Source organism: Canis lupus, chromosome 17 (assembly GCF_003254725.2).
Source record: "Canis lupus dingo isolate Sandy chromosome 17, ASM325472v2, whole genome shotgun sequence".
In the NCBI taxonomy this organism is placed as follows: domain Eukaryota; kingdom Metazoa; phylum Chordata; class Mammalia; order Carnivora; family Canidae; genus Canis; species Canis lupus.
This window is the reverse complement of record NC_064259.1, coordinates 63896266-64040444: the sequence shown is the minus strand read 5'-3', so window position 1 is coordinate 64040444 and position 144179 is coordinate 63896266. Positions and strand designations below refer to the sequence as shown.

At 42.8% G+C, this 144179-nt stretch overlaps 2 protein-coding genes, 1 long non-coding RNA gene and 2 pseudogenes across 14 annotated transcripts; 2 read left to right on the top strand and 3 right to left on the bottom strand.

Annotated features, from left to right (window-relative positions):
* Positions 1–24491: 24491 nt before the first annotated feature.
* LOC112663884 (uncharacterized) lies at positions 24492–33832 on the bottom strand. Of its 7 annotated transcripts, none has more exons than XR_007403257.1 (10): positions 32198–33832; positions 31445–31610; positions 29247–29539; positions 28249–28462; positions 27788–27891; positions 26465–26629; positions 26060–26138; positions 25414–25446; positions 24918–25039; positions 24492–24721 (listed from the first exon to the last, which is right to left on the bottom strand). It is a non-coding gene; the product is annotated as an uncharacterized LOC112663884 (long non-coding RNA). The 7 variants fall into 7 exon arrangements; XR_007403259.1 differs by having other exon boundaries at positions 33090–33832; XR_007403256.1 differs by having other exon boundaries at positions 31445–33194; positions 33673–33832.
* Positions 33833–76428: 42596 nt separating this feature from the next.
* Positions 76429–81642, top strand: LOC112663885 (protein pitchfork-like). Of its 2 annotated transcripts, XM_025452878.3 has the most exons (6): positions 76429–76553; positions 76787–76929; positions 77543–77641; positions 78600–78727; positions 80321–80438; positions 81428–81642. In XM_025452878.3, exons 1-6 carry the CDS (start codon positions 76535–76537, stop codon positions 81494–81496), a joined length of 576 nt encoding a protein of 191 aa, XP_025308663.1. In that variant the 5' UTR covers positions 76429–76534; the 3' UTR covers positions 81497–81642. The 2 variants fall into 2 exon arrangements, with proteins under 2 accessions (XP_025308663.1, XP_025308664.1); XM_025452879.3 differs by lacking the exon at positions 77543–77641.
* Positions 81643–86476: 4834 nt separating this feature from the next.
* LOC112663887 (pepsin B-like) lies at positions 86477–97394 on the bottom strand (annotated as a pseudogene).
* Positions 97341–127576, bottom strand: OVGP1 (oviductal glycoprotein 1). 5 transcript variants are annotated; one of them, XR_003139429.3, is made up of 17 exons: positions 127556–127576; positions 125988–126103; positions 122339–122428; positions 120097–120167; positions 119916–119970; positions 119369–119440; positions 110998–111027; positions 110377–110581; positions 109324–109380; positions 108925–109090; positions 108344–108468; positions 106577–106685; positions 106301–106486; positions 104645–104761; positions 102756–102772; positions 101220–101355; positions 100109–100122 (listed from the first exon to the last, which is right to left on the bottom strand). XR_003139429.3 is itself a non-coding variant. In XM_025452881.3 (16 exons), exons 3-16 carry the CDS (start codon positions 122409–122411, stop codon positions 99737–99739), a joined length of 1788 nt encoding a protein of 595 aa, XP_025308666.1. In that variant the 5' UTR covers positions 122412–122428; positions 125988–126103; positions 127556–127576; the 3' UTR covers positions 99382–99736. The 5 variants fall into 5 exon arrangements, 2 of the variants coding, with proteins under 2 accessions (XP_048951965.1, XP_025308666.1); XM_025452881.3 differs by lacking the exon at positions 102756–102772 and having other exon boundaries at positions 99382–100122; XR_004806193.2 differs by lacking the exons at positions 100109–100122; positions 102756–102772 and adding an exon at positions 103160–103275 and having other exon boundaries at positions 101221–101355.
* A 724-nt stretch (positions 127577–128300) lies between these two features.
* On the top strand, positions 128301–142287 carry LOC112664944 (ATP synthase F(0) complex subunit B1, mitochondrial-like; annotated as a pseudogene).
* The last annotated feature ends 1892 nt before the right edge of the window (positions 142288–144179 follow it).

Genomic DNA, 144179 nt, shown 5'->3' with positions numbered 1-144179 from the left:
TTATATTCCCCAAATGAATGAGACCATATAATGTGTGTCCTTCTACGATTGACTTATTTCACTCAGCATAAGACCCTCCAGTTCCATCCTTTCGAAGCAAATGGTGGGTATTTGTTGTTTCTAATGGCTGAGGAATATTCCATTGTATACATAAACCACATCTTCTTTATCCATTCATCTTTCGATGGACACGAAGCTCCTTCCACAGTTTGACTATTGTGGACATTGCTGCTAGAAACATCGGGGGGCAGGTGTCCTGGTGTATGACTGCATCTGTATCTTTGGGGTAAATCCCCAGCAGTGCAATTTTTGGGCCATAGGGCAGATCTATTTATAACTCTTTGAGGAACCTCTGCACAATTTTCCAGAGTGGCTGAACCAGTTCACATTCCCACTAACAGTGCAAGAGGGTTCCCCTTTCTTCACATCCTCTCCAACATTTGTTGCTTCCTTTCTTCTGTTTGCTTTTTACTGACATTCAGAAAACGTAAAAGTTCAGACTCATAACTTTGTTGCATTTCTAAGTCCTTTCAACAACAAAAGGAAATCGTGTATTATGACTAGAAGTTTAAGTGAGTCCTAAACTATTGGAAGAAAATTCTAAAATATACATTGATGTTCTACAAGGAAAAGATTGAGTTTAAACAAAAGAGCCAGAGCTCATTCTTCCAGAAGGTTTGTTAAGTTGAATACCAGAGCCCTTTTACAAGTATATTAGAAAAATAAGTAGTCCCACTGTATCAGTCAATTCATGTATAAATGAGAAGAGACTTACCTTTAGTGAAACTAACTCTAAAGTAGTTGAATGCCAAGCTGATTGTTAAGTTGGTTATTATTAAAACAGGAGAACAATCCCACACACTTAGAAATGAGGTCCCAGATTGGAAGAACTGTTAAATGTAGCTGCTCATAATAAGTTAAATAATTCCTCCACAATTTGAGAAGATATATATCAACATGGCAGTCTTATATGTAATTTATGGTGTTTAGGAAATTATCTAATGGACTTCATGATTCCATAGAGCTTATTTTTGAGAGATGCTAGTGAATACGGAGGGAGAAAAATAAATGCTCAAAAAAGTCCTATTGCCATCTTATACATTTGGGGAAACTGTAAGACAATTTTCAATACGTCTATATATAGTAATAACTAACACCATAAAATAGCACCCGTTTAGATAGAATTGATGGTAGACGTGGCAGTACTACATCCTTTTCTACAATGTTTGAGCCTATGTAGTACTTAAGACCTTTCCTCCAGGCATCAACATAAAATATTGAATACTAGAAAGCATGAAAATAATTTTGTCTTTGGAAGTAGTTTACGTGAAGTTTTCCTGCATGTCCCATTGGAGATTTGTGAGGAGCCTGCTTCTCCCTCTGCCTGTGTCTCTGCCTCTCTCTCCCTCTCTGTCTCTCATGATTAAATAGATAGATAGATAGATAGATAGATAGATAGACAAATCTTTTAAAGAACTAAGTAAAATAATCATCATTATTTTATGATTTATAAAATGCAGTAAAAGTTAAATCATCCTGAGAGGCAGGAAGCCTCTCATTTGGCCATCTTTTTAACATGTTATACTTATTTTCCTCCCTTGTTTAAGGACTTTTTTTTTGTACGTATGTCATGACTTTTTTTGTTAGCTATACTTTTGAGGAAGAACCTCTTCAATTTAGAGGTGCTGTATCTTTCTCTAGCCATTAATTCATTGTCTTCTAGAAATACACATTTGCTTCAATGTATCCCTTAGAGTGCAACAATCCTGAACTCCTATGGGATTTTTCACCAATGACCGATGAAAGTTGTTTTTTCAACTTCCCTGTTTTATTGAAGCAGGTCTGAAGACCAGGAAGAAAGCTGACTAGTGATCTGAATTGCAAAATGTTGAGAACTAACCAGTGAATTTTCATGGTGCCTAATGACTCTTAAGCGCAAAGGAAGTTTATTAATTATTTGAAGTAAAGACAACGCAGTCATTTGTCGGAGATCCTTAGCTAGAAAGTTTTGATATTCTTTGAAGAAAATTAATACAACAAAACCTTAGAAAGTTTTAGAAGAAGTTACAAAAACATCAAAACCTGAGCTGCACAAAAGAAAAGTCATGTATCTGATGGTCACAAACGTAAGGGAAGCAAGTAAGTGCAGGAAAGCTGGGAGCTTCTCAATTGGTTGTGGCCATAGAGAGTTTGGACAAGACAACAGGATGCCACTTTTATTTTGTAGGGAAGTGTCATTTGTGACCATTATTTGTAAATGGGTTTTCCATTGGTTTTAACGTCCACAGTGTTTGCCACTTTTCTGGTCTAACTGAACTAAGACATCCCTCACTCCTGTTACCACTAGTCCATGTTTTCAGTGCTGTTGGTTGGCTTTGGAAATGTGACCTTTGTGGATAAAACAGGGAAGTTTCTCTGGCATAGAGTGGAAAACAAGGAGCTCACACAAGGCTCTGCACAGTTGGTGTGTGTGCATGCATGCATGAGATACTTTCATAACAGGATCTGTTATGAAATATTTTTACATATATATTTATATATACAAAATATACTGTATCTTACAATGAAGTGAGCTGTGGAAAAGACAATGTTATTAAGAAAATCCGAAGGAAGAGGGGCGCCTGGGTCCTAGAATCATTGGGCTCTGGTGATGCAATTGGTTAAGTGTCTGACTCTTGGATTTGGCTCAGGTCATGATCTCATGATCTTTGGATCAAGCCCTGCATCAGGCTTCATGCTCAGCAGTGAGTCTACTTGGAATTCCCTCCCTCTGTCCCCTACTCATGTGTACACACTCTCTCTCATTCTCCCTCTCTTAAATAAGTAACTAAATCTTCAAAAAAGGAAAATCACAAGAGTAAAGATATATATGGTACTGTACTGTATAAAGAAGTGGACCCATGCAATTCCAACACCTGTTGTTCAAGAAATAACTGTATTCTTTTTTTTTTGGAACAACTGTATTCTTATCTTTACATCTCCCACTTATTAAGCCACGATCCTTAGAAAGCCATCAGCAGTTGTCCCTAAGACTAATGACCTCTTTTTTTCCTCTCTCCTACTCCTAGTCTGCATAGCAGGAATGCTGCCCCTGGCTACTGTATTAGTGGGGAAAGATCTCTGAGGGCAATTTAGAAGACCCGGTATCTGTTTCCATGATTGCCCTTTTGAAACTGGGTCACCTTTCCTCACTCCATGGAGCCTTTGTTCTTTTATGTATGCTTGAATAGTAGATGGTCATCAAAGATTCTCACACAGTATAATCTAGTTGAAAAATTGTGTTTGCAACTCTGTATGAAGAGGTAAAACATGGATGTGCAGTCACATATGACTTTGGATTCCTGGAGTGGCCCTTGCTGTAGGCTTTGTTTTGCTAGAGCTCGTGTTCATCTCTAAGTGTCTGCTGTATTGAGGACTGTGGGGAGTAAATGAGACCATATGTGGAAATTTCCGAGAGTGTCTACCTGGGAGGAAGTACATATGATCCCGGGTGGGGCCGTGGGACTGGTTTGGTGGTGGGGGTCTTGACAGCAGTCAGACTTGGTGCATTGAGGTTTCCTCTGCAGCAACGAGCAAAGCAGAACAACAGAGGTGCCACGGTCCCCAGTAGCCCCACTGTCCTATGTCTTCAGCATATCCCTAAATGTTACTGGGCACCTACTTGGACAGTAATCATCCCAAATAGGTGGTCCTGAGCAAGCAGCTGTAGGGGTGCTCTGCAATCTTAGCATGATTAGCCTGTTTTCCTGGGGTCATGAGTGCTATTTTCCAAAGAGAATACAAAAGTGGAACCTGCTGTTTGTACCCATAAGCCGTGACATATTGAAATTGCTTTGTATGACATTGAGTTCCCTTTAGTGCCTTTCACGTAAGCTAACTGTCAAAACCTATTTTATTTTTACTGCTCTTGGCCTATTTCTTTAATGAATAAGTAATTTTTTGTCCCTAAAGAGGCTTATCGTGAAAGAGGGAAAGCTTTTGGGCATCAACTCTTATGTTAAAATTAATGGAAAAAAGAGAACCACATTCATGAAAGTATCTTGAAACTATAGAATATACAGTGAGAAATAATTTACAGAGAGACGAAACTAGTGGCTTAATTAGGTTTAGATACATGAAATTGCTGACTTTGTTTTTCCTATAAAAACCAGTTTTATTTAGTTCAAGGTAGTATTTTCCATAGATACCCTGATTCGTGCTTTATTTAATTTTGAATACCTGTTGATGGTAGTACTCAGCTACACTCGTGGCTGTTTTGTTTAAGGTAACGTCAGATGTCGAAAATAATCATCTTTTTGGTGGACCCTTTTATTTTACAAAGAGTGATGCTGTATTTATTTATTTGTTTGTTTGTTTATTTATGTATTTATTTATTTATTTTCATCCTGAGTTGTAGAATGTAGCTTATGGTGTTTATTCTCGTAGATTTTTCGTTTTCTTTTTCTTTTTTTTTTTTTCTCACAGATTTTTCTACTGAAGCAACCGAGAAGCTACATCTCTGCTGTCCTAATGTCTTGTCTGGTAGCCCCTTTTCTGTCTTGTAAGTGTTATCTATATTTTGTACAAAAACTCATGTGGTTACCTTATGCATAGTATGTCTTCACCATAGTTCATGGCTGAATTTAGAATACTTAGAGACATCGAGGTCAGTTAGGATCTTTCTTTTAATTATTCAGAAAATGGATGATGAAATCATTAAGTAAGGGAAGAAGGATGGATGGGTAGAGGAGGAGAGACCCAGGGGATGTGGAGCTGAGACTTTCTCACTGTTGCCATGAGTGTGACGTGGCATGGTGAGGGTTGACTTTAGATTTGTGATTTGGACGCGTCATTAGAAAGTGGTGTTTTATTAACCAAGATAGAGAACACAGAAGAAAGAGGAAGTTACAGGGATTACGGATTGCAGTGTGGGATAGAAGATGAGGCTTTCAGTGTTTGTGCTGGATTTACAATGACCGCCGTGTATTCAGATTGAAGATACATAGCAGGCAGCTGAAAACCAGAGTTGCAAACTTGAAAGATGGGTTTGTCTGTTTGTATGTCATTTTTACGTGGTGTGGATTCACCATATAGAGGAACGATATTAAAATATGAGAACAGCATTTTTTTTCTCTTTGATACTCATTTTGAAGGAACATGAATGTGTTTGGTCAGGGTTTAAGCTGTCATAGGAGGTGTGTGTGTGTGTGTGTGTGTGTGTGTGTGTACAAGGCATACCCATTCTTGTTGATCGTTTTGGTTACTCATTAGTTAAATGCAAGATCATATGATACTCTGATGTTTTCATATTTATAATATAGGACATTCTCTCTGAGGTTTTAAATTACTAAATCAGATGAGGACCCTTGGAAGTTTATTGGAAGTATATAATATTCCCTTTTAGGATAGGTAGTGATAAAATCCTAATGAGTTGTCACTGTTTTAAGATCTGTGAAGTTCCCTAATTGGTATTCATACAGGTATTATTAATGGAAATAACCTCTTGCACTCTAAAATGTTGTGAAAGAAATATTACTACACTCCTTCTGCCTTTATCTGGAACATTCTGCCTTTTTAGATATTTGTATATTATGTCTATTGCCCCTAAAAGCATAGATATATTATGATTTATTACCTCTTCCTGCTTGTAAGATACATTTTTTTTTCATATTTTAACATTTTTGAAATTGTGATTTGTTTAGAGTCACTTGGGACATTAATTTGAGTTTTTTCACCTTTGGAAAAGATGTTAGTAAATCAATTATGTATCTCAAAATCAATACTCAGAATCAGAATCAAGTAAATACTACACACTAAATTATCATAATGCACTACCCCAGGCATTTACTATTGTCATGGGGCACTTTGATCAGTTGATTCCAATTTTGGCTCCTTAGTTATTTTGTAGTACTGAGTTTAGTGTTCAACCCCTGGGTAGAAACACTGATTTTTCTGATCTTCAGGCAATAGATTAACACTGAGAATTTTTTGATGAACTCATGATTCCTCCAACAATCTCTGTCTATCTGTCATCTACTTAGGGAAGTGATCCCCCAATTGTTATGTGCTGACTTCCCTTCTGAAGCTGGGAATGTCTGTTCATCTTTGTATTTCCAGAGCAAACCTCGTGAGGTGGCACATGCTACACGTGAGCATGGAAGTGGGCTGATGGCTTGACTCACAAATTTGACCTGACCTATGGTCCAGTACCTGCTTTTCTTTTTGAGAGTCCAAGATCCTATGGACTCACTGAACTTCCACCTCTGTAGTGGACAGTGCTGGAAGGGATATCCAGAAAAATTCACTTGCTTTTGTTTATTATGTTTTTAAGATTGTTGAATTAAGACACTAATTAGAGAATATTTGGAAATTAAAGAAAATCTTTAAAATTCTAGCATAATCTTACTGCACAGCAGTTGTCATTGTGAATTTTTAATTGTATATGTATTTATTAGATAATCTTGTCTACATTTACATATGACATGTAATTGAAGTCCTTTTTTCCTAATTATTCTAAAATGTTTCTTTAGTTTTCTTTAACTAAAACACCACATATTGATATATTCTTTCTTATAGAATTCTAATTTCAGTTGTCTTTTTTTTTTTTTTTTGGTCTGAATAATAGGTTTATTTATATTTATATTTTTTTATTTTTTTGATTTTTTTAAAGATTTATTTATTTAATTATTTATTCACAATAGACATAGAGAGAGAGAGGCAGAGACACAGGCAGAAGGAGAAGCAGACTCCATGCCAGGAGCCCGATGCAGGACTCGATCCTGGGACTCCAGGATCACGCCCTGGGCCAAAAGCAGGCACCAAACCTCTGAGCCAACCAGGGATCCCCTTATTTTTTTATTATTAAAGATTTACTTATTTATTCATGAGAGATGAGAGAGGGAGAGAGAGAGAGGGTGCCAGAGGGAGATATCAGTGAGTGTACATTATTTTGATTACGTTGCACAAAATAAAACTACTATTTCTTTCATAGAAATACAGCAGTGGGAATTATTATGAGTATTTGTGGAAGTATTGAATTATGTCTCAGTGGATTTATGTGGGTGTGACTTTTCCTAATTTAAGAATGTACATTCAAGTTATTGCTGTCCTTTTTTAACTTCTTGACTGATTGAAAAATGTTGATTTTCTTACTACAGAGTGCCAAATAATAGGAGAATGAAGTTTTCTCTTTGGAGGGAATTCCAGTTTTACTTTGTTACCTACTCCTTTTAATCTAAAAATTGAAACAAAAGTTGTGTCCTGAATCCCCATTGTTGTAATCGGTGACTAGTTAGAGTATACTGTACTTGAGGCTATTAGTTCTACAAATGCCATCCTATAATTACATTATTATTATTATTATTATTATTATTATTATTATTATTATCTTAAGATTACGGCTTGGAAGTTTTAAGTGCTAGGTTTCTCCTTTTGAAAGCAGATGTGGACGTCATAAAGGACTGGCCAGATTTGTTTATTGAAGAGATACAGTTTTTTTTTCTTTAATTTCAGGTTTCAGATTCAAGTAGAATTTGAGGAAAAGTATAATATATAGAATTGATCTATTTATTCTTCTGGTGTTATTGGTGTTTCAATATAAATTATTGCTTGAATTGCTGTTACAGTCTTTCTGAGTTTCCTGGGAACATATCATCTGTTGTTCCTGCCTCCTGGCACTCGGTCATCTTCTGTGTGCTGTGGCAGGCTGCTGTTTATGGATGCCCAGCAGAGAAGTACTGAGGCTCAGGTCTCCCAAACATGGAGACCACTGTGGATTGGATAGCATGCCATCGTGTAGACTGTCCTCATCCACCCCACTGTATGCTCAGTACTGTCTCTGGAGTGGGAGGAAGTTATTTCTTCCAAAAGGTTCAAATGAATTTCTAGTTAATATCATTTAATATCACTTCAAATAAATTTGACTACTTGTAGGTATGTTGCTTATTGTTTGTGAATGTATTTAAATTTTGTGTAATGGAAACGTATTTGCTGTTCTTGTTTTTAGACTTTCATATTTTTTATAGGAGAGAAAATGAGAATATGGACAAAATGAGAACACCTGGAAGTTGATAGATTTAACATAGAAGTTTTTTTCTGCAGTAGAAACTCTTTAAAGATAAAGATTTATCGTTAAAGATAAAGATCAGGAAATATTGAAAACAACCCAAATGTCTATTTATTACTGCCATATGATCCCGTTTTTGAAAAAAAAAAAACCCAAATTAAGAAATCTAGTATTTATTGTATTATTTTATAATATTACAAAATATACTGTTACATTATAATGAGATAATGTAGTATTTATTAGATTATATAAAGGATATGTACATATGTTGTAAAACTATCAAACCAACTGAAGGAATGATGACATGATTCAGCATATATTTATCTTTCAGACAGTAGGCTGTGAGATGAGATTAGGGGAAAGCACACAGTTTAGTAGTATGCTCCATACTTGCCTTGCTTACTGAATGTTCTTTACTCATTTAAAATATTATATAAAGAAAACATTTTGTAAGATCTGGTTTAAAAAAGGCAGCACATGGATAGCCCGGGTGGCTCAGCATTTTAGCACCGCCTTTGCCCCAGGGCGTGATCCTGGAGATCTGGGATGGAGCTCACTTCTCCCTCTGTCTGTGACTCTGTGCCTCTCTGTGTGTGTCTCATGAATAAATAAAATCTTAAAAAAGGGCAGCACAATAATTGATTACTTTGTTGCCTCAGTGCTGTAACAGAATAGCAGGGAGGAGATTGGGTGGCTCATACACAGATATAGATTTTGGATGTCCATGGCCCAAGCACCTGCAGATTTGGTGTCTGGTGGAAGCCCACTTCCTGGTTCAGAGGCCGCTGCTTTCTTCTTGTGTCTCCCACATGGCAGCTCTGTGGGCTGGGTTATTTTTTTACAAGGGCGAAAATCCCATTCATGAGGACTAAACCCTCGTGACCTCATCACCTCCCAACCACCTCAGGTCCCAATATCATGAGGACTAGATTTTATCATGTGAATCTTTGGGGGGGGGGGGTCACAAGGATTCAGTCTGTAACATGTTTGGAGAATCATATATGGACCACCTAGGAGGTGAGTGAAAAACTCACCTAGGAATATATGACTAATTTTTTCTTTTAGGATATTTATAAGTTATTTTAATGGTGTTACAGAAAGCATCCAATTATATGGAAATTTTTCTGATGTAGAACAGGAACTGAAAATTGCAATTCCTCACTAGCCAGTAAAAACTTTATTGTTGATCTCACAGGATAATTGTCAGAATCAGATGTAATACAGGATATAGGAAAAATTGTAAGATTTAAATGCTGTTAAAATATAACATCATTCCTATTCTGGTATTCTTTCCAAACATAATTATTTGATATTAGGAGTCACAGAATTTCTGCTTTGTTTAAAACTGTGTTCTTGTTCTCGACTGTTTCTAATAATAGAACGCACACCCTTGTTTTTTATTCGTTACTTCCACACACTTTGGGTTCCTTTGGGAAAAAAAAACAAGCACTGCCGGTATTGAGGAGTATCGGTTATGAATAAGTAAGCATTTAGAGTAGACAGGTGTCAGTTTTGTCTGGATCAGGATACTAGTCTGTGGGTCTGTGTCACTTCAGATGACTACCATGCCACCTGGTTCAATCTCTTTGCTCAGGATCCTGCTTCATGGAAGGCTGGAGTTTTGCTAATTCTGTCCTTCTGTAAGCAGCATAGGTTTCCTGTTTGTGTTTATCAGTTGGTGTATCCCTGCAACTGACATATATGATATACTTCTTGCTCATAGGCCTTCCGAATGTTTTCATTCAGTTCGTGATAGACTTGATTCTTTTTTTTACTTCTTTTTGCATAGAGAGACCTAGTATTAGCCATTGAATACTCACCCACTGAAACAGAAACCACCACCATGATTTCATTAAAGGCACCAAGCATTGGGTCATTTACTGAAGGGAATTACATAGTATTCTCTATACAGAATCTCAGTTCACACTTTTAAGACTATTTGCCTGAGGAAAGAACAGTGTGTGAAATTGGGTAAATTATTTTTTTCACATTTACCTGATTGATAAGAGGTTAAGTGTCGTCAAGTACAACCACTAAGTACTCTTTTATTTTTAAAGTTAGGTTCCACAAACTATAAGTTCGGCATTTTATTAGACGGCTGAATAAAGGCATGTAGGCTTAATAGAATTAAAAACTGCCTTATATACCTGGCACATGTGTATATGCCATTGTACTCATAATCAGTTGCAAATGCACTTAAAGTATAAGCAGCTCTTCTCATGGGAATCTTTTGATTATCCTTATTTTAGAAAAATTACCTGGTTGATGTCAAAGTGAAATGATACAGAGATTCATTTCTGCCCATTTGTAAATTACTGACACATCTGTTTTGATTAATAACTTTAAAATATTTTATGTACTTAGGTAAGCTGTTCAAAAATGTTTCTAAGGAAGTTTTGTATGGGGAAACATCTGGCTTATTAACTTACATAGTAGAAAATCCACACCCTTGTTACTGTTTGGCAATACAGAATACATAACAAGCACTGAATTTAGTACTCATTTGGCCACACAAAGTTGAGAATAAAGTTCATACTTGGGAGTATTAGTTAAGTTCACGTTATCTTCCCTTTGAACCAAAATATGAATGTTTTGAATATTAACAATGACTGGAAATCTCATGGTGGGACTGAGAAAGATAGAATACATATCTGCTTTGAGGAGAAAGTAACGTAAAAGAAATAACTTCTATATTTAAATATACACATATATCTGTCGGTAGAATTTTAAGTAAGTTTAAGTGTAATTAGTGGCTGCTAACATTGCACAGTTTGTCAAGTTTGCCACATGGGATCCCATGGAAGAAGTATTACATATTCTGGTTTTACGGCATTAAAAATTAAATATTACTTGGTTATGTTTGAATATTTTCTTTTTTAAGATTTTATTTATTCATTAATGAGAGAGAGGCAAAGACACAGGCAGAGAGAGAGGCAGAGAGAGAGGCAGAGAGAGGGAAGCAGGCTCCATGCAGGGAGGCCAACGTGGGACTAAATCCCACGTCTCCAGGATCACACCCTGGGCCAAAGGCAGGCGCCAAACTACAGCCACCCAGGCATCCCTGTTTGAATATTTTCAAACAAATCACTAGTGTACATGGGAGTATGTTGAAATATTTAAATGCTGTGAAGTTTCTTTTTCAAGATTAAATTTTATTATCAGACATGAGCTAGTGTTTATAAATTATAGAGATGTTTTTCAGTAATTTTGACACAGTAAGTTTTGAGAGTTGGTCAGTTTTTTCATTGTTCCTAAATTTTAAAATTGTCTCAAAAGTTCTTCTATACAGAGTCAAAACTTTGATGATGATTTCGGTATATGTTTGGGCAGCAATTATAATAAAAGGATGTGAAGTCTTTTGATACTGAAGACATCATTATTTGAGTATATCCTTCTTACCATCAAAAATTATACAGGACAGATTCATTGTGAAACCAGCTGATGTATCATTGTTGCATTTTATTGATTAAAAACCATTAAACACAATTAAAGAATTTTCTGCTTAAAATAGTTTAAACTGATACAAAGAAGAGTTTGATTGCACTTCAATTTTTATCCCTTTTTACTTGAAAAGCAAAAGAAGAAAAATTGTCCCTGTGGCTTTCAATCTATAGAAAATGAAAAGAATTTTAGTTTTTTGGCAGCAATCATAAAAAGTACCTGAGGTTTCCTCTAATAATGTGTACCATTAGTATCTTCCTTATAGCTGTATCCTAGGGTCTTTACAATGCAGGGAGAGCACAGAGCAGAGGCCGGAATTGTCTCTGCTCCAGTGCTGGCTGCTGGATGGAGGGTTCAGGGCTTTGAAATTCATGTGTCACACCTCGGCCTGGATGGCCCAGGTGGCGGCTGGCTGGCTGGAGCCTTAGTCATCCAGTATAATCCTCGGGCCCTCGGTTCATCATTCTGTAGTCTTTTCCTCCCCGTGCAGTCTTCCCAGCACTGTCACCACACGACTTACACAGCAGCTGGGTGCTCCCAGAGCACCAAAATGAAAGATGCTAGGCCTCCTTTTGGCCTAAATCTAAAACTGGCACCACCATTCCTGTCACATCCTGTTGGTGGGACTACACAGAAGCATGCTTGCACCAGGAGGCAGGTTCAGTGGGAGCTGCTTGCATTAAATCTTCCAGAGGAAGAGGGCTGGGGGCTGAGGTGGGGAGACCTACGTTTTCTTTTACTAACTTTAAAACATTGACAATGGCTATGTGTTACCTTATCATTTGTTTGAGTTTTAGAAATTCATACATTGCATGGGCCTGCCTCCACACTTTTACCTTTGCTGTTCCTTGGCCTCAACGCCCTTCCCTTCCAACTGCAGCTGACACATGCCTGGAGAAACTTTCCCTGCGTGCCCAAGTCAAATGACTCCCTGTTTCCTCTACAACTTCCCACTGTTTGTGTATCTCTGATCTTATTCTTCCCCTACTGGAGTTAGTTAGGCAGTGGGAAGGACAGGGAAGGCTGGCACGAGCCAGGCTTGGCACCTTCCAGCCCCACAGCCACCTGTATCCAGGTCCCGGCCCTCCTCCCTGGGGCCAGGGTTCAGGTCCCCTCATTCCATGTGCAGATTGCCGCCCAGGAGGTGGTGGGCAGGGATGGGCGGCTTGCCAGGCAGACACTGGCACCCTGAAGGTTCAGGCTTCACAAGTGGCGGGGCCGGGTTTCAACTGGGATTTATACCTTGGATGCAAGGAGTTTGAACACTTGTAAAATAATCAAGGTGATCACTTCAACAAGAGAAAAAACAAGAACCATAGGATCCTCTCAATAGATGCAGGGAAAGCATTTGACAAAGTACAGCATCCATTCCTGATCAGTACTCTTCAGAGTTACGCACAGGGAACATTCCTCAATATCTGTAAAGCTATTTACGAAAAGCCCACAGCAAACATCGTTGTCAGTGGGGAAAATGGGAGAGCCTTTCCCCTAAGATCAGGAACACAACAGGGATATCCACTCTCACCACTGCTATTCAACACATTATCATAAGTCCTAGCCAAAAGACATTCAAATTGGCAAAGGAGTCAAACTCTCCCTTTTCGCAGATGACAAGATACTGTACTTTGAAAACCCAAAGACTCCACCCCAAGATTGCTAGAACTCATCCAGCAATTCAGCAATGTGGCAAGATACAGAAATCAATGCCCAGAAATCAGTGGCATTTCTCTACACTGACAATGAGTGAGAAGAAAGAGAAATTAAGGACTCAATCCCATTTACAGTTGGACCACAAACCAGAAGATACATAGGAATAAACCTAACCAAAGAGGTAAAGGATCTATACCCTAAAAACTACAGAACACTTCTGAAAGAAATTGAGGAAAAATCAAAGAGATGGAAAAACTTTCCATGCTCATGTATTGAATAAATATTATGAAAATGTCTATGCTACCCAGGGCCTTTTACAGGTTCAATGAAATCCCTATCAAAATACCATGGACTTTCTTCACAGAGATGGAATAAATAATCTTAGGTTTTGTGTGGAATCTGAAAAGACCCTGTATAGCCAGGGGAATATTGGGGAAAAAAAACTCCAGATCAGGGGGCATCACAATGTCAGATTTCAAGCTGTAGTACAAAGCTGTGATCATCAAGACAGTGTGGTACTGGCACAAAAACAGACACATAGATCAATGGAACAGAATAGAGACCCCAGAAATGGGCTCTCAACTCTATGGTAAACTAATATTCGACAAAGCAAGAAAGACTATCCACTTTAAAAAAGACACTCTCTTCATTAAATGGTGTTGGGACAAGTTGACAAACACGTACAAAAGACTGAAACTAGACTATTCTCTCACCCCAAACACAATGATAAACTCAAAATGGATGAAAGATCTAAATGTGAGACGAGAATCCATCAAAATCCTAGAGGAGACCACAGGCAACACCCTTTATCAACTTGGCCACAGCAACTTCTTGCAAGATACATCTATGAAGGCAAAGGAAATGAAAGCAAAAATGAACTCTTTTGGGACTTCATCAGGATAAAAGCTTCTGCACAGCCAAAGAAGCAGTCAACAAAACTAAAATACAACCTACAGAATGGGAGAAGGTATTTGCAAATGACATATCAGATAAAGGGCTAGTATCCAAGATCTAATAACATATCAAATTCAACACCCAAGGAAGAAACAATCCAATCATCAAATGGGCTGAAGACATAACAGACATTTCACCAAAGAAGACATATTTGTGGCCAGGAAGCACATGAGAAAATGCTCCGCATCACTGGCCATCAGGGAAATACAAATCAAAACCACAATGAGATACCACCTCACAATGGTGAGAATGGGGAAAATTAACAAAACGTGAAACAGTAAATGTTGCAGAGGGTGTGGAGAAAGGGGAACCCTCCTGCACTGTTGGTGGGAATGTTAACTGGTGCAGCCACTCTGGAAATCTGTGTGGAAGTTCCTCAGAGAGTTCAAAATAGATCTGCCCTATGACCCAGCAATTGCACTGCTGGGGATTTACCCAAAGATACAGATGCAGTCAAATGCCAGGACACGTGCACCCCAGTGTTTATTACAGCAATATCCACAATAGCCAAAATGTGGAAGGAGCCTCTGTGTCCTTCGCAAATGAATGGATAAAGATGATGCGGTCCATATATATAATGGAATATTACTCAGACATTAGAAGGACGAATACCCACCATTTTCTTCAACCTGGATGGAACTGGAGAGGATTATGCTGAGTGAAATAAGTCAATCGGCGAGGGACAAACATTATATGGTTTCCTTCATATGGGGATTATAATAATAGTGAAAGGATTATCGGGGGAGGAGGGGAAATGGGAAAAATAGAGACAAACCATGAGAATCCTAACTCTGGAAAATGAACAAAGGGTTGGGGAAAGGGAGGTGGACGGGGGGCATGGGGTGACTCGGTGGTGGGCACTGAGGGGTCACCTGTCGGGATAAGTACTGGCTGTTATACTGTGGGTTGTAAATCGAATTTCAATATACATGAGACGTCAAAGATTCAGGTTATCAAAATTTTGGAAGCTATTTTAAAGGTTTACCCATAAAACTTTTTTTTTTTTAATTTTACATATATGCCCTTAACAATGAAAAGAAAGGTATAGGAGACAGACAAAATTGACCATTTTAAGTAGTTTTTGTGCACAAACCACAGCAGGTACAATTTGCCTAATCAATTGAGGTAATAGCAAAACTGAATAGGCCCCTCCCTCGGGCCTGATTTTTTTCTTTTTTCTTTTTTTTTTTTTTTGAAGAATTTCAGAAGGGCAGGTATCCTTCAGTGTTTGGACAAAATTCCTGTGAGGCCATCTGGTCCTGGACGTTTGTTTGTTGGCAGTTATTTTTATTACTGACTCAATTTCCTTACTGGTATTCAGTCCATTGAACTTTTCACCTACTTCCTCCTTCAGTTTTTGTAGCTTCTAGACTTCTATGAATTTATCCACTGCGTGTAGGTTGTCCAATATGTTGGCCAATAGTTTTTCATGATATTCTGTTTCAATCATTTAATGTATGTATGGAATTGGTTGTAATTTCTCCTTTATCCTTTGTGATTCTGTTTGAGTGCTTCTCCCTTCTTCTTTCATGAGTTTGGCTACAAGATTATCATTCTGTTGATCTTCAAGGAACTAGATAGTGGTTTCATTAATCTGTTCTACTGGTTTTTACTTTTGTTTCTGTAACATATATTTCAGCTCTGATTTTTAGTACTTGTGGCCTTCTGCTGTTTTTTGGTTTTATTTACTGTTCTTTTGCCGAGTCCTTTAGCATAGGTTTATGTGATTTGAGATTTTTGTTTGAGGTAGGTCTGTATTGCTGTAACCTTCCCTCTTTAGGATCCATTTTGCTGTATCTCAAAGATGCTGGACAATGGTCTTGCCATTTTTATTTGTTTCCATGTAATTTTTTTCTGTCTTCTTGGAGTTCTCCTTCAATGCATTCATTGTTTACTAGCATGGTGTAAATCAGGTGTATGTGTTTTTTTTCCAATTTTTTTTTTCTCTCGGGATTGAGTTCTAGTTCCATAGCATTGTGCTCAGAAAAGATGCTTGGTATGATTTCAATGTTTTTGAATTTTTGAGACTTGTTTTGTGGCCTGATCTGTGACCTATGCTGAAGTTACCACGTGCACTTGAAAGGAATGAGTATTCTGCTGCTTGAACAAGTTTGAAACAGTGAATTAGTCCAAGTAATTGTTTCCTTTTTGATTTTCAGTTTGGGTCATCCCTCTATTAATATAAGAGGGGTGTTAAAGTCTCCTACTATTATTGTATTACTGTCAGTTAGTTCCTTAATGCCTAATTGCTTTATGTATTCAGGTGATCCTATGTTGTGTGTACATATATTTAAAACTGTTAAATCTTCTTGTGTGGTCTCCACTCTTGTTATATACTGTCTTTCTTTTTCTCTTACTAAGTGCTCCATTTTAAAGTGTGTTTTGTCAGGAATAAGTGTTCCTACTCCTGCCTTCTTCAGACAAACTTTTGAGTGATAAATATTTTTCTCCATCTTCTCACTATCATTCAGCAGGTGTCTGTAGATCTGAAATGAATCTCTAATAGCATATAAGTGAGACTTGTTTCCTTTTGTTGGTGTTGTTGCTGCTGTTGATTGAAAGAGTTTAGTTTGTTTTGTTGTATTTTTAGAGTTTTGTTTGTGAATCCACCCTGTCACCCTATGTCTTTTCATCAGAGTGTTTTGTCCATTTACATTCGTAGTAATTATTTTTTTATTGGAGTTCAATTTGCCAACATATAGTATAACACCCAGTGCTCATCCATCAAGTGCCCCCCTCAGTGCCCATCACCCATTCACCCCCACCCCATGCCCACTTCCCTTTCCACCAGCCTTTGTTTGTTTCCTAGACTTAGGGGTCTCTCATGTTCTGTCTCCCTCTCTGATCCTTCCCACTCATTTCTTCTCCTTTCCCCATATTCCCTTTCACTATTTTTATATTCCCCAAATGAATGAGACCATATAATGTTTGTCCTTCTCCGATTGGCTTATTTTACTCAGCATAATACCCTCCACTTCCATCCACGTCAAAGCAAATGGTGGGTATTTGTCGTTTCCAATGGCTGAGTAATATTCCATTGTATACATATACCACATCTTTATCCATTCATCTTTCGATGGACGCCAAGGCTCTTTCCACAGTTAGCCATTGTGGATATTGCTGCTATAAATATCAGGGTGGAGGTGTCCTGGCGTTTCATTGCATCTGTATCTTTGGGGTAAATCCCTAGCAGTGCAATTGCTGGGTTGTAGGGCAGATCTATTTTTACCTCTTTTAGGAACCTCCACACAGTTTTCCAGAGTGACTGCACCAGTTCACATACCCACCAAAACTGCAGGAGGGTTCCCCTTTTTCCACATCCTCTCCAACATTTGTGGTTTCCTGCTTTGTTAATTTTCCCCATTCTCACTGGTGTGAGGTGGTATCTCATTGTGGTTTTGATTTGTATTTCCCTGATGGCCAGTGATGCAGAGCATTTTCTCATGTGCATGTTGGCCATGTCTATGTCTTCCTCTGTGAGATTTCTGTTCATGTCTTTTGCCCATTTCATGATTGGATTGTTTGTTTCTTTGCTGTTGAGTTGAATAAGATATTTATGGATCTTGATACTAGCCCTTTATCTCATACGTCATTTGCAAATATATTCTCCCATTCTGTAAGTTGTCTTTGAGTTTTGTTGACGGTATCTTTTGCTTTGCAAATCTTCTTATCTTGATGAAGTCCCAATAGTTCATTTTTGCTTTTGATTCTCTTGCCTTCATGGATGAATCTTGGAAGAAGTTACTGTGGCCAAGTTCAAAAAGGGTGTTGTCTGTGTTCTCCTCTAGGATTTTTTTTTAATTTTTATTTATTTATGACAGTCACAGAGAGAGAGAGAGAGAGAGAGAGAGAGAGGCAGAGACACAAGCAGAGGGAGAAGCAGGCTCCATGCACTGGGAGCCCGATGTGGGATTCGATCCCGGGTTTCCAGGATCGCACCCTGGGCCAAAGGCAGGCGCCAAACCGCTGCGCCACCCAGGGATCCCCTCCTCTAGGATTTTGATGGAATCTTGTCTCAAATTAAGATCTTTCATCCATTTTGAGTTGATCTTTGCGTATAGTGAAAGAGAGTGGTCTAGTTTCATTCTTCTGCATGTGGATGTCCAATTTTCCCAGCACCATTTATTTAAGAGACTGTCTTTTTTCCAGTGGATAGTCTTTCCTCCTTTGTCGAACGTTAGTTGACCAGAAAGTTGAGAATCCACTCCTGGATTCTCTATTCTGTTCCATGTGTGTCTATGTGTCTGTTTTTGTGCCAGTACCACACTGTCTTGATGACCACAGCTTTGTAGTACAACCTGAAATCTGGCATTGTGATGCCCCCAGCTATGGTTTTCTTTTTGAATATTCCCCTGGCTATTCGGGGTCTTTTCTGATTCTACACAAATCTTAAAATAATTTGTTCCAACTCTCTGAAGAAAGTCCATGGTATTTTGATAGGGTTGCATTAAATGTGTAAATTACCCTGGGTAGCTTTGACATTTTCACAATATTAATTCTTCCAATCCATGAGCATGGAATATTTTTCCATTTCTTTGTGTTTTCCTCAATTTCTTTCAGAATTGTTCTGTAGTTTTTAGGTTATAGATCCTTTACCTCTTTGGTTAGGATTATTCCCAAGTGTCTTATGCTTTTGGGTGTAATGTAAATGGGATTGACTCCTTAATTTCTCTTTCTTCAGTCTCATTTTTAGTGTATAGAAATGCCCGACTTCTGCACATTGATTTTGTATGCTGCCACACTTCCAAATTGCTCTATGACTTCCAGCAATCTTGGGGTGGAGTCCTTTGGGTTTTCTATGTAGAGTATCATGTCATCTGTGAAGAGGGAGAGTTTGACTTCTTCTTTGCCAATTTGAATGCAATTTGTTTCTTTTTATTGCCTGATTGCTGAGGCTAGGACTTCTACTACTCTGTTGAATAGCAGTGGTGAGAGTGGACATCCTTGTCTTGTTTCTGTTCTTAGGGGAAAGGTTCCCAGTGTTTCCCCATTGAGAATGATATTTGCTGTGGGCTTCTTGTAGATGGCTTTTAAGATGTTGAGGAATGTTCCCTCTATCCCTACACTCTGAAGAGATTTGATCAGGAAGGGATGCTGTAGTATGTCAAATGCTTTCTCCCCCTGTATTGGGAGGATCATATGGTTCTTGTTTTTTCTCTTGCTAATATGATCAATCACATTGATTGCTCTTACGAGTGTTGAACCAACCTTTCATCTCAGGGATAAATTCCACTTGGTCATGGTGAATCATTTTCTTAATGTATTGTTGGGTCCTATTGGCTAGTATCTTGTTGAGAATTTTTGCTTCCATGTTCATCAGGGATATTGGTCTATAATTCTCCTTTTTGGTGGGGTCTTTATCTGGTTTTGGAATTAAGGTGATGCTGGCCTCATAGAACGAGTTTGGAAGTACTCCATCTCTTTCTATCTTTCCAAACAGCTTTACTGGAATAGGTATGGTATCTTCTTTAAACGTTTGATAGAATTCCCCAGGGAAGCCATCTGGCCCGGACTTTTGTGTCTTGGGAGGTTTTTGATGATTGCTCAATTTCCTCCCTGGTTATCGGCCTGTTCAGGTTTTCTCTTTCTTCCAGATCCAGTTTTGGTAGTTTGTGGTTTTCCAGATATGCGTCCATTTCTTCTAGATTGCCTAATTTATTGGCAAATAGCTGCTCATAATATGTTTTTAAAATCGTTTGTGTTTCCTTGGGTTTGGTAGTGGTCTCTTCTTTATCATTCATGATTTTATTAATTTGAGTCTTCTCTCTATTCTTTTTAATAAGGCTGGCTAATGGTTTATCTATCTTATTGATTCTTTCAAAGAACCAACTCCTGGTTTTGTTGATCTGTTCCACAGTTCTTCTGGTCCCTATTTCATTGAGTTCTGCTCGAGTCTTTATTAACTCTCTTCTTCTGCTCGGTGTAGGATCTATTTGCTGTTTTTTCTCTAGCTCCTTTAGATGCAAGGTTAGCTTTTGTATTTGAGTTCTTTCCAGTGTTTGGATGGCTGCTTGTAATGCGATGTATTTCCCCCTCAGGTGTGCTTTTGCTGTAACCCAAAGATTTTGAATGGTTGTATCTTCATTCTCATTAGTTTCCATGAATCTTTTTAATTCTTCCTTATGTTCCTGGTTGACCCTTTCAACTTTTAGCAGGATGGTCCTTAACCTCCACGTTTATGAAATCCTTCCAAACGTCTTGTGATTTAATTCTAATTTCAAAGTATTACGGTCTGAAAATATGCAGGGGACTATCCCAGTCTTTTCGTATCGGTTCAGACCTGATTTGTGACCCAGTATGTGGTCTATTCTGGAAAAGGTTCCATGTGCACTTGAGAAGAATGTGTATTCAGTTCTGTTTGGATGTAAAGTTCTGTAAATATCTGTGAAATCCATCTGGTTCAGTGTATCATTTAAATCTCTTGTTTCTTTGGAGATGTTGTGCTTAGAGATCTGTCTATTGTAGAAAGAGCTACGTTGAAGTCACCAAGTATAAGTGTATGATTATCTAAGTATGTCTTAACTTTGGTTATTAATTGATATAATTGGCAGCTCCTCCCACATTTGGGGCATAAATATTGATGATTGTTAGGTCGTCTTGTTGGATAGATACTTTAAGTATGATATAGTGTCCCTCTTTATCTCTCACTACAGTCTTGGGGATAAACTTTAGTTTATCTGATATAAGGATGGCTACCCCTGCTTTCTTTTAAGGACCATTTGAATGGTACATGGTCCTCCAGCCTTTTATTTTCAGGCTGTATGTGTCCTTATGTCTAAAATGAGTCTCTTGTAAACGGCAAATAGATGGGTCTTGCTTTTTCATCCAGTCTGAAACCTTGCACCTTTTGATGGTGTCATTAAGCCCATTCACATTAAGAGTTACTATTGAAGGATATGAATTTAGTGTCATCATAATACCTATTCAGTCACGGTTTTTGTGGATTGTTTTCTTGGACTTCCTCTTTCTATTACACAATCCCCTTAGTATTTCTTGCAGAGCTGGCTTGGTGGTCACATATTCTTTCAGTTTGTTGCCTATCTTGGAAGCTCTTTATCTCTCCTTCTTTTCTGAATGAGAGCCTTGCTGGATAAAGTATTCTTGGCTGCATATTCTTCTCGTTTAGGACCCTGAATATATCCTGCCAGCCCTTTCTGGCCTGCCAAGTCTCTGTGGAGAGGTCTTTTGTTAATCTAATATTTCTCCCCATAAAGGTTAGATATTTCTTGTCTCTTGCTGCTTTAAGGATCTTCTCTTTATCTTTGGAACTTGCAAGCTTCACTATTAAATGTCGAGGTGTTGAACGGTTTTTATTGATTTCAGGGGTGTATCTCTCTATTTCCTGGATCTGAATGCCCATTTCCCTTCCCAAGTTAGGAACGTTCTCAGCTATGATTTGTTCAAATACAGTTTCTGGACCTCTTTCCCTTTCAGCGCCCTTGGGAAACCCAATTAAACATAGATTTTTCCTCCTGAGGCTGTCATTTATTTCCCTTAATCTATTCTCCTGATCTTTTAATTGTTTTTCTCTTTTTTCCTCAGTTTCCCTCTTTGCCATCAACTTGTCTTCTATGTCACTCACTCATTCTACTACCTTGTTAACCCTCCTGAATAGGACCTCTAGTTTGGATTGCATCTCATTTAATTGATTTTTAATTTTTGTCTGATTAGTTCTAAATTCTGCAGTCATGAAGTCTCTTGAATCCTTTATGCTTTTTTGTAGAGCCACCAGTAGCTTTATAATTTTGCTTCTGAATTGGCTTTCTGACATTGAATTCTAATCCAAATTTTGTAACTCTGTGGGAGAGGACTGTTTCTGCTTCTTTCCTTTGAGGTGAGTTTTTCCTTCTAGTCATTTTGCTCCGTGCAGAGTGGCCCAAAACAAGTTGTATTGGGAAAAGGAGAAAAAAGATAGAAGAGAAAATAGAAAAAAAAAAAGAGAGAGAGAGAAAAGTGGGGGGAAGCAAACAGAAAACAAAAAACAAAGGGGAGTATCCTCTGATTCTATATACTGTAAATTCCTTGACTTCCCCTGGATCTTTCCGGTGCTGCTTGGTCAATAACTTGTTTTTTCCCTGTCCGTCTAGCTGGTCTTCTGAGGGAGCAGGCCTGCTTTGCTGATTCCCAGGTGTGTGCACCTGGGGGAGCTGCTCAGCCCCCTGCCTGGTGCATGGCTCAGCGGGAGTTGTTTATCCTGTGAGGCCCCAGGAGGAACAACAGTGGCGGCAGCCAGCTCTGGAGCCCTGGATTCAGCTCCCGAAGTAAGTATGGAGCTCTCAGTCCGCAGGGTCGTGGATGCTACTGGGGGCGGGGGCTGCCCAGTGTCAGGAACGTCCTGGCTATCCTGTGTCCCCCTGGCCTCTGCCTGTCCTGGGGGCAGCGCCAGATCCTGGGCTGTGTCCCCCAGCATCCTGGGCTCTGGGGCCTGCACCACTGGAATTGCCTCCCGGGGCTGCTCAGCCCCCTCCGCTTGGAGTGGCTGCCTGAGCTGCTGCCCAAGCTGCTCCCGGGCCCCACCTTACCTGAGCTGCAGCCCTTTAGGGAGCTTGGCTGGTGCGTGCTGCACTCTCCCTCTATTAGTGCCCCTGGGAGACTGAGGGTATCCCAGCCCCTCCTGGGATTCTGGTCCAACTCCCTGGGAGCGCCTTTCTGTCCGGGAAGATTGGTGAAGCTCCTGCTTCTCTGGGTCAGGGCTTTCCTGTCCTAGGGGCACTCGCTGAGTGGCCTCAGCCTGGCTCCTCATGGGGCCCGTCCCCCTTGGATGCTTTTTTATTTCTTTACTTTTTTTCTGTCTTCCTACCTTGATAGAAGCGTGAACTCTTCTCACTGTGGTGTTCCAGCTGTTTTCTCTTTATATCTCAGGCCGAATTCGTAGTTTTTCAGGATGATTTGAAAGTTATCTAGGTAATTTGGTGGGGACAGGTGACTTGGGGACCCTACTCTTCCCCCATCTTGCCCCCTCCCCCATTAATAGTAATTATTGATCAGAATACGTTTATTGCCATTTGATTACTCAGATCTTCAGCTTGGTGGCATTCACCTCATGGAACCCCCTGAATCCTCCTCTCTCATTCGTCATATTTCAAAGATCCTGACAGAAAAGGTTCATGTACCCCATGATATAACCGAAGTACAAGACCTAAGGGGTCAAGCTCAGTTAGCAATTTCAGACAAGACAGTGTAAGTGTGTACACTGAGACTGAGTGTGTAAACTGGTGAATGTCTGGGACCACAGACATCAGAACAACAAAGACCTAAAAGTCATCATGTCCAGCAAGGAGAGTGTGGTGGTTTCTCTGGCCAAAGCATTATTCTGGCAAGGGACAACCAGTGTCTGATCTATCAGGTCCCAGCCAGGGAAGAGTGGCTACTACGCCTCCGACCAAGAAGCTGGAGCCTTCAGGGAATTTCTGCCTTCAAGAGAGCTGCCTAAGAAACTACAGGAAGGAAGGCAGGAAATCCTAACTCAGAAGTCAGCACAGATGTTCATGGAACCTGGCCCAGGTGTGACCTTCAATGTACACAAATATCTTTCCCCCTCAAGAAAACCAAGAGGGAAAGGAATTCAGAGATCACTGACGAGGATCCCAGGAGGATTCCAGTGTTGGTCAGGGGTGAAGTTGGAACCCCTGGAGTGAGACTGAGGATGGAAAGTCCTGCCTGCCCTTATTTCATCCACTAATTATCCTCCACTGGACTCATGCCTTCCGTGTGCAGGATATAGTCTCTTTACATGTTTGTCCCCACTTTAGTGTTGATGCAATTCCAGAGGTGGAACTAGACAACTACACGTTCTGAATAATGGGAATGTCAAACCCTAAAACCCAAGCCAAAATAATCCACATCACAAAAAGTGGCAAGAAAAAGTACCTCCTTCCTTTAAAGTATACAAAGGGAGCCACTGTCCTGGGGCAGGAGGTAGTTCTGGCAAGTGGTACCCTTCAAGACCCCCAATTCAGTGGTTGTTGCCATTCTTATGGAAATACCTCCAACCTCTAAATCTCAGCAGTTATTAAGGGGGGTTTCTGCTGTTTGCCCAAGTTCCTTACACTGTCCTCTGAGAAAGGAGTGCTTGGGGATGCCCTTCAGTAGCTAGGGAGGAAGGCTGGATCTTCTACTTTTTCCCACATACAGGAGCTGATGACTCTGTAAGATTTCCTGTTTAAAATGAGCATAAGAGGGTCACCTGGGCGGCTCAGTGTTTGAGCGTCTGCCTTTGTCTCAGATCATGATCCTGGAGCCCTGTGTTTGAGTCCCATGACAGGCTCCCCACAGGGAGCCTTCCTCTCTCTGTGTCTCTCGTGAATAAATAAGGAATATCTAGGGGGAAAAATAGAAAATGAATATGAGACTCTTTAAGTCTTTTAGATTACTATAGGAAGCAAAAGAACCACACTACTCCTGGACTCTAAAGAGGCTTTAATATTATAATATTGAAATCTACCATTTACTATTTAAGATGATGAAATATTGGTCCTCCAAATAAGTGAAGAGATGGAAGGAATTGTTGAGCAGATGGGTCCCCTGCCCGCTGTTGCCCCTGGACACCAGCTCAGGCCTGAGGTTGACTGTGGCCAGTTCTTTCTGTTTGTGAGCTAGGTTTGGGGCACCAGCTAGCAGGACAGGATGTAGCTAAGGACAGAGTGACACATGTGAGTTGAGCAGGAGCTTCAATTCAGGAGCTTTTCCTGATATTTTCCAAGGAGCTGGAGCCTGGTGCCCCAGCAGCAAGGTTGGAGGCTGCCCCGGGAGCCAAATTAGAAGGATCCCTGGAGTGGCCACCTGAGGAGTCTACCCCTACCCTTACTCAGCTCCTGATGGGCCTCACCTCTCCTCTTCACTGAGCCACTTCCCAGACTGGAACCAGGCCCTAAATGGATGCTTGGGCTCTATGTTGTAATGATCTGCAGCCACCTGGAGCAGCATGATCTCGGTCATGAATCTCTATTCCTGGGCCAAAAGAGAAGGACAGGATGCATGAAGAGCCTGGGTGGAGAAGCTGCAAGGTCTTTGGAGGGCTGAGCACTGGGACAGGGGACCAGTGCTGGGTCTTTGACACATGGTGACCACCCCCTCCCCCCCGCCATCCTACAAATTTGTCCCAACTTGTTCTCAGAGGTGAGTGTAAACTGCTCCTGCTCTGGCAAGTTATCCTTGATGGCCATTCCTCTGTCCTCACTAACTGCATGGGACTTTTTCCTTATTATGAAACTATTCCCAAAAATGTGAGAATGAAGGGATGGAAGCAAGGAATGATCCTCCTGGGGACATCTCTGACAGCCACAGCCCTACCCTTTCCTACAGGAAGTCATAGAGAGCCTCACCTTATTCTTATTCTGGTGGTTGATCTTATTGCCCTGGAAAGCAGACAACCAAAGTCTGTCAGTGAGAGGACTCCGGTTATTACTGGCTGCTAATACCCACCCCTTCTCATGTTGCACTAAGGCCAGGCACACTAGGGGCCATGACTCCCCGGATGACAGGACTGCAATCTAGGCCAGGCTCTGGGAGCCAGGGAAAGGAAGACATGGGGTTGCTTTTCTGGCATCCTATAGCACAGGAAGGGGAAGCCAAAGCCTCAGGTGGGCAGGAGATGCTAGGCTCTTTAAGTGCCCACTCAAGTTGGAGATCCTGACTTTATTCTGCCCCCACAGGCAATCTCAAAGGGACAGGCTGAAGTCAACCCAGACTTAATCTCGTGATGCTTTGCATTCAGGCAGCAGATTTGATCTCAGGGCCAGTGAACTAAGTGCAGCCTCCCTTTACTCATCACAGACATGGGCAAGTAACTCTAGCTCACAGGGGCAGCAGGGAGGCTGTCACGAGGGGAAATTTTGCCAAGGACTGAAAGCTCAGGGCTCAGTTCAGGGGTTCTGTGCTCCCACACATCAGGATTCCAGCCCCTCTTTCCCGGCCCTCAGGCTCACGCTCCTCCAGGCACTGCCCCTCTTTCCTGGCCCTCAGGCTCACGCTCCTCCAGGCACTTCTCCATTGCAGCATCCAGCATGAGCAGGTCAGTGAGGAAGGTGCCAAGGAAGGGGACGACACCCTGTGTCAGGGGGTTGGGGGTGGAGTGAGTCCCTGCTCTCTCGTGTCCACAGGGATCCTCCCTGGGAAACATTTCAGCCTCCTGGCCCACCCCAGCTTCTACATGGTGCAGACAAGGACCCTTCCCTCACCCTCCAAGAACATCAGAGTCCTCCTAATCATGTCAAGGGCGTGCTTTAGAAAATCATTGTATATGTGGCCCTGGGCCCCTGCCCACCGACAAACACATTTGTATCCAGGTTTATAGACCCTCTTCCAGGTCACTTCGAAAGAAGGGTTTTAGAAGCTGTGGCAACAGGAGGCAGAGCTGGAGTTGGAAGGCCCCACCTGTCTTGATTTGGGGGGTTCCAGCTTTCAGCGAAGAGCCCCCCTCTCCTCTGGGTTCGAGGCCATGTATCTGGGGCACGCTCAGCTTCTTCTGCCGCTCCCTCTTCCATGCTCTCTGAACATTTATCCCCAGGGTTCCAAGTTTAGATGGCCATTCCTGCAGGGCTAAGGACAAGTTCCTTAAGATTATAATCACCTCAGGCCGCTTCTCCCCACCATCTTTGACTCAGACCCTGGACATCTGACCCAAGGCAGAGGGTAGCATCCTACGTTATCCTTAAGCCTGCCATGAGTGATTCTAGAACAATCTTAGCTCCAACTTTCACTCCCTGTGTGACTTTGAGCTTGCAGTCTGGCCTCCCTGAGCCTGGTTCCTCACTGGGAAAGATGAGAATTCCAGCTACCTCCCTTGGTCTCCTGAGGACCCAGTGTCTTATTCCTATCATCATTGTTGTGGCCCTCATCCCATCCAAACCCCTCACTGAGCAGAGGCATGTCCTCTGGGCTCTCAAGTTTGGTAGAGGCCCCCATCTGGACCAGCTGGTGACAGGGAGCTCGTGTGTCCAGCCTAGGGATTCTGGTTGAGCAGCAACTGCTTTTCCACCCCTTGTGGATTTTCACCCCAGGCTGCATCCACATTCATGCCAAAGGCTTCACTCCCTGAAGGTATGCTCCTGGCCAGTCCCTAATTCATTCACGAAGGATACTGTTGCTCCCACACCTATTCTCTTTCTATACCAACACCTTCCATGCTACCTTGATAAGCAGGTTCCTGCTCTGTGGATTGTTTTTGGTGCACATTTTTTTAAATGTTCAAATGTTATTCCTGAATAGAGAGAAAGAAGGCAGATGGGTGTTGGAATACTATGGTAGGGTTGAGTGCAAGTCCCTATGATCTGAGACCTCCAAGGAGTCAGACTGCTGGATCAGGGTTTTCTTTGGTTCCTCTGAGCACTCAGGTCATTGGAGGACACAGGAGGGAGCTCTCTTATGGGTCATCCAGTGCATCCAGTCCTGTATTAATTGAACAGCTCTCCTTTGGTCAGTTTTGGTTTCAATTGGGAAGAGACTCTAGTTGCTGTAATGTTCATATCCAAAAACTTTTAATTCAGCTCAGCCCAGTCTCCCCAAATGGGGACATTTGGAGGCATGGTGGCCTATTCCCCAGGAAGGATGAGAAAATAACTTGCCCCCTGCCCGCCCATGTCCTGTTTCATGGTTTGCTGCCTCCTAGGAAGTCCAGGGTGACTGAAGGGGCGAAAAGGACAGGCATATGGAACATTCCTCATCCTTCATGGTCCTTTTGGAGAGAGGACCCCTCACCTGGAAACTTTGGTCCATGTGTTCTTCAGGCGGTGAATTGAGGCACTCTGCAGAGCAGAAATGATAGCATGCGTGGAAGAGTAGTTACGCAAGATTTGACAGGCCTGGGGACGGAAGAGAATGAGCTGTCAGATGGATATCAGGAGCCCAGTTTGCTGGAGAGCTGCACTATTCTTCAGTGTCAGTCTCCTCTCCTGGATGAGACAGATGTCTAGGCACCTACAGAAGGGCACGTGGAAGACCCAGCGAGGAGCACTGCTGGGGAGAGGGGGCATTTTCCTTCACTCCAAGGAAAGAGTCATGTAGGAACTGAGCATCCCAACATTGGGCCATGCAAGGAAAGGTCAGCATGCCCCTGGAAAGAACAACTCAGACCAGACTTCAACCTTGAGAACTGATCAAGGGAAGAGCAGTTCCCGAAGCTCAGGAGAGCAAGTCAGCTGGGCCTCCTGTAGGCTTACCTTGGCCACCTTGATCCAGTGTTCCACCACCATGGCCTGTCCCGGGCAGTCATGCGTGGGTTGCCAAGGAAGGTGGTGATGACGCAGTTGGCCACGTCGTTGAACTGGGTGATGGTGGCACGGACTGTGCATGCCAGGTGCTCATTTCCAGGTCATTTCGCTTGGACCAAATGGAGCCCAGGCACTGTTGGGGCAGCACCTTCTTGAACAGATCCTAGAGAATAGGGGGACACTCGCTCACACAGCCATTTCACATGCAAGATTCATGTCCTATGTAGGAGTCCCATGTCAGAGCTGGGGCTCAGCAAGCATAGAAAGTGGCCTGAACTCAGTTAGAGTCCCTGGATTGCACTCCATTCCTCTTCCCTGAGGGAGCCCAGTACAGGATGAATGAGGAGCAGATACTGCTGGGTGGGGGGCGGGATGGGGGCGGAGGAAGGAAGGCATTTGTACCCTGATCATCCCCACTAACTTCAAGTTACAGGTGGCAGTTCAAGGGGGCTCCTCAGAGGGGCATCTTCACCTCCCAGTGTTCATGCATCTGGTCCTATTCCCCTTTCAGCAGCACATTCTCACAGAGAGAGGTACAACCACAGGTTTGTCTCCCTGCCCTGTACTTCACACATTAGATGCCTAATAAATGTAGGGTGCTCGGCCTCCAAGGCAGATGTGTGGGTGAGCTGTGGGCTTGGTCGCACACAGTGAGTTGCCCTCCCCCACCCAAGGACCAGGGCCTGCCCATTCGCCTATCAGTTCTGGCTCATTTAATTGACACAGGAACTCTGCATCAGTCCTTGCCAGGGTCTATCTCCAAAGTCTGCAGCTGGACAGTGAAAGCAAGGGTTTGAGGAACTGGACATGTTGATGTGGTTCGTAAGTGATGGAGCTGAGATTTGGACCCTGACCATACAAGCCCACATCAGGGAAGGGCTGATCTGGGGCAGATGACAGCAGAAAGAAAGCCTGCCCCGGCCCGTCCTGGGAGCCCAGCTGCTCACCACATCTGCAGATGTCAATTGCTCTGCCACCAGCTTGGGAGGGAAGTCCATGAGACCGGGCTCCTCCTCATGCCGCTGGTGCTCAGGGGTTATGCACCAGTGGCAGATCACCTCTCGGGCTGGAGGTGGCTCTGTCTCTATGTTTAAGGAAGGAGTTACAATTCCCAGGAAAGCTGGTGGTCAAACTGACTGCAGCTCATGACCTGGTACACATGCAGAAGAAGACATGAGCTCTTGTTCCAGATCTGGAACAGCTGATGGAGGAGATGCTGGAAGGAGCCGTGGATCTGGCACTGGGACAGGATAAAGAGAAATGTTTGTCCACAAGACTGACTTGCCCCATGCCCTTCCAAAAACAGGGCAGATTCCATGGCCAATAGAGAAACCCCCAGTCCCTGAGCTGCATCGCAGATAGTCTTCCCAGCTTGCAATCCCCCTTACTCTCTGACTCTGTGTCTGCCTCAGTAAGCTGCAGAAGTTCCCGTGGCATCACGGTAATGGGGGCATGGCAATTCAGGTCCCAGTCATGCAAATTTGCCTGCACCCAGGCCCCCTTTACTTTGAAACAGGCACAGTGCAGGGACTGCCAGGTGTCCTGCGGTTTCTGGTCAGGCCAGGTACCCAAGATGGGAGAGAGGGTGCTGGGGAGAGTCATATGTAGAGCAGCATCTGAGCATGGCCTTTCATGCCACATGGTACTTCGACAGCACCATTCTTTCTGTGTGGGTCCCAGAGAATGTCCCCAGCATGACTTCCAACCCCCCTGTCACTGTCCTTGCAGTGGACAATCCGGTTGTCCAGAAAACCTGTATGAGTCTGGTTTTTCTACTTAGCCTGTTTTCTCAATGGCCAAGGGCCTCGTCTACTCCATCCTTCACGCACAGCAGCATCAGGGCTTAGGTTTGTGGCAGATTGGTGAGTGGTCTGCTCACCAAAGCTCTGTTCTTGGCCCCAATTGTGGAGGTCAGAAGAGGTGGTATAGAGAGGTGCAGGAAGAACAAGATGGGACAGTTGAAGGGATGGATGTTTGAGGCACCGAATCAGCCCAGACTGTGCTCTGCTTCCCAGAGGGCTTGGGACCCTATCTACAGTTCCCTTTGACTCATTTCCCTCTTCACAGGAAGCCCCAAAAATGAAACCCTCCCAATGGAAATCAAGAGACCTATGAGATCCATGGCTCTGAGAGGCACTCCCCAGCCACAAACCCTTAGTCTCCCAACGTGCTCTGTGGATAAATTAAGGTTCTCCTTCTGGATCCAAAGATCAACCAAAGTTTTACTTGATCTTTCCCAAAAATGTTTAAGGATATTTATTAGAGCGAGCGAGTGAGCGAATAAGCATGGTGAGCAGGCTCCCCACTGAGCAGGGAGCCCAATGGAGGGCTCAAACACAGGATCCTGGGATAACGACCTGACCTGATGGCAGAGGCCTACCTGATTGAGCCACTCAGTGCCCTTACTTGATCTTATTGTCCATGATTATGGTCCAGATATGGGTGATCCATTCATTCCTTGAGGCAGCCATGAAGATGTCACATCTAAAAAACTATGGACCTGTGTGCCTACAACATGCAGAGTGATAGTCTGACACTCTGATTAGTCTTGGGACCGAGACACTACCTTCTTTATTCCTTCAATTATCTCAGTGAATAGAAATGTGTCTGCAATACTAGGTGCTTAATATGTATTATTGGATGAAGGAATCCCGACCAGCACTTTCCGTATACTGAGTGGAACTTGAGCTGCTCTGCCTTCCCCCAGTGACCTCTACTCTTATGAGGACAGAGTATCAGGACCTCTTACTTATGTGGACAGAGTATCAGGACCAGTTAGATGGAATCTCAGAAGTCCTTTACATACAGGAAAACTGCCTGCTTTGCATGTGCTTCTGTAAAACCAGAAGTGCCACAGGCCCATGAGGGTTGATGTGGAGACCTTCTTCGCTGTGGAGAGAAAACTGCTACACATGGAGATGCCCAGCAGCCCTTTCTACAGAGCCAGGCACCAGATAAGTCTATGCCATGTTTTCTCTCAGGATTTCCACAGTAGCCCGATGAGGTTCATCCTCTTACCACAGCACTTTTCAGAGGAGCAAAAGGAAATTCAGAGAGGTGCAGTGACATTCCCAAAACATACTGGTAGTAGAGGCGAGCCTCCTCCCTCCCCCCCCCCCGTGCTGCATATGGGGTGATCACTCACCTGGGGAATTGCTGGCCCAGGACCTGTTGGGCTGTGGTGAACACCTCGTAGATACAGGAAATGACTGGGTTGTTTGCGAGGCTTCTATCCTGGAAGGATGGTACCAAGGAATGTACAAAATTATCCATTCTCCCTTCTTTGAGCGTCAGCATGGTCCTGGCCTCACCTAGGAATAGGGTTGATTCCTTTTCACACCAGAGACACAAGGAGGAGCACTGTAGTCAGCTTCCAGACCAAGAACCACTGCGAAGATCAGGGTCTGCCTCGCAGACCAGAGATTCCCATCCCCTCGGGAAGTTTTACAAGATAAGGGACTTGAGTGCCCACACAGAAAAAGGTTTGAGGCTTCAAAGTATCATTGGTTTTAGGGAAGACATGGTAAACCATTAGTAACTTCAACACATTCTGTTAGCTGAGCAACAACAGCAGTCCTCTCAACTAATAGTTTTATGAAGACCAGTATGCCATTGAGTCTTCAGTTATGGCCTCACACAGAACACAGAGGGCTAGACCCTCAAATGCTGCTCAAGATCACATACATTGCAGCTGAGAAGAGACCAGAGCGTGAGCTGCATGGGGTTTCCCTTAAGCTGATGTGGCTTGGTCTGTTCCTGACATAGGGAAGAAGGGTCAGGGGAAAACTACCTTCTCCGGCAGGGCCCAAGGGCATCAGTTGTTTCTAGTCTGTGTTCTGGTATTTCCCTGTTCATCTCTGTGTCTTGAGTTTGACCATGGATGTGGACCTGTACTCACCGCAGACCTTCAATGGATGTAGTTGGTGGCCTGATGCCCCTGTGCTTGTCAGAGGAGATGGAGGAGTTGAACTCTTGGAGCAACTCATCCAAGATTTCCTGGGTGGATAATTACAAAAAGAGCCAGCTACTGTGCCAGGAGGCATCAGAGGCCTTCCCCCTAATCTGGGGTTCCAGGTTATGGCAGATCTAGCAACCAAAACAGTCTGTGGGGACACATAAGGTGTTCCTTGCAGCACTGCAGAAATAGCAAGAGAATGGCATACGGTCAAGTGCCAAGGGCCTCAAAAGTCTGAATCCCTGTGGCAGACGGCCTCATTTACGGGCTACTACAAAGATCTATAGGGATACAGCTCATGATCTGTTGGGCCTACAATGATTTGATGTGTTCTGAGAGATGACATGTTATAGAGAAACATATAGAATCTATAGAGAGAGACTATATAAACATTCTATATGAAAACATATGCAATAGCTTCATCACACCCTTCCTTTTGTGTTAAATCACCCTATTTAATGTGATGATTTGGAAGGGCTCGGAGAAGGTCTGCAGGGACAGCGGAGCTGGCTTCTACACCGGATAGCTGGGAGGAGTACATGAAATAATAAAAACAGAAGTAAAACGCAAAGATACTCATGGCTTTGTGAAAAAACAACACCCCCCCCCCCACCAACTCCTCAAAAACACGAAATCTATTCTACACCATTCCAATACAGGTGAAGAGTGTCTTCCCACATCATATGTAGCTGGAGGATAGGCGTGGAGGTTCAGATGTCTTTGCAGTTGGGCCTGTGGGACACTCATGTGGAAACACTATGAGAGGGCCCCAGTTTTCTCTCCATGTTTGTGGGGGGGGCCATATTTCTGTGGTGAGCCCTCTTCCCTTTCTCACCTCAGAACAGCACTGATCCTTGTTTGTCTGGTGCACCTAATTGTCTAGGGAGTGGGAATAGTTGAAGCCACAGACCATCTCCTCCAAGATCTCCTTGGTGCAGCTCTGCAAATACAGTGCCCCGTATATACAAGGCCAAGAGACATTAGGGTACTCCCCTCCCTCAACATCACCCCCAAGGGAACACCCCCATTAGAAATTGTGTTCTCCTGTTCAGGCCAGAGGGGCAGCTGTGGAGACATCTGGCAAGGAGGAAGCCAAGTGAAAGAGGCTCTTGGGCTCATGACTAACATTGGAAGTTGAGCTTGGTGTCCAGAACTCACCTTCTCATCTTGCCTGCTATGATCTGGGGTCTGAACACAAAAGATGTATCAGGCTTCCAACTCCTGGAAGCTGGTCTGTGCCCAGGAAGGGCATGTTCCTCTCCTCGGTCCCCTCTGCACACGCACTCACACATACACAGACCCAGACACACATAAACACACAGACACACACAGTGAGGTGTAAGAGGTGTGATGCTGCTCAGCTGAGATCACAGTGTGGTCTCCTCACCAGTGGGCTGCCCCAGGTTGCCTTGTGGTACCTGTTGATGTCTCCCGCCACATAGCCAGGAGCACTGGAGAAGAGGGCCGAAGTGAACGTAGACAGCGACATGAAAATCTTTCACTCTGGACTCAGAGCACCTGAAAGTAGGACAAGAGTAACAGAACATCTTGTTATCTTGACTGTCTCCAGTTAAGTGAGCTGGAAAGCAGGAAGTTCTAGAATGCAGGTTCCTGGTTACCAGAGTTCCAAATCAGTTGTGGGCCTGTCCTCAAGGAAGTGAAGTCACTTTTTCAAGATTTCAGGACCTGGGACCATTCCTTCAGTCAGACCTATCCAGAGCCCCTTCTTGGCAGATGCATGCTTACCCCATGTCATCTTAACTGTTCATGATGAGCCAAAAACTGCCATAAACACAACCCTCTGAACATGCAAGTAAGGTCTACCTTTGAGGACACGGAGCTGAATTCAGACCTTTATTTCTCTGTCTTCCCGGTGCTGTGTCCTACCTAACCCACTGGGTCTATAAAATAGTCCACAGTTTCCCAACCTGCCCTGTGGGGATCAGACTAGAATCTACTTCCTAGGCACATCACCAGGTATCTATAGATGATATTTATAATGCGTGTGAGCTGGTATCCTGTGTATCTGAGGCACAAATATAAGGATGAAAGATTGACCAGAAGGAGGTAATGAGCCATGGAGTACCACTTGATAGTGGCCGAGGTTCCAGCAATGTAATATCACAATAGCACATTCCCTCTGTCCTCATTTCAATGCGGGCACCACGATGGGATTGGAAATGCTCCAAGAGGCACACATTGTCAACTTCTGTAGTAAAACTGGCCAATTATTTCCTGTTATATTTAGAATGAGACCTGGTTGCCTCGTTTTGGCCTCAGCTCCAGCCTTTACAACGGCTCGCAGGATCCTGACCTGTGGTATAAGTATCCCTGTGTAACCCCGAGGTGCTTCGTGACTGGCTTCTGACCAATCTAGCACTGTCTATACTCAATAGGTCTTCTAAGCACAACATCTCCAAAGAAACAAGAGCTTTAAATGATACACTGGACCAGATGGATTTCACAGATATTTACAGAACTTTACGTCCAAATGCAACTGAATACACATTCTTCTCAAGTGCACATGGAATTTTCTCCAGAATAGACCAAATACTGGGTCACAAATCAGGTATGAACTGATACAAAAAGATTGGGATAGTCCCCTGCATATTTTCAGACTGTAATACTTTGAAATTAGAATTAAATCACAAGAAGACGTTTGGAAGGATTTCAAAAACGTGGAGGTTAAGGACCATCCTCCTAAAAGATGAGAGGGTCAACCAAAAACATAAGGAAGAATTAAAAGATTCATGGAAACTAATGAGAATGAAGATACAACCATTCAAAATCTTTGGGATACAGGAAAAGCACACCTGAGGGGAAAATACATCGCAATACAAGTATACCTCCAAAACTGGAAAGAACTCAAATACAAAAGCTAACCTTACACATAAAGGAGCTAGAGAAAAAACAGCAAATAGATCCTACACCCAGCAGAAGAAGAGGTAATAAACATTCGAGCAGAACTCAATGAAATCGAGACCAGAAGAACTGTGGAACAGATCAACAAAACCAGGAGTTGGTTCTTTGAAAGAATTAATAAGACAGATGGACCATTATCCAGCCTTATTAGAAAGAAGAGAGAGAAGACTCAAATTAATAAAATCACGAATGAGAGAGATCACTACCAACACCAATGAAATACAAACGATTTTACAAAACATATTATGAACAGCTATAAGCCAATAAATTAGGCAATCTAGAAGAAATGGATGCATATCTGGAAAACCACAAACTACCAAAACTGGAACTGGAAGAAATAGAAAACCTCCAAAGGGAAAAACCTCCCAAGACACAAAAGTCCAGGGCCAGATGGCTTCCCTGGGGAATTCTATCAAACGTTTAAAGAAAAAAAACATACCTATTCTACTAAAGCTGTTCAGAAAGACAGAAAGAGATGGAATACTTCCAAACTCGTTCAATGAGGCCAGCATCACCTTAATACAAAAACCAGACAAAGACCCCACCAAAAAGAATTATAGACCAATATCCCTGATGAACATGGATGCAAAAATTCTCAACAAGACACTAGCCAGTAGGATCCAACAATACATTAAGAAGATTATTCACCATGACCAAGTAGGATTTATCCCTAGGATGCAAGGCTGGTTCAAAACTCATTTAAAAATCAATGTGATTCATCATATCAGCAACAGAAAAACCAAGAACCATATGATCATGGTTCATTAGATGAAGAGAAAGCATTTGACAAAATACAGCATCCATTCCTGATCAAAACTCTTCAGAGTGTAGGCATAGACGGAACATTCCTCAACATCTTAAAAGCCATCTATGAAAATCCCACGGCTAATATAATTCTCAATGGGGAGGCACTGGGAGCCTTTCCCCTAAGATCAGGAACAAGACAGGGATCTCCACTCTCACCACTGCTATTCAACATAGTACTAGAAGTCCTAACCTCAGCAATCAGACAACAAAATAAATAAACAGCATTCAAATTGGCAAAGAAGAAATCAAACTCTCCCTCTTTCCGATGGATACTCTACATAGAAAACCCAAAAGACTCCACCCCAAGATTGCTAGAACTTATGCAGCAATTTGGCAGTGTGGGAGCATACAACATCAATGCCCAGAAGTCAGTAGCATTTCTATTAACTAACAATGAGACTGACGAAAGAGAAATTAAGGAGTCAATCTCATTTACAATGGCACCCAAAAACATATGATACCTAGGAATAAACCTAACCAAAGAGGTAAAGAATCTATACCCTAAAAACTACAGAACACTTCTAAAAGGAATTGAGAAAGACATAAAGAGATGGAAAAATGTTCCATGCTCATGGATTGGAAGAATTAATATTGTGAAAATGTCAATGCTACCCAGGGCAATTTACACATTTAATGCAATCCCTATCAAAATACCATGGACTTTCTTCAGAGAGTTGGAACAAATTATTTTAAGATTTGTGTGGAATCAGAAAAGACCCCGAATAGCCAGGGGAATATTCCAAAAGAAAACCATAGCTGGGGGCATCACAATGCCAGATTTCACGTTGTACTACAAAGCTGTGGTCATCAAGACAGTGTGGTACTGGCACAAGAACAGACACATAGATCAATGGAACAGAATAGAGAATCCAGAAGTGGACCCTGAACTTTATGGTCAACTAATATTTGGCAAAGGAGGCAAGACTATCCACTAGGAAAAAGTCTCTTCAATAAATGGTGCTGGGAAAATTGGACATCCACATGCAGAAGAATGAAACTAGACCACTCTCTTGCACTATACACAAAGATAAAATGGATGAAAGCTCTAAGTGTGAGACAAGATTCCATCAAATCCTAGAGGAGAACACAGGCAACATGGAACTCGGCCACAGTAACTTCTTGCAAGATACATCCACGAAGGCAAAAGAAACAAAAGCAAAAATGAACTATTGGGACTTCATCAAGATAAGAAACTTTTACACAGCAAAGGATACAGTCAACAAAACTAAAAGACAACCTACAGAATGGGAGAAGATATTTGCAAATGACGTATCAGATAAAGGGGTAGTCTCCAAGATCTATAAAGAACATATTAAACTCAATACCAAAGAAACAAACAATCCAACCATGAAATGGGCAAAAGACATGAACAGAAATCTCACAGAGAAAGACCTAGACATGGCCAACAGGCACATGAGAAATGCTCCGTATCACTTGCCGTCAGGGAAATACAAATCAAAACCGCAATGAGATACTACCTCACACCAGTGAGAATGGGGAACATTAACAAGGCACGATACCACAAATGTTGGAGAGGATGTGGAGAGAAGGGAACCCCCTTGCACTGTTGGTGGCAATGTGAACTGGTGCAGCCACTCTGGAAAACTGTGTGGAGGTTCCTCAAAGAGTTAAAAATAGATCTGCCCTCCGACCCAGCAGTTGCACTGCTGGGGATTTACCCCAGAGATACAGATGCAATGAAAAGCTGGGACACCTGCGCCCTGATGTTTCTAGCAGTAATGTCCACAATAAGCAAACTGTGGAAGGAGGCTTGGTGTCCATCGAAAGATGAATGGATAAAGAAGTTGTGGTCTCTGTTTACAATGGAATATTACTCAGCCATTAGAAACGACAAATACCCACCATTTGCTTCGATGTGGATGGAACTGGAGGGAATTTTGCTGAGTGAAATAAGTCAATCGGAGAAGGACACACATTATATGGTCTCATTCATTTGGAGGCTATAAAAAATAGTGAAATGGAATAAAGGGGAAAGGAGAAAAATGAGTGGGAAATATCATAAAGGGAGACAGAACATGAAAGACTCCCAACTCTGGGAAACGAACTAGGGGTGGTGGAAGGGGAAGAGGGCAGGGGTTGGGGGTGATTGGGCAATGGGCACTGAGGTGGGCACTTGACGAGATGAGCACTGGGTGTTATTCTATATGTTGGCAAAAATGAATACCAATAAATAAATTTATAAATGAAATTAATATTAACACTTTTCAAACTCCACTGATTTTTTAAAATATTTTTTTCTCATTAGGATTTTATTTTTAGAGCGCTTTTAGGTTCACAGAAACATTGAGACAAAGTACAGAGACTTCCCATATAACTGCTCCCACCACACATGGTCCCCTTCTTGATCAATATCCCTCACCAGATGGCACATTGCTTAAATTGAAGAGTCTACAGTGACACATCATTCCTAGTGAAGTCCACTACTAACCTTAAAGCTCACCTTTGGTTCTGTACACTCTATGGGTTTGGACAATGCATAACGACACATATGCATCATTAGAGTAGCATACAGAGTATTTTCATTACCCTAAACATCCTCTTTGCTCTGTCTGTTTATCCCACCACCCCACTTCCAGCAAGCACTGATCTTTTTGTTCTCTACAGAGTTTTGCCTTTTCCGGAATGTCATAGAGTTGGAAACATACAGTTAAACTGTTGTCTTTTCATCAGATTGGTTCTTTCAATTAGTAATACGGACGTAAAGTGCCTCCACGTCTTTTCATGGTCTGACAGCTCATTTCTCTTTATAGCAGGGTATAACATTCCATATTGTTGGAATAGACCACATTTCATCCATCCGCCTACTGATAGATACTCTGGCTCCTTTCAAGTCCTCCCTATTATGAATAAAGCTGTTATTAGTATCTGTATGCAGGTTTTTGTCTGGGTAGAAGTCTTCCAACTCATTTTGGTAAATACCAAAGAGGGCAACTGCTGGAATACATGGTAAAAAGTATGTTCAGTTTTGTAAGAATCTGCCAGACTTCTTCAAAGTGGCTGGACCACTTTACACTCCCATCAGCAATGAGAGAGTTTCTATTGCTTCACATCTCATCAGTCTTTGGTGTTCTCACTGTTCCTGATTTGAGTCATTCTTTTTTAGTTTTGGCTATTCTTATAGGTATGTAGTGTTACCATCAGTTTTGAAAATACTAGAAGGCCCTTGCCATTTTACACTATCAACTCAAACAGAGTTTCATTAGTCAAACTATAGGCAAGAATGCTATCCTGAATGCCCACTTTACCTATTAAGAAACCGAGAAAAATAATGCAAGTTGGACTTGCATGCAACTGGTTTCAGTTCTTTTCCATGTTGGAATTTCTTTAAAAACAAAAATGTACCAATATCTAATTCTAAAACTGAATATGAATGCAACTATTTCTCATAAAACAAAAACCTTTAGAATGCCTTAATTAAAAAAGGATCTGATCATGTAAAATTTAAAATATTAATCTCCACACTACACTTTGGGAAATGGGTGGCATTCAGATTCCCAATGCTTTTACTTCCTACCTTTGTGACCTTGAGTACATTACTTAACTGGTTTCAACCCTAGTTTCACACATATAAATAGGAACAATATTTAATAAAATGGCTACAAAGGTTAAATGGGAAGGTAGAGTCCCTGGCTTAGTGTCTCTCTTGCAGAAACATTCAATAATTCGTAGTCATTTTGAATATAATATACAAACTGAAAGCAATCACAAGAGAAGGTACAGTAATCATTAATTTAAATGCTATGAACAATTTTTAAGTAAGATAAGTAGAGCTAAATTACTCTCTAAAAAAGAGAAAAAAAAAGATCTGCTGATTAAATTAATACAGTAAGATGGAAGGAGAGAAACTAATCTATCTCCTTACAACATCTGGCATTTTGCTACGTAGTGATTCAATCCTGGTTTGTGAGAACCTGTTTCTAAAGCAAAGGTCCTCAGATGTCATGGGTTGGATAAATAGCTCTAGTGGAAGGCAGTATGTGAGTCGGAGGTGTTGAGGCAAATAACTGGACTTGTACATGTTTCCCTACTTTGGGCATTTTATATGCATCCTTCTCATTTATTCTTCTCAGCCATCAACCAAAATGAATGTATTATCCATATTTTAGCATTTAGGAAACTGAATCCACAGCTGTGTTTATTAACAGACTCAATGTTCATTTCACACCCTGTACCACTTCACATAAAATAGATGTTTAGTCAAAGAAAAAAATACTTTTGGCTGCACAGAGCACAACAGATCAGATGGTACCTTGGTGGGGAAGAATTTATACTGTACTTTGCAGAAGACACTGAATTTAAATATACAGATCTCACAGAAGAGTAAGCATAAAAATAGGCTGGAAAGGAGCAATATACAGTGATTAGCAGGCTACTTCCAGCATGTAAAAAGCACAGGAGCATGGAAGAAAGCTACCAACAGATGAGGAACTTCAATGACAACAACAAAATCCACCAGGTAAACAAAACATAGCTGAATGTACAACAAAGGAGAGGGTGGAGGGGGCAGCTTAGACTGTTATCCTAATGAACTGCTCAGTTTTACATTAATTATTACCAATAATTACTCAATCCCCAAAGTCCAGGTTCTAGATATGTGCACATAGGTACACTGAGATGGTCTTGCCTTTGAGTCTTCCAAATTTTCTCCAGTATTGCTAAGTTTTCCTTTTCAATTCCTTCATCCTCTGACTTTTTTCCACTAATGGGCTCTTCTTCCTTCATCTCATTAGTGATCCAAGTGGTCCATATCCTATAAGAAAAGTACTAGTTTGTTGAAGCTTCTGCCAAACATTAGATTATTCTGGATTTAACAGGAAACCGAAAAGAATGGAGAGGAGAAAAAAGCAAGCACTGATCTTTTTGTTCTCTACAGGGTTTTGCCTTTTCCGGAATGTCATAGAGTTGGAAACATACAGTTAAACTGTACGTTTATGTCACAATCAGGTTCCCTTCTTCTAGCTCACATTTTGTATAAGAGCTAGAATCTGAGTAAATCATATTTAATATTTTGTAAAGTTATAATTATTACCAAAAAGAAAAAGTCTCCTATTGAGAGGAACTTTTGAAACCTTTTAGCTCCTAACTCTGGGAAACGAACTAGGGGTGGTAGAAGGGGAGGAGGGTGGGGGGTGGGGGTGACGGGCACTGAGGGGAGCACTTGACGAGATGAGCACTGGGTGTTATTCTGTATGTTGGCAAATTGAACACCAATAAAAAATTTATTATTAAAAAAATGAAACCTTTTAGCAGTAGGTATCAAGAAGCTTATATATATCTTGTTTAGTAACTTGCCACTAGAAATCTATCTTAAGAAACTAAAGTGTTGGGATCCCTGGGTGGCGCAGTGGTTTAGCGCCTGCCTTTGGCCCAGGGCGCGATCCTGGAGACCCGGGATCGAATCCCACGTCAGGCTCCTGGTGCATGGAGCCTGCTTCTCCCTCTGCCTGTGTCTCTGCCTCTCTCTCTCTCTCACTGTGTGCTTATCATAAATAAATAAAAATAAAATAAAAAAAAAGAATCTAAAGTGTGAACACAGACTCAAGCATAAAGATGCCTATTTAAACTTTATAGCCCCAACACCCCCCCCAAAAAAAATGCATGTGGAAAAGTTTCAGAGCAGGGGTGAACTTGCGTGGCTCAGCTGTTTAAGCATCTCAGCTCTTGGTCTCAGCTCAGGTCATGATTATGGGGTTGTGAGATGGAGAACAGGGGCAGGCTCTCCACTCAGTAAGGAGATTCTTTCCCTCTCCCTTCCCCATCTGCCTCTTCCTCCCACTTGCTCTGGCTTTATCTTTCTAATAAATAAAATTTTAAAAAATTCAGAGCAGGACGCAATTCCACGGAATATTAGAAGACATTAAATTGCCAACATAAGGATAAATGTTTCTTCTATATCAATAATGAAATACAAGAGTGGTGAGGGTAGCAGGATGCCAGTCCCTGGCTCTGTTTGTGGGGGGGTGGCGAGGGTAGTGGATGAGCCTGGCCACTGTGGGTACCAGGTTATGTGCTCAGCTGGGTCCCACCTGCTGCTTCTGGCTGCACGTCTAGGCAGACCTGAGAACCCATCAGGGGAGGATCCCACCACAGCTCTGGGGTGATCTGGAGGACTGGGAACCCCTGGGTGACCACAGAAACTATACTAGTTACATCTGTGCTGTCCAACAGGGCAGACCCTTGACTCTTACAGATGCTGAGCACTTGGGATGCAACTTATCTAAACTCAGATGTGCTGTAAGAGTACAGTCCATTCTCAATTTGGTAGACTTAGAGAAAATATAAAGAGCTCCTTACTTTGTTTTATATCATGTTGAAATGATAATAATTTGAATATACTAGGTTAAATAAAATATATCAAATGGAAAAATAATGCAATGAAAAAAATACAAAACAATATACAGAGAGGCGGGGCAAGATGGCGGAAGAGTAGGGTACGCAAGTCACCAGTCCCCACCAAATTACCTAAATAACCTTCAAATCATCCTGAAAACCTACGAATTCGGCTTGAGATTTAAAGAGAGAACTAGCTGGATTGCTAACAGTGAGAAGAGTTCATGCTTCTATCAAGGTAGGAAGACGGGGGAAAAAAGATAAATAAACGGCATCCAAGGGGTAGGGGCCCCTCGAAGAGCCGGGCTAAGGCCGGAGCGAGTGTCCCCAGGACAGGAAACACCCCGTCCTGGTGAAGCAGGAGCTTCACCAAACTTGCCGGATGGAAAGGGGCTCACAGGGAGTTAGAGCAGGATCCCAGGAGGGGCGGGGATGCCCTCAGGCTCCCTTCGACACGAACAGAGCACCTGCGCCCCGGGGAGAGTGCACCACACCCCTGCGGCTGAGCTCCCTAAAGGCCTGCAGCATGTGCAGGGTCGGACCCGGACCCGGGAGCAGCACAGAGGCGGCTCAGGCGCAGGCTCCATGCGTAGGGAGCTACAAGGCCCCAGGAGCAGCTCAGCAGCAGCTCCGGCAGAGGATTCATGCGGAAGGGGCTGCGCAGCCGGGAGCACGATTCCAACAGCACAAGCCCGGGAGCACAGGGCGCCGGGGACACAGCCCAAGATCTGGCGCTCTCCCCGGGACAGGCAGAGACCAGGAGGGCACAGGACAGCAAGGATGCTCCAGCCTCCAGGCGGCCCGGAGCTGTGCAGATCAGCGGCCCGCCCCCCGAGCATCCAGGCCCCTGTAGACTGAGAGCCCCATAGTTACCGTGGGAGCTGAATCCAGGGCTCAACAGCTGGCCGATGTCACTGTTGTTACTTCTGGGGCCTCACAGGATAAACAACCCCCCACTGAGCCTCACAGTGGCCTCATCGGATAAAAAGCTTAAACATCTTTCCCTGAGCCCTGCACCAGGCAGGGGATTGAGCAGCTCCCCCAAGTGCTAACACCTGAAAATCAGGACAGCAGGCCCCTCCTCCAGGAGACCAGCTAGAGGGACAGCGTAAAAATGGATTATTGACCAAGGAGCACTGGAGAGTTCCAGGGGAAGTCGAGGGATTTACAGTGTACAGAAACAGAAGATACTCCCCCTTGTTTTTTGTTTCTTGATTTCTGTTTACTTTCCCCAACCTTTTCTTTTTCTTTTTTCTTTCTTCTCTTTTTTCCTCTTTTTTAATTTATTTTTTCTTTTTTTCTTTTTCTTTTCTTCTCTCTCTTCTCTCTTTTTCTCCTTTTCCCAATACAAATTGTTTTTGGCCACTCTGCACTGAGCAAAATGACTACAAGGAAAACCTCACCTCAAAAGAAAGAATCAGAAACAGACCTCTCTCCCACAGAGTTACAAACTTTGGATTACAATTCAATGTCAGAAAACCACTATTATAAAGCTACTGGTGGATGTAGAAAAAAGAATAAAGGACTCAAGAGATATCATGAGTGCAGAATTTAGATCTAATCAGGCAGAAATTAAAAATCAATTAAATGAGATGGAATCCAAACTAGAGGTCCTAACAACAAGGGTTAACGAGGTAGAAGAACGAGTGAATGACATAGAAGACAAGTTGATGGCAAAGAGGGAAACTGAGGAAAAAAGAGAAAAAGAATTAAAAGATCATGAGAATAGATTAAGGGAAATAAATGACAGCCTGAGGAAGAAAAATCTAAGATTAATTGGGGTTCTCAAGGGCACGAAAATAGACAGAGGGCCAGAATATGTATTTGAACAAATCATACCTGAAAGCTTTCCTAATCTGGGAAGGCAAACAGGCATTCAGATCCAGGAAATCGAGAGATTCCCCTCCCCTAAAATCAATAAAAACCACTCACACCTCGACATTTAATAGTGAAGCTTGCAAATTCCAAAGATAAAGAGAAGATCCTTAAAGCAGCAAGAGATAAGAAATGTCTAACTTTTATGGGTCTCTCTGTGTAGAGACCTGGCAGGCCAGAAAGGGCTGGATATATTCAGGGTCCTAAATGAGGAGAAAATGCAGTGAAGAATATTTTTCCAGCAACACTTTCATTTGGAATAGGAGAGATAAAGAGCTTCCAAGAAAGGCAGAAACTGAAAGAATATGTGACCACAAAACCAGCTCTGCAAGAAATTTTAAGGGGGACTCTTAAACTTCCTCTTGAAGAAGAAGTCCAATGGAACAATCCACAAAAACAGGGACTGAATAGGTATCATGAACCAGTAAACTCCTATATTTCAATAGTAACTCTGAACGTGAATGGGCTTAATGACCCCATCAAAAGGCGCAGGGTTTCAGACTGGATAAAAAAGCAGGACCCATCTATTTGCTGTCTACAAGAGACTCATTTTAGACAGAAGGACACCTACAGCATGAAAATAAAAGGTTGGAGAACCATTTACCATTCAAATGGTCCTCAAAAGAAAGCAGGAGTAGCCTTCCCTATATCAGATAAACTAAAATTTACCCCAAAGATGGTAGTGAGAGATGAAGAGGGACACTATATCATACTTAAAGGATCTATCCAAGAAGGGGACTTAATAATCCTCAATATATATTCCACGAATGTGGGAGCTGCAAAATATATCAATCACTTAATAACCAAAGTTAAGAAATACTTAGATAATAATACACTTATACTTGGTGACTTCAATCTAGCAGCTTTCTACACTCAATAGGTCTTCTAAGCACAACTATCCAAAGAAACAAGAGCTTTAAATGATACAGTGGACCAGATGGATTTCACAGATATCTGCAGAACTTTACATACAAACACAATTGAATACACATTATTATCAAGTCCACATGGAACTTTCTCCAGAATAGACCACATACTATGTCACAAATCAGGACTGAACCGATACGAAAAGATTGGGATCATCCACTGCATATTCTCAGACCATAATGCCTTGAAATTTGAACTAAATCACAAGAAGACGTTTGGAAGGATTTCAAAAACGTGGAGCAAAAGGACCAAACTGCTAAGAGATGAAAGGTGCAATCAGGAAATTAGACAAGAATTAAAAAGATTCATGGAAACTAATGAGAATGAAGATAGAACCATTCAAAATCTTTGGGATACAGCAAAAGCACACCTGAGGGGAAAATACATCACAATAAAAGCATCCCTCCAAAAACTGGAAAGAACTCAAATACAAAAGCCAACCTTACACCTAAAGGAGCTAGAGAAAAAACAGCAAATAGATTCTACACCCAGCAGAAGAAGAGAGTTAATAAAGATTCGAGCAGAACTCAATGAAATCGAGATGAGAAGAAATGTGGAACAGATCAACAAAACCAGGAGTTGGTCTTTGAACGAATTAATAAGACCATTAGCCAGCCGAATGAGAAAGAAGAGAGAGAAGACTCAATAAAACCATGAATGAGAAAGGAAAGATCACTAACAACACCAAGGAAATAAAAACAATTTTAAAAACATATTATGAACAACTATATGCCAATAAATTAGGCAATCTAGAAGAAATGGACGCATTCCTGGAAAGCCACAAAATACCAAAACTAGAACTGGAAGAAATAGAAAAACTGAACAGGCCGAACACCAGGGAGGAAATTGAAGCAGTCATCAAAAACCTCCCAAGACACAAGAGTCCAGGGCCAGATGGCTACCCTGGGGATTTCTATCAAACGTTTAAAGAAGAAACCATACCTATTCTACTAAATCTGTTTGGAAAGATAGAAAGAGATGGAGTACTGCCAAACTCGTTCTATGAGGCCAGCACTACCTTAATTCCAAAACCAGACAAAGACCCCACCAAAAAGGAGAATGATAGACCAATATCTCTGATGAACATGGAGGCAAAAATTCTCAACAAGATACTAGCCAATAGGATCCAACAATACATTAAGAAGATTATTCACCATGACCAAGTAGGATTTATCCCCGGGATGCAAGGATGGTTCAACACTCATAAAACAATCAATGTGATTCATCAGATCATGAAGAGCAAAAACAAGAATCATATGATCCTCTCAATAGATGCAGAGAAAGCATTTGACAAAATACAGCATCCATTCCTGATCAAAACTCTTCAGAGTGTAGGAATAGAGGGAACATTCTCATCATCTTAAAAGCCATCTAAGAAAAGCCCACAGCAAATATATTCTCATTTGAGAAACACTGGAAGCCTTTCCCCTAAGATAAGGAACAAGACAGCGATGTCCACTCTCACCACTGCTATTCAATATAGTACTAGAAGTCCTGGCCTCAGCAATCAGAAAACAAAAAGACATTAAAGGCATTCAAATTGGCAAAGAAGTCAAACTCTCCCTCTTCGCTGATGACATGACTCTCTACATAGAAAAACCAAAGGACACCACCCCAAGATTGTTAGAACTCATACAGCAATTTGGCAGTGTGGAAAGCACAAAATCAAACGCAGAAGTCAGTGGCATTTCTACACACTAACAATGAGACTGAAGAAAGGAATTAAGGAGTTAGTCCCATTTACAATGGCACCCAAAAGCATAAAGTGAAAAGGAATAAACCTAACCAAGGAGGGAAAGGATCGACACCCTAAAAACCACAGAACACTTCTGAAAGGAATTGAGGAAGACACAAAGAGGTGGAAAAATATTCCATGCTCGTGGATTGGAAGAACGAATATTGTGAACATGTCAATGTTACCCAGGGCAATTTACATGTTTCATGCAATCCCTATCAAAATGCCATGGACTTTCTTCAGAGAGTCGACACAAATTATTTTAAGATTTGTGTGGGATCAGAAAAGACCCCGAATAGCCAGGGGAATATTCCCAAAGAAAACCATAGCTGGGGGCATCGCAATGCCAGATTTCAGGTTGGACTACAAAGCTGTGGTCATCAAGACGGTGCGGTACTGGCACAAAAACAAACACATAGATCAATGGAACACAATAGAGAATCCAGGCGTGGACCCTCAACTTTGTGGTCAACTAATATTCGACAAAGCAGGAAAGACTGCCCGCTGGAAGAAAGACAGTCTCTTCAATAAATGGTGCTGGGGAAAGTGGACATCCACATGCAGAAGAATGAAACTACACCACTCCCTTGCACCATACACAAAGAAAAACTCAACATGGATGAAAGGTCCAGACGTGAGACAAGAGTCCATCCAAATCCTAGAGGAGAACACAGGCAACACCCTTCTGGAACTCGGCCACAGTAACACCTTGCAAGATACATGCACGAAGGCAAAAGAAACAAAAGCAAAACTGAACTATTGGGACTTCACCGAGATAAGAAGCTTTCACACAGCAAAGGCTACCGTCAACAAAACTAAAAGACACCCTACAGGATGGGAGAAGGTATCTGCAAATGACGTATCAGATAAAGGGGTATTCTCCAAGATCTATCAAGAACTCATTCACCTCAACAGCAAAGAAACAAACAATCCAACCATGAAATGGGCAAAAGACATGAACAGAAATCTCACGGAGGAAGACAGAGACATGGCCAACAAGCAGATGAGAAAATGCTCTGCATCACTTGCCATCAGGGAAATACAAATCCAAACCACAACGAGGTCCCACCTGACACCAGTGAGAATGGGGAAAATCAACAAGGCAGGAAACCACAAATGTTGGGAAGGATGCGGAGAGAAGGGAACCCTCTTGCGCTGTTGGTGGCAATGTGAACTGGTGCAGCCACTCTGGAAAACTGTGTGGAGGTTCCTCAAAGAGTTAAAAATAGATCTGCCCTCCGACCCAGCAGTTGCACTGCTGGGGATTTACCCCAGAGATACAGATGCAATGAAACGCCGGGACACCTGTGCCCCGATGTCTCTAGCAGCAATGTCCACAATAGCCAAACTGAGGAAGGAGCCTCGGTGTCCATCGAAAGATGAATGGATAAAGAAGATGTGGTGTATGTATCCAATGGAATATTCCTCAGCCATTAGAAATGGCAAATTCCCACCATTTGCTTCGATGTGGATGGAACTGGAGGGTCTTATGCTGAGCGAAGTAAGTGAATCGGAGAAGGACACACATTATATGGTCTCATTCATTTGGGCAATATAAACAATAGTGGAAGGAAATAGAGGGGAAGGGAGAAGAAATGGGTAGGAAATATCCTAAAGGGAGACAGAACATGAAGACTACTAACTCTGGGAAACGAACTAGGGGTGGTGGAAGGGGAGGAGGGTGGGGGATGGGGGTGAATGGGTGACGGGCACTGAGGGCGGCACTTGACAGGATGAGCACTGGGTGTTATTCTCTATGTTGGCAAATTGAACACCAATAAAAAATAAATTTATTATAAAAAAAAGAACCTAGCACCATTATAGGTGAATGTGGAGGCTGAGAAAACTAAGGCCATTCCACCTGAAGTTTAGCATTAGCACGAGTACAGTCATCTTAGGCCCCTGTGAATAAGAGCTGAACTTTACAGGAAAAACTGCAGAATGTCCTCAGCCTGGAATCCCATATCAGAAAGACAACAGAGCTCAGAATCCCCTTGGCAAAGAATCCCATATCAGATCTTAAGAAACTCCCCCATCCTTTCCCCCATATTGCAATTCCTCTATCCCTTCTGAAAATCCCTTAGACCAGCCCAGAAAACCAAGCTGTAACCCACTTCGGGGTCCAAGCCCCTGCTCTGCTGTGTGGAATATACTCGGACCCAAGCTCGAGCTTGTAAATAAACCTCATGTACTTGCATCAATGTCAGCTCCTTGGTGGTTTCTCAGATTCGCAATCTTTGGCACAACAATGAGGAGTTTCCATGAAAAGCACTGTACTGTACTTGGAAACACAAGCCTTCCATGCCTGCAGTTTACCACTTTCCTTTCACACTGCTTCTGAAAATCACCTACAATGAGGATGTTAGTACCTAAATCCACAGGAAGTGTGTGCTCAACTCTCAGAAGTAAGTATGCCTTGAAGCCACTTTGCAACTAGTCTCTCATTTATGGGATGTAGTTTCTAGCTCCTTCTAAGTGAAGATTTCCCTAGGAAATTAAAGTTTTGAGCATGGAACATAAGTCTTCTGGGCCTGCAACTTCCACTTGCCTCTCACACAACTTCTGTCATGCGTCAAATATAAGGATGTTAGAAGCTAAGTGTACAGGCAATCAGGGTGTGGGAAGTATAGTCCATTCTAAAAAATAAGCATTCCTTGAGCAAGATTAGAACTGGACTCGCTCCTATGGGTGTTAGTGACTAACCTCATTCTGTGGCTGGATTTTCCTTGGCAAAAGCTGTCTTGAACTCAGAGATACAAGCCTTCAGGGACTGCAGCAGGGCATTTGCAACTCATGCTCTTTCTGACAGGCATCTAAATGAGGATGTTGGAAACTAAATCCAAAGGCAGTGTGAAACTGTGGGGACAGAACCTAGGCTCAACTCTCAGAAGTAAGTATGCCCTGAAGCCATGTTTCAGCTAGCATCTCATTTATGGGAGTTACATTCTAGCTCCATTCTAATTGAAGATGTTACTAGGAAATCGCTGTATTGACCTGGGATGCAGAAGCCTTCGAGCCCTGCAGTTTACCACTTGCCTCTCACACTGCTTCTGACAATCACTTAAAATGAAGATGTTAGAACCTAAAACCACAGGCAGTGTGGAACTGCGAGGGACAGCACATGTGCTCAACTCTCAGAAGTAAATATGCCTTGGAGCCAGATTTCAGCTAGCCTCTCATTTATTAGGAGTTAGAATCTCACTCCATTCTAATTGAGCATATTACTAGGAGTTCGCTGTATTGAACTAGGATTCACAAAACTTCTGGGCCTGCAACTTCCATATGCTTTTCACAACCTCTGCCAGCATCTACTTTAAGGATGTTAGAAGCTAAAAGTGTACAGAGATTCAGGATGAGGGAGGGTCCTGTCTTGAGCTCAACTCTCAGAAGTAAGTATGTCTTGAAGCAGGCTTTCAACTAGCCTCTCATTTACGGGAGTTAGAACCTAACTCCGTTCTACTAGATGAAGTTACTAGGAAATCGCTGTATTGTATTTGGATACAAAAGACTTCGGGGCCTGCAAATTCCACTTGCCTCTCACACAACATCTGTCAGGCAGCGAACCAAAGGATGTTAGAAGCTAAATCTACAGTCAAAGAAGTTGCAGGAGGTACAGTCCATAAGCTCAACTCTCAGAAGTAAGTATGCATTGATGCCAGCTTACAACTAGACTAGCACCTATGGGAGTGTGTGACTAACTCTGCTCTATGTAGGGTTATCCTTGGAAAAGCTGTATTGAACTCGGAGACACAAGCCTTCTGGGACTGCAGCTGGCCATTTGCAACTCATGCTCCTGCTGACAGGCATCTAAAATATGGATGTTGGAAATAAATCCCCAGGCGGTCTGGAACTGTGAGGGACAGCACCTATGCTCAACTCTCAGAAGTAAGTATGCCTTGAAGCCAGATTTCAACTACCCTCTCATTTATGGGATTTAGAACCTAGTGACATTCTAATTGAAGACTACTAGGAAATCTCTATTTGAACTGGGATGCACAAGACTTCTCAGCCTGCAAAATCAACATGCCTTTCACACAATCTCTGCTAACATCTGACATAAGGATGTTGGAAGCTAAAAGTCTACAGGCATTCAGGATGCAGGAGGGTCCTGCCATGAGCTCAAGTCTCAAAAATAAGGGTGCCTTGAAGCCAGCTTTCAACTAGCCTCTCATTTAGGAAAGTTCGAATCTAGCTCCATTGTAAGTGAGGATGTTCCTTAGGAAACTGCTCTATTGAGCATGGAGACACAAGTCTTCTGGGCCTAAAATTCCACTTGCCTCTCACAAAACTTCTGTAATGCATGGAACATAAGGATGTTAGAAGCGAAGTGTACAGGCAATCAGGATGTGGGAGGTAGATGCCATAAGTTCAATTCTCAGAAGTAGGTATGCCGGGATCCCTGGGTGGCACAGTGGTTTGGCGCCTGCCTTTGGCCCAGGGCACGATCCTGGATACCCGGGATCGAATCCCACGTCGGGCTCCCGGTGCATGGAGCCTGCTTCTCCCTCTGCCTTTGTCTCTGCCTCTCTCTCTCTCTCTCTCTCTCTGTGACTATCATAAATAAATAAAAATTAAAAAAAAAAAAGAAGTAGGTATGCCTTGAAGCCAGCTTACAACTAGATTCGCTCCTATGGGAATTAGTGGCTCACGTCATTTTGTGGAAGGATTTTCCTTGGCAAAAGCTATATTGAACTTGGAGACACATGCCTTCCGGGTCTGCAGCTGGCCAATTGCCTCTCATGCTCCTTCTGACCGGCATCTAAATGAGGATGTTGGAAAGTAAATCCCCAGGCAGGGTGGAACTGTGAGGGACAGCATGTGTACTCAACTCTCATAAGTAAATATACCTTGAGGACAAATTTCAGCTAGCTTCTCATTTTTGGTAATTAGACTCTCGCTCTATTATTATGGAGCATGTTACTAGGAATTTGCTCTATTGAACTCGGATACAGAAATCTTATGGGTCTCAAATTCCACATGCTTTTCACACAACCTCTCCCAGCATCTAACAAAGGATGTTAGAAGCTAAGTCTACAACAGTCAGGATGTGGGAGGGTCCGGCTATGAGCTCAACACTCAGAAGTAAGTATGTCTTGAATCAGTGTTCAACTAGCTTTGTGCTGATTGGACTTAGAACCCAGGAACATTCTAGGTGAGGAGGTTCCATGAAAAGCGCTGTACTGTAGTCAGAGACACAAGTCTTCCAGGCCTGCAGGTTACCGCTTCCCTCTCACTCTGCTTCTGTCAATCACATAAAATGAGGATGTCAGAAATTAAATCCACAGACAGTGTGGAACTATGAGGGACAACACGTGTGCTCAACTCTCAGAAGGTAATATGCCTTGCGGCCAGATTTCACCTAGCCTCTCATTTATGGGAGTTAGAATCTTGCTCCATTCTAATTGAGCATTTTCCTCGCAAATTGCTGTATTGTACTCAGATACACAAGACTTCTGGGCCTGCAACTTCCATATGCTTCTCACACAACTTCTGCCAGCATCTAATATAAGGATGTTTAGAGCTAAGATTACAATCAGGATATGGAAAGCTCCTGGCATGAACTCAACTCTCAGAGGAAGGATGCCTTGAGCCAGCTTTCAAGTAGACTCACTCCTATCAGAATTCCCATGTAGCTCTTCTCCAGGTGAGAAGTTTCAACGGAAAGTGCTGTATTGAAGTAGGAAAAACAAGCCATCTATTTCTACAACTTGCCACTTGCTTCTCAACAAATTCTGACAGGCATGTAACATAACGGTATTTGAAGCTAATTACACATGCAGTGTGTAACCACGCAGTATAGGTACTTTACTCCACGCTAAGAGATAAGTATGCCTTGAAGCCAGCTTTCAACTAGCTTTGTTCTTATTGGAGTTAGAACCTAGCACCATTCTAGGTGAGGATGTTCCATGAAAAGTGGTGTACTGTACTCGGAGACACAAGCCTTAGAGGCCTGCAGGTTACCACTTGCCTCTCACACTGCTTCTTACAATCACTTAAATGGGGGATGTTAGAATCTAAATCCACAGGCAGTGTGGAACTGCAAGGTACAGCACGTGTGGTCAACTCTCAGAAGTAAGTATGCCTTGAAGCCACCTTTCAACTAGCCTCTCATATATGAGAGTTAGAATCTCGCTACATTCTATTTGATTATGTTCCCAGGAAATCGCTGTATTGAACTCGGATACACAAGTCTTCCAGGCCTTCAGCTTCCACATGCTTCTCACACAACTTCTGCTAGCATTGAACATAATGATGTTAAGAGCTAAGTCTACAGGCATTTGGGATGTGGGAGGTACGTGGCATGAGCTCAACTCTCAGAAGTAAGTATGCCTTGAAGTCAGCTTTCAACTAGCCTCTCATTTATGGGAGTTAGAATCTAGCTCCATTCCAAGTGAGGATGTACCTAGGAAATTGCTGTATTGAGCATGAAGACACAAGACTTCTGGGCCTAAAACTTCCACTTGCCTCTCACACAACTTCTGTCATGCATCGAACATAAGGTTGCTAGAAGCTAAGTGTACAGGCAATCAGGATGTGGGAAGTATAGGCCATAAGCTCAACTCTCAGAAAAAAAGCATGCCTTGAGCAAGATTACACCTAGACTCACTCCTATGGTGTTAGTGGCTAATTAAATTCTGCAGTAGGATTTTCCTTGGCAAAAGCTGTATTGAAAACAGAGACAGAAGCCTTCCGGGCCTGCTGTTGGCCATTTGCCTCTCATGCACCATCTGACAGACATCTAAATGAGGATGTTGGAAACTGAATCCCTAGGCAGTGTGGAACTGTGAGGGACAGAACCTAGGCTCAACTCTCAAGTAAGTATGCCCTGAAGCCATGTTTCAGCTAGCATCTCATTTATGGGATTTATATTCTAGCTCCATTCTAATTCAAGATGTTACTAGGAAATTATTGTATTGATCTGGATGCACAAGCCTTCCAGGCCTGTATCTTACCACTTGTCTCTCATGCTGCTTCTGACAATCACTTTAAAGGAGGATGTAGAACATAAAACCACAGGCAGTGTGGAACTGTGAGGGATAGCATGTGTGCTCAACTCTCAGAAGTAAATATGCCTTGACGCCAGATTTCAGCTGGCCTCTCATTTATTAGGAGTTAGAACCTCTCTCCTTTCTAATTGAGCATGTTACTAGGAATTTATTGTATTGAATTCAGTAACACAAAACCTTTGGGCCTGCAACTCCCACATGCTTTTCTTTTTTTTTTTTTTTTTTTTAATTTTTATTTATTTATGATAGTCACAGAGAGAGAGAGAGAGGCAGAGACACAGGCAGAGGGAGAAGCAGGCTCCATGCACCGGGAGCCTGACGTGGGATTCGATCCTGGGTCTCCAGGATCGCGCCCTGGGCCAAAGGCAGGCGCTAAACTGCTGCGCCACCCAGGGATCCCTCCCACATGCTTTTCACACAACCTATGACAGCATCTAACAAAAAGATGTTAGAAGCTAAGGGTAATGCCATTTAGGATGTGGGGGGTCCTGTCATGAGCTCAACTCGCAGAAATAAGTATGCCTTGAATCCAGCTTTCAAGTAGCCTCACTCCTATAAGAATTACCTAGTAGCTCTTCTCCAGGTGAGAAGTTTCAATGGAAAGCGCTGTATTGAAGTAGGAAAAACAAACCTTCTTTTTCTAAAACTTGCCACTTGCCTCACAAATTCTGACAGGCATGTAACATATGGGAGTTTGAAGCTAAGTACACATGCAGGGTGGAACCTTGAGGGATAGGCACTTACTCAAAACTCAGAAATAAGTAGGCCTTGAAGTCAGCGTTCACCTAGCTTCATTCTTATTGGAGATAGAAACTAGCACAATTCTAGGTGAGGATGTTCCATGGAAAGTGCTCTTCTGACCTCGGACACACAAGCCTTCCAGTCTGCAGCTTCCCTCTTGCCTCTCACACAGCTTGTGACAATCATCTAAAATGAGGATGTTAGAAACTAAATTCACAGGCAGTGGGGAAGTACAAAGGATAGCACCTATGCTCAACTCTCAGAGGTAAATATGCCTTCAAGCCAGCTTTCAACTAGCCTCTCATTTTTGGGACTTAGTGTCTCGCTCCATTCTAAGTGAGGATGTTCCTGGTAAATCGCTGTACTGAGCATGGAGACCCAAGTCTTCTGAGCCTGAAACTTCCACTTGCCTCTCACTCAACTTCTGTCATACATCTGACCTAAGGATGTTAAGAGCTAAGTCTACCCACAGTCAGGATGCAGGAGGGTCCTGGCATGTGCTCAAGCCTCAGAAGTAAGTAAGCCTTGAAGCCAGATTTCAGCTAGCCTCTCATTAATGGGATTAGAACCTAGCTCCATTCTAATTGAATATGTTACTAGGAAATCACTGTATTGAACTCAGATACACAAAACTTCTGGGCCTGCAACTTCCATAAGCTTTTCACACAACCCCTGCCAGCATCTACATAAGGATGCTTATACGCTTATACGCTAAGTCTACAGGCAGTCAGGAGGCAGAAGGGTCCTGTCATGAGCTCAACTCTCAGAAATAAGGATGCTTTGAAGCCAGCGTTCAACTAGCTTTGTTCTTAGTGGAGTTAGAACCTAGCACCATTCTAGTTGAAGATATTCCATAGAAAGCACTCTTCTGTACTTGGAGACACAAGCCTTCCATCCTGCAGCTGGCTGCTTGCCTCTCTTGCAACTTCTGACAATCATCTAAAATGAGGATGTTAGGGACGCCTGGGTGGCAGAGTGGTTTAGCACCTAGCCTTCAGCCCAGGGTATGATCCTGGAGTCCCAGGATCAAGTCTCACATCAGGCTCCCTGCGTGGAGCCTGCTTCTCCCTCTGCTTGTGTCTCTGCCTCTCTCTATATATGTAACTCTCTCTCTCTCTCTGTCTCTCATGAATAAATAAATAAAATATTTTTTAAAAAAATAAATAAAATGAGGATGTTAGTAACTAAATCCACAGGCAGAGAGGTGGGGCAAGATGGCGGAAGAGTAGGGTCTCCAAGTCACCTGTCCCCACCAACTTCCCTAGATAACTTTCAAATCATCCTGAAAATCTACGAATTCAGCCTGAGATTTAAAGAGAGAACAGCTGGAATGCTACAGTGAGAAGAGTTCGCGCTTCTCTCAAGGTAGGAAGACGGAAAAAGATAAAGAAATAAAAAAGCATCCAAGGGGGAGGGGCCCCCACGAGGAGCCAGGCTAAGGCCAGGCAACGAGTGCCTCCAGGACTGGAAAGCCCAGTCCTGGAGAAGCAGGAGCTTTATCAATCTTCCCGGATGGAAAGGTGCTCGCAGGAAACTCAGACAGGATCCCAGGAGGGGCAGTGGAGCCCCCAGGATCTCCGGGTCACTTAACATACGATGTGCACCCCGGGGGACAGCGTGCCACACACCGTGGGCCGAGCTCCCTAAAGGGCAGGAGCACGCACCCAGCGGGGCCTGGGAGCAGCTCAGGCGATGGCTCAGGCAGCGGCTCCACGTGGAGGGGGCTGCGTGGCCCCAGGAGCACGATTCCAGTGGTGCAGGTCCCGGAGCCCACGGCGCTGGGGACACAGCCCAAGATCCGGCGCTCCCCCTGGAACAGGTGGAGGCTGGGAGAGCCCAGAACAGCGAGGACGCTCTTGTGCTGGACGCCCGAAGCTGGACGCCACACCGCCCCCCCCAACCGCCTCCAGAGCATCCAGGCCCTTGCAGACTGGGAGCTGCGGTAGTTACTGCGGGAGCTGACTCCAGATTTGGAGAGCTCAGCACTGCCACAGTTGTTCCTCCTGGTGTCACCTTATACCTGGGACTCAGCAAGGGCGTCACAGGATAAACAGCTCCCACTGAGCTATGCACCTGGCAGGGGGATGGGCAGCTCCCCCAGGTGTACACACCAGCGACTCAGCACAGCAGGCCCCTCCTCCAGAAGACCAGCTGGAAGGACAGGGGAAAAGCAAGTTATTGACCAAGAAGTGCTGCAAAGTTCCAGGGGAAGTCGAGGGACTTATGGTATATAGAATCAGAGGATACTCCCCATTGTTTTCTGTTTTCTGTTTGTTCCCCCCACCTTTTTTTAATCTATCTTTTTCCTCTTTTTCCAGTAAACTTGTTTTTGGCCACTCTGCACTAGCAAAATGACTAAAAGGAAAAACTCCCCACAAAAGAAAGACTCAGAAACAGTACTCTCTCCCACAGAGTTACAAAATTTGGATTACAAAAAAAAAAAAAAAAAAAAAATTGGATTACAATTCAATGTCAGAAAAACAATTGAGAGGCACAATTATAAAGCTACTGGTGGCTCTAGAAAAAAAAGCATAAAGGACTCAAGAGACTTCATGACTGCAGAATTTAGATCTAATCAGGCCGAAATTAAAAATCAATTAAATGAGATGCAAATCCAAACTGGAGGTCCTCACGATGAGGGTTAATGAAGTGGAAGAACGAGTGACTGACATAGAAGACAAGTTGATGGCAAAGAAGGAAACTGAGGAAAAAAGAGAAAGACAATTAAAAGATCATGGTGTAAGGTTAAGGGAAATAAATGACAGCCTCAGAAGGAAAAATCTACATTGAATTGGGGTTCCAGAGGCCGCCTAGAAGGACAGACCAAAAAGTGTATTTGAACAAAATCATAGCTGAGAACTTCCCTAACTTGAGGAGGGAAACAGGCATTCAGATCCAGGAGCTAGAGAGATCCACCCCCCAAAATCAATAGAAACTGTTCAACGCCTCGACATTTCATAGTGAAACTTGCAAATTCCAAAGATAAAGAGAAGATCCTTAAAGCAGCAAGAGACAAGAAATCTCTAACCTTTATGGGAAGAAGTATTAGGTTAACAGCAGACCTCTCCACAGAGACCTGGCAGGCCAGAAAGGGCTGGCAGGATATATTCAGGGTCCTAATGAGAAGAATATGCAGCCAAGAATACTTTATCCAGCACGGCTCTCATTCAGAATAGAAGGAGAGATAAAGAGCTTCCAAGATAGGCAGAAACTGAAAGAATATGTGACCTCCAAACCATCTCTGCAAGAAATATTAATGGGGACTCTGTAAAAGAGGAAGTCCAAGAAAACAATCCACAAAAACAGGGACTGAATAGGTATTATGATGACACTAAATTCATCTTTCACTAGTAACTCTGAATGTGAATGGGCTTAATGATCCCATCAAAAGATGCAGGGTTTCAGACTGGATAAAAAAAGAAAGACCTATCTATTTGCTGTCTATAAGAGACTCATTTTAGACATAAGGACACCTACAGCCTGAAAATGAAAGGCTGTAGAACCATTTACCATTCAAATGGTCCTCAAAAGAAAGTAGGGGTAATCATCCTCATATCAGCTAAATTAAAGTTTATCCCAAAGGCTGTAGTAAGAGATGAAGAAGGACACTCTATCATACTGAAAGTATTTATCCAACAAGAGGTAACATGATTGTTAGGTAACAATCATGAATATTTATGCCCCTTATGTGGGAGCTGCCAAGTATATCAATCAATTAATAACCAAAGTAAAGACATACTTAGATAATAATACACTTATACTGGGAGACGTCAACTTGGCCCTTTCTGTAATTGGCAGACCTTCTAAGCACAACATCTTCAAAGAAACAAGAGCTTTAAATGATACACTGTGTCTCTAGTTCTCTCTCTCTCTCTCTCTCTCTCGTAAATAAATAAACTCTTAAAAAAAAAGAAACCTTAAATGATACACTGGACCAGATGGATATTTACAGAACTTTAATCCAAACGCAACTGAATACATTTCTTCTCAAATGCACATGGAACTTTCTCCAGAATAGGCCACATACTGGGTCACAAATCAGGTCTTAACCAATACCAAAGATTGGGATCATCCCCTGCATATTTTCAGACCATAATGCTTTGAAAATAGTACTAAATCACAAAAAGAAGTTTGGAAGGAATTCAAACACGTTAAGATTAAGGACCATCTTGCTAAAAGATGAAAGGGTCAACCATGAAATTAGAGAAGAATTAAAAAGATGCATAGAAATTGGGATCCCTGGGTGGCGCAGCGGTTTGGTGCCTGCCTTTGGCCCAGGGCGCGATCCTGGAGACCCAGGATCGAATCCCATGTCGGACTCCCGGTGCATGGAGCCTGTTTCTCCCTCTGCCTGTGTCTCTGCCTCTCTCTCTCTGTGTGACTATCATAAATAAATAAAAATTAAAAAAAAAGATGCATAGAAACTAATGAGAATGAAGATACAATTGTTCAAAATTGTTGGGATACAGCAAAAGCAGTCCTGAGGGGAAATACATCGAAATACAAGCATCCATCCAAAAACTGGAAAGAACTCAAACACAAAAGCTAACCTTGCACCTAAAGGAGCTGGAGAAAAAACAGCAATTCGAACAGAACTCAAAGAAATAGAGACCAGAAGAACCGTGGAACAGAACAAAATCAGGAGTTGGTTCTTTGAAAGAACTTATAAGATAGATAAACCATTAGCCAGCCTGATGAAAAAGAAGAGAGAGAAGACTCAAATTCATAAAATCATGAATGAGAAAGGAGAGATCACTACCAACACCAAGGAAATACAAACGATTTTAAAAACACATTATGAACAGCTATACGCCAATAAATTAGGCAATCTAGAAGAAATGGACGCATCTCTGGAAAGCCACAAACTACCAAAACTGGAACAGGAAGAAATAGAAAACCTGAACAGGCCAATAACCAGGGAGGAAATTGAAGCAGTCATCAAAAACCTCCGAAGATACAAAAGTCCAGGGCCAGATGGCTTCCCATAGGGAATTCTATCAAACATTTAAAGAAGAAACCATACCTATTCTACTAAAGCTGTTTGGAAAGATAGAAAGAGATGGAGTACTTCCAAATTCATTCTATGAGGCCAGCATCACCTTAATTCCAAAACCATACAAAGACCCCACCAAAACGGAGAATTATAGACCAATATCCCTGATGAACATGGATGCAAAAATTCTCAACAAGATACTAGCCAATAGGATTCAACAGTACATTAAGAAGATTATTCACCACGACCAGGTGGCATTTTTTCCCCGGGATGCAAAGCTGGTTCAACACTTGTAAAGCAATCATTGTGATATGTCATATTAACAAGAGAAAAAACAAGAACCACATGATCCTCTCAATAGATGCAGAGAAAGCATTTGACAAGACACAGCATCCATTCCTGATCAAAACTCTTCAGAGTGTAGGGATAGAGGGAACATTCCTCAGTATCTTAAAAGCCATCTACAAAAAGCCAACAGCAAATATTCTCAATGGGGAAACACTGGGATCCTTTCCTCTAAGATCAGGAACAAGACAGGGATGTCCACACTCACCACTGCTGTTCAACATAGTACTACAAGTCCTAGCCTCAGCAATCAGGCAACAAAAAGAAATAAAAAGCATTCAAATTGGCAAAGAAGTCAAACTCTCCCTCTTCGCAGATGACATGATACTGTACATAGAAAACCCAAAAGAATCCACCCTAAGATTGCTAGAACTCTGGGATCCCTGGGTGGCGCAGCAGTTTAGCGCCTGCCTTTGGCCCAAGGCGCGATCCTGGAGACCCGGGATCGAATCCCACATCGGGCTCCTGGTGCATGGAGCCTGCTTCTCCCTCTGCCTATGTCTCTGCCTCTCTCTCTCTCTCTGTGTGACTATCATAAATAAATTAAAAATTTAAAAAAAAAAAAGAAAGGATTGCTATAACTCATACAGCAATTCGGCAGTGTGGCAGGATACAAAATCAATGCCCAGAAGTCAGTGGCATTTCTAGACACTAACAATGAGACTGAAGAAAGAGAAATTAAGGAGTCAATCCCATTTACATTACACCCAAAAGCATAAGACACTTGGGAATAAACCTAACCAAAGAGGTAAAGGATCCATACCCTAAAAACTATAGAACACTTCTGAAAGAAATTGAGGAAGACACAAAGAGATGGAAAAAATATTCTATCCTCATGGATTGGCAGAATTAATATTGTGAAAATGTCAATGTTACCCAGGGCAATTTACACGTTTAATGCAATCCCTATCAAAATACCATGGACTTTCTTCAGAGAGTTAGAACAAATTATTTTAAGATTTGTGTGGAATCAGAAAAGACTCCGAATAGCCAGGGGAATATTCCAAAAGAAAACCATAGCTGGAAAAAAAAAAAAAAAAGAAAACCATAGCTGGGGGCATCACAATGCCAGATTTCAGGTTGGACTACAAAGCTGTGGTCATCAAGACAGTGTGGTACTGGCACAAAAAAAGACACATAGATCAGTGGAGCAGAATAGAGAATCCAGAAGTGGACCCTGAACTTTATGGTCAACTAATATTCAACAAAGCAGGAAAGACTACCCGCTGGAAGAAAGACAGTCTCTTCAATAAATGGTGCTGGGAAAATTGGACATCCACATGCAGAAGAATGAAACTAGACCACTCTCTTGCACCATACACAAAGATAAACTCAAAATGGATGAAAGATCTAAATGTGAGACAAGATTCCATCAGAATCCTAGAGGAGAACACAGGCAACACCCTTTTTGAATTCAGCCAGAGTAACTTCTTGCAAGATACATCCACGAAGGCAAAAGAAACAAAAGCAAAAATGAACTATTGGGACTTCATCAAGATAAGAAGCTTTTGCACAGCAAAGGATACAGTCCAAAAAACTCAAAGACAACCTACAGGATGGGAGAAAATATTTGCAAATGACGTATCAGATAAAGGCCTAGTTTCCAAGATCTATAAAGAACTTATTAAACTCAACAGCAAAGAAATAAACAATCCAATCATGAAATGGGCAAAAGACATGAACAGAAATCTCACAGAGGACGACATAGACATGGCCAACACGCACATGAGAAAATGCTCTGCATCACTTGCCATCAGGGAAATACAAATCCAAACCACAATGAGATACCACCTCACACCAGTGAGAATGGGGGAAATTAACAAGGCAGGAAACCACAAATGTTGGAGAGGATGCGGAGAAAAGGGAACCCTCTTGCACTATTGGTGGGAATGTGAACTGGTGCAGCCACTCTGGAAAACTGTGTGGAGGTTCCTCAAAGAGTTAAAAATAGATCTGCCCTACGACCCAGCAATTGCACTGCTGGGGATTTACCCCAAAGATACAGATGCAGTGAAACGCCAGGACACCTGCACCCTGATGTTTCTAGCAGCAATGTCCACAATAGCCAAACTGTGGAAGGAGCCTCGGTGTCCATCGAAAGATGAATGGATAAAGAAGATGTGGTTTATGTATACAATGGAATATTCCTCAGCCATTAGAAATGACAAATACCCACCATTTGCTTCAACGTGTATGGAACTGGAGGGTATTATGCTGAGTGAAATAAGTCAATCAGAGAAGGACAAACATTATATGGTCTCATTCATTTGGGGAATATAAATAATAGTGAAAGGGAATAAAGAGGAAAGGAGAAAAAATGAGTGGGAAATATCAGAAAGGGAGACAGAACATGGAAGACTCCTAACTCTGGGAAACGAAGGGGAGGAGGGCGGAGTGTTGGGGGTGACTGGATGGTGGGCACTGAGGTGGGCACTTGACGGGATGAGCACTGGGTATTATTCTGTATGTTGGCAAATTGAATACCAATACAAAATAAATTTATTATTAAAAAAATAATAAATAAAAGAGGAACTCTGTCAAAAAAAAAAAGGCTTGTTTCGACCAACTTTTGCTTGGCCTCTCTATTCCATTTCACTACTGATCGGATTAAATCTGACACAAGTCTTATCTCATTTTGACTTTTGACAAGAGGAGGGAAGGCGGGCCACATTTTCTTCAGCCATGGTGGCGAAGGATGAGTGCAGACCTGTGCATATTCTTTCTCCTTGGGATGAGCAGAGGATATGGACTCAGCTCTTGCGGGTTGGGATCTAATCTCTCTGTGAACAATCGGGCAAAATATCAGGTGAGCAGAGGGCGAGTGCAGATGAGAAGAACATGGACAAGATTGGCTACAGATGCTGGAGTTTCCAGAGCAATGACTGCATCAGAGGCCTGTGAATGTCAAAGACTTCCCGGGACCTTGTTTATGGATGCGTTGGCAGGTAGGTCCTTTCAAATGGACAGTGCTCCCATCCGATCACTTCAGCATATGGTCTCCAGCTCCCGTGAGCAGTGTGGTCCTGCAGTTATAATATGGGCCTGATGGGGGATGAGATTGTGCCAGAGAAAGGGAGACAGTGTCAAGTCATTGAGCCTAAGGCATGTCTAAGACAGTGACTCTCTTCAGTAGATTGAGGCAGAAGGAGGACAGCTGGATTTCTGTTTTGTGGGTTGAGTATTCTGTGGCAATGTGGTGGGTGTAGGTGGCTGTTTTTTTTTTTGTTGTTTGTTTGTTTGTTTGTTTTCTGGATGAGGTGAACGAACTCTTCCAGTGGAAGTATTTGCACAAGGGGTCTGGCGGGATGGGAGGGTGTGGGTCAGTCCATTCACCAAGAAAACAGGAGAATCAGGCTTTTTAAGAACTAGGCAATGGCAGGAGTTTAGCTTGGCTCATTGCAGCAAATGGCAACTCAGCAGAAACAACAAAACATTCCCAGTATGAATTGAGTTGCAGGAGCCAGCATGAGCCTGCCTCACCACCCTAGGGGGTACATACATATTGTCACACACACACACACACACACACACACACACACACTTCTGTTCCCAAATCCACTGGAGGACTCAGCCTTGGTGGGGGGATGGGGGGTGGCTGCCATCTGAAGGGTGGTTCAAGGTGATCCATTCCAATGGGCCTCATTCAGTCATTTCATTCAAATGCACAAGGCTTTCTGTTAATAGTCAGAGCCTGGGACTTCTCTCCATTGAATACATTGAATGGTTTTCTTCAACTCCCCCAACTCTCAGGCAGCAGCTTCCAAATTGCAGGGGAGGGGGTGGTGGGAGGGGCCGGGGGTGGGGAGTGGGAAAGGAAAGGGGAAAGCGGATGTCTGAGAACTCACCAAAATAGTACCCTCCTGATTTCCTAACCCAGGAAACCCCAATAAACCCTTTGGGATCCTGGATGTGGAGGATGCCATCTCACTCTAATGCCATCTAGGGGTGGGGGTGCATCTGGGAGAGCGTGGCATGGTGTGGCCTGCTCAGTCTGAGGGGGACTTAAACACCTGAAGGTGGTGTCTTAGAGTCCAGAGGCCAAACACAGGCACAGAGGGATAAGGGCAAAGGACTAAGGGAGGCCTGGCAAGGGACAGTTCTGACTCATCCACCCTGGGTGAGGACCCAGCAAGCACACTCTTTCCTCTAAAGCGACGGGCCAACAGTTTCCTGGTTCTCCATCGGCCTGTCCTCCCTCTTGCACCCACTTCCCAAGGGAAATCCTTAGTCTCATTCGACATAGTCAGTGGCTGTTTCACAAGCCAGCCACCTTCTGACTACTAAAAGGAGGAAGGAAGATGGACAAACATGAACCAGCCCCACAGATGTCACCTCTGCATGGAGGGGTGAGGGGTGGGAAGGCCTCACCAGACAAATGGTGACTCTGAACCATGATCCCAGGGTTCTTGAAAAAATGAAATGGAAGGAGCACCTGGCCAATTCAATCAGAAGAGCACTCAACTCTTGATCTCAGGCAGGGTCGTGAGTTCAAGCCCTACATTGGGTCTAGAGATAATGAAATGTGGAGGCCGAGAAAAAGGGTTAATTTTCTCTGAACCCTAAACCTTAAGTTCAGGGTTAGCACAAGTACAGCCATCTCAGGCCCCTGTGAATGAGAGCTGAACTTTACCTTACTTCAGTTACAGGAAAAAACCACTTAAGACCCTTGAAAGCCCCATATCAGAATGAGAATAGAGCTTAAGAAATTCCTCCACCTCATCTGGAAATCCCCTAGACCAGCCCATAAAAACCCAGCTGAAACCCACCTAGGGGTCCAAGTCCCCAGTATACTTGGACCCAAGCTGAAGCTTGCTAATAAACTCGTGTACTTGCACCGATGTCGGCTCCTTGGTGGTTTCTCGGATTCACATCTTGGACACAACAGAAAAATGAATGAACGAACTTTAAAAAAGTTAGGTATGTATGGGGCACCTGGGTGGCTCAGTGGTTGAGCATCTGCCTTAGGCTGGGGTGGAGGGCTGTCATCCCAGGGTCGGGTTCCCTGCGGGGAGCCTGCTTCTCCCTCTGCCGGTGTCTCTGCTTCTCTGTGTCTCTCATGAATAAATAAATTTTTAAAAATTAAAATTAAACTTAAAAATGGAATGAAAAAAAATGGAATGGAAAGATAACCGAGTGAGGAGGGTGGGAACGTACCTAATACTGCTGAACTCTAGGCTTAGAAATGGCTAAAATGCTCCACTGCAGGTGATGTCTATTTTTAATCATTACTTAAAAACAAAACAACAAGACCCCCTGTCCTTGGCTCAGAATAAGGGAGTTCCTGGGTCAGGTTGGAGGGGGTCCTGTCGTCCGCAGTGTGGAAGACCAGGGTTCAGCAATCTGGAATATTTTCTTCCTCTCCAGGGAGACAGACGTGGTCACTGACGTCATCCCTGTAAAGGCAACTCAAGAAGGAACTTCAGCATTTCAAAGCACCTTTTAGGGGCACCTGGGAGGCTTGGTTTGGTTAAGCATCTGACTCTTGGTTTCATCTGCCAGGAGGTGGCACTCTTGACTCATCTTGTCAGCCTGTGGGGAACTCTGGAAGGAAGGTACCAGGCCCACAGTCTCCAAGGGGCTTGATTGGCTCCAGAAAGTTGATCTGAGTTTCTCCAAGCTGTCTGATCCTTCTGAGTCTATGCATGTGCCTAAGGATCAGATTCCAGGGGAACCTGGCCTGCTCTGTCAGTAGAGAACACAACTCTTGACCTCAAGGTTGTGAGTTCAAGCCCTATGTTGGGAATAGAGATTACTTTGAAACATAAAACCAGGGAGGAGGGGCTAGGGAGGAAGAAAAAGAAAAACAGATGCCATTCTAGTCAAGGCCTTGGTAATACAACCAATCCTTCCAATGGTGTCTGATTACAATGAGAACAGATTGCCAGGGAATTTCCGCAGATGATTTCCAATTGCCATAAAAGAAAGAATACTCACTGAGAGTTTCTGAACTCTGGAGGGTTACAAGTAGGGAGAAAATATAAATATTTTAATTTCTTGACAAAACAACATTTTCCTAAACTTTCTGTAAGTCATAGATATCTCTAGAGACAAAGTTGCCTTCAATCTGGAAGAGCAAACATGAGGGGAGTCAACAATGTTTTGAATGAGAGGCATTAAAAACGGTCATCATTGTCCTTCACTCATTCAGTTCCATGTTGTTTCTTTTTGTTATGTTTAAATGCAGCTTGTACATTAATTCTAGCAATTCATACTGTAGTTTCATGATCTCAGGGTGACCAGAGACCGGTATTTGTCAAAAGTCCTCTTGGTGAATCTCTGGAAGCTGGACCATATTTTTGCAAGAGCATCAGAACGACACCTGTAAATGACAGGGTGGTCAACAATGGACATGGTTAAAGACCCAATGAGAATTCATTAGAATGCAGTCGAGTAGAAAATTTGATTATTTTTTGTGACACACAGCATTTTAACAATTTGAATGTTGAGTGATGGCACTGTACCAGGCACATGTTGCAATTTTAGAAATTTCTTTTTGTTTTTAGAACACAGACAGCATTCATACACCCAATATAATCTGAGAGGGCTTATTATTATTTGGTTGACAATGCTTCTCATGTGACTTACATAGCAGGTAAACTACATATATTAGTCAAGAGACACTATTTAGGGTTTGACTTTCTTGGAATCTATTGAAAATCAATGAACTAATGAATGAACCAGCAAACAGCCAGCCTGCCAGCCCACCAACCAACCAACCAGCATCTCAGAAGGTTTCAAGGCACGTGCCTACAAAAGATCACGGATCATTACAATACTGAAAACTTCAGTATCTGCTTCACTGAGCAGAATCAGTGCTAAATCAGATCAGATCAGATCAGATCACTGAATTTCCCTAGGAGATTCTCCAGGAGGCTATAGAGTTGTCACCAAAATGTAGCTCCTTTACTATTGAGAACTTTTCACTCTCTTACATAAGTAAAGACTGGATAAAAATGAGTATAAAAACCTTGCTGTTCTAGGCAGGAAAAGAAATAAAAACATTGTTTTTTCTTCTGTTCACATTCTCTCCTCAAGAGTAGACTCCCAATGCAAGAAAACCTTGGCATTTTAGCAGAGAGAAGAGCTAAATCTGAATGTTATCCAGTGTACTTGTAAAACTCAGTTCTCCCAATCTCAGTCCGTCCTGACCCTAACCCTAACCCGAACCCTAAACCCTAACCCTAACTCTAACCCTAACCTTAATCCTAACCCTATCCCATAACCCTAACACTATTCACTAACCCTAATCCTAACCTACCTAACCATATAGTAATATAATGCCATAATTGTAAAGAAGAAAAATAATATGCATCTCAATATATAAATGCTCAGATGTGATTACTTTGTAAGTCAGTGAAGTAGTCAGGCTCTGCACCATATCATAAATAATGAATAAGCCTAGAATTAAGAAAGAAGGTTAAATGTCATCTCATACAAGCAGTTTAGAAAATAAAAATGCAGATTTACTTATAAGTGGACACCATAACAAAAACTAGTATTAGGAAAATTAATACCACTCCATGCTTACGGGTTCCTGATTACAGAAAGAGGTGCATTGCTTTATTTAAAGTAGGGATGATACTCAACAAATTACAAACCAGTGAAAAAGGAAAAGGAGTATGACTAAATTATTTTTTAAAAGAAGTAAATAATGTTAATGTGCTTTCTCTAGGATTGCCAGATGTTAAAAATAAACTATTTTATTGGTCTATCATGTATACCAAAAAAAGGCCCAAATCATAACTGAACAGATTGATACAACATGCAAAGTGAACTCTTCATAAGCAGTACCCAGTACAAGAAATGGATCACCATTACCACTCTCAAAGCCCTCTCATGTTCCCTCTCTTTTACTACTTTCACCCTCCTTATTTTTTTTTTAAGATTTTATTTATTTATTCATGAGAGAAAGAGGCAGAGACACAGGCAGAGGAAGAAGCAGGCTCCATGCAGGGAGCCTGATGTGGGATCGATTCTGGGACTCCAGGATCATGCCCTGGGCCGAAGGCAGATGCTCAACCACTGAGCCACCCAGGCATCCCTCTACTTTCACCCTCCTTAAAAGGTACAGCCATTCTAACTTCTAACACAAATTAGTCTTGCCTATTTTGGGGTTTATGTAAATGTACTCATACAGTATGTAAATGTTTGAGGCTAAATTATTTCATTCAAAACTGTGAGCTTAGGCTATATTATATGCACAGGGTTTTGTTCCTATTCATTGCTATATAGTATTCCTTCATCTGAGTATTGCACAACTTATTTTTCCATTCTATTATCCTTTTAAATTTTTTTTATTCCGTTCAATTGCCAACATATAGCATAACACCCAGTGCTCATTCTGCCAAGTGCCCCCCTCAGTGCCCATCACCCAGTCACCCGAACCCCGTACCCACCTCCCCTTCCACCACCCCTTGTTCATTACCCAGAGTTAGGTGTCTCTCATGTTTTGTCACCCTCACTGATATTTTCACTCATTTTCTCTCCTTTCCCTTTATTCCTTTTCACTAATTTTTATATTCCCCAAATGAATGAGACCATATAATGTTTGTCCTTCTCTGATTGACTTATTTCACTCCGCATAATACCCTCCAGTTCCATCCATGTTGAAGCAAATGGTGGGTATTTGTCGTTTCTAATGCCTGAGTAATATTCCATTGTATACAGAAACCACATCTTCTTTATCCATTCATCTTTCGATGGACACCGAGGCTCCTTCCACAGTTTGGCTATTGTGGACATTGCTACTATAAGCTTTGGGGTGCAGGTGTCCTGGCATTTGACTGCATCTGTATCTTTGGGGTAAATCCCCAGCAGTGCAACTGCTGGGTCGGAGGGCAGATCTATTTTTAACTCTTTGAGGAACCTCCACACAGTTTTCCAGAGTGGCTGCACCAGTTCACATTCCCACTAACAGTGCAGGAGGGTTCCCCTTTCTCCACGTCCTCCCAACATTTGTTTCCTGTCTTGTTAATTTTCCCCGTTCTCACTGGTAAGAGGTGGTATCTCATTGTGGTTTGGATTTGTATTTCCCTGATGGCAAGTGATGCAGAGCATTTTCTCATGTGCTTGTTGGCCATGTCTATGTCTTCCTCTGTGAGATTTCTCTTCATGTCTTTTGCCCATTTCATGATTGGATTGTATGTTTCTTTGGTGCTGAGTTTAATAAGTTCTTTATAGATCTTGCAAACTAGGCCTTTATCTGATACGTCATTTGCAAATATCTTCTCTGTAGGTTGTCTTCTGGTTTTGTTGACTGTTTCTTTTGCTGTGCAGAAGCTTCTTATCTTGATGAAGTCCCAATAATTCATTTTGCTTTTGTTTCTCTTGTCTTCATGGATGAATTTTGCAAGAAGTTGCTGTGGCCAAATTCAAAAAGGGTGTTGCCTGTGTTCTCCTCTAGGATTTTGACGGAATCTTGTCTCACGTTTAGATCATTCATCCATTTTGAGTTTATCTTTGTGTCTGGTGTAAGAGAATGGTCTAGTTTTATTCTTCTGCATGTGGATGCCCAATTTTCCCAGCACCATTTATTGAAGAGACTGTCTGTTTTCCAGTGGATAGTCTTTCCTGCTTTGTCGAATATTAGTTGACCATAAAGTTGAGGGTCCACTTCTGGATTCTCTATTCTGTTCCATTCTCTATTCTGTTCTGTTTCTGTGCCAGTACCACACTGTCTTGATGACCATATCAAGGTTGTATTTGTAGTACAACCTGAAATCTGGCATTGTGATGCCCCCAGCTATGGTTTTCCTTTTAATATTCCCCTGGCTATTCGAGGTCTTTTCTGATTCCACACAACCCTTCAGATGATTTGCTCCAACTCTCTGAAGAAAGTCCATGGTATTTTGATAGGGATTGCATTAAATGTGTAAATTGTCCTGGGTAACATTGACATTTTCACAATATTAATTCTTCCAATCCATGAGCATGGAATATTTTTCCATCTCTTTGTGTCTTCTTCAATTTCTTTCAGAAATTCTTTTAGTTTTTAGGGTATAGATCCTTTACCTCTTTGGTTAGGTTTTTTCCTAGGTGTCTTATGCTTTTGGGTGCAATTGTAAGTGGGATTGACTCTCTTTCTTCAGTCTCATTGTTAGTGTCTAGAAATGCCACTGACTTCTGGGCATTGATTTTGTATCCTGCCACACTGCCGAATTGCTGTATGAGTTCTAGAAATCTTGGGGTGGAGTCTTTTGGGTTTTCTATGTACAGTATCATGTCATCTGTGAAGAGGGAGAGTTTGACTTCTTCTTTGCGAATTTAAATGCCTTTTATTTCTTTTTTTTAAAGATTTATTTATTTATTTATTTAATTATTAATTAATTATTTATTTATTATAGACATAGAGAGAGAGAGAGAGGCAGAGACACAGGCAGAGGGAGAAGCAGGCTCCATGCCGGGAGCCTGACGATCCTGGGACTCCAGGATCGTGCCCTGGGCCAAAGGCAGGCGCCAAATGCTGAGCCACCCAGGGATCCCCTGCCTTTTATTACTTTTTGTTGCCTGATTGCTGAGGCTAGGACTTCTAGTACTATGTTGAACACCAGTGGTGAGAGTGGACATCCCTGTCTTGTTCCTGATCTTTCCATTCTACCATTTTTTTTTAAAGATTTTATTTATTTATTCATGAGGGACACAGAGAGAAGGAGAGGCAGAGAGACACAGGCAGAGGGAGAAGCAGGCTCCACGCAGGGAGCCCGATGTGGGACTCGATCCCCGGTCTCCAGGATCAGGCCCTGGGCTGAAGGCGGCGCTAAACCGCTGAGCCACCCGGGCTGCCCTCCATTCTACCATTAATGGACATTTGATTGTTCCAGTTTGGGACAGTTATGTATCGTGTTGCTGTTAAAGTTCTTTTTTTTTTTTTTAAGATTTTATTTATTTATTCATGAGAGACAGAGAGAGAGAGAGGCAGATACACAGGCAGAGGGAGAAGCAGGATCCATGCAGGGAGCCTGACGTGGGACTCCATCCCAGGTCTCCAGGATCATGCCCTAGGCTGAAGCTGGCGCTAAACTGTTGGGTCACCGGGGCTGTCCTGGTAATGTTCTTATACATGCCTTTAGGTGTACAGTTGTATGCATTCCTCAAGTAAGTACCAAGGAGCAGGAAGTATTAGGTCATAGGGATGTCTTTTCACACTAAAAGTATATTCAGCTGTTTAACATCCTAGTAGCATAAGTGCTGTCTGTTTCGTAATTTTAGCCATCTTTTGGGTGTCTCATTATGGTTTAAATTTGTAACTCCTTTATGACTACTTAAGTTGAACACTTTTTATATGTTCACGGTTATTTGGATGTTCTTCTTTCTGAGTTCCCATTCAAGTATTTTATCTATGTTTTTATTAAGTTGGTTTTTTCTTATTGATCTGAAATAGTTGCTTTATATGTCCTAGATCAGCACTGTCCAGTGGCAATATAATGTGAGCAATGTGTTTAAGTTTAAATTTCTTTTTTTTTAAGATTTTATATATTTATTCATGAGAGACACACACAGAGAGAGGCAGAGACACAGGAAGGGGAAAGAGCAGGCTCCATGCAGGGAGCCCTATGTGGGACTCCATCCTGGGTCTCCAGGATCACACCCGGGGCTGATGGTGGCGCTAAACCACTAAACCACTGGGGCTACCCTAAGTTTACATTTCTAAAAGCCACATTAAAAAAATAAAAAGAAACATGTGAAGTTAATTTTACTTCTTTTTTTATTTTACCCAATAAATCCAAATATTATTTCAACATGTAACCAATATAAAATTTATTAATTCGATATTTTGTACTTTTTTTCAAATACATGCAGGGGGCTCGATGTGGGACTTGGTCCTAGGACTCCAGGATCAGACCCTGAGCTGATGCTTAACCACTGAGCCACCCAGGTGTCCCATACTTTTCTCATTCTAAGTCCTTAAATTTTGATGTGTATTTTATACTTACACGAATCTCAATTTAAATATGGGTAGTGGACACTATAGGTCTTGATGCTTTTGTGCTTATGTCTCCCTCCACATCTTGGCTTACTTTCTCACTTTTCTAATGGTATCTATTTTTTAAATTATTATTTTGAAACATTTTCAAACCTAGAAAAGTTGCAAAGACAGTACAAAGATTCTCTTACCTATTCGCCCCAATTCTTCAATTGTTAAATGTTACTTCCCTCCCTCTCTCCCTCCCTTCCCCCCTATATATATACGTATATATGTGTATATATATATATATATATATATATATATATATATATATACACACACAATCCAGTTGACCTTTGAACACATGAGGTTAAGAGTGCTCACCCCCTGTGTAGTCAAAATTCCACCTGTAACTTTTATTCCCTCAATACTTAACTAATAGCTAACTCTTGTTCAGAAGCCCTACAAATAACATAAAGAGCTGATTAACATGTATTTTGTATGTTATATGCATTATACAATGTATTCTTATCATAAGGTAAGCTAGAAAAAATAAAATCTTATTAAGAAAATCATAAGGAAAATACATTTACAGTGCTGTACTCTAAAAAGATCTGCATATAAGTGAAACTTTTCATTGTCTCTCATCTCTCATACTTTTTTCCCTGCATTTTCTGTCCTTTTGCATCTCCAAGCTTCAAGTCTGAATATTTTCTTCTGATTCAATTCCTAATTCTTTTTTTCAGCTTTTATAATCTGCTGTTAAACTCATGCCTTGAGTTATTTAAGAGATAGTGTTAGTTGTGTAATTTTTATTTGATTCCTTTTTATTGCTTCTAAAGGTCTCCAACTTATCATTTAATTTCTTGAATTACCAGCTTTAGCTCCTTTGTTAAATTGATTTATTACTTAATTCAATAAAGTTTTAAATAAGACAAAAATCTATTTAAAACATTATATCAAAAATCAAATCTATTTAGCCAGATCAATTAGATCACTGCAGCAGAGCAGGTGGTTTCCCAGAATAATAATTCTTCTTTATACTTATAAAAAATATTTTATTTATTTATTTGAGAGAGAGAGAGAGAGCATGAGAGAGCACAAGTGGGGGATGGAGTGGGGAGAGGGCAGAGGGAGAGGGACAAACAGGCTCCCTGCTGAACAGAGAGCCCGATGTGGGGCTCCATCCCAGGAATCTGGGATCATGGCCTGAGCCAAAGGCAGACAGGTGACCCCAGAAAAATAATCCTTATAATAGCCTCATACATAGACAACTAAGGAAAGCTAATAAACTATCTCATAAAGCTAAAACAGTCTCCATAAACATCAGGCATCCTCGATGCTATATGTTTAGAAATGTACATGATAGGAACTGCAAAATTCTTAAAGTCTTCATCAAAAGTGGCCCCAAGATAAACCTTTGTCTAAACATTCTTTGGTTCTAGACAATCACCTGCATAGGTTTCTTTGTGTGGGATCATCATTCAAACATTGAATCCTTGATTATCCTTAGAGCTGCCTGACCTTCTACCTTATCTTCTCAGGTTTATCATTACACAATTGGTTATACAGGAGATACATAAAGCATATAGACAGTCCATCTTTGACTGTACAATGTTTGGATTGGCTTTAAGGAAAAGTTGATAAATTTGCACCATTCAGGATATTAGGTGGACTCATTTGTGTGTTACATTAGTAACATGAACAAGAAGACTTATGGGGAAAATTTCTCTTTCTTGAGTACAGTAGGATCTTTGCTGATCCTGTCTTTAGGATCTAATAACTTTTTTTTCTTTTAGCCTCTTACCTTGATGGTCCTTACTTTCTCTCGCTTTGCGTGTTTACTCTGAAGTCTGGAGGCTTCCTCCAAAATCTAAGCCACGTACAGTTACTTTAGAGCCCATGTTTGAAAATTCCAATCTCTGGATTTCCTTTAGGTTTATTTCTACTCTTTTTTTTTTTATACGAATGGCTGTTTTATATTGAATGCCAAACATTTTGCATGAAAAATTATAAAAATTAGTTAATGCTTTGGATAATGTAATATCCAGAGATAATTTACTTTTTTCCCCCCTGGTATGCAGTAAGGGTAGAAGCAGATCACCTTAATGCTGCTGGAGACTATGTAGGTACAAAGGTGGATTTCAGGGTTTTTAGAGAGCTGGTCTATTTTTTATTTACTCTTATTCCTAGAGTTTATCCCTTTAGGGTCCCAACTAAAAGCCCAAGTGTTTTCCAGGCTCCCATCCTCCATAGCCAACTTAATTTTTGGTTCTCAGCTTTCAGAAACATACATGTCCAAATTTCCACTTAAATCCTCTGCTTCTCAGCCACCTGTTGATTAACAGATGTTCAAAGAGAACAGCAGCGCCAACTGTGGCTCACCATTTTAGGCTTCCCCTCTCTCTGCAATCTTGGCCCTGAATAGTCTTTCATGGAATATCTCTGATGTCTCCAAAAACATATATTTTATTTTGCCCAGCTTTTCTTTTTTTTTAAAAGACTATTTGTTCATAAGAGACACAGAATGAGAGAGAAGGCTCCTCGCAGGTGGCCCGATGCGGGACTCGATCCTGGATGAGTTTTACAACTTAATAGTTGTAATAGTTTTACAACTATTAAGCACTTTGGATCACGCCCTGAGCTGAAGGCAGGCGCCCAACCACTGAGCCACCCAGGCATCCCCTTGCCCAGCTTTTCTACCTCTTCGCAGCTGGAGGACTAGTCGGAAGCAATCCAGTCTACTAATGAGGAAATTAGGTGCCATAATATCAAAGTACTTTGCAAAATATGTTTCATGTCACTAGTAATGGAAACACTACTTTCAAAACACACCTGTGGGTACCTAAAAATATTAATATTACCTGAAATATTAATGAAAGTGAAAATTACCAAATCAATACCAATATTTTTATATTTATCATCAGTTTTACTGCAATTATATTTTGAGTAGACAGAAGGCTTAGAGCAAATTATTCAATAATTTTGAGACTGTTTCATTTGGGGAATATAAAAAATAGTGAAAGGGAATAAAGGGGAAAGGAGAAAAAAATGAGTGGGAAATATCAGAAAGGGAGAGAGAACATGAGAGACTCTTAACTCTGGGAAACGATCTAGGGGTGGTGGAAGGGGAGGTGGGTGGGGGGTGGGGGTGACTGGGTGACAGGCACTGAGGGGGGCACTTGATGGGATGAGCACTGGGTGTTATTCTATATGTTGGCAAATTGAACACCAATAAAAAATAAATTTATTTAAAAAATGATTTTGAGACTGTGTCTTTATTCCATTTATAAGCTTTGTTTCTCACACAACCTTGTCCTATTTTACTGGGTTTTACACATTATTTTTTGTAAAAAAATTTTTTTCTCAGTGTTATATATAAGTCAGGTACAACCAATTATTTCTGTACAAAAAAAAATATTTCTGTACAGTCCAGCAGGGCATCTGAATGTTATGCAGGACATGTGACAATGCACCATGTGAAGGGGCAATGCACTGCAGGGTGTCCAGCCTCCCTGGCCCCATGATCAGGAGCATCTCCTCAGTAATTTTTCACAAGCAAAATGCTTCCTTGAGTTTCCAAAATATCCTGTTGGACTCAGCATCACCTTTTTTTTTTTTTTCAAACCCTACATTAAATGTATGAAATTACCCTACAGACAGTTCTAGACCAGGGTGTATGTGGATCCCAGAGTCATCCTCAGAGGCCAAAGGGTAGCATGAACCAGTCACACTGTATGTTTGCTGCCTCCCACATCTGATAACTCCTAAAGCTATCCAAAATTCAAGAGAGAACAGGTTGGTGTTAATATGCAGGACATTTGATGGGATGAGCACGGGTGTCATACTATATGTCGACAAACTGAATTTAAATTAAAAAATGTAAAAAAAAAAAAATGCAGGGCAAAGGTAAAGAAAACACACACCACGACATTTTTTCTTGGAGCTGGGACTGAATACCATCTTCATAGTAACCTCTTGCCATTGTCACCTGCCAAGTACCAGGGCCTGATTGCTTTCATCCTGTTCTCTTAATCCTGCCGTTACCCAATAAAGAGGAATTATTCTTCCCAATTTGGAGATGAGGAAACTGGGACTTAAACACTTAAGCGATGACCAAGGTTTTACAACTATTAAGCACTTCCGCGATTCCTCTGCAGTCCCACTGCCGCACTCAAGACTTCCAACCCTTTTAAAGCCTCGTGCGTGCTCCGCTTAGAGGTAGAAGGGGGCAACCTGCAGAAAAATGGGTCCAAGAGGGGCCTAATAGGGAACACTCTAGGCTATGCTCCATTTAGTCCCCATTCCCCGGTTGTAGGCGTGGCCCTGGCAGCCCATCCCACTCGCCAGCATCTTCCAGGTCCCGGACCCCGCAGTGCAGGTGTGGGGCATCCTAAATCCAGCGTCCCTCCCTCTTCAGCCCCGCACCTCGGTGGCCCGATTTCCAAAGCCCTTGTGCTCAGTCCCTTACCGCGCAGTGGCTGTGGCCGCGAGGCCAGGAAAGCCTGCATCTGCGCAGCCCCGCAGCCCCGCAGAGGTCGCGGGGCTCCCGGGCCCCGGGGGTGCGGGCCCGCTCCTGTGCGCAGGCGCGCCGAGCCCTGGCAGGCCGTTCCCGCGCCCCTGCGCTGCCCTAGCAACGCGGTCCACGAGTGCTGGCTCCGCGGGGCGCGCGATGTGCTTCGGCAAAGCGGGTGAGCGGGGCCGTGGGAAGCGACGGAGGGCGGCGGGCAGGGGCGGGGCGGGGCGGGAGGCTGACGGGGGCGGGTGGGGGGGCGAAGGCCGTCCCTCCTCGAGGTTCGGTCGGGCTTTTGTTCTCCGTCGGGTCCCAGCGGTCCCGGCCTCCGCGCGGCCCACGCGCCCCCCAGCGCTCACTTGGACCAGGGCCTTTCCTTATGTGGAGCTTCTGCTCTTTCTTGGTCTTCAGAGTCGCTGGTTAACTACCCTTTTGGGACAAGTCAACCGAGGAAGCTCTTTCCTCATCACCACCCTCCAAGCTTGTTGGGAAACAAATTTCTCCCTCTTCGAGGAGCGCCCCACAGAGGGCCTGGCTGTTACATAGCAGAAGATGTGAGTACTCCCCTTTTCTTAGGTGGGTTTCAGTCCCCTGACTATCCAGGGATACCCAGGTTCCCTGGAAGAAAATCTCACAGGGTTTGTGACATGAGAAGGTGCCCTCGTCCTCTGCAGCCAGCTGTCAGGTCCAATGTCAGAAATTAAAGGACCCTTGCGCCCCACTTCCAGCATCCTCCAAACACGCCAGCCTTTCTTCATACGCTCCCCACTCCATTCCCATTTTCAAAAGTCTCTGAATCAATGCCTCCCATTCGTCCAAATTTGGAATGTGGTGTACTGCTAGGTCAGTTTATGAAATAAGGTAATCACACTCAGGATGAGATTAAGGTAAAGTCAGCTCAAGGGCTTACAGGACTGGATACACTGGAATGCACAGGAAGGTCATTTACTCTACCTGGCCAGCCACATTTCTCTGCAGACTGGTATGCCAGCCTTGCTTATATCATTGCTTCTATGGTCTTCACTCGGAAGAGTCAAAACAGAAAGAGCAACTTTTGCAGAGGAAATTCAGATAAGAACATTTTGAGTCCACTCTGTTTTGATGACTGTAATATTCTCTGTATGTTTTCCTTCCTTTTTTTCTTTCTTTTTAATATACGACTTGAAGGTGCATGGATTGGCATACAACCTCTCTAAGATCCCGACCAGTAAAAAAGGATTTACTTTTGGTGCCAGAACAGCTGAGAGGTTTAAGACAATCAACAAGGTTAGAAACGGCTGAATGTGCTTAGATTTTAGTGTGATCCATGTTGTTGCATGCATTTGCAACAGGGAGTGAAGCTGGGAGAGCAGGAGGATACCAGAAAATGTGCCCTGAAATTCAAGAAAAATATTTAGACAAAAGCTATGAAGAAGTCCATCTGGAAAGCTTAGGTGTTAGCATCCCAAATGTGTGTGAGAGTCCCTGGAGAGTGGAAAACAATTCTAGAAAGAAATGGTACCAAGACCCTGCTTCAGGGCTGACACAGCTGACACCAAGTATCAAAGCGTTGCTTACATGCATCCTATTATCTTGCCACTTAAAAAGCAAATTCCTACTTTTGAACTCCTTTTGTGTGATTGGATTTCAATTCTATAAGTCTTCAGTATAGGGCAGCCCCGGTGGCTCAGCAGTTTAGTGCCGCCTTCACCCCAGGGTGTGATCCTGAAGACCTGGGATCAAGTCCCATGTCGCGGTCCCTGAATGGAGCCTGCTTCTCTCTCTGCCTGTGTCTCTGCTTCTCTCTCTCTCTCTCTCTCTGCGTGTGTCTCTCATGAATAAATATAAAATCTTTAAAAAAAAAAAAAAAGTCTTCAGTTATAGGATCCTAATCCATGTTGGGGCATTTTTCTGAGTCTTGCACTCAAAGAGAGGGATACTGGCTTTAAAAACAATTTCTGAGTGGAATGGTGGGGACAGCAGGTCTAAAGTCACCTTGTTCCTTTACCTCCCGTAGATCTTTTTCTGCAACCTCAGCATGTGTGTCTTTGGCTAGCTGAACCCCACACTTATCTTGGTTTTCTTCCTACTGTAGCCTTATATCTATAGCCTGAGTAGTAAAACTATAGCTTACACATGAACAGAAAGAGGATAAGTCTGTTTTCTTTAGCTAATGCTATAAATATATATATATATATATTTTTTTTTTCACCCTCTAACATATTTATCTTTTTCTGAAAAACAGGACATGATGCTTTACCCAAGCATGTACCAGGCTGAAAATCCTCAGGAGCAAATACACAAACAAAATTTTGCTCCATTTAATGCTTTCTTGCCTCGATTTAGGACATCAAAGGATACTTCTAATCCTGGGTATGTCTCCCCTCTTCTGGAGCACTTCACCAAACAGCAATAGGAAAGAATGTACAAAGGAGGCACTCCATCCAAACCATGCCAGCTGAAGGAAACCACCCACCCATCTTAATTTTTTTTATTTTTAAAAAAATATTTTATTTATTTATTCATGAGAGACACAGAGAGAGAGAGAGAGAAGAGGCAGAGACACAGGCAGAGGGAGAAGCAGGCTCCATGCAGGGAGCCCTATGTGGGAGGATCACCCCATGGACTGAAGGCTGCGCTAAACCACTGAGCCACTCAGGCTGCCCCCACCCACTTTTAAAGAGCCAACCTCTGACCTTCCAGACCTCTGGCATTATAGAATTCTAAATCATAGTGGTTCATTCAATCAACAGTTATAAGTGCCAGGCACTTTCAAGGGAGGGATCCAGAGATTTTGCATAAATCCATCACACAAAGCTCCTCATTCCTTGGAACTTACACTCTTGAGTCCAGACAGATGAGAAGCAAATACACTTAAAAAAAATCATGTTAATAAGAATGGTTACCATATAATTAAGCAGTCAGACAGTGACACTTCTGAGAGTAAGCTTACTAATTACACCAAGACAGTAGCCATGAGCTAGGACTGTCACAGGCACACCAGGCAGGGTGGTGACAGTAAACGGGGCAGTGATGGAATGGGTGGTGCTACTTTGGCAAGGATGTCCAGAAAGGTCTTTAGGGGAAATGACACTGGATCTGAAGTCTGAATGACAAGACTGAGCCAGCCCTGTGAAGATCTGGGCCAGAGCTTCCCAGGTAGGAGGAGCTGCAAGTACAAAGGCTGTAACCTGGGGAGGAACTGGTAGGAGGAATAAGGAGGAGGCTGGTATGGCTAGAGTGTGGTGAGCAAGGAGAAACTGAAAAGAGAAGAAGAGAGCCAGGGCTGAGCACGTGGTCCCTATAGACCAAGTTCAGGAAGCCATTCAGCATGTGTGGAGCTGAGAGGCAAAGAGTGAAGGTCTTTGTTTTGCTCATGAGAAATTCAAGGATCAGTGACTGAGTGTAACTTTCTCAAGGTTGAATTAAGGAAGTGGAAGTATTGAACATTGGCCCCTGTGTCCATTCTAAGTGCAATATCCAACACAGCAAAGAGTCTACCCCAAAGACCAAGTGTTATGAACAAAGGCAATTATAAATGCCATGTCAATCAAAATGTAACTGGTTTTGCCTTCTTGTCCTGCAATTGCTGATTGAATTAATCATTACACTTTTACCCCCAGTTACAAAGTACAGCAGTACTTATTCATGACTGTGGTAGACTATTTCCTCACCCACCACTCCTGGGAATCCCAGCCAAGGATACTGAGCTGCAGAAATATTTTTCAAACTAGAGTTGATTTTAATCCTAACTGGGACATCAAGATTAGATATATTTAACACTCACACCTATTCAGAAATACATTAACAGGCAAGGGAATCCCACACTTGCCCCACATTAAAAAGCTAATTGGGATGTTGCCTATTTCTCAAGGAATTAGACCAAGTGCAAGTATAGCTGTGGTACTGATGGAGTTCATATATGGTCACTAAGTAACACGGGATGCTTTGTATTTTTATTTCTAGCCCTGGCACGTACAACCCAGAGATGAAACCATCCCCCAAAATCACCTGGCCAATGAAATTTGGATCTCCAGACTGGGCTCAGGTTCCATGTCTACAGAAAAGAACCCTAAAAGCTGAGGTATAAGACTGGAATTGTGTAGAACCCTCTCTCTGATACTTTCATATGTATCAGAGGTTTTTATCCAAGAGTAACTGAATGAGCTTCAGAAACTTTTGTTCCCCTGACAGGATATGCACAGTTTTGCATGAATATGCATATGAGTATCTTTTTCAACAGTTTTGTTACTTTTAAAGGTTGATACAACTGACAAAAGTCACATTTTCTTACCTAATCTTCAAGTAATCTTCTAGTGTAGAAACAGGAGAATTATATCTCGGTGATAGAGGAGGTAAATCAGGCTCTTATGGATTAAGTGACAAGTGCACATTGACAACTGGAATCTAGATCTTGTGATTCCTAAGCCAGTGCTCTTTTCATACACCACTAGAGTATTAGATCATCATGGGGCTATAGAACATTCTGGGAAGAACATGGATTCAGTGGACAGACTGCCTGGGTTCAAATACTAGTTCCCATATTAGTGGCTGTATGATCTCAGGCAACTTTTCTAAGCACCAGTTTTCCTTCCTTTAAAATAGGTATAATAATAGAATCAATTTGATAACACTAAAGATCGAGCTAATGTGGAAAAGCACTTAACAGAGTACCTATAACATAATAAATGCTCAATCCACGTGGGCTATCATAATTCCAGAGGTGCCATTTTTTAAGAGGAACCTTGGATTCATTCTACAACTATTTGTGCAATGCCTAGAATAGCAACATCATCATGTTAGATGTATGAGTAACATTCAGGAATCAAACATACTCTTTGTTTTTGAGTAATTTGCCAACTATACTTAGAGATTTACCAAGTAGAAAACAATTCCTAGTGAGACAGCGGAGTAAGATGACGGAGTAGCTGTTGACAGAATCCTAAGACTAGGCTCCAGTGGGGTGGGCTTCAGCTGGGCCACAACAGTGGTGATGTGCAGTTCATTTTGCACAGCCAGAGGCAGACGGTTCTTGTTGGAATATTGACCTAGACAAAATTCTTTCCATTGCAGCTGTCCACTGACAAGGACTTCAGAAAGCACCGGAACCGTGTGGCCTACCTAAGCCTGTTTTACAATTGAGGAGCTGTGACTACCTTCACCTACTCCTGACCACAGCTGGTCTTCCGCTTGCACTGCTCTACTCTCTTGTCTGCCAGCATGGGGCTCGGGGAGGGGAAGGGGCTCGTAACTACTGTGTGACAACAGAAAGACTACTTCGGAGTGTTCTGTGTCCATGTGCTGGTTTGTCATTTACATACATGGGCCTGGAGAGTTCCTGCCCAGTGTTTAGTCAGGGTGGCTCCATTTTACTTAGATGCTCATGGGTCTTTGTCCTCATGCTAAATTCCCAGGTTCCAGTTTTATGTCTTCTACCACTAGCCCTGGGAACAGGGGCTGTTGGCCTCTAAGTAGCAAGGATTGGATGGCTTCCTTGGCTTATACTTGGGCTTCCTATACACAGAGGATACATACAGGCAGAGTAAAACATTTATATTTTAGAAACTCTTCCAGATTTTGGAGTTCCTGGCATGGAGTGGGCAGATCCGGATTTTGTTGCTTTTCCCAGGCTGATATTAAGCTCACTGAATCAAAAATTCTGCACTTCCAGGGAACTTGAGTAGCTCAGTTGGTTAAGTATCTGTTTTGAGCTCAAGTTGTGATTGCAGAATCCTGGGATTGAGCCCCATCAGGTTCCTTGCTCAGCAGGGAGCCTGCTTCTCCCTCTCCTTCTGCCACTCCCTGTGCTCATGCTCTCTTTCAAATAAAATTTTTAAAAATCCCCATCTCCCAATACCTCATCTATGTCATTTGTCCGTTATCTATATGATAACTGACATGTGTCCGACACAATGGCATGGACTGGGGATACAGCAGGAATTGAAATAATTTCATCTACTGGTCCGGAAGCTACAGAAGCAGTGCCCAGGTGTAGATGCATTCAGGGAATTCCTGACTTGCTGGAACACACTCTCTAGACCTTTGAAATGTTATTCTTGTTCCTTTAGCATTCTGGTATCATAGCGTGTGAAAAGAGCACAACAGTCTGAAAAAGTAGTGGCCTCATGGGGGTACATGCCAGGACAAGAGAGAAATGCATGGAAAAATCAAAACCAATCCTTAGCCTCTTTTTTTTTATTTTTTAAATTTAAATTCAAATTTCCAATATCTAATATAACACCCATCCCATCAAGTGCCCTTGGCCTCTTGAAGCTGGGGCTGGATCCATCCCTGCTCTCTGCTCCTTGCTGGAGAGCACCCCCATGGGTATAGAAAGGGAAAAGGGCTAAGGTCTGTGTGACTTAACAGCTCAAAGCAGCATGCTCCATCATGGCTGCAGTCCAGCACAAATGCCTGGGCCCAGGACTCTCTACATAAGGTCTGGACCTAAAGAGGCTTCATTATCTCTGTGAAAGGGGAACAGCTGCAGAAGGCAGAGTACCAGAAATCCAGCCTAAAGCCTGCTTCCAGGTCTACATTTGTCCATTCCCAAGGTCCCCCCACTCAGCCTATTTTGTTGTCAGAGCCCCCACCTGCTGTGGCCAAGTTCAGAGAATTCATTACACAACAAATCTCAACAAGATAATATTCTTCTGAGGGTGTCTTTGATGGTGAATGGCACATAGAAGCAGGCCTCAATCAAAACTTCTACCAGGATGGTGTGAAATTTCTGATGACATTTGCATACTAAGAGCAGAGTCAGTGGAGCTAAGAAAGGGGGAAGCCAAGAGATCACCTACTGTTGATTGGCTCTGAATTCTGGATTTAGGAGTCAGATACAAAGAGGTCTTTCATTTCAATTTAGGTCTTTCATCCATGATTATGAGCTTAGGAAAATGGCCAGAGTTCTAGAGCAGAAGCAACACAGGGAACAAAGGTTATGCATCTCTCTGGAGTTGAGTCTCTGAGGGAGCCCAGCGGAGGGCTGATCAACAGCAGAGGAGCCCTCTTCCTCAAATATCTGATTGTAGGTCTCTCCACTAAAACCCATCATGGGGCCCCTTGACTGGAGAATCAAGTGCAGACATTTAGCAAAACCCTTCTCATCTGGCCGCAACCCACCTTGGCTGCCTCATTTCCTGCTATCCTCTCCAGGTGCCTTGTGTCCAGCCAGTTGAGATATCCTGCCACGCTATATTTATACAAACTCTCCAGCCTCTGTGCTGTCCTTATGCTGATTTCTGCATGAGATCCCTTTTCTAACTTTTTCTACCCAGTGAGTCCCTGCACATACTTCAAGGCAAAATCTAACATGGTTTCCTTTGTGATACCTTCATCTTTCCTATCACTCTCAAGCACCATTCACTGTAACAGCATTTATGTCACTTGTATCATCATGAATTGGGTGGCATAGTGGTCATTGCTAAGCACTTGTTATCAGAAGATATGTCAGATCTGGGGAATTAATGAGAAAAATAAACAGTCTCTTTCATCTAGATCATAGTCCAACTGGGGAGACAGATGTGCAATGGGTAAGATACAGTGCATTGTGTAGTGCAACGTCAGAGGTACAAAGTGCTGTAGGGAGAGGGGAGAGGGAGTAATTACCTCTCATAGTGGGTGGGAGAGTAGGCAGAGGAGATGCAAGAAGATGTCACGGTTCAGGGAAGATTTTACTCACACAAAGACATCTCAAATAGTTTATGAATAAATGATATCTCATAAGTAGTGATGGCATAAGAAATAAACCAAAAACTCTAGAATACTTTTATAAGTATAACCAAAATATAGACTAGGATCCATGTGGCTACTTTCTGCATGAATTTACATTTAAAAACCATATTACAGCTGCCAAAAATAATTTAAAAGTAATTCCAATCTTTATATCTCTTACGAACATTAAAATCTCTAACTTGTAAGCATAGGCAACATTTCTCAAAATCTTCATACTATATTCCTATTCATAGATGTTGGTGTGGAACATCTCCCCCAAGAAATTCCAAATTCTAAGTCTCTATTTTCATCTTCCCCACCCATAATTTCTATTCCTTCTTTCTTCCCTGTTACCTTCCAGCTTTTTTTTAAGATTTTATTTATTTATTCATGGGAGACACACACAGAGAGAGAGAGAGGCAGAGACACAGGCAGAGGGAGAAGCAGGCTCCATTCAGGGAGCCCGACGTGGGACTCCATCCTGAGTCTCCAGGATCATGCCTTGGGCTAAAGGCAGCGCTAAACCGCTGAGCCACCTGGGCTGACCACCTTCTAGCTTTTTAAAAGTCACATTTACTCCTCCTTCCTTTTACCTTTTTTGACCTAGTGGTCTCTCTCTCTCTCTCTCTTTCTCTCTCTCTCTTTATCCTTCTCCAGTCCCTCAGTCTGTATCACATAAGATACAGGAATCAGACAGACAAGATCTTTATTAGTGTGTTGGGGACAGAGTGGCATATTGGGGGGGCAGCCTGGGTGGCTCAGCGATTTAGCGCCACCTTTGGTGCAGGGCATGATCCTGGAGATCAAGTCCATATGGGGCTCCCTGCATGGAGCCTGCTTCTCCCTCTGCCTGTGTCTCTACCTCTCTCTCTCTCTCTGTTTCTCATGAATAAATAAATAAAATATTTTTTTTAAAGAGTGGCATATGGGAAGGTGGGGAACACTCACATATTAATAAACCTTGTCCCCATTCTACAATGATAGACAAGGTGGAATAGACCATAAGCTGTGGAGAGCTGCTCTTGAGTACTGGCTTCTATAATCCAGGAGCAGAGAATTTCTAGCTTTGGCTTTACCAATACCTTATGTTGCTCCAGTGGCTGAGGACAGTCCCTGCTAATGAATTTCAGCTTAGTCCTGAGTCTAGCAATCATATCTCCATCTCACGATCTTTGCACTCTAAATTTAAAGTTATCAATAGCTCTTTGGGGGATCTGTGAATTGACCAATGGGAGAAGACACGGAGCAAAGGTCTCTGAGTGAGGACCCACAGCACAGACATTAAGGGCAACCACCAGAGCATGAATAGAGGTGATACTGAGGCAGGAATAGCAGCTGACAGGGCAGGGATGAGAATGCAGGTGAATTGGGGGTGAACTGAGCTCCCTTCTCTTTGACCAAAAAAAGGGCCATATCTCCCATAAGAGAAACACAACAGAAAGAAAAAGGAATGGCCAAAGTGCAGACATTACCCAATTCCGTAAGATCAACTCCATTATGTGTTGGTGGTGGGGAATGATACAATGGTGTAGAAAAATGGACACCTCCATCCACCACCACCACCCACACACACCTGGGTTGAGAATTCTTTGCATCTTTCTTTCCAGGTATGTCCTTCTGATTACATTTCTTGAAACAATTTTGAACCCCAGAGCAATACCAGTTTTTAACTCCCTAAAGGCAGCATTACTGCATTAGAATAACCCACTGCAGATGATTGCTCATAACCTACTTGGAATGCAAGTTCACTTACTTCAGACAGAAAACATGCTCAAAAGCAGTGCACTGCACTTGCTAGAAAATTCCTAGTGAGCCAACACCATGCCTCATTTGTAATTGCATGCCCCCATGGCTTGTGCAGAGCAGACTAACATATAGCAACAGAATAAAAAATATTTGATGCATTGATCTGGATCTGATTTTAACACTAAATCTATGATTACCTGTCCATGCCTCTCTTTCTTATACTGTAAAATGAGATTCGGGTTCTCAACCCAAAAGCTTTCATACCCAGCAGGTAAAGTTCAATGTGTGAGCAGCCTGAGAGCACCAGTAGTGAGTAGGAGTCTGTGAAAATATTATATAATGTCAACATATATTAAAGTTGTTTTGCTAACCTACAAAAACAAAACAACCCCCCCCCCCCAAAAAAAAACACTGTGTTGTCTGATCAGATTTGGCCTCAGACACCAGTTTGAAATGTCTTTAAGGTTTCTTTTTCTCTTCTAACATTCAAGAATAGAGAAAAAAATATGTTGGGAGAGTTTTGGGAGGACTGGTCCACCAGTCCACCAGATACCTCATGGAGATACTACTATGCCCTTAATGTCTGTGCTGTGGGTCCTCACTCAATTTAGAAGAAACTACTATAAGCAGAACACAAAGAAGATATTTGAAAGGAACAGCAAGGACGTTTGGAAATTCTTAGTTTATTAGTTGCAGGAAGTAAGACTAGTGCACAGAAGGGTCAGACTAGTCTAAAATGCTGCTGTCTGTCCAGAGAAACGGTAGGGCAATCCCAGAGTCCTGCTGGGAGGGTAGAAACAGCTACCTTTTGCTAGTCTAGGAAGAGAGAGCAAAACCTATCCTGCTGACAGCCATATCATAGACCGTAATATTCCCTGAGGAAGACATGTCCCAGAATCCACAGGGGCTGCCCATTGGGGAGGGCAGGTTAGTGACTTCAATCCCAAGTGTGCAGTAGCCATTGTTCTGAAAAGACAAAGGACATGAGGATATAACCAGGTGAATGGAAAGGCCTTTCCCCACAGGAACTTCCCACCCTATATTCCATGACACCTATAGGGTCTCTGGCTTCTTGTTCACCTTCAGCCCTGCCACTGGTGACTTCCTATAGGTGCCCAGATGTGAACTGGGACACAGAACAGCACTTTGAGCCATCCAATCCCATATCCATGGAGCCTGGAGTGCATACATACGTTGAGAACATATAGATAGATGGAGGCAGAGGTAAAGGTGACCCGCTGATGACAAAGGTGATGGTGGGCATGCTCTGTATGGAGTTGCAGTTGACCACAAACTGAAGGAGAAGAAAAGCAGAACTGTAGAGTGCCAGGGGACTGAGGGCCCAGACAAGGGGCCTAAGTTCCCCTTTCCCAGTGAGACTATTTTCCTGACCTTCCAGCAGAGGTTGGTTGAGAGCATGGAAGGCAAAACCCAATTCACAGGCACAAACACTGACCAGATGTTTATGCTTTCCTGAGCCTCCTTGGACACATCTCAGCTCTGAGATTTTGGTTGTATTTATATGGCCATAATGAGTTAGGCTCATTTCAGAACACACATTTCTACTGCCAGAATGTAACACTTACAGAGAAGCATGGGCACATCTTGTAGAAGTGTTCTTTTGCAAATTCTCACCCATGCTTGTGTGCATCTGTCAATGTACTACACACACACACACACACACACACACACACACACCGTGAAGAACCAAGATTTAGTATGACTAAACTAGACTCTTGTATGCAGGAAGGGCAAACTACAGAAGTGTGTATAAGGGGGACTGGAGTAGGCACAGGAGGTTGCTCAGAGTAAAAGCCAAAGGAGTACTCCTAGACAAGAAAGAAACCCAAGTGGAATGGACAAATGGAATATGCCTGGCTCTGTTACATATAGTCAAATGACAGTGGCCACATCAAGGTTAGATGTGTTCCTGAGGCCTGCCCAGGAATAGCCACCCCTCCTGACAACCATTCAGCCCATATTCACAGTATAGAGTTGGTATTATTCCCTCCCCATACCCATTCTTGCATTGAGGGTTTATGATTAAAGGCCATGATGTGTCCTCACCTGTTCTATCTGACCAGGGGCTCAGTTCTCTACCATTTCTTCCTCCTGTCTCTCATGAACTCATTGCACTCAGGCTCCTGTGCTGAGGCTGCCTGTGCGAGGAATCTTGGCTTCTGGTTACTCACAATGCCACTTTGATCTTGCTGGGCTCCTGTTGTCTTCACAAAGGAGTCCAAATACTGCCGGGGAATAGTCAGTGGGAAGGTTCCCGTATCCATGATGCCTTGGCAGCCCTGGGAGCACAAGCCAGTGGCCTGGTTACCAAAGAGAAACCTGAGGGGAACACCAACACAAAAAGAGTCAGGCATTTCTAGGGATAACTGGGTTGCACAGTCAATTAAGAGACTGACTTGATTTTAGCTTGAGTCATGATCTCAGGGTCAGGAAATGGAGTCCTGTGTCAGGCTCCATGCTCAGTGTAGAGTCTGCATGGGATTCTCCTTCTCCCTCTGCCCCTCGCCCCTGCTCTCTCTCTCTCTCTCTCTCTCTCTCTCTCCCCCTCTCTTTCTTCCAAATCAATCAATCTTTTTTTTTTTTTTGAAGAGTCAGGCACTTCTGCCATAAATAAGTCTCACATCCCTTCATCCCTAATCTCCCAACCCTGCAGCTCTGAAAATATGCCACTTCCAAAAAGCCAGGCTATATCTTGACACTGCAATGCATGTAATAATTCTGTGTCTTTGTGACTACTGGAGTAATATTCTCAGTTTTGCTCTGGTAACCACTCCAGCTCTGACTAAAAGCTCTGGGGAGGTAGGGACTGTGTCTTATCCTCTTTACTCTGCCTATATGAGGCCCAGCACATAGTGCCAAATGTAACTAGCACTGGTAATCACTTCATAAATACACATTGGCCACCTACTATGTACAAGGCACTCTTACAAGAATTATGGTGGTATAAAGAGGAGTGAATTGTATTCACTGTGTTTAAAGACTACACTCTAATGACATGAGACAACATGTATAGTGTTGTCTTATGTCATTAGATTTGGAAGAAAGAGAGGGAGAAAGGCATAACACCATAAGACAGCAGCTGGTAATCTCCATAATCTAGTCCTATGTGATTCAGTCCTTAATTCCTCATTCAGCTTTTTCTGCAGCTCTACCCTTCCTCTTCACTCCATTTATATTTTGGGCACTGTTGGTGAATCAAGGCACTTGGATATAATGGTGAACAAGATAGGCACCACAAACTTAACAGAAACTCACAAATGGTATTTAATTGTAGCCCTGGTGAGTGCCAGGAAAAAATTCAAGAGGCCAGAGAAGAGGGGACTTGATATACCATGGGGGTGAGAGGTGTTGGTCAGAAAAGGATTTTTCAGAGAAGAAATGCTTAAAGGGTAAGTGCAATCAGTCCCAGTGCCAAGACCCCTCTATTCCAGGCACAGAAAACTCCTTGCTAGACATCGAACTGCAATGTCTATTTGTGCACATTGGGCTGGTGCCCATTGTCCTCTATTTGTGCACATTGGGCTGGTGCCCCTGTGTCTACCCAGAGATGAGGAGGTACAAATTGGGACACACGCCACTAATATTATGGGACTGAAAGAGAGACTGGGCCCTTAAGAGACCTTTTTGAAGGAGATAGGACTTTATCTTCACTCAGAAGGGTGCACACAGGACATGAGGGGGGCACTTCAGGTGATATAGTCAAAAGAGAAGTAGCAAGAAAGTCATGGCGAGGTGCAAGAACATGGTGAAGTCTGTGCTGCACATCAGGAAGTGGTGGGAAGGCTGTACCCATAGGAAGTGCCCAGCTGTTATATCTGGTCTTGAGTGTAAAGAAGTGTTCTTTGGGATCCCTGGGTGGCGCAGTGGTTTGGCGCCTGCCTTTGGCCCAGGGCGCGATCCTGGAGACCCGGGATCGAATCCCACATCGGGCTCCTGGTTCATGGAGCCTGCCTCTCCCTCTGCCTATGTCTCTGCCTCTCTCCCTTTCTCTCTCTGTGACTATCATAAATAAATAAAAATTAAAAAAAAAAAAGAAGTGTTCTTTAAGCCAAAGAAGTGTATCTTTAATTGGCAGTGATGGAGATTTACTGAAGGCCTGAAGTGTAGAAGTAACTGATTCATGGTCCTGAACTATGGGATCAGAAATGCCTGGCCTTAAATTTTTAAATTTGTGAAATATATGACTTTGGATAAGTTACTTAACCTCTGATCCTTGATTTCTTCTTCTGTGCAATGATATATACTACTGATCACCTTACAGTGTTGCAGTGGAATATACATGCAATAATATATATAAAATATTTAGCACAGTATCTGGCACATAGAAAACATCAATGACAACTTTTACTCTTACTTATGAAGGACTTGGTAAAGGCTGTGCTACTTGAGATAATGAAGTTTCAGGGAACAAAGACATGGGTTCACAAAAGTCTAGGCATGACCAACCTACTAGCATGACAAGGCTCAATGACAAAGTCAAAAACTTTAGTCTAGAGCTAGATGCCAGAGTCTACTGAGCTCCTGGAACAATGAGCCTGAGGGTTTGCTGATTCTTTAAGAAGTTTGTGCCAGTGCAAGAACAGGAAATATTGTCACACAGAAGGAACACCCTGGGGTATCCACAATCCACAGGAATTTTCCTCTGTACTTACTCATCAATGGCAACCTGCCAGTACATTTCTCAAGTGACTGGAGTCCAGACGATCTCACCAGAATAAAATTGGGTGTCCACACCTCCCAGGATGAGCTCCCCATCATACCCATAGGTTGGTTGGCTGGGAAGAAAAGGAGAAGAGCATGAGTTCCTACAACTCACATAGTCAGGCAGCTCCTCCCTTCACTTTACTGTCCCTCTGTCTTTCAGATGCAGAAGAACCACAGAGGTCATCCTCTAACCTGCTCTTCAGACTACCAGGCTCAAGGCACAAGGGAGAAGAGGTTCCTCAGAGGAACACCCAAAGTATCAGAGAACTGGAAACGCAGACTATTCCCATAAAAGAGAAGATGGAATTGGAAACCAGTCCTATGAAAACAAACTATCAAAGAATCCCAGGGAAACCCTCCTGGGGACAAAGTGAGAACAAGAAGAAATATCTCAAAGAGCACCTGGAATGGAGCCTGACAGAGAGAGATCTCTAGTGTGCAGTGAAGGGGATGCTCCTGTCATACTCAGATTGGTTACTAGACAGTATTAAGGGGATTCAGACCACTTCTGTTCCCTATCCTAGGCCTGCTGGTCATTGAAGAGAGATATTTGGATTCAGGTACCCTGAGTATCATGTGATTAAGAGGAAGAATCAGTAAATACAGTTTGCCATAAAAGTTCAAAGCCAGTAGAGTAGGAAAAGTGCTAGATTTGTGCCCAAGATATTTGCATTTGAGTCATGGCTTCATACCTGCCAGACCTTGCTCAATTTTGACCACCTGTTTGAGCCTGCATTCCTCTGTGGAAAAATGAGGCTAATAACAAGATTTTTGAGATGTCATGTGAAGTAATAACTACAAGACCTCATTGTAGAGCCAGACATATTATAAATATCATTTATTGTTGTCCTTTTTATTATATTTTGTATTTATTATAATAATAAGAAATCATGTGGCTTCTTCAAAAGCTTTACAGCTCTGTGAATCAAATACAACAATCTCCACATTTACTAATTAAATCTTGAGGGACTGTAGTTCATTTTAAGGAAAGAGTTATCTTATGTCTTTGGCCTGAATTAAAAATTCTTCTAGTGCTGGGACACCTGGGTGGCTCAGTCAGTTGGGTGTCTGGCTTTGGCTCAGGTCATGATCTCAGGGTCCAGGGATCAAGCCCCCTGTTGGGCTTCTCTCCTCAGTGGGGATTCTGCTTCTACCTCTCCCTATGTCCCTCTTCCTGCTCATACCCTCTTTCTGTCTCTCTCTCTGTCAAATGCATAAATACAATCTTTTTAAAAAACTCCTCTAGTGCAAAAAATAAAATTCTGGCAGAACCATAACTACACATTTTCAGAAATACATGTAATTCATATAGCAGGTTATACTCATTGTGTCAGGATATGTTAAAACCTCAGTCCTGTCTGATGTTGACTTGTTGAAAGGCCCCATAGCACCTCATTTGCTAAGACCTACCCAAGACAAGTATGCTCACCAAGAGAAGTAGAAGCTGAAGATGGGCTAGGTGAGCTGGCCCTGCTGCACCATGCTCTGCATGACTGTGGGGCTATCCCCCACTGCCAAGTTGGGGTAGGCCATTCCCAGGATACCATTAAAGTTTGCATAGTAGAAGGGGTTGCTGGGTTCAATCTCACTCAGACCAAATTCCTGGCTATTGATGATGATGTTCTGAACCTGGGACAAGCAGAAAGAAAATTCAAGTGGTCAAATCCTTCCCAGACTTAGGTGCCCAGGGATAGAATCTACACTTTTCTAAGGGAGGAAGTTGGCTTCTTTCATACTTAGCTCACTCATGAGGTGGGGTATAGAAGATGAAGGGACAACAGTATCACCCAACCATGTGGGTGTTGGGGAAGCAGAGGCCACTGTGTTCTGGAGTTAGAATTTCCACTTCCATGGACAGTGAAAGGACAGTGGCTGGTTTTATATTGAACAATCCACCTGCACAGGTGACATAGGAACTGTGGGTGATTGATGTAAAGAAAAGAAAATAGTAAAAGGAGGGTCTTTAAATACCTAGAGTGAAATCATGTGGAGGAGGAGGCAGATGTGCTCCCTGTGGCTACAGAGGGCAGGTTAAATATGTGGAGCAAAGTCATGGGGAAGCACAATGTAAAGAGCCTGCTGCAATCAGGACTGTGTGGGGGAGAGGTGACAATTTTTGTTTTGGGAGAAAGGTTTAATTAGATGGCATCTAATTAAGCTTTCCAACAATCAGCTTCTGGGAATTTGTATCTATTTAGTAATCTGACAGATTAAAGCACTAGAAAAGGGGAGCCAAAGAGCAGACCTACAGAAGGATGAGAACAGCACTTACAGTCACACTGTCATATCCCAGGAGCACAGTCAGGCTACCACTTCCATAATACAGTGTATAGGTTTGTCCATTGTTTCTGTAGGTAGAGGAACTGCTGGGGCTGAACGTGTTGTGATTGGCTGTGTAAGATTAGAATGGAACGTTAATACGCTTAAAATACTTGGAGGACATCTATCCTTGATGGCCTAAGACCATCAGACCAAGCCTGGGATTGGGCCTCAGCCTCAGATCCTTTGTGCTGAAGATAATCTGTGGCCCCAGAAAAGTCTGTCCCCTTGGGAAACAGATGCTACCCCAATTCCTTCCAGTTCCTAAGGGATTGCTCAACACAAAAGTGCCAGGAATTGGGTCCCATAGGAGAGAGCTGAGGAAAGGGAACAGTGTAGAAAGGAATGGAAGCTTTAGTCTATTTCTGCTGTCTCTCTCCAGGACTGTAGAACTTGTGAATTGTAGACCAAGGCAAGGTTTCCAGATGGTCTGAATTTAAGGAGGATGAGATCATGGGTATGCACCAAGAACTCTGGACTTGGAAGCTGAGTTTGTGTTCAATACTGACTCTACCCCACTCTCTGATCCTATCCACAGGTGCATGGTGATAATGGAATACTCACAGCAGGCCTGGCTCTGGCAGTAGATGGAGGGCACCCACAGGTCAGAGGAGCCTGTATCAAAGAGGACCAGGAAATTTTGTGGTGGTGTCTCAATGCTGATCTCTCCAAAGCAGTAGGACTGCAAAGAAAAGTTTGTCACTCTCATTAAGCAGCCAAACCTCATCCCGAGGATGGGGAACAAGTTGACTCACTAGAAACCACATTTTCTCCAAATTATATTCTTCTCTTTCCAGAAGTGCTCCTTCACATCTGGAACCAGATCCCCTCAATATTCCCCATTTTTGTCCCTAATTGCAAGATTTTGACTAGGTGAGAATTAGTCTGGCAAGACAATCTTTTCTCCCAAAGCCTTTTATACTTTTTATCAGTTGATACCTCCATGGATTTACCATTTTATGCCACAACATGGAAAGTTGGAGAAGCAATGACTTTTTTCTCCACTCCCAGTGTCCATCCATCCTCCCCACATCACACACACACACACACACACACACACACACACCTCTTTCTCTTCCAGTGTTAGATATTTCCCCACCATTTTCCTCCTTCTGGTCACACAGTAGCTAAGGCACCAAGAAACCTAGAATGAGAGGTAACACGGAAAACAAGAAGATAACTTCACTGAGACACAGGTTCAGTTCTAAGTAAATTCAGGCCAGCCATGTCACTTATCTGCTTCTTCTTCTACCATTTATAGAAAGGGGAAGTCCAAGTAGGAGATCCCTAGGGGGCTTCTAGATCTGACATTCATGTAACACGTCACTAAAGACAATCTATAGGACACCAGTATTATGAGATGCCCTGAGCAGACACTGCAGCCTCAAGAACATTCAAATACTTGCTCTGAGTACCAGTGTATGTTTCTAAAAGGGAAGGTATATAGCACCTAGAGCCACTGGAGATTTTGCCTGGCAGCTTTGCACAGGTTTTCCTTCTTTCCCCTGCAGCTCATTACTGGGACTTCCTTTGGCTCTCTCATCTGACTTGAATATGGTCACTGTGAATCTCTTAACCATATAAATGGAGCTTTAGAGAGTGAGCCAGTAATTAGAGGAAAGAAGGAAGCAAAGGGAATACTATAGTGTCAGGTGGTACCAACTCATTATCCAGATACTTTCCATAGGGAAGTGAGACGTATGTTTAGTGAAAAGCCCAAAATCAGAGCTAATGAGAGGTCTAAAAATATCCAAGAGTGGTTATTAGCCAAAGGTTATGGATACCACTTCCCCCTTCACTTACATTCAGGTAGTTGGTGAAGGGCTCATAAGCAACAGCATCATTATTGAAAAGATTCTTGGCACCTAGGTCAACCTTTGGGTGGTTCCTCAGAATGTCTCCAGAACACCCCGCTCTTCCAACACCTGGTAGATGGACTTGCCTTTCTTCAGGATAATTCTGTGGAGAATAGGGCAAACAAAAGGAGTGAGCTTCACCTTCCCCGTTATAGCAATCCCTTCAATGACCTGATCTGCAGTTTTCTTTTTTTTTTTTTTAATTTTTATTTATTTATGATAGTCACACACAGAGAGAGAGAGAGGGGCAGAGACACAGGCAGAGGGAGAAGCAGGCTCCATGCACCGGGAGCCCGACGTGGGATTCGATCCCGGGTCTCCAGGATCGCGCCCTGGGCCAAAGGCAGGCGCCAAACCGCTGCGCCACCCACGGATCCCCTGACACATAATTTAATTACAAGGTGGTTTGATGGCTCCAGCATCGAAATGTGTTGAATGATTGAGAGTGATAAGAACAGTATTCATGAAGCAAGCACAGATAAGAAGTGATACCTCTTGGGAGGATGGAAAAGCCTTCAGGGAAGAGGTCACATTTGAGTTAGGATCTTGCAGGATGGTAGATGAGAATATGATGAAAGTGGAAAAGCCACTGGAAGCAGAAACAAAGCCTGAGCAATGGCACCCAAGAGTGCAGTTTGTGTCAGGAAGTCAGAGAACACTGTGACCAGTGTGGCCAGAAGAGCAATTCCTAACATGGCCCCTATAAGCCAAGACCTACCCATAGGAATGGCACTGCGTCTGCTCAGTCCTCTTCATGTCAATTAGCTCTGGAAATTATTTTCTTTGAAAAATTATTTTATACTCAGGATTCCCCCACAATAGAAAGAACTGTAAAAATAAAAGGAAAACTCTTGATTCTTCAAAATTATATGAAAGCAGCATATATTCAGTATCCACAGGATTTTAACTTCTATTCTATCAAACTATTTATTATTATGTCTCATACTGGTGGAGCACACCCTGGAGCACCTGGATAAACCTCCTGGAGCATAGCACTAGGTGTTCACATGGGCGTGACTGGATGGTGAGGTGGACCTCATACACCATGCTAAGTAAAATGGACTTTATTCCTTAAGCAGTAAGGATCCATTGATTTTTTTTTTTAATCCCAGAAATGACACACTCAATGTCTTCTATATACCCTATGTACTAGTTTCTAGATTGGAGCCTTTTATTTATTTATGTATTTATTTATTTATGCTTTGACTTCATTATCTTTTTTTTTATTTTTTCATTATCTTTTTTTTAATAATAAATTTATTTTTTATTGGTGTTCAATTTGCCAACATACAGAATAACACCCAGTGCTCATCCCGTCAAGTGCCCCCGTCAGTGCCCGTCACCCAGTCACCCCCACCTCCCTCCCTCCTCCCCTTCCACCACCCCTAGTTCGTTTCCCAGAGTTAGCAGTCTTTATGTTCTGTCTCCCTTTCTGATATTTCCTACCCATTTCTTCTCCCTTCCCTTCTATTCCCTTTCACTATTATTTATATTCCCCAAATGAATGAGAACATATAATGTTTGTCCTTCTCCGACTGACTTACTTCACTCAGCATAATACCCTCCAGTTCCATCCACGTTGAAGCAAATGGTGGGTATTTGTCATTTCTAATGGCTGAGTAATATTCCATTGTATACATAAACCACATCTTCTTTATCCATTCATCTTTCGATGGACACCGAGGCTCCTTCCACAGTAGATTGGAGCCTTTTAGAGTGTATGGTAAAAGAGGCCAGTTTACAAAATGATTCCCTAAGTAAAGTTGTCGTGGGCATGAGAGAAGCAACTAGAACTTTGACATGAATCTACCTTGAAACCTTTGAGCTATACACAAATCCAGAGAGTTTCTAATTTCATATACATGATTTAATACTTCTTTATAGAAATAAATTATTAGAGAGAAACTGGAAATCTACAGAAGATATGCTTATAACTACAATTCCCACTTTTCGACCTTGGACCAGGCACATATTTCATTTAACCATTGTAAACACCTTAGAAGCCTATTTAACTTCCCTATGATCACGTAGTTAATCAAAGGCAGAGCTGGGACTTCAAGTCTGGTTTGCCTGAACTCAACCTGTATCTAAGCCTGGGGTACTCACACTTACTCTGCCTCAATGTGCTCCAAAGTATCAGCTTTAATGATAATGACAGAAATTTATATTTAATTTAATTTAATTTTCTGTAGTAAGGGATTCTAATTGCTTTTCTCCCACTCTCTGCTGCTGTATGTGCCTGCTGCCTTCTGTTGGCAATATTCCTAACTTAACAAAAACAGGGTTTGGGAAGCTTTCATGTGACTCTTCAAAAAACAAATGAGAAAGTGACAAAAGCTCCCAACATCGTGTCCACAGCTCACTTTCCCATTTGGAGACAACTGGTGCCTGCTCATTAGTCATGCCCATTAAGCCTGTGTCCTGGCCCTTTGTCCACCCATGTCAAACCTGCCAGCCATTCCTGGGATTTTTCTATCACCCATCTGTGCTTCTGACCTCTTGTCAATCCCTTAACACTGCAGGCTCTCTTACTGTACTTACCAAGTCTTCTTTGCAGCAAGACACTATTAGTACATAAGCTCTCTGAGTCTGCTTCCTCAGCATGAGATGAGATGTTTGTGAAGCACAGTCACTGGATTCTCTTAGAGATACATGATTTGACTATTTGTCTTCTCTCTCCCACTAGCATTTAAGGTCTTGTAGAAGCCTGGGTCTTGAAATATCACTCACTGTCTTCTGCACAGTAGCTTCCACTCAGAATTATCTACCAGTAAAGGAAAGAGGGGAGCAGGAAACATAGGCTTCCATCCTCAGTTAGTCAAGGGGTGCTCAGGGACCTTCTCTTCAAGGTACTGAGTCTGTTAGGATGTCATTACTCTAGCTCTTTCCAGTGTTAAAAGCAGGGAATATATTTATGGGTACACATATTCCTATATCAACTGATTCATATATATTTTTAAAATCATGATTCCCTACTGATACCTCTGAGTGCAACACCACAGGGTTCATTCTAGCCTTTCCTTGTATCCTATTTGTAACTGTTTCTCGGACTGTGAAAAGCATGGCTCTTCTTACCCACCATATGTTTCCTTATGTGTTTAATTCTGGAATACACATAGAGCAGTTTCAGAATTGCTAATTTACATACCTGTAAACAGCAAATTTGCTAAGACTACTATATTTTTCCATAGTTCCTTTTGTCTTCAGCCTTTCAATACAGAAGCAAGTGCTATTTTCCAAAGTTACTAAGGTTAGTTCTTCGCATCCCTAATTCCTTCAATATGATTATGTTGTTGTATTTTCTTTTTTTATTTATTTTTATTTTTTATTTATTCATGAGAGACACACAGAGAGAGAGAGAGAGAGGCAGAGACACAGGCAGAGGGAGAAGCAGGCTCCATACAGGGAGCCCGACATGGGACTTGATCCCCAGTCTCCAGGATCACTCCCTGGGCTGAAGGAGGCCCTAAACCGCTGAGCCACCGGGGCTGCCGATATATATATATATTTTAAAAGACTTTATTTATTTATTTATGAAAGACACAGAGAGAGAGGCAGAAACACAGACAGAGGGAGAAGCAGGCTCCCTGTGGGGAACCCAGTGTGGGACTCAGACCAGGGAATCTGGGATCATGACCTGAGACAAAGGCAGACACTCAACCACTGAGCCACCCAGGGCCAGCAACAGGGACAACAATACAAGTCCCTGTTGTATTTTCAATACAGTTAAATACATTTGTTACTCCTTATATTTCAGTTTTGGTTTGATTTTATTTGTTTTTGTGGATCACGTGAGGCATTTTCATGGTTCTAAAAGTCAGAATTACACAAATATGAGTACTCAGGTAAGTGTCAACCCCCTCCTTCCCTTGTACCTTCTCCTCAGTCTCCCATTCCTTCAATCCCATCTCCACTCAACTCCTACAGGTACCAATCTCATTATTTCCATGTTTATCCTTTCTGTATTACTCTGTGCATGAATTAGCAGACATGTACTTTCTTATAACCTCTTCCTTCTTACATGAAAGATAGCATGCTATAGATGTTCTTTTGTGCTTTTGTTCTCTTGACAATATTATAGCTGCTAAGTGATGTGCTTAGATGACAACACCAAGAGTACGAATGTAAATGTAGAAGAAAAGAGACCCCGAGAAGAGACTTAGAGCTCCCCTACCCTAAGTGATCAGAAATAAGAGACGTCAGTATAGAACACTATGAAAGAATGACCATTCAGGTAAAAACAAAACCAAGAAGCACAGTGAAGAAAGTGTGTCAAGGAGGACAGCGTGACCAAGTGTGTCAATATTGCTGCTGCCTCAAGGAAGGTTGGAACTGAGACTTGGCCACTGCAAATAACAGCATGGGCACTACCAGTTACCTTGGCAAGAGTAGTTCTGACATATTCATGGGAGCAGATGTTACACAGGAGTGAAATAAGAGGATTGTGGGAACTGCCCTGGAAGAGATTCTGGCTCTGACCACCACTGAGGGGAGTAGTTCTTCAAGGCAGAGAGGGAAGCACATAATCCACACTGGAAACATCAGCATGGGCTAGACACAAACTTCCTCCTTCTAAAAAAGCAGTAGGGGAAAATGAACTTGAAAGCAGATGCTGACAATTGCATTGCACAGGTCATTTCAAGAAAAGAACTCCAGAGAACTCAGACAGATTTTTGTGTTTCCAGTTTATTCAACAGAAAAGAGATGAACTCACTAGCTTTGGGGCCTGCTCGTACTCATGAATGGTTTATGCATGTCTGAGTAAAAGCAGCTCCTGTTGGGGGACCTACAAGAAAAGACAAGGGTTTTCCCCAGCTTCTGCCTTTAACAAGGTTAAGGCTCCTTGACCCACAGCAGAGTTTCCTGGGTTTTTCTTTCTCTAGAGAGCACTTGTTGGAAGGGTCATTGAGTTGACAGAGGAATCATTTCCTTTAATGGGAACACAGGGTTGTCAAAACAGGAGGAATGTGTCCTGGGGCTAGATGACAGGGCCGGAGGATGGCCTCTTGCTTTTGGCTTCCATCTAAAGATCAACATAACCCAACAGGGGGTCAGTGTTCACCTCAGAAGTCAAATTCTCTCCTCTAAGAATCTTGGTCTGCCCATCAGGAGTGACTTTCATCTTTCCAGAGGGGATAGTCATCATTTCTGGGGCTACTGCCCTCTTTACAAAGGGCTTATCCTTCTTTACAGAGGTCAATAATTGCATGGAAATCATAGTCATTTCTCCAAGGGTCACAGTCTCCCTTCCAGTCATTTCTCCAACAGTCTCAGTCTTCCCTTCCAGAGCCACAGTGTGCCTTACAAAGGATGCAGTTTTGCTCGTAGGGCTCACAGTTCCACCTCTGTGGCTTGTAGTAGTAGTATTTTGAGACTTTCCATGCATATTAGTAGCTGTAGACTTTCCTCCTAGGAATGAAAACCTCGTATCAGTGATCAATACTTTGGTTATGGTTGGCCTTTCAGGGCCAGTTTTTGGAGAATCCATAGCAGTTGAGAGACAAAATTTTGGAGAAAAGAGTTGAACTCTAGAGAAAATAATCAGAACAGGATGAGACTCCTACTGCTTCCTTCCCATCCTATGAATTACTGGCAGGACTACAACCACTCCAGGGCTGAAGTACCTGCTCCCAAAATCCAGAATTGAAGGATTTCATAATACACCCACTTGTGGGCATAGATAAAATCCTACCACATAGAAGCCCTGCCCCCTCACCTCATTGTGTTAACGTGAACCCAGGTACCCATAAGCACTCAGCAGATTTCCTACATTGCTGGTGAATGGCCCCAGGGAGCCTGCCAGTTTGCAATGCTTAAAGCCTCACTTAGACCTTACTGATTATACCTTCAGCAAGACCTTGCTGCCCCCACGGCCTAATAACAGAAACCCCCATTGTCCCCTATCATAGAAGGCACCAGCAACAATGCTGAGGGCAAGGAGGCCAACCTCAACAGCATTTTGTAAAGAACTGGGTTGGAGTCCCCTCTCCCCTCCTGACTAGCAGTGTTAGCTTTTAGAGTCCCAGTTTCTTTTTCCATAAAATGATGGTTATAAATATCTCAAAGGATGTTTCAGCTCTAGCATGCCAGTTTCCATCTCCTAAGTACCAGGGCAGTGTCTACTATCAAAGAGATGTCAAAAGAAATCTGACTTCTTCTTCTGGCCCTTGTCCCATGAAAGCAGGAGGAAGCAACAGAGAAATAAACTGACCTATATCAAACACTAACTCTGAGCCAGTAGTTTTCATTCCTTATCTCATTTAGTTCTTGTAATAATGTCATGAGTATAAGGATCATTCCCATTTTACAGATAGGGAAACCAAACCTCAGAGGGGTCAAATGGAGCATGCCTCTAAACCAAGAAAATGGACTGGCCTGACATCAAAGCTTATTCTCTTACCTTGATGTCATGCTGCTTCACTAAAGCTTGTGGATTGAACAGAAGGTACCCAGCCAGACCCTAGTTATACAACTTCCAACCCCAGTTCCAGGCCATAGCTACTCACCAGCCTGCACCAGGAGACTATGCAGCTTGTGGACCAGGGGGAAAGGCCCAGTGCGACAGAAAGTGCCCTTGGCATCATCCAGGTCCAATGTCCATACCATGGCTCCCCCAAAATGCTCTTCCTTTATGAACATTGCCTGAAAAAGCAGTAGTCAGTCAACCTGCTATGCTGGGCATCCCCAGATTGGGGACAATGTCAAAACACCAAAGATGGACCCTCAGGAAACACTACAGGAGCAGGACAGCCTGTATTGGAATCTAGCCTTACAACTTACTAGCTGAGTGATCTTGAAACCTTATGTGTCTAGTTGCCTCATATGTAAAAAGGAGATAATAACATTTCCGAAATTTTTAGGGTCCAGAGAATTCCTACATGCGACATGCTACAGAATGGATGGATCTCAAAGATATTACTCTGAGTGAAAGAAGCCAGTCACAAAAGGACAAATACTGTATGCTTCCACTCATAGGAGGTACTTGGAGTAGTCACATTCCTATCAATGGAAAGCAGAGCAGTAATTACCAGGGGCTGGAGGAGAGGGGGATGGGGTTTCAGTTTGGGAAGATAAGACAGTTCTAGAGATGGAAGGTGGTGATAGTTATACAACAATATGAACACGCTTAGTGCTACTGACCTGGATGTCTAAAAATGTGTTAAACAGCAAATTCTGTTATGCATATTTTGCCACAACTTTAAAAATGGTTTTTTTTTAAGAATCCCTACATATAAAACATTTGGAGAAATACCTTGCATGTAGTAAATGTTCATAAATATTAAAAACTATCTCACCAAGATCTCAATGATAATCACCCCAATAAGCATTCTAAATCATAGATATTGCTATGTTACTTTAAAATCACTTCCACATAAACCACATCTTCTTTTGAAAGAAGATGTGGTTTATGTATACAATGGAATATTACTCAGCCATTAGAAATGACAAATACCCACCATTTGCTTCGACGTGGATGGAACTGGAGGGTATTATGCTGAGTGAAATAAGTCAATCGGAGAAGGACAAACATTATATGGTCTCATTCATTTGGGGAATATAAAAAATAGTGAAAGGGAATAAAGGGGAAAGGAGAAAAAAATGAGTGGGAAATATCAGAAAGGGAGACAGAACATGAAAGACTCCTAACTCTGGGAAACGAACTAGGGGTGGTGGAAGGGGAGGTGGGTGGGGGGTGGGGGTGACTGGGTGACGGGCACTGAGGGGGGCACTTGATGGGATGAGTACTGGGTGTTATTCTATATGTTGGCAAATTGAACACCAATAAAAAATAAATTTATAAAAAATAAAATAAAAAATAAAATAAAATCACTTCCACAGGGGCATCTGGGTGGCTCAGTGGTTGAGCATCTGCCTTTGGCTCAGGGCATGATCCTAGGGTCCTGGAATCCAGTCCCGCATCAGGGTCATGCAGGGAGCCTGTTTCTCCCTCTGCCTGTGTCTCTGCCTCTCTCCATGTGTCTTTCATGAATAAATAAGTAAATAAAATCTTTAAAAAATAAAATAAAATCACTTCCACATACCTTATCTCACAGTGACACTACAAAGAAGAGAGAAATCATTTTCACAGATAAGAAAACAAAGGCTTTGGTCCATGATTTTTAAAACCTCAGATATAACTAAATGGCAGGGTTTAGACTCAAGTCCTGGTCCTATTACTACTATGCTCATATTCTCTGTCACGATTGATGCACCCAAATAGCTGCAAGACTTAGCCAAATCAGTTGGCTACTTTCTGGGATTTATTTTCCCCAAATGTGATATAAAAGGAAGGAGGGACCCAATTAGATCAGCTGAAACTGTGAAGATCCTGTTTTTATCCTGCATATACTAACAGGTTAGCCTTCCGGTTTTATGTGTACATATGCACACACACATGCACACATGTGCACACGGTCTCTGGGTCAGAGAATAGACCATTACTCACAGCAACAGAACAGTCAAAATGGCACCTTGACTTCAGTCCCCATGTTCCAGTTGCCCAGTTGCCCATGTCATCCAACATGGCGAAAGCCAGACAGTCACTCACACGTGCATCAAGGTCTGCAGTACAGGAGAAGGATCCTAAAATCATGAGACTTGAGCTTATCTAGAACAGCTGGCAAATCAGACCCTTATCCTCTCCGGAGACATTAGGAGCTTCACTGGAATGTAGACAAATCCTCCCCGGGAAGGGGACCTGTTCAATCTCTGAAAGTCAGCAAAGGCTCTGGAGGAGGAGGAAAGGCTGCTTACTATTTTTATTGGAGCTGGTCTGCTTCCTTTGCTCAGAATGCCCAGACAGTGCAGGAACACTGAGAAATCCAGGGAAAATTATCTGTATCACCTACAGTAGGGGAGACTATGATATCTAATAAGCCCGATACTCTTGCAGTTTCCAAGTCCTGAAAATTTCTCATTCAAAAACTACCTCCTCTTCCAATCACCTAGTCCAGACTCTCATTATCTTACCTGCACACCTTGTGCTCCTCAGAGCTTCTAAAATGCCAAAGTGATTACAGCAGGACCATATGGGGACACACTAAAAACAATTTCCAGATTCTTTCTGAGACCTGCTGAATAGTCAGGGGCAGATCCCAGACCTACATTTATCAAGTCTCAGGTGATTCCAGAGCAGAGGAAGTTTCAGAAATCACGAAAGTATGTCATTTCTGGTTTAATTCATTATAGAGCTCTGCCCCACTCAACTTCATTCGACATTGCTTGCACCAGAGGACGTGGTGGTCACACTTAGGTTCTAAAGTTTTCAAACTTGCAGATCATATGCTTGCTCAGAAACCTGATTTTGCCTTAAAATGCCTGCACGAAGAGGACCAAACACCTTCACCAGTATTCAAGTCCCTCCACAAACCAGTGTGCATTTGACTGCCTTCTCTTATACTTGACAGAAATTCTCTACCTCATCCAAATTCTTCTTTGAACCTACTTTGAATGGGCTTTCAGTACCCACACTGAGCCTGTCCACATGTCATTACCTCCTCCTGCTGCTCACCTGCCTCAGGAAGCCCTCCCTGACTTTCTACCCCAAAACATATCAGTGATATTCATGGAACACTTAGCAGGATCTACCTCATATTGATATTTATCTGTTACAAAGTTATCTGGTCCAAACAGAAAGGAAGAAACTGTTGCCAAAAATTTGTGTAAACTGAGAGAAATAATTTCTACCCTCAACACTGAGATTTCTTCTCTTCAAAAGGAGAGGGTTAGTTGGATTGATGGAATTAGGAGACCCCAGGTAGGTCAGGTATGCCTGAGATTCACCTGATTTAGTCAACCTCACCTTTTTATCCTCCACATGCACACACACACATACACACACACACATGCACACACACAGACTGTACAGGTAAAAGCTTCATGAAGCCAGAAGGAAATTATATGCTATAGCAAGAAAGAACCAAGGTCTTACCTTGGAACTGAAGCTGTTGGCATCATCATAGCCAACCCATACCTTCCCCTTGTAGGCGTATGGGACCTGCTGAAAATCAATCCAGCGCTTTGTCGCTCTCTGGAGAAAGGAGCAAATCTGCCAGGAGGATCACCAGGTTAGTTCTGAGAAGTGCCACAGAGTGAAACACCAGCAGGCACATGGCTCTTTTCCAGGTGGTAAAGAATCCAAGGATCCCTCACCAGGGAGTGAGAAGAGGCAGACCAAAAAGGGAGAGGAAAGTTACTCACAAAGGACCTTCTCTTTTTCCTGAACAAATTTCTACTAGAACAGTTCCTTTCTCTAATGTCCATAATACAAAGAGAGAACCAAGGAGTGGCTGACATCCTTAGAAACCAAACCAGGCTTTGCTAAATAATGCCGATACCACACTACTAACAGTAACCTATCTGACCTCAACCAAACCTGTATCTTATCCAAAGAATTACCATAAGCAAACCTTTCCTTTCTTCATTAGAAATCAGCATGAAGGTCCCAGTCTTGGTAATTATCCAATTAGCATGCAAACCTCTAATAAACTTAAAGTTCTCAAAGGTATGGAGAACTGGATTGTTACAATCACTTGAGCATCTGAGTGTCTACTGGGTGCCTGGCCTTGTGCTGGAAACTGTACACCATAAAGAAGTAGAAGCATTCAAGCCAGTAGCAGAATCTGTCTGAGGCCTTTTCTTTTCTCTTCTTTTCATTTTCCTTTTTTTTACTTTGTTCCTTAAAGGTTCTATCAGTATCTCTTTGGCCTGTAATGTCCTTCAAGAATATTATCTCAACTACACCATCACTCCTAACCATGCCTCACAGGATTAGCAGGAAAACATCTCCAGCCAGCCAGCACAGAGCAGAGACTAGGGAGACACTGTACCTCTACTCCTACCTACAGCACCCACATACACTGTGTGCCTCAGGACCTGTTGTCCTCTGCCTGCAAGGCCCTTCCCTTCCCTTGCTCCTGCACATCAGGATTATTCTTGTGTTCCGGAGCTCTACTCTAAAGCTACCTGCTCCATGAAACCTTCCCACACCCCCTACACTTCTTATATCCCCTTGGATCCATGTCTCTTTCCTCCACTCAGTAGCAAGCTTCATTGAGATGGAGAATAAGAGAATGGAATTAGGGTAAGAAAAAAGAATCTGTAGTAGGGAATGTCTTGGAATTGCTTCAAAATAACCTAGTAGTGGGAAGGAGGGAGGGGAGTCAGGGGGTGAAGATGAAACAAGATTGTCTAGGAGTGGCTAGTGACTGAAGCTGGTGAGGGATGGGTGGTAGTGGGGGAAAGGAAGAAGAGCTTATACTATTCTTATACTTTTGCAAATGTTTGAAATTATATATATTTCAACTATTAGTTATTTTTATTTAGGCCAGAGAGTAGTAAATCAGGACTGACTTGTATAACAGTTAAGATTCTTTTGAGGAGTCCCCTTCCACTTAGACTCTACCCAGCCCATCATCCCTTACAAAAGACTCAAATAATTTCCCCTGAAGAAAAAGCAAACATCTCAGATAGTGAATTTCTCTTGCTCTAGTAAACTTCTTCTTTGTCCTGTCTCCAGAGCCCTCATCCTTGCCTCTGCCCAGTTGTCCTTGCTCTTCTAATAGACAGAGGTCCCTATTTCTGTCACCTCATAATAAGCCAAGAAACCAGGGTGCTTGGTGTACATTCCTGGAGATGCGGGTCCCACAGCTTTGGCCTGCAGCCCATTCTTAGAGGCTTTAAGGAGGTGATAGGTACGTCCATAGGTGGGGAATCCCATGAGGAGCTTCTCTGGGGGTGCCCCCAGCTTTCGCCAGTAATTCATGGCATATGCCTGCAGGAAGAGCACAAACCCCGCCGTGTTGCTGAGGGCCACTGGCCTGGGCTCAGGGTAGTGTCTGGGCCCCTTGAGATCTTTCCTTACCGAAGAGCTGGGGTCTCCAGGCAGAGAGAACAGGGGGCTGTTGTGTCCTGTGAACTTTTCCCAGCTTCCATGAAAGTCATAAGACAAGACATTGATAAAATCCAGGAGTCTGCAAGGGCAGGAGGAGGAGATACACAGATTAGGCTAACTAGATTTTCAAGTCAGGTCACCAGAGGACTAACTGGCTAACTAGTGGTGCACTACCCACCCAAATTTCCCTCCCATTTCAGCCCAGCCTGCCTGCCCCTCTGTGCCATCTACTTTGCTGCCACCACAGCAAACTCTTAGTTAGGGATCACCGTGCATTAGGACCCATGCCATCTTGAGAGCTTCCATGGAAGGAGGCAAGAGCCAGACAAGAAAATACATTCATGGGGTACATGGGTGGCTCAATTGTTTGAGCGTCTGCCTTCAGCTCAGGTCATGATCTCAGGGTCCTAAGATCAAGCCCTGTAATGGGCTTTGCCCTCAGTGGGGAGTCTGCTTCTCCTTCCTCCCTCTGCCCCATCCCAACTTGTGCTTTCTCTTTCTCAAATAAAAATCTTTAAAAAAAATTTTTTTTTAAAGAAACAATTTATTCATGGGATTCATGGTATCCCTGGGTGGCTGAGCAGTTTACCACCTGGCTTTGGCCGAGGGCACGATCCTGGGGTCCCAGGATCGAGACGCATGTCAGGCTCCCCGCATGGAGCCTGCTTCTCCCTCTGCCTGTGTCTCTGCCTCTCTTTCTCTCTGTGTCTCTCATGAATAAATAAACAAAAATCTTAAAAAAAAAAACCAAGAAACACATTTATGCCTGACATAAGTGCTAACAGAGGTTGCATAAATTGTCGTGAAGAAGGCAGTGCTGCCCCACAGCAGCCAAAGAGCTTCTGTCCTTCCACCATTCAAGGCACCAATGAAACCATGTCTTCCAGAACACTTTCAGAATGAAAAAGTGTAAGTAAGCACTTCCCGGGTCACAGGCGTAAAGGTGTACAAGGATTCCACCATTTAATTTTAATCTGGTACCATTTTAGAGCTGAAGACATTGCGCCTCTGACAGGCTCACTAACTTGCCTAAGGTCACCCAGCTGGCTGACGGCCAGACTCCCTCAATCTTGCCTGGCTATCAAGACCAGTGCTGTCAAACTCTAGGCCCCATGGGGTATCTCCCCTGTGCCCCTGCGCACTGAAACCGGGCTCCCTGGTGTAATCACACAGAAACACCCCATCTTCTCTTTTGTTCTGCATGGAGCCTCGGCTCCTCATTTGTAAATACTCAATTTCTGAGGTTTGAGGGAATTAGCCCAGACCTGGTATGTCCAGAAAGAGTGAGTTAGGAGCTATTCTTTGTAACTTTTGCACAGAGACCCATGCTTGGATAGCTGGGCCGGCCTGGGCATTCCTATTTTTGTTTTTGTGGCAGTGGCTGATTACTCATCTGCTTCTCTGATGCCAGCCACATGCTGCACAATGTTTGTCTACAGCTATCCCCTGGGGCAGCAGAGGCCAGGCCTGTGGTGCACTTTCCCGTGAGACCCAGCAAAGGGCTTTGCGGAACACCCTACCCGAGATGATGGGGCTGTGAGGACTGGTTCTACACCTCCCTCTGATCTCCTAGAGAAAGCCTAGGCTATGTGGAACTAACCCTTGTCCCCACCCACACTCCTCACCTGGCACCCTTACAAGGAGAGCTCACAGGCAATGCTTAGGCAGTGCTGTGGTCCTGAGCGTGATCTGCTCCCTCCCCTCCAACATCCTGTCCCATCAGGCAGACCCACTCACTTTCCTAGAAGGTGCACATCATAAGCTATTTGTATGATGTATGGGTCCCCAGAGACAGCAGCAGAGAGCAGCAGCCTTGGGCGCGTGTCAAGCTTCACCTCATTCTGGAAGGCAAAGAGGAGCTCCTGCCAAGAAAGAGGTAGATGCTGAGACACAGACCAAACAGTCAGGGAATGAAAGGATCATCCAGGAAAGCTTTATTTACGGAGCTCTGAGGACACAGAGGTGAGTCAGACAGGGGCCCTGCCCCAGGCTCCTGAAGAGATGGTCTGGAGCCAATGTGGTAATTGACTGAATGGAGGGGTAGAGGGGTGGCAGGCAAGGTCAGGAGCACACGTTGCAGACTGCCTGCCTGGGGGAGGCCAGGACCTTGTGCAGAGGAGGTGTCACTTGGGCCACAGGGCTGGAGCAGGACCTGGATGTGACAGAAAGAGATACCACAAGACTCCTGCTCTTTTGCCTGACACTTCTAGTTTGATGGCAGTAAAAGAACATTCTGCTTTTCTTATGCCATGAGCCCAGATATGATTTTAAAAAACAGAATCACTGCAGGGTTCTGGTACTGTGAAACTTGGCCTTACTTTGATTAAGAGGAGAAAAGTCCGCCGATCACTCATGGGGCTGCCTCTTAGTCCAGGGTACAAGAAGAAGAGGTCCAGACCATCAAAATTATATGTCCTCAGTAACAATATAACTGAATTGATAAACTTTTTCCGGTTGGATAATGTGGACAGCATAGTGGTGAACCTGCAGGAGACCCCGGGTGAGGCAAGGAAGGAAGTGAGGCAAGGTCTGCGGTTCCTGCAGAACCACAACCTCCACACAACCCCTGGGTTTGTGCCCTGTGGAGGGCACACAGGTATGGCCGGAGGAAAGGAGGGCAGGCCTTGGAATCCCTCAACCCTTCTTAGAAGCCCCTCCCAGCAATGGGGACCGGGATTGGGGAATTCAAGCAGCAGGGAGGGGCTGCAGAGTCTCACTTGGATGTGCCAAAGTCCCAGCCACCGATGGACAGCAGTGTTCTCAGCTCCCTATTCCTATGATGTGAGATAGAGGGAGATGAGCTGGTCCCCATTCCAGTGGGTCCCTGGGGAACAGCGGAAAGTGTGGGGGAGGAGAGAAGTGAAAGGGGAAGGCAGGTGGAGGGAGGAAGAGAGAAGAGCAGAGCAAAATACCTGGAATAAAAGAAAGGAAAAGAGGGTCTAGTAATCAAGCCATGGATCATCACAACCTGGGACCCACTCCCCCCACCAGCTGTCCAGAGTCCACAAAACTCCCCTACATCCCTGTGATGGCTCCCATGTAGAGGAAAAGAGAGAAGTAATCTAAAATATTTCTCTTCACTGTTTTCTTAGTTGACAAATATTTATTGAGCAATTACTACATGCCACTGACTGCTTTAGGTGCTTGATTGAGATAGAACAGAGAGCGAGACAGACAAGCTCCTTGCTCTCAGGGAGCTTGTGTTCTAATGACAAGGATTTTTACCTTGACCAGTCTATAACCACTAACGTAATGGCAGACCTCCCCTCGGACAGGGAGAGAACCCAGGAGTTCTGGCGTCAGGAATATCTAAGCAAGCACTTACTGAGCACCAATTGTGTGCAAAGCATTCACCTAGCCACTGGTGTACAAACATATTGGAGACCCTGCTCCTTCCCTTGCGGGGCTCATTGCCTGGGGGATGCAGGTGACAAATGGTGATAAAGACACTAGCAGTTGTGATATGCAGGCTCTCCTTGAAGCATTCTAACAGCATTAGTACATGAACTCCACCCCCCACTGGCTTGAAGGGTAAGTTGAGGGTTGCCAGGCAGAGGCAACAAAGACCTCACAAGGGCAAGGAGGCAAGAATGAGCTCAGAGTGTTATTCAATGGGGAGTTCTCAGGCAGGGATGCTCCCGAGGGACCTCGAGAGGAGGTTAGGGCCAGAAGAATCAGAAGAAAGTTGATGAGTAACAAGAGAAATAGGATTAATTTTCTTCTGTCTGTAAAATCTGAAAATACGATCCCCACATGCAGTATGAACACACCTCTCCTTGAGCTTGTTGAACTCTGGGTAGACAATTTTCCCTTTCTGGGAAGTCATAGCAACAATCTGATTGTTTTCCATGGTGGCAAAGGCAAAGATCAGGTGGGTGCAGAGAAAGGGGTCCAGGTCATGGGGCAAGACGGAGGCAGGCCCAGGGCGACTCTGTGCCCAGCTGGCAAAATAACACACCAGTTTGTGGGCTGCGCCTGGCAAGGGAGAACACAGGTCAGCTAGCACAAACCAAGGGAGGAGTTGGAGCTCTGCTTCCACAGACAGCTGTGAACACAGCCCAGGTGACCAGGCCACCATAACATCCCCCTTACAAACACAGCCCAAAGCTACACTGAGGTCTGGTCCCCCCTCTGCCCCTACTGCCAACACCCCAGAGGGAAAAGAATGCCTTCTGGAATCCTGATCAGAACGGATCCTCAACTCTGGATCATGGCACACAGAGCGACACAGGGCACACATGACTGAAAATCCTCTGCTGAACTGCAGCAGATCAATGATCCCTGACACAGGAGCAGGGCAGGGAGGAGCTGCAGGAGGTACTCAACACAGAGCGCGTCCCAGCCAAAGAGGGCTCTCCCTGGCTCTGGAGAGGAGGATGCAATTTCCTTACCATCATGGTGTTTCAGCACAAGAAGCAGCCCTGCAGGAAACACAGGATGGAGTCACACTCAGATTCACATGCACACCCAGAGTGACGTGCCCCAGCCCCCCTCCTGTTCACCGGTGCACCAGCCAACTGAGCCCCAGAGCCAGACACAGACGCACAAATGGAGACACGCTCTGTTCACTTGTTTCCTCTTTTCTAAGTGGAGCCAGTAGAGCCAGATCTATCGAGGCTCCTATTCACCCCAATAAACACCATATGGATACACACATGGTTATCACTGGGACAAGATAACATAGAAGTTCTAGCAAAAGCTCTAGGCCAGTGGTTCTCACCCTGGCAACAAGTATAACAAGTAGTGATGTTCTGGCTCCTCCCCTAGAGATTCTGACTTTACTGGTTCAAGGTGGAACTGGGAATAGAGATATTTAATGGGCAGCTGGATTTGAGGATCACTGCTCAGATCACTCCTGCCTGAGCCTCTCCGGTCCTTCACTCTGTCCCATCCCACCTCCACCTAATCCAATCCTGCTGCTTCTCAGGTACTCGAGAGGTGACAAATGTTGGAAGCCTGGTATTGTGGGGGCTGGGACCTGCCACACTCACCGACCCACAGCAACAGCCTGCCCATCTCAAAGGTCTGAGAGCTGCAAGGCTAGGGCTCGAGCCTCTTTATAGGAGCTTCCCTGGGCACAGCCCTGGGACAGTGCTGGCACAGCCCAGACAGACACAAAAGCCGGGTCAGTGATTAATGGGCCCGAGTCACAGTGACCCTAGCACCTCCCATCCTCCCTCTCCAGCAGAGCTGAAGCTTTCAGAGCCAACAAAGAAATAGCTTGATCTGATACTGGCACACGGTGGATGTCGCCAAGGGCCATGGCGAGGGCAGGGCAGTGCTCAGCTCTATTCCTGGTATTTGCCTCCCATGGACTGAGTATGAAGAGTAAATCCTGTATGGAGGCAGTAATTCCACTGTTATCAGGCTATTGGTTAGGGAAGCAGCGTAATATAAAGGATAGAAGTTCCAGCTTTGGACCTAGACAGGCTAAGGTTTGAATCTCAGTGTCATCAGTCAGAAGTTTTATAATTGTGGGCGTTACTTAGATCTTTGAGCTGCAGCTTCCATACTTGTAAAATAGAGATAACAGCTCATACTCACCTCATAAGGTTTTATAGAAATTGAAAAGATAATGTATGAAAAATGGTTAGTTCAGGACTTTGTGTGTCATACGGGCTCAGTAAATAGTAGCTGTTACTAAGGACGCCAATAGAGTTGCCCCACAGAGTGAGGTTCTCAAACTCACGTGCTGACACTTGCCAGGCAGGTAACGTTCAGGTAACATAAATGAGTGAAGTGGACACAGTAGAATAGCTCACTCTCCACTTCATTAGAAGAATAGTTCAAGCCCAGTGATACACACCAACTAACACAAAGCCTCTTGGTCAGGAGACAACAGAGCAGGGACTGCACTCCAAGTAGTCACCAATGGCTGCCATGTAGTGGAATAGACCTCATATTGGAAGATGTCTCAACTTCTCAAGAGAAGACAAAAATCTGATTTGTTGTGGGAGTCGAGAATGTTTGAGCCAGTATATGAATGAGCCAGGGCTAGAATGTGTTACGAACCTAAGGAACATAAGGAGTATAATTCTGGATACCTGAGGGCCAATATTTTAAAAATACAATATGAATAAACAAAATAGATCTGTAGCCAGATGCTTTTATGGCAGGAAATGTTTTATGAACATTTTATCAATGTTCTTTTTCTGCTACAGAGGATCTCAGATCATGAGTAGGTCCCACATTTCAGGGTTTGAGTCTCAATCATGAAGGACTAGAAACTGGGTGCCCATCTTCTCAGAAGACTGAGAGCTCACCTAGTCCACATGACACTGAGGGACTAACTAGATGTCAATATAATAAATGACACAGGGAAGTATAATGACTAGTGGTGGAATTTACATCACTTCTGGTATGAAGAAATCATAAAAATCGTTTTTTAATCAGATTGCTGTGATATCATGTGATAAAAGCATTAAATGGTATAGAATGGTTACACAAAGGCTATTTCAGTAAAACCCTAGGCAAGCCCGATGGAATACCCCACCTAAAAATACTGTTCCATTTGTTCATCCATCTTTGCTTCCTTTAAGTACTAAATGAGTATTTGTTGAGCATATGCCAGGCCCTGCTAGGCACTCTAGATACAACGGTGAGCAAGACATAGTTTCTGCTCTCAGGGGGCTTCTAGTGAACAGACTGATCATATACTCAAGAGCTAGTGTATGTCTCCCTCCTGGAGAAGTATGTGTCTCTCATCTCTCCTGGATAGGGGCAGTGGGGAAAATAGGAGTTTTGCTGCTAAACAGACTTGAGATCCAACTCTTACTGTGCACCAATCCTGGGGCCACTTGAGTCCTACTTGCACGCCCAGTGTCACATTCCATTCCTTGGGCTAAGAGTACCTTGCATCAGGAGACGATCAAGCAAGCCTCTTGAGCAACAATGGGTCAGGCTGGGCAACAACTTGTGCCACTGGTTACATTTCCCCTGGTCTGGTTTCTAACACTAATGACTGTGCTTTTAGTGGGGTTTTCCGGTTCCTAGCCTGAGTCACCTAATTGTTGTTAACGGGTCTTTGCATTAATTTCTCTTCCTGTTCTGTAAACCATAGGCACTACAGTTGTTCCCCACAGCCTGGGTCCTGATTCAGTCTTGCCAGTCACCTGGAGCCCTTGTTGCCTATCTTTTAAGACCCCCTTGAAGTGAATGCCTACCTCTCTCGACTCATAAGCTTCCACTCATGCTGCCTCCTGTCCCCCAGATTCCATATCACTGAGATTTCCCACTAGGTTTGTGCCCTTCCATCCCAACTCCTGCCCAGCACTAGTTCTTTTTTTTTTCAATTTTAGAATGATTTTATTTCTCTGTTAAATGTACATTGGATTTTAAGATAGCCCTAACATCGGAAACATTAAAATATGAAAGAAATATACATTTTAGAATTGAGACAATATAGCAAATGGCCCCTAGATTAAAAAGGGTCCTGTGCCCCAAATCTGGAAAATACTCCATACTCTTTCTGTCTTCAGAAAGATTCAAAATGCACCCCTCAGTGTACTACACTTCTGGAAACTCTAGTGGTAAACAAATATGATATTGATTAGCTTAGAATTTTTCTACTTCTTGGCCTTGTAATTCTTTTCCTGTTGAGCTTGTTGTAAGAAAAAATTCTCTGGACTCCATTTTGGGAAATGCTGGATTAGGGCAGATTTTGTCTGCACTGACACAGCTAACAGAATGTGTGATGCTGGAATGAGAGAAGCTTTCCATTGTTTTGCGTGAAAATACATTATCACATTGACCTTTAACAAAAAAAAAATGCCCATTTTCAGATTATGAAAACTTGATAATCCTTATTTTCACATTATGTAACTCAGAACAGTTGAACATGTTCAACCCACATACCTCAATGGTGCAACTAGGTTTTTAATTTAATACCAGAGACTGCACTCTAGGATTCATATATGTGAGATTCATGGCCAGCACTAGTTCTTAATGCTGTCCCCAGCACAGTTAAAATTGCTTGTCAGTCTGAACTGTCATCTGCACCTGGGTCAGTCCTCTGGGATCCTACTTTGCTACAGTGGGTAAGGCTGGATCTCAGACCTAACCATTCCATTCCATGCCCTGGGATGATGGAAGATAAAGAGAACACCACGATAGAACCTCTGCTTCGGTCAGCGATGACCATGCCAAGGATGGCAACTGTGACTCCATGTGTATAGCAGATGATGAATAGTAAATGCTGAATGAGGGTTATGTTCAGTCATTTTGCCAGGTCACTCTGTCTGTTCTCAACCCTGGAGCTCTCAGTGTCAGAAAATACAACTATTGTTATATATTTTACACACCCACCCAGATATTTGAAAATACTCCTCCCTAGTGCTTAGCTTGTTCTCATGAGAAGACATTTACAAATGTCTTTTATTTGGCTTCCTGAAGAAGTGGCCTACAGTAGTGCACCCCTGCTGTATTTTACAATACTCAACTAGATAGATGGCAAGATCAGAGTTGAAATACTTTGGTTTTAACAAAGCATTCGGCCAAATCTTTCATGATACTCATGTGCAAATTGGACAAGTATGACCTAAACAAAATCAATTGGTTGAATCTAGAGTCCAAAGACAGTTGACTACAGATTGGCAAAACTTGAAAGATCTTTACCCATTTTAATCTTTAAAATGAATAGGGGCAGCTGGCTGGCTCAGTAGGTAGAACGTGAGACTCTTGACCTCAGGGTTGTAAATTCAAGCCCCATGTGTGGTGTGCAGTTTACTTAAAATAAATCTTTTAAAAAAAACCAAATGGGATAGATATGGCAGTTTCCCAATATTTGATACGTGACAATTTTTGGTTGTGCAGGATTTAAAATTAATGTGTATTGAAAAGTGTATAATATCCCTACAACCCTAATTTCATATTGTTTAAAAAATGAGACAATTCAAGAAAGAATTATTTTAATAAATAAAGGTAGTACTATTTGGTTATTTTGCTGCTATGATGTGATGGTAAATCAAGTAATGCCTATGTGCCCATGGCCAATTCCTACCTGGTATGGTGATTTTGATCATATTTGCAAATGTCTTGGTGGCATAGATCTAATTACTCTCATTGGCACAGATCTGAATCCAAACCAACTTTTTTTTTTTAACAGTAAGATAATGTGAGTTTTCAAAAACTAGGTTTTTCCTCTTTGCTGTCATTTTAACCACCTTGATACAGACATTTCCTTGGGTTCTCACTTCACTGCTTTCTTCTCCATCATTCAAGTGCAGGAGGAAAAGGACTGGGCAAATTTAGTTCCTACCCACCCCATCCCTCCTCACTTTCTCTAAGCCATTACAACTTTGTGAAGTTTATCTCTGTGAAGAACCCACCCCTATTACCCTCTAAGAAGTTACTGTTAAGAACAGTGAAGGCTTTCTTCCCACCTTACCCCAAACCCAGTAATCACATGACTACAAATTCCAATGTTTTTACTTGGGGTCATTGTGACAACAGAGCTCATGTTTGGCAAGGGTGAAGCATGGAAGCTTTACTTAAAATATTCTGTCCATATTCCTTCAAACTGCCCGGTTTCATGTGACTGCAGCTGAGCTAAACTTGCAAAGCACCAAAGTACATAATTGATTGTATTTAGTTTCATAATCAATAACTGACCAGGACTTCTGGCAATAGCCAGTCCACTAACCCAATATTTAAATCCCATCTAGCTACTCTTAAGGGGCTAGGGAAGCACACACACAAATCCTGGGCCATGATTGATACCCTGATGCCTCACATAGTGAGATAACACACACTTCAAAAGACAGGCCAACAAAGCCTAAGCTTTTTATCTCACCAAAAAGTATTTTTGATTTTCTGATGCTGCACTTTATAAAATCTTCAGAGTCCACAGAAACAGCATTCAGACTTCCTATGTCCAGAGAATGGGATCCAGAGGCCAGGAGAGTCAGGCCTCAAGCTGTTTTTCAGTGGGAAACATGGCTGACATTTTTCTGCAAGTCTGTGTCAGTTTTTAACTTAACTGAATTTTAAGCTCTCCATCATCCCAACTTTTTTCCATGGCATCTATGACACTCATCTTTCATATATACAATTCCATGGGCAGGGAGTGGAGGGGGAGCATTACACAGGCACCAGCCAAAATTTTGAGAAGCCAGAAAAATGCATTTTTGACTCTGTTTAATGGCAAAGAGATGTGCAAAACTATGATGAGTGTCCTGACTCTTCCTTGAGGTAAGCTAAGCAGGATTTTTGTGAATGGAAGCATGCCATGAGGAAGGCAGATTAAGTTCTATAAAAAATAAAGTTGCTCCCATCTCCATGAGTAGTATATATAGCTGCCTCCAAGAATCCAGGGATGCCCACATCCCATACCTCATCCAGTCACGGCTAATTTCTCATACACAGCTACATAGGAAGCATAAAATCTTTTGTGAACTTTTTTCTGTTTTTGTTTCTGGTAGGGGGGAGAGCTTGGGAAAGATGTAAGATGGACTTAATTCCCTCCCACCACCAAAAACTATGTATCTACACACACACACACACTCAGACATACCTACATATCCAATTTTAAGAAAGTTTTTCTTTCCTATGACTATAGGATCCCAGAATTCAGTCTCCCTCAGGCTGAGAGACAATGCCTATTGACTGCCCAGATCTAGTGCAGAGCATACTGTAAGGCTCCTGTGTGGTCTCACAGGCTGACAGGGCAGGGGCAAAGGGAGTGGGTACTCATGGGGGATTTGCTTTTTGTCTTAAATCCAATCTATTCAGAAACACTCTTAGGTCCAAGGGCTGCAAGAGGCTCTGTGGGCAGGATGTGGTGGATGACCTGATGGTCCCAGCCCACTGTGGTAAGGAGAGAGTGATTGAGCGGGGACCACGTAGCGTCTCTCACAAAGTCTCTGTGGGCTTGGCTTCTAAACCTAAAAGAGAAAAAAGGAAAGTTTGGACATAGTGAGAGACAAGAGGAAAAAGCAAAGGTGGAAAGGAGAGAGAATCCAACACAACCAGGACACCTTTCTAGATGTGCTACACGAACTTCACCAAATGCATGGCAATGTGGTTATCCACAGAGAACCTCATCTTTTACTCAGTCCCGTGCCCTAATTCCATATAAAAGTGGTGGCTAGAGAAGGGTAGTAACATGGGCCAGGATCAGAGAGCAAATCCAAGCGAAGAAGGAAGTATAATTCCAGTACTCTGCTGCCTTTCACCCCACAGCAGGCCCATTTTATGGATGTGCCTTGTATGTGAAGAGGGCAGACTGCTCCTTTCTGGGGGATAGCTGGAACACCAGGCTGGGAAATCCCACCTGCCACCACACCCCACCTTGACCAGGGACAGAGCTGGTTGTGAGTCAGCCCCAGGAAGAGGGAGACAGTCAGTGTCAGCCTGCTGCCATCACCTAGTCCCCTTGAGTGAGACAGTGCACTCGGTGTACTTTAATGAAAACAGAAAGGACACAGCCACCCGCAGCTCTTCTCCTCAATTCCTGATGACTTACACCTCAGAAAGCTCTGAGTCCAGCACAGCGAGTGAGCAGTCCTCACTGATAGTGGCCAGGAAGGGAATTCTAGGAGAGCAAGGGGAGGGTTATGACAGGTAAAGTCATGGTCCCAAGATGAATCCTGTCCAGTTTAGTCCCCAACCCACCTAAAGCGACCCAGAGGAGGTGTCTTGCTCCTCACTTTGGGTTAAGGTCTGGCTACCACTCAAGTCCACATTACAAGTTCCAGGGAAAGATGAGGGAAATGCAACAAAGCCAGGTTGACAATCATCCTGGCAACTAACTACCCCATTTGGTCCCTCCTTGCAGCTTTAGCAATAACACAGAAACACAGGTTTCCCACCCAGAGTCTCCGAAGCCCACAGTATTCATCTTTTTTGGGTGTTGAGCAGGAACAAGACCATTGTTCAGCCATGTGCAGACAGAAACCACATCACCCACGAAAGGATTATGGCCTTTTTTTTTTTTCTTTAGGACTATAGTCTTAAGAGATCTTTAGCATTCTGAAACCTCAGCTATGGCACTGTCTGCTTTAGGAATGATCTATCTGCTAATGCTCTGCAAACATAAGCAAGCCCTTGCACTGTCCCATTCATATCCAGCAGGCCCTTGGGGACAAAGGACAGTACCTGCGTGGGGCAAACACCAGCCCAGTGACACACGAGTGCACAGCTGAGCTGAGGGCACACCTTGCACTCTTGGTGTTCACCAGGGAGACAGTCCCACTCACAACACCTAGAGAAAGCAGGGAGCCCATCACAGTGGGTAAGAGCATGGGTCCTGGAGTCAGCCAGACCTGGATTTGAATGCTAGTCCCTCAGACTTACACAAGCTAACCACTCTGTGCATCAGTTTCTTCTTTTGCAAAATGAGGATAATTAGTCACTGGTGGTTGTGAAAATTAATGAACGGGGTAGTTATTATTTTAACCACAAACTATGTCATCACAGGTACAGCCTCATCGCTGTGAGCGCATGAGCGCTACCCCCACTCTACAACAGAATTCTCTACATAACAATCCACTTGTTCTGTTGTGGTCCACTGACTTCTGGCTGCACCCAAAACATAGGAGCTGAGGCACACATTCAGAAATCAAATCTACCCGGAAAAAAGTCATCACATCAAACTAAAACCACTTTTGGATCATCTCACCTTCCCACCTCACCACTGGCAGAATTTACAGAATGTTCAGGTGTGCTGCTGAGATGGAGTGGCCAGGGCTTTTTGCTTTACAGGGTCAGCGTGCTCTCATCCTCCCCCTTCCCAGAGTCAAAATGCTGTGTGAGAGGCTACCTTACCAAAAACAAAAACTTCACTCTGCTGAGGATGCCAAGCCAGGGAGGTAGGAAGGTAGCCAGAGGCAGTGCAGCCTGCAAGAGAGAAGAGGGATCTGAAACAAGACTTAGAGCCCAGCTTTGTGAAGGAGCTTCTCAAACGAAATCACCCCAAGTTCCAGAAGCACCTTAATTTGCCTTCCCAAACCCTGCTAAGGTAGTTGTGTCCTTGCCCTCGACCCTCATACCTTCATTTATATTTCGGCCTCTTGTCCTTTCTGGACACTAGTCACAGGCAGGTTTCAGGTATAAAGCAAGAAGACAACAATTCTGGCCCCTTTGTCTACCCATCCTAGAAACGTAAAGTAAATCAGCCACCCACAAACCAAGCCTTCATCTTGCTACCCACTGCACACAATGGAATCAACAGAGCTTCAATGGGAAACAGAGTGATTATGTCTCTTATGCCACAATGACTAAGCATCTGGTGACTTTGCCTTTGTCTCTGACCCAGGAAGCCTCTTCCAGGCGGGTTCCTACTACCACCCTTCCACCACTGGCTCTGACTTACCCATCTGTAATGCTGGCTTGGGACAGCGGGTACCCCAGAGTAAAATTCTGTTGTCCTAGAAGGAGGAACAGGAAAAGAGCTTCACAATCCAAAAAGCAGCTGCAGGCCTCCACACTAGACTTGTGGCCAAAGGGTTCGAGTGTGGTTAGAAGTGAGGAGGGAAGGAAAGGCTATATCTCACCTCACCGCATAAAAGGAACATGGAATCCTTGTGGGGAGAGGCCGTGACACAGGTGACCTGCCCAGAGTGAGCTGTGAAGGAGAGAGAGAAGCAAGCATGACAGAGAAGCTTCAGGTATCACTACCAAGCAGCCCAGATACCACCAAGGGACCCCTTATCTCATGATGCAATTTAACACATTTTCTGAGAGATTTTTGAATCAGACTTAACCTAAGGGAAAATGTTGATGGAGTTCTAACACTAAAAGGCAGATCTGGTCTCATCCGTTTGGGGAAGACAATGAATCAGTAAAGACAAGGGAAGAAAGATCAGGGGCTGGGCAAGAAGAGTGAAGGAATTTACATCCCAGAATAGCAATTTTTAGACTTTAGTACACACACCTCAGGACAACATATAGAAACTTTCAAGTGAGGTCTGGACACTGATACATTTAGGGAAATAAACTTTACAAAGTTATCTTTCCTTATATATGCAATGAAACATTACTTAGCCATCAGAAACAATGAATACCCACAATGTGCTTCAACATGGATGGACCTGGAGGGTATCATGCTGAGTGAAATAAGTCAATCAGAGAAGGACAATCATATGGTTTCACTCATACGAGGAATATAAAAAAATAGTGAAAACAATCATAGGGGAAAGGAGAGAAAATGAGTGGGAAAAATCAGAGAGGGAGACAGAACATGAGAGACTCCTAACTCTGGGAAATGAACAAGGGGTGATGGAAGGGGAGGTGGGCAGGGGATGGGGTGACTGGGTGACGGGCACTGAGGGAGGCACTTGACAGGATGAGCCCTGGGTGTTATACTGTATGTTGGCAAATCGAACTTCAAAAATAAATACATACATACATACATACAACCAAAGTTCTCTTTCCTCTATCCACTGGAAAAAAGACAGTCTCTTCAATAAATAGTGCTGGGAAAATTGGACATCCACATGCAGAAGAATGAAACTAGACCATTCTCTTACACCAGACACAAAGATAAACTCAAAATGGATGAAAGATCTAAATGTGAGACAAAATTCCATCAAAATCCTAGAGGAGAACACAGGCAACACCCTTTTTGAACTTGGCTACGCAACTTCTTGCAAGATACATCCATGAAGGCAAGAGAAACAAAAGCAAAAATGAATTATTGGGGGCAGCCCCCATGGCGCAGCAGTTTAGCGCCACCTGCAGCCTGGGGTGTGATCCTGGAGACCAGGGATCGAGTCCCATGTCAGGCTCCCTGCATGGAGCCTGCTTCTCCCTGTGCCTGTGTCTCTGCCTCTCTCTCTTTCTCTCTGTGTCTCTATGAATAAGTAAATAAAATCTTTTAAAAAAATGAACTATTGGGACTTCATCAAGATAAAAAGCTTCTGCACAGCAAAAGAAAAGTCAACAAAACTACAAGACAACCTGCAGAATGGGAGAAGATATTTGCAAATGACGTATCAGATAAAGGGCTAGTCTCCAAGATCTGTAAAGAACTTATTAAACTCAACAGCAAAGAAACAAACAATCCAATCATGCATGGACAAAAGACATGAACAGAAATTTCAGAGGAAGACATAGACATGAACAACATGCACATGAGAAAATGCTCCACATCACTTGCCATCAGGGAAATACAAATCAAAATCACAATGAGATACCACCTCACACCAGTGAGAATAGTGAAAACAAGACAGGAAACCACAAATGTTGGAGAGGATGTGGAGAAAGGGGAACCCTCTTGCACTGTTGGTGGGAATGTGAACTGGTGCAGCCACTCCGGAAACTGTGTGGAGGTTCCTCAAAGAGTTTAAAATAGACCTGCCCTACGACCCAGCAATTGCACTGCTGGGGATTTACCCAAAGATACAGATGCAGTGAAACGGCGGGACACCTGCACCCTGATGTTTATAGAAGCAATGTCCACAATAGCCAAACTGTGGAAGGAGCCTCGGTGTCCATCGAAAGACGAATGGATAAAGAAGATGTGGTTTATGTATACAATGGAATATTACTCAGCCATTAGAAATGACAAATACCCGGGCAGCCTGGGTGGCTCAGTGGTTTAGTGCCTGCCTTCAGCCTAGGGTGTGATCCTGGAGACCTGGGATCGAGTCCCACGTCGGACTCCCTGCATGGAGCCTGCTTCTCCCTCTGCCTGTGTCTCTGCCTTTCTCTCTCTCTCGCTCTGTGCCTCTCATGAATAAATAAATAAAATCTTAAAAAAAAAAAAAGAAAAAAAAAGAAATGAGAAATACCCACCATTTGCTTTGACATGGATGGACCTGAGGGTATTATGCTGAGTGAAATAAGTCAATCGGAGAAGGACAAACATTGTGTGGTCTCATTCATCTGGGGAATAAATAAAAATTAGTGAAAGGAAATAAAGGGAAAGGAGAGAAAATGAGTGAAAATATCAGTGAGGGTGACAATACATGAGAGATACCTAACTCTGGGAAATGAACAAGGGGTATTGGAAGGGGAGGTGGGCGGGGGTTGAGGTGACTGGGTGATGGGCACTGAAAGGGACACTTGGCGGGATGAGCACTGGGTGTTATGCTATATGTTGGCAAATTGAACTCCAATAAAAAAAATTAAAAAGAAAGACTACTTAGGAGCTACTTTCAAAATGAGATAGACACTTACGTTCAGATATTAAAACACCTCTAAGATACATAGTTAATTGGAAAAAACAATGTATAGGAGTATACTGTGATTTGTGTTAATAATAAAGAGCTATTCAAATGACAGATGGAGATAGGCTTTTGCTTGTATATGTTTAGAATATTTCTGGAGGAACAATGAAAAAGTATTCTGGAACAGTAACAGTGGTTGCCTCCTCAGAGGCACACCTGATAACTGCAAGTTCCGTTTGTGAGAGAGACAAACTGTCCTCTATAATGTACCTTGTACCCTTTGAATTTTTTTTTTGCCATCAACACTTACTATTCTAAATAAATTGAACTTAGAAACAAAACAAAAAAACAAAGTTCTCTTTCTTAAAATTGAACTAAGAAGCTGCTGCCAGTCTGCCAGTGCCCCTTTCCTACCTCCTCTTTCACATTCCCCTCCTCCCAGTTTTAGAAGGGATATGCACTTCTCACCCACCCATCTCACCATGGTACAAAGCCCAGGTGTCCAAAACCCTAAGGTATTTTTTTTTAAGATTTATTTATTTATTTATGATAGACACAGAGAGAGAGAGAGGCAGAGACACAGGAGGAGGGAGAAGCAGGCTCCATGCCGGGAGCCCGACGCCGGACTCGATCCCGGGACTCCAGGATCACGCCCTGGGCCAAAGGCAGGCGCTAAACTGCTGAGCCACCCAGGGATCCCTCCAAAACCCTAAGGTATTAAACAAAAGGGGCTTTTCCCTGAAAGCCAAAGAGCATCTGGGTAAAATTCAGTGCAGAGGCTGGCCCTGTTTCATCCTACCACAAACCACAACACACCACAAACAACTAGAGAATTCTGGGATTCTATTTCTGCCTAACAATGAAAATTTTGAAAACTATGACAGATGGTTATCCTGAGGACACATCTGACAAATTTAACTGAACTTAAAAATGAAGTCAGACATTTTCTGATAGAAAGTTGAGTCTAGGGATGCCTGGGTGGCTCAGTGGTTGAGCGTCTGCCTTCGGCTGAGAGTGTGACCCTGGGGTCCAGGGATCGAGTCCCAGATCAGCCTCCCCACAGGGAGCCTGCTTCTCCCTCTGCCTGTGTCTCTGCCTCTCCCTGTGTGTCTCTCATGAATAAATAAAATCTTAAAAAAAAAAAAAAAAGAAAAGATAAAAGAAAGTCGAGTCTAACTTGGCCAGCTGGCTTAACAATGCAGGTTGGTTTTTAGCCAGTTAGGTTATTTGGTTGACATTTTGCATAGATTAAAGGAGCTTAAACTGCAAATCCAAAATTTTGACAAACGTGTGCTTGAAACCAGTGCACTATATGGGCAGAAAGTACCTCCTTTGCAATTATTTAAACTTAGATGCCAATTTAAAAATGTGGTACAGGGTAGTTTTTAAAAAAATTTTCAGGAGGGCTACATGCCAAAAACTTTGAAGATCACTGCTCTATGATGCTTAGAGGCTGTGGAAACCACCTGAAGGTATTTACCAGACTACCAGAGATAGTCTGAATATGACTCTAACCAAGACCGAAGGATGTAATCAAACCACCTTTCATAGTTCTTTCCTAGCCCTAGAATCGATAGAAAGCCAACACAATGAAAAGGAATTGACCACTCACTTGAAAGCAAAGTTCAAAGACAAGAACCATGGGAAAATATAAAAGATAAATAAGTGGTTGTTCTGCCCTCAAGGGATTTACAATTGGGGGGGGGGGGAGCGGGGAGGGAGTAAGACAGAAATACAAAGAACTGATGAAATATGGTGAATGGAAGAAGTGCTGAAGGAGTTAGTGCAGACCAGGAAAATCCCTCATAGGGCAGCCTGGGTGGCTCAGCAGTTTAGCGCCACCTTCAGCCCAGGGCCTGATCCTGGAGACCCTGGATGGAGTCCCACATAGGGCTCCCTGCATGGAGCCTGCTTCTCCCTCTGCCTGTGTCTCTGCCTGTCTCTCTCTCTCTCTCTCTCTCTCTGTCTCTCATGAATAAATAAATAAAATCTTAAAAAAAAAAATCCCTCATAGACCTAAGAAACAAAAGACATCAGTGTTTTAACACTGACTATTTGTTAAATCCTGGACTCTGAAGGTCTGGGATATGTATGAGTTTCTGTTTTTTTGCTTTGGCACATATGTGAATCATTCACTTTGCAATTAGAATTGGCAGGGAGGGATCCCTGGGTGGCGCAGCGGTTTGGCGCCTGCCTTTGGCCCAGGGCACGATCCTGGAGACCCGGGATCGATTCCCACGTCGGGCTCCCGGTGCATGGAGCCTGCTTCTCCCTCTGCCTGTGTCTCTGCCTCTCTCTCTCTCTGTGACTATCATAAATGAATAAAAATTAAAAAACAAAAAAAAAAAAAAAAGAAGAATTGGCAGGGAATGGCACTTAGACATTGAGGGAACCAGGTAATCACCCGGCACCTACATCTCTTAACCACACACACATTAATGCTCTAGGCATCATCTTCATGAAGAATGACTCCCAGAATAAAGTCAGCTGCTACTACTGTTAATGAAAGAGAGTAAAAAAAAAAAAAAAAAAGATTTTTTTAAAGTAACATTAATAGAAAGTGATGATTCTCACCAGAAAAACAGAAACCTTATGGAAGTGAATATTCAAAAGTGCAAGATACACAAGTTTCAGAGTGTATACTTGGAGAATGCCAAGGCTCCACTGTGACTGGGTTTAATTAGGGCAGTTATATTTACAGGGCAAGTAACAGAAGGGCTCGAATGCTATTACAAGAAAATGAGATATTAAACCACAAGCCACGGAAATCATGAAAGGTGAGGGACTACAGATGGAGAGATGAGGTGAGTGCCACTATCAGTGTGAAGTAAAACTTGGAAGCAAAAGGGAGCATCAGAAATGGAAAGGGAGGATCACTGACCAAGTGGAAAAAGATGCCAAAGAACTTGGGAACCCACTGATAGTGAGGAAGCAGGAGGGGTGGAAAAGGCCTGTGAGGTGGAGTCTCATGTGGCTAAAGGATGGGGAGGCCAGTACTAGAAACAGGAAAAACACATGTGTTCCAACAAGAACTTCCTTTAACTGACATGTCCTATGTCATTGCCTACTGGGCTTCTGCAAAGGCCTATTCACAATGTATTGCAATATCTCTAAGGAAATGTTATAGACATGTCATAATAAATCATAATAAATCACTGCATTCTTACAGTAAGCCCAACTTTACTGGGTGAGGCTAATAGGATAGTAAAAACACCCAAAGGATGTGTAAAATGCAGGAGCAATCAGCACAAGGACCCACCAGAAGTCTTTGCTACCTGCGTGCCAGAGCTCAGGACACTGACTGTAGACATGATGTCATCATGCTCATACTTGCAGAACTCGCTGACAATGAGTGTCTGGTTCTTGTCCAGCTCCCACAACTCAACAGCACCTGTTGGGAGTGGGGAGAAGGTTGAGGGAAATGAGTGTGGATTACACCAAGATAGTAATTCACTTTCAGGATTCAAGTGAGTCCACTGTCACTAAACTAATAAAATAAGCTATCACTATAAAAGCAAAAGCAAAATCCACTATCACAAGAGGATTCAGCTAATTTCCAAGTCACCTGGCTTTATGCAGGCATTACTGTTTTCTTAATAACAGTCCAGACAATTAGGCAAGGAAAGTTTCTAGAAAGACAGGAAAAGATGGAATGGCTGGCAAAATCCATTATCTGGCTTCCAGTAAGAAGACACTAGAGATTAAGTTCCAGGAGACATGGAAAAAGTGTCAACAATCTGTGTAGCACACAATCCAGTGTGGTCAAATCTTCCCAATTGGTTGGACATTAGTATTTGTTGAACAATTTGAATAAACACCTTACAGCTTCTTTAAAAATACTGTAAATAACTGACTGTCTTGCACAGTGACAGGTTAAGTACAGAGAGCCCCCCCCAAAAGTTATCTTGAATATGTAGTGCTCAAGCTGAATTGTCAAAGGCTCAGTCTTTAATGCCCACTTTTATCCTTCCATGCAATGCCTGCCAATCCCCAAATTCTGATTTTTTAGTTCCAAGGACTCCACTGCTGAATTTGACTTTCAAAGCAAACAAAGCAGAAGGAAGACAGTTAGAGAGAAGAAAACAGGAGGAAATAGAGACAGCACAGACTGGCTTAAGCATCATCTTTAAGATCAAGATTATCCTTAGTCTGGGTTGAGGGGGGGGGATATGGGAAGGTTGCCGGGAAGAAAAATGGTTCTGATCCATTTCTTGTTTTTTTTTTTTATAAAGTTATTTTTTATTGGTGCTCAATTTGCCAACATACAGAATAACACCCAGTGCTCATCCCGTCAAGTGCCCCCTCAGTGCCCGTCACCCAGTCACCCCACTCCCCTGCCCTCCTCCCCTCCACCACCCCTAGTTCGTTTCCCAGAGTTAGAGTCTCTCCTGTTCTGTCTCCCTTTCTGATATTTCCCACTCATTTTTTCTCCTTTCCCTTTTATTCCCTTTCACTAATTTTTATATTCCCCAAATGAATGAGACCATATAATGTGTGTCCTTCTCGGATTGACTGACTTCACTCAGCATCATACCCTCCAGTTCCATCCACGTCGAGGCAAATGATGGGTATTTGTCGTTTCTAATGGTGAGTAATATTCCACTGTATACACAGACCACATCTTCTTTATCCATTCCTGACCCATTTCTTAATTTTGTTAGAAATTCCCACGAGGCAATTCAGAATCTCCGAAAAGCATTTTCCTGCTACACAAGATCTCTCCTTCAGACCAACACCCCGAAGCTCCCCCTAGCATTGAAGATGGGACATTAAAGATTGAGCCCGGTCCGCCCCACGTCCCATCCTTCATTCCACCTGTGGGGTTGAGGAGACAGGGACTCACCTGAGTCGGACGCCACTAGGATACCTGTCCCCAACCCAGGGCGGCCGGCCACTCCGGCCTCTGTCTGCACAGCGGAGCAGAAGCCTTCGTTGGGGGCGGCACAGGGGTCCTTGAAGAGCCAGAGCGAGCCAGCCCAGCAGCGGGCACTCAGGCTGCAGGCCCCAAGCAGGAGCGCCCCGTGGACGGGAAGCACCAGCGGCCAGCGCGGGAGCAGAGAGCAGGCTCGTCTCCATGGTGACCGCACAGCGGCTCGCGGCCGGGTCGCGATCTGAGCTCAAGGACCCGGCGCAGGGGTGGGGACTGAACTAAGCGACGCGAGCCAGGGGGCGGGGCGGGGCGGGCTGGAAAGGGCATCGCCCCCAGCCCAGGTGAGGGGGCCCCCGGGCCCGGGACCTCGGCTCCCCGGGCCGACACTGCGCAGCCTCTAACTGCGGTGCCAAACGAGCGGGTTCCACTCGCGGGGGGCGCTGGGGGGGGCGGGGCTCCCTGCCGCATCTCCACGGCTCCAGCTCCAACCTGGACGCAAACTGGGCGCGCGCCCGAGACTCGGCTCCCGGAGCCCCCGCGTGGTACCCTCCGGGCCTCCGCTCCTTCCCACAGGCTCCGGCCACTCTGTGTCTCGCGAGAACTGCTTCTACGGTTCCGTGGCGCGGTCGGCAGCGCCCTCTGGCAAAAGGTTCATCCCGCGCCATGCCTAGTATCGCGAGAAAAAAATTCGAGGCAAAGGTAATGGACGGAGGGCGCCATGCTTTCCTCTCGCGAGACTTGTGAGCGGCCGTCTTCGGCAGTCTTCCTGCGGCCCCCGAGGGAGTACCTGGTCCAGGTGTCAGTGACGCCGACGCTGCTGCGGGGGGCCTCGTTGACCTTGCTGTTCCGGGCGGTGCTTTCAGCGGCCGCCGCGGTGGGTGAGAGGCCTACACCCTGGTCCGAGCTGTCAGAGTGATTGCAAAGGAGCGCGTCTAGGGTTGTCGGCAGGGGTGGGAGTAACGGGGGTGCATAAAGGTGCAGCGAGACTTGGGCCTGACCGGGGTATGCATCCCCCCCCCCCCCGCAAGGGTGGCGCGGGGGCCTCGGGGCGCAGGGAGGGCGCACGCCCTTAGTGGGCGGGGGACGGTCAGATTTCACCTTGACCTTGCTGACCTGTGCCTTGTTTACCTGCAGCCCCCTGTCTGAAGAATCCAGTTCTTGGTCCAGGGTAAGTGAGAAGGACGTCACGCTTGGTCCTTGTTTTATCACCTCCCTTCACTTCTCCGTAACCCCTCTTAGCTTTACGCCCGAAATCACCCTTTGTTGGGTAATTTTGAAAGGCCTAAAGCTTCATTCCAACAGTGGTGCCCCTGTGACTGCCTGCAACTTTGTCGTCTCGTCTCATGGCAAAGAGTTAAGAGGATAAGTGATGTGTTGTAACAAAACTAGAAGCTGGTTTCGGTGTCTCCGGCCCTTTTTCCCTCGTGATCTTCATCGAGGCTTAAGTGCCGCGGCGGGAATCGGGAGTTTCCAGATCGCTCACTCTAAAACAAGTTTTCTTTTTTTTTTTTTGGAAGGGAATAATTAATAGTGTTTATTTTTTTTATGTAAGATATAAGGAGCATACTCATTTTCTCTCTGTTTTCACATTCTATGCCTAATACATCAGCAAGGCTTTTCCTCCAAATTATATCTGGACTCTAACCACTCTTCCACTATCACTGCTACTGAATTATGAACTGCCATCAACTTTCACCTGGTCTATTTCAGTAGTCTCTTAACTTGTCTCCTTACATCTCTATTCTTGTCCCATTACAGCCCATTCTCCTACTAGCCTTAGGGATTCCATAAGCCCCAGGCCCCAACAAAACCCTTCAGAGCTCCTCTTTCCACAACCCCAGTACAATGTCAATGCTGGGACCTTATCTGTTCATTGCTTATGCCCCTGGCACCTGACATAAAGGTGAGTGAATGTAAGATTGGAAAGGCCTTTATAAAGGATATGCTTGAGATGTTCTGAAGGCTGGGTGGGCTTGGCAGCCAACCTGCCAGGCAGAAAGAGCAGCATGAGACATTTTTTTTGTTTTGGGGAGCTAGAAGTAGTTTCACATGGCTAGAGGGTAGGAGAATGAAGGAAAATGAGGATATAAAATCTGACAGGTGTTGAATCTTATATGCTATGTTAAAGAGTTTGTTTTCTGTAGGCAGGAGAGCCTGTTGAGTTTTGTGTTTTTTAAGATTTTACTTATTCATGAGAGACACAGAAAGGCAGAGACATAAGCAGTGGGAGAAGCAGGCTTCCCACAGTGAATCCTTGCAGGACCTGATCCCAGGATCACGACCTGAGCTAAAGGCAGATGCTCAACCACTGAGCCACCCAGGTGTCCGGAGCCTGTTTAGTTTTTTTTTTTTTTTTTTTTTAAGATTTTATTTATTTATTCATGAGAGATACAGAGACACAGGCAGAGGGAGAAGCAGACTCACCTCTGGGAGCCTGATGTGGGACTAGATCTCAGGATCCTGGGTCATGACCTGAGTTGAAGGCAGAAGCTCAACCACTGAACCACTCAGGTGCCTAATCCTATATAGTTTTAAAGTCAGGTTTGCATTTTAAAAACATTGGCACTAGTGTGGAGGAGCTAAGTTTAAAGGGGTGTTTGTTGAGAAGTAGAGACCAGGTTTTGGATTATTAAGTAGTTTAGGCCAGAGACGATAAGGGCTTTAAGAGAGCCTGTTCAAGAGAGGATTTGAGTTGGCCTAAACTATTTAAATCAGTGGTTCTGGGTGGCTCAGTTGGTTGAGCATCCGACTTTTGATCTCAGCTCAGGTCTTGATCTCAAGGTTATGAGTTCAAGCCCCATGCTGGGCTCCACATTGAGCATGGAGCCTACTTAAAATATAAAAATAAAAATAATAAATCAATGGTTCTCATCCTGGACCAACATTGCCCTCCAAGGGACATTTGGCAATGTCTGAAGATGTTTTTGGTTGTCACCACTGGATGGGATGGGGGGATGTTGACTGGCGTTTAGTGTATAAAAGCCATGAGGATACAGCTAATCACTCTACAGTGCATAGAACGTCCTTCCACAGCAACAAAAAATGCCAATAGTGATGAGATTGAGAAACCCTGATTTAAATGAAAGAACCTCGAGCATGATTCTCAAATTACAAAAGTTAGTGGGCTAGCTAAAACATGGGGAGGCAGAAATAACCTTCAAAAGATAAGCAGCTCACCAAAATCAATGAAATAATATAAACCCTTACCTTGCAAAGGGATAGAGGTTGAGTGGGGAGGTGGGGGACAAAAAACATACTGAGGATTTGAAGGAGACTGAGCTGGACAGCATATATAAAAAGACTAGGAAATTTTGTTTCATCATAATTTTAATGAGAGATCAATATGTAGTAACTGCTTAAAATGCAGTCCTGGGCTGTTAGAATATGAGAGTAATTTACTAATCTATGATAATAGTATAATAATTCAAGCTGAGTAATGGTATTAGCAAGTTCTCAATATATATTTGTAGAATGAATGAATTGGTGAAGCTGTATTTAGAGTATTATGTTCAGTTCTGTATACCTCACTGTAGTAAGCAAAACCGGGCAGCTTCTTGTGGACCGTCAGGATTGTGAGAGAACTGAGGTGTTTAACCCAAATACCTGGGCATTGCATGTGGTACACAGAAAAATGAAATTGGAACTAATGGAAAGAGGTTTCAAAGTAGGTACATAGCAGTTCCATTTAAAGATGAACATAATTAGAGCTACCCTACACCGAAAAGGCCTGTTTCACACAGTGGTTAGTTAGCACCCCATCACAGAGAGTACTCAAGTCAAAGTTCTTGCCATCAAGGTGCTCACAACACAGTGAATATATAATTGCTAATCCCTTACATAGAACTTTACTGTATGCTTAGCACTGTTTGAAGCTCCTTACCTAAAATCCTCAAGCAACCCTGTAAACTCATTCTATATTCCCACACTACTAGAGAAATCTGCGATTACAAAAGTTTAATCTACTTAAAGTCAAATGGCAGGTCTAGGATTTAAAGCAAGATAATCTGGGGATCCCTCAGTGGCTGAGTGGTTCAGCGCCTGCCTTTGGCCCAGGGAGTGATCCTGGAGTCCTGGGATCAAGTCCCGCATTGGGCTCCCGGCATGGAGCCTGCTTCTCCCTCTGCCTGTGTCTCCGCCTCTCTCTCTCTCTATGTCTATCATGAATAAATAATACATAAAATCTTTAAAAAAAAAAATAAAGCCAGATAATCTGGCGGCAAAGTCTATGTTCTTATATATTGCAGTTCTAATAATAAACATACAAAGTGCTAGACAGATGATCTTTAAGACATACAGAAGGGCTTCTAGTATTGGTAGAAAGTTATATGCAACTTTAAATAAGTCGTTTGCCTGCCACATAGCTAATTATTGGACCCTAACTTTCCCATTCCTGGTCTGTTCTCTTTGCATTATGACAGCAGCAAACTGCCTCAGTCCTCATCCCCATTCATTGTTTCTACTAATAGTGCATACATTATGTTCTCTTTAAATTTGTATAATTGCGGAACACCTGGATGGCTCAGCGGTTAAGCATCTGCCTTCGGCTCCAGGCGTGACCTCGGAGTCCCAGGATCGAGTCCCACGTCGGGCTCCCTGCATGGAGCCTACTTCTCCCTCTGCCTGTGTCTCTGCCTTTCTCTGTGTGTGTGTCTCTGAAGAATAAATAAAATCTTAAAAAAATAAGTAAATAAATTTGTATAATTGCTACCCATAGGGTATTGCAGGCAATAAGAATCTTCCACACAAGGCAGCCGAGTCTTGCACCTATACCTTGTGTTCCTGAATATGGAGGAAAAGTTTGTTTGGGGCTGATCCCCAAAGAATTCTTCCAGTTCCTTTATCCCAAAACTGGAGTAAGAGGTGAGCATTTGCCCAGTGTTTGGTAGTACGTTTAGGTGGTATGGTTTGTTTACCTAGGATTTTGGTCGTCTCTTACGTCTTCTATGTATGCACAAAAATGAAGTCAAAGGTAAATTCTGGAAGTAACTGAATATAACAGTTGTGATTTGGTTGCCCTAACTTGTCTTTGTGGTAAATGTGGTTGGGATTTTAACTTGATTTTATACCATTGTCTCCATTTGTTGATAAATCACAGTCACTGAATGCCAGGTAGTCTTCTAGTCTGTGAGCTGAGGTGCCTGCCATCCACGGAGCACACAATCCTATTATAGGATAGACAGGAAAGAAATGAGTAACTGTATAATATATTGTCAGGTAGTGGAAAGAGCTGTGGATTAAAATAGAGATTATTAAATTGTATATATAAGTAAAAACAGAAGTTGGGCAATATTAGGTTTTTTTCCCTTTTAACAAAGCATACACTCTTCTGAAATCTTACATTTTCATAGTGCAGTCTGCTTTCATTTACATTATTTAATCCTCACAGCAGTCCTGTAAGAAATTTTTATTACCAAGAAGCACTAGAAACTTAAGAATTGGCTGAGATTTATTCTCTCTTTAGTTTATGGGTTGGACTTAAACCCAGGTTCCCACTTCACAATTCTTACACCACCTACTGCTGTGACGAGGGGACTCTGGAAGCCAAAGGTTGTTTGTTTTTTTAACCCTTCAGAAGGTGGCCGAAAATAGCGTTTCTATAAGAAACGTCAGGGTCCTCGATCCCCACAGGTGATAAAAATATTACCTACTATAGGCTTTTTTGCAAATTCACATTTAAAATTTTGAATTTACATTCACTTTTAAAATTTATATATTGGAGACATTTTAAAAAGAGCTATTGAAACTTTTTATGGGATGCTGGATAAAATAGTTTTGAGACTGTTACCCTCTTATTCTTGTAGTACATCCTTTGGTATTCATTTTGTGCAGAAACACTAAAATGCTGCCCTTTAGAGGGCAGCTTTGTCCTTCCCTAGTGCTGCTGAGGCACAACAGAAAATCCTAAAGAAATGTACATCATGGTTTTGTGTCCTTTCAGAACTCACAGCCTGGTTAAAGAAAAAGATAGCTAGTTTTGAAGCATTATATAACTAGGTGCTATAGGAATTGAGAATCCTGATACTGAATTCATCGTTATAGATACATACTACTTTCTCTTGGGGTTTTTTTTCTTTGTTTGCTTGCTTGCTTGATTTCCAGTGCCAGGCTCCTATTCGGTAAAAACAGGCAGGAGTGGATAAATTTTATATTTACCAATGTTCCCATTCAAAAAATAGTATATCTTGCTGCACAAATTACTTAAGCAGTTGTGCTAGGCACTTTACATACATTATTTCTCAGTTTCATCCACCCTGTGAAGAAAGTTCTGTTCCCATTTTACAAATGAGGAAACTAAACAGAAAGATTTAATGATATAAGTTCAGTTTCTTCTATGTTATAGTTAGATTCCCTGAAATCTAGATCCTTTTTGTCAGCGCTACCATACTGCTCTTCAGTGTATGGTTATTTTTAATCCAGTTACTTTAAATCATTACATAACACCTTCAACTAATCAGATGTAGAACTTTCTGTCTTTCCTTTCAGATGTAGTATATCTATCATAAAATAACTTTTCCTTCTTTTAGGACCCTATGTGCTTTGAACTGGACTTACCTTATATTTTCTGTCCAAAGAAATACAGTGTGATTATTGCAGACCTTCTCTGCCATATCAACAACAGGGTTGCTTATCTATGTAGTTAAAAAATATGGTGCCTCTATTGGAGAATTGGCTGATAAACTCAGTGAGGTAAGAACTGTAAACCTTATTTTAAACTATTAAAAGCATCAGTACCATCAAGTGATGTTTCTGATGTTCATGTTAGGGGACAAGCATATAGAAATGAATCTAATTACACTGATTAAAATTATATGTTAATGTTGGGTATTAATTTGAGAAAAAATTTTAAAATCTACCAAACTGTCCAGTTTTTCCATAGTTGTGCTCATTCAACAAAATACTGCATAGCTATTGCTCACAATTATTTTTAAGGATTTGTGCATTTCTCCCTGTATATGTATGTTTCTTTGTGTTTTCACAAATGAAGAATATAACTGAAGAAGTATAGAATGAAGCTATTTTTGTTACCTTTTAGGTTCTCACTGATCTTTGTTGTAAAATCATAATTGCAGCAAAAAATTGCCCAACTGGAAGAGGTGAAACAGGCTTCCATCCAACAGATCTAGGATGCAATTGATAGGGAGAAGTCACAGCAGGCACTGGTTCAAAAGCACCATTACCTTTTTGATATCCAGAAGGTAGGTTTCAGAACCTTCTAAGGAAAATAAAGTTATTCATTTGTGTGCATTTAAAACAAAAATTTGGGATCCCTGGGTGGCGCAGCGGTTTGGCGCCTGCCTTTGGCCCAGGGCGCGATCCTGGAGACCCGAGATCGAATCCCACATCGGGCTCCCGGTGCATGGAGCCTGCTTCTCCCTCTGCCTGTGTCTCTGCCTCTCTCTCTCTCTCTCTCTCTGTGACTATTGTAAATAAATAAAAATTAAAAATAAATAAATAAATAAATAAAACAAAAATTTGAATTTTATGGGAATTGGTTGAATATGTTGAGCATATAGTATTTAGAAAAGAGGTAGTGTTTGGCAATTACAGGTATTTAGATATTTAATATATCAAGTGGATAAATAGTTACTCTAAAATTAAGGGTTATAAAAACATATTTTTGGATCCACACAGAAGGACAGTAGTCATTAAATTATAGCTGACTAAAAAATGGTATTCACTATCTAACTAAGGCCGTAGGTGGAATACATGCTGTGTGTTTCATATGTGCTTGCTGTGAGGAAATCTTACTTGACATACTTACTTGCAGTGAGGAAATCTGATACTTTACATTCCAATTCATAAAGCAAATTCAGATAGCTGTGAAGCTTTTTTACTATGTCAAGGCATCATTAGATTAAAAATACTTCATATCTAAGAATATCCTCAAGAATTTTTATTTAAACAATCACATTGTTACCTACTTTGAGATCCTACTTTATCCTTCATATTTATAGTGAGATGCCCTTTAATTGAAATTTTATGTTAAAGAAGCACATATGATATGAAAAATGAGGTACTAAGGTAAAATATATGAAGTATTAAGGATCTAGGCCAGTATTTCCTAGTGTGGTTTTCGTACCACACGTATCAGTCAGTTCTCTTTGGTGCAGGTTTATGGACCCAGCCCAAGATTTGTAGATTCAGAACTTCTGCCTAAGAATCTATATATTTAAGAACTGATCTCTAAGGATTCTTAAGCACATAAATGTTTAAAAACATCAGGAAACTTTAAAACCTCTTTCTCTACATACTGAGGTTTCAACCAGAGAATGCTTCCTACCTCATACATGATATGTACACAAAATTTGACTTTTGGAGATGTAACTCTTTCATAAGAATCAGATGGTAGTCTTTATATTTTTACTTATTTATGAAAAAATGACTACTGATAGGGCTATTTCTGTGTGGAGACTCTGGCAGGTGTTTGGGAATAAAAGAAAGTCTGCCTTTATGGAGTCTGCTTTCCAGCCAGGGCTTTAAGGGGACAGAAAAAAAAAAAAAAAAATTGAGCAGGTAGGAATGTCAACTGGTAATAAGTGGTATGTAGAACAATAAACTATGAAAGGAAAAGAGTTTTATAGGGCAGTCTAGAAAGGCCTCTAATGTGATAGTTGAACAGACACCTGAAGAAATGTTGGTGCAAGCTATGTGGACTTCTGGGGAAATAGTATTACAGCAGAGGAAAGAAAAATTGCAAGGTCCCAAAACCTGGAAGCTTATTTGATATGGTCAAGGAATAGTAAGGAGACCAGTGTAGTTGAAGCAAATGGATGAGGAGGAGAAAAGCAAAGTAGAGAGTGGTCAGGGACTAGATCGGGTCAAGCCTTAAAGGCTTCTCTGTGGACTCTGACCTGTCCTCTATCTTCAGTGACCTGTCATTGAAGCTTTTAAGCAGAGGGGTAATACCATCTCACTTGCCTTTTGAAGGGTCACTCTGATTGCCTTGTTGGAAATAGCCTTTGGTCTGGTAGCACTGGTTTGAAATACCTACTAGTTAGCCAAGTAGAATTATGAGGTGTAGACCATTACATAATATATGAGTCTGGAATTTATGGGGAGAATTCCAGGCTGAAGATTTGGGAATCATAAGCTGACAGGTGGCACTTAAAGTTATAAGACTAGAACATGGTGGGGGGAAAACCGGTGACAAGGACAGTTGTAGTGTGTAGTCATCCTAGTTATGGTCAAGAAATAAAGGGCCCAAAATTTGCCATGGATTTAGCAACATGAAGGTTGTTGGTGACTTTGATAAGGGCTATTTTTGGTGAAGTGATGGGAGTTGGTTGAAGAAAAAGTAAGGGAAATTGGAGTCAGAATATAGACAGCTGTCAAAATTGTCAATGCGTTTTATTGTAATGCGAGGCAGAGAAATTGGTTGCTTAGGAGAGGAGGATGTAGAAATCAAGAGTTATTTTATTTTATTTTTTAAAGATTTTATGTATTTATTCATGAGAGGCAGAGGAAGTAGAAGCAGGCTCCATGCAAAGAGCCTGATGTGGGACCTCCATCCTGGGAATCCTGGATCAGGCCCTGAGCCAAAGGCAGATGCTCAAGTGCTGAGCTGCCCAGACATCCAGAGAGATTTCTTTTAAAGGATGGAAAGTATGATTACGTGTTAGTGTCTGATGAAAGGGAAGAGAGAGATTTGCTAGAGTGCTGTCTTGTCAGTAGGCCAGAGGGCTTGGAATGTAACGTGCAGGTGGAGGGGCTGGCATGGACAGCCCAACCACAGTTACAGAAAAGAAGGCAAAGTACGTGAGTATGGATTCAGGTAGGCTGGTTTATGTGGCAGTAGCAGTTTGTGGAAATTCTTTCAGTGCTCCCCTTTTCTCAGTGAACTAGGATGAAGATCATTTGCTGAGAGTGAAAGTAGTCAAGGAGATACTAGAGATTTAGGAGGAAGAAGACCGGGAGGGGGGGGCGGTGAATGGACTAATAAAGAAATGTAACTTAGAGGTGTTGAAGGTCTGCTTGAGATTAATGTCTCTATTTAATAGGCAAACCTATGAGGATCCTCATTACAGACTAGAAGATAACATCCCTGTCACTGTTATCAATTCCATATCATTCTGGAATTAGTAACTAGATTCGAGAAGAGAAAGGAATAAGAGGTATATAATTTAGAGAAGAAAAGGCAGTTATCCTGATTTGAAGGTTACCTGATTATATAACTAGAAAACCTGAGAGTATCAATATAATTATTAAAATAATAACCCGATTCAGTCAGATGTCTGGGTACACCATAAATATCTAATAAACAAAATCAGTACCCTTCCATATGCAAATAGCAGTCATTAGCAAATACACCAAAAGATAAACCGTCTAGGAAAAGATGCCTTTAGTAAACTTCACTAGAGATGTACAAAGTTTTTATTCTAAAAAACATTCTTGTGAGGTGTAAGGTTCTAAGAACTTCGTTCTTAGATTGGAAGATTCAGTGTTCTAAAGACATCAGTTCGTTTATTTATTTATTTATTTATTTATTTATTTATTTATATTCTCTCTACTTTAATCTCTACGTTTAACACATTCCAAGGAGGAATATACTAATACCTGGGGGGAGAGGATGTTGCGATTTGGACAAATAGATTAGTAAAAAAAATAAAAATGAAGAAAATAAGGTAGTGTAGCTGAGAATATTTTGAAAAGTAGTAATGAGGAACAATCTTGAGTGAAAACCTGTTATAAGATTATAAGGAATTGTAAATAGAGTGGTTCAGTGCATGAATACAAAGGGGGTAGCATGGCAGAAAAGGTCTGGAGATGGAGCTAAATGCTAAGGCAGTCAGACATGGCAGTTTTGTCATAGAGGGGAGAGAAGTGTAGACACAAGGTTGGTTTCTTACCTTTCTACTAAAGTAAAATTCAAATGAATTAAAGATCTTTGTAAGAAACAAAGCCATAAAAGTAGAAAAAAACAAAAAATACAGTACCTTTGGGGTTGACAAGGCCTTTCTAATAAAGATAACAAAATCCAGAACCTTGTGTACGGTAACCAGTGTTAAGGAGACTTACTGCAGTGGTCGTTTTATAGTGTGTATGAAATATTGAATCTATGTTAAACATCTGAAATTATACCTCAACTTAAAAAAATTCCATGGATAAAGAAGATGTGTATATTAGACACGATAAAATATTGCTGAGCCATAAAAATGAAACTTTGCCATTTGCAACAACACGGATGGAGCTAGAAAACAAATGAACATGGAAGAAAGAGAGGCAAACCAAGAGATAGACTCTTAGCTGTAGAGAACAAACTGATGGTTATTAGAGGTGGGGGGAATGGGTGAAGTAGGTGATGGGGATTAAGAGTACACTTTGCTGTGATGAGCACAAGGTGATGTATGGAAGTGTTGAATCACTAAATTGCACTCAAAGTATTACTGTATGTTAACTAACTGGAATTTAAATAAAAACTGGGAAGAGAAAAAAGAAATTTAAAAAATCCATAAACTATAAGGAAAAATTGTTAAATTGACCTCACAAAAATATTACATGTAACAACTAGCATGAACAAAGTTAAATGACAAACTGGGAAGAATGTGCACGTTCCATGTGACACCAAAGGGTCGTTCTTGATGGGCCGCCTGGGAAAGCGGGGCTCCAAGATGGCGGATCATCCCGCCAGCCCTCTCCAAGATGGCGGACTTCCCGCATCCTTCACTGCGGCCTCCACGGCACCATCAGGAAACTGGAACTTTCCACCCAGGAACTTCCCAATTGGGAGCCGCCCATCACGGGCTTCCCCCACCCCATGCCCTCCGTACCTTACCTTATATGGACGCAAGCCTGTGCCCTGCCTCAACCCGATAAAAGGACCCCGCCAACTCCCTCCCAGCCCGACTTCCCCGACTGACTCTCTCTGTCTCTCTCTCCCCCTCTCCCTCCCCTCCCCCCTCCTCTTTCGAGTCGTGGAATCTCGCCCGAAGGTGCTTGCAATAAAGTTCATCTCTCGGATCCCCTTGCCTCGTAGCCTCTTTTCTTACACCGTCAGCGGGAGCAACTTCACAGTTATTTTAGGAGAGACCAATATCCCAGTAGAAAACTAGGCATAGGACACAGACCTTAAATACATGTAAACGATTTCTAAGTATGTCAATGTTCTTAGGTAATGACAATTAAAATTCATATTTTTTCCGCTTATGAGAATAGAGAGTATAAAAGGTTTTAAAAATATCGTTGGTCAGGGAGTGATAGGCAGTTGTGTTGCTGGTAGGACGGTGAAGTAGCACAACTTTATCTGGAATGTGACAGTATTAATTAAAGAGCATCGGCTTTATAGCCTGGCTCCTTGTATTCAGGTCTTGGCCTGCTTCACAATTTATTAGCTCTGTAACCTTGGATAAATTACTTAGCTTCTGCCTCAATATCTTTACTGGAAATTGGGTGTAATAATAACTATCCCATGGTATGATTATAAGACTTAACTGAATTGACACACAGTTTTTAGAACATAGATACTCAACATGTTATTATGAGAGCAAGTATTTACACATAAGTGCAAAGACATACAATAGATGTAGCATTATTTCTAGTAGAAAAATAGAGCTTAGTTAAATGAACTCTGGATTATGGAACACCAGTATAGTAGAATTCAATGTAACTTAAAATTGTGGTGGATCTATATGTCATAGTTAGTAAAAAGTGATGTTTGTGTGCACGTGCATGCCTGCCTGCACCTGTATTTTGTTTATTGAATATTTCATTTTCTTTCCTTTTTTTTTTTTTTTTTTTTTTTAAGATTTTATTTAGTCATTCATGAGAGACACAGAGAGAGGCAGAGACAGGAGAAGCAGGCTCCGTACAAGGAGCCTGATGTGGGACTTGATCCCAGGACTCCGGGATCACACCCTGAGCCAAAGGCAGACGCTCAACCGCTGAGCCACCCAGGCATCCCATTTATTGAATATTTCTGTGAAGGAGTTACAAGAAGTACAGGAAAATGGTGGCCTTGGGTGGGCTGGAAGAAACTTACTGTATATACTTTAAAATATATTTTTACCATATGTTATTAGTTTATTTAGCACATGCATCTCTTACGCACTCCTATTAAATAAAACAATTTTGCATAAAATACCAGAAAGTGGTGGGGTATTCTAACCAGCAGAATCCACAGAGTATAGAAGTGACCCTTCAATGATACAGAGGTTTTTTAAATTATTAATTCTTAATTTTGCTTCAGAACAGCATTGCTATGGCACTGGAGCTCACTTACGGGGAACAGCTGCATGGAGTGTACAGGGAAGTGAAGAATCACCTAGACTGTCCTATCTCTGCAGAACATGATACATCAAAAGGAGCAAGAGCACATGATAAGCTGGGTGGAGAAGCATGTGGTGCAGAGCATCTGCCCAGCAGGTACATGGTGTTCTGAAGTTTCTGGAATTGTACTGATTTCTCTTACAAACCTCTGCTGATGTTCTGGTGCGATAGGAGTAGCTGGCAAGGAGTCTTTAGCCTAGAGACGGTGGGGTCACCCTGCTTCATTTTCTGGGTAGTGGTAACTTGAAAGACACTGCACAGCTACCGTGATGGCCTTCCTCTTTCCTCAGAATTTGGTCACCAAAGAGTCTCTTGCTGTCAGAGACAGTGACAATTGAGAGCACTGTGGCACACTTGTATTCAAGTTCCGTCACTTAGGAAATGCTAACCAACATAGTTCATTTCTCTGTACAACAGACTGGATAAAGCTATTTCTGAGTTCCTTTCATTTCCTAATTCCATTATCTCTTCTATTTTTTCTTCCCAGCTTCTTAAATCATTGGTCTTAAACAAATGCTTTTTATTACTCAGCTAAATTTGTTTTCTAAAGTTTATATATTTTGTATTATGACTTGATTTCTTTCCCAAATATATACAGTATGTAGGCATTTATAATCATTTTCTGTTGTAACCATCAGGGACTAGAAGAACAGGGTCTACCAACATTTAATGGATTTTTTTTCCAGTAAATTGTCTTTTGCATAAAAGTAACATACTTAACAATTGATGAAAATACACAAAAAAGAACACCTTTTATTCTTAACATTTGTGTCATTAATGTTTGTTAGGCTGCTGTTTTTCAAGCAGCTGTTAGCTATGCAAGCTAACATCGTTAGCATGTGGTTATAGCAGTGTCTGGCTTCCAATTCTATATAGATTTCACTCAAAAGCTGTGAGCCTGGGGATTTTTAACTAATTCCCTGGATTTGCTTAGAATAAATTGCATCACCCTTATGGTACATAAAATATTTCTAGTAGTCTGTCAGTCTTGAGATTCTGTAGGAACCTTGAGATCTTATAGGAGGTATCCTTTAGAATTACAGTGTTTATACCCTTCTGTGATTTGGAAACATCTAACCAGATTTCTCTTCCCTTATCACAGGAAAAGGAGACCATTGCCAAGTGTACTGCAGGTCTAAAGCTGCTTGCAAAGAAGGCTCCATCACAGCCAGTTCTGTAAATGCATCTATCCCAGTGGAGAGAGCTAGAAGCAATTGACTAAAGAAACTAGTCTGTGACAAAATCTTTCTGTATTGCTGTCTACTGAAGTTACACTTAACCTTTTCTAAAAATGCAAAGTTTGTTTCGTATAGTGAGAAAATTAAAACGATGTATTGGCCAGCGAGATGTTTTTCATCCTTTTTATATGTATTTTGAGTTCCATGATCAATATTGAAAGAGCAGTTTGCTTTTAATAAAATTTGTTGACTGACTAAATACTACCAAGTTATAGTTTAAACTTGTAATTAATTCTGTCATCTTGCACTTCATTGGTGACAGTTAAAACTAGGTTTTTCAGGTTGCATAGTATTCTGAACTGTTTTAACATCATATGGCTAAAAATTAAACATGTCATGGAACTGATAATTTAGTGGTAAGCTATTTCTGGCTAATAGGTTATAGGAAATTTAAAGCTTTTTATTATTCTTAAAATAACTAAAGGAAATGTGTACCAAATCACATTATTGGCTTTATTGTTTTAGTAATATGTCCATAGGAAATATTATGAACCCGATGTGTCATAAAATTATCCTAGCTATGTGTTGGCAAATTGAACTCCAATAAAAAAAATAATAATTAAAAAAAATAAAAATAAAAATAAAATTATCCTAGAGTCCAGCATTAAAGTCAGAAAGTTCTGCCCTTCCGTAGGTTTATCTGCATTTATATAAGGATGTACTTAAACACAAAGGACAACTTGAATAGGAAATATTTGAAAATATGTACCATTTGGATAACTGCTGTTTTCACTGACTTCCTAGGATTTTTATGTAACAGTGGATGTCGGTCGGGTCAGTATTTATTGATGTATTTCTCTGCTATAGAAATCAGATTGACATCTTTGCTGTTAACTTTAACGGAAGTGTTCCAAATTATTTGTTTAACAAAGGGTTTACAATTTGTGCTAAGCACCATCCTGCATTGGTCATACAGAGATAAAATTTCCTCTCTTAGAAAGTCAAAATTGGAGAAAGGCATAAGAATATGTGACCAATAGAGACTTTAGCACAGGTGCTTTGAGATTATAATGACAATTACCATTTCAGGTAGTTTCACGAGCCTCATTTTTCCTATATATAACTGTCAACAGTCAGTCAGAAGCAGAACTACTAGCATATAGTAGTTTAAGTAGGCTTATATGAGATTGGACTTGATGTTGTTGTGGGAGCTGGTCAGGCATTGCTCTGCAAGGCTGTTACCTTTGTTTCTGATGTAACAGCTTGAAGTCCATGGGGCAGGCAGTAAAGAGGGAAGATGGATGTAAAGTGGGAGACATGGGAACAAGTAGAAATCACAAGCACAACCTGAAACCCTTGTCATTTTGATTACCTCTGACTTTGATGGTATGACTCCTGGAAAAGTCTCAGTCCTTTTTTACACATACCTCGTCCAAAGTTTAGAAAAGCTGAAGAATGATCCAGGGAAAGGTTGAGAAGTTGCAGGCCCAGCTACAATTGGTGAGCCCCAGATCAGCATTAACATGTATGAGCTACTAAATAGCTGCTGCTTCACACTGGCCCTCTAAAGTTGCTCAAGAATCGAATGCTCACTCTAACCAAAACATTCAGGGAAGAGAAGTCTCGAAAGGAATTCAGCCTAACCCACTTGACACATTACAAACCACCACAGTAACTAGCCTACTAATAAGCGCTAACCTGAATGAATAATACATACAGACTTATCCCAAGAAGTCATTGAACATCCAGTAAAACATGGAGAGCTGAAAGGTGATAGGTCAGAAAAGGCTGAGCTGGCATTTGAAAGAGGAGGTTCACCAAAGGAATGAGGGGTTGGGTCCAGAAAGTGGCATTCGTGATTGTAGAGAAGCTAATATAGGAAAGTAGCATTTTTTGAAACTCAAAAAGTTACTCCGATGAAATATAAATAGGACTTATATTAGGGTCCTTAACTGCTGTGCTTTGAAGTTGGATTTTGTTCTCAGGAAGGGAGCCAGTAAACAGGTTTTAAGCACAGGAATGACTATTTTTCAGAAAAGTAACAACAGTGGAGGGCAGCTTGCAGAGAGACAAAGCTAGGCTCTAGGATCATTCTAGCCGAAAGACACTGAAGACCTTAACTAAAGGCAGCATTAGTGAGACTTGAATGTGCAGAA

Coding starts and splice junctions, on each gene's coding strand:
- LOC112663885 (XM_025452878.3), top strand. Junction 76,930..77,542: donor GCTGTTACATAGCAGAAGAT/GTGAGTACTCCC, acceptor TACGACTTGAAG/GTGCATGGATTGGCATACAA. Junction 77,642..78,599: donor GGTTTAAGACAATCAACAAG/GTTAGAAACGGC, acceptor TCTGAAAAACAG/GACATGATGCTTTACCCAAG.
- OVGP1 (XM_025452881.3), bottom strand. CDS start 122,411: ATGTTTGTCCTTCTCCGATTGACTTATTTCACTCAGCATAATACCCTC. Junction 109,381..110,376: donor TTCAACAAGCTCAAGGAGAG/GTGTGTTCATAC, acceptor CTCACATCATAG/GAATAGGGAGCTGAGAACAC. Junction 104,762..106,300: donor GTTTCTTGGCTTATTATGAG/GTGACAGAAATA, acceptor TCCTCCTGGCAG/ATTTGCTCCTTTCTCCAGAG.